The sequence below is a fragment of the Indicator indicator genome, chromosome 8 (assembly GCF_027791375.1).
Source record: "Indicator indicator isolate 239-I01 chromosome 8, UM_Iind_1.1, whole genome shotgun sequence".
In the NCBI taxonomy this organism is placed as follows: domain Eukaryota; kingdom Metazoa; phylum Chordata; class Aves; order Piciformes; family Indicatoridae; genus Indicator; species Indicator indicator.
In genome coordinates this window covers 24,163,213-24,307,391 of record NC_072017.1, presented here as the reverse complement: position 1 = coordinate 24,307,391, position 144,179 = coordinate 24,163,213, and the positions used below count along the sequence as shown (strand labels likewise).

The 144,179-nt window shown below is 38.9% G+C and overlaps 1 protein-coding gene across 3 annotated transcripts; it reads right to left on the bottom strand.

Moving 5' to 3' along the window:
* Window positions 1–37,107: 37,107 nt before the first annotated feature.
* Window positions 37,108–136,390, bottom strand: FBXW7 (F-box and WD repeat domain containing 7). 3 transcript variants are annotated; one of them, XM_054382898.1, is made up of 11 exons: window positions 135,902–136,390; window positions 66,935–67,017; window positions 63,905–64,046; window positions 56,332–56,466; window positions 51,446–51,569; window positions 49,467–49,603; window positions 47,765–47,878; window positions 44,097–44,278; window positions 42,798–43,023; window positions 38,373–38,583; window positions 37,108–37,398 (listed from the first exon to the last, which is right to left on the bottom strand). In XM_054382898.1, the coding sequence occupies exons 1-11, from the start codon at window positions 136,388–136,390 to the stop codon at window positions 37,130–37,132; spliced, it is 2,112 nt and encodes a 703-aa protein (XP_054238873.1). In that variant the 3' UTR covers window positions 37,108–37,129. The 3 variants fall into 3 exon arrangements, with proteins under 3 accessions (XP_054238873.1, XP_054238874.1, XP_054238875.1); XM_054382899.1 differs by lacking the exon at window positions 135,902–136,390 and adding an exon at window positions 120,297–120,443; XM_054382900.1 differs by lacking the exon at window positions 135,902–136,390 and adding an exon at window positions 69,472–69,633.
* Window positions 136,391–144,179: the final 7,789 nt, after the last annotated feature.

The window sequence follows — 144,179 nt, the reverse complement described above, 5'->3', positions numbered from 1 at the left end:
TCTGCTAGGGAGGGTGGTTTTAAGGAGCTGTGAAAGTCTCCACATAGTTGAATTGATACCTAAGCCTTGGCTTCCAAATCTGTATACAAGATCCTGATTTCTCCAGGGTTCTGAGCAGCTGTTGTTCCTTAACAATTTTGCTACCCAGCTGTATGCACATCCAAGCAGGACCAGACTGACCTTTCATAGTTAATGAAGTTTCTCTTGTTTTAGTAGTGTACCTTACCTGCAGGTTTTCAGGTCTACATGTGTTGAGGTTAGGAACTGGAAAAGAAAGCAATTTCATAGCTGCTTCTGGGTTGTGGAAGTAGAGTGTGCAGTCCTGCTTACTTTGGATTTGCTTTTGCCGATTTAAGGGAAGGAAATCTCTGAAGAAGCTGAAGTGAGGGAGGATGAGCAATTTTCTGAACTTCTGCCTATTCAGTTAGTGTTAGGTAATTCTTCTGAGAATTTCTTGGGTATATACCTATCTGTGGGATCTTTAACTCCAGATGCTAATTGAGAAGAGTACCAATTAAACAATGACTGTCCTGCCAAACTGTGCACACACCCTCCACCTCCCCCCACAGACCCCCCTGAGAGATTTCAAATCCAAAGCTGCACAAAGAAAGCACCAAGGTGCTAAATTCCCTAACAAAAATGTCACATAAAGCTGCCCTAAACCTCTGGTCCCAGCCTCTCCATAAAATGTGACTTACCTGAAAAAACAATTTTTGAGTAGGAGACAATACTGAGGATTACATAGCAGTCTGTTACATATGCTATAGAATAATCTCTGTAACTTCATAGAGGCTTGCCTTTCCCAGGCAATGATTTAACATCTTGAAATCTAGTTTCCCCATATAATGCATGTGGTTTTTGGAAGAGCATTGATAAATGCCGTGCATTGATTGAAAAGAAATTTCTAAACCACCTTCAGGAAAAAATGTAGATAGAGGATGTAAAACCACCTGGTCCCTGTGGAACACAGTAAAATGCAAGACAACCATTAAACCTGTTAGTTCATATATTCCCTCTGCAGATTTTACAGCTATTAAAAAGACCATCTTCAGAGCTAAGTGCTAAAGAGGCTCTTACTCCAAACACTGTTCAATACCACATTTAAATGTGGAGATTTTGGGAGGGATGGAGACCATTTATGAACCTTTGGGGAACAGGTGCACAGTCAGTACTCTCTGCCTTCCTGCCCCACAAGAAATTCTATTAAAGTCTTTCTATAAGTAGAAAAAACAGTGCTAAATTTACTAAAATAGTAAATTTATAGACAGTGATGCCTACCTTGTTTTAAAAAATTATTTTTTTAGGTCAGATAATATTATATGGTTACCTGCAGTCAGCTAGTGATTGACTAAATTAAAATATCTTCTGCTGTGATTAACTCTGATCATTCCATTGCTAAATACTAGTATTTTGGAAGGACTTCTTCCTGGCTGGGTCAGCTACCTTTTCTGTTGCTGATGGAATACATTCAGCAGGAGCTGCTGCTGGCCAGGAGCAGGGATTCAAGAGTGCAGCAGAAACTTGCCTGAGGTGGTTGTGGAAAAAACTGAGATGTTTCTTCTGTCAGAAACTGCAGTACTGGTTTGAGAGTATTGTAATACCTGTCTGGAGCCTACAGAAGTTGCTGCTCTTTGATTTTCCTGAGGACATATGGAAGAAGGTAGATCAGGTAGAAGCACACGTGAATTAATTTCTACTCAGCCGGGACCCATGTTTCTGATGACATATCTGGATAAAAGCTGGTGTTGGGAGGAAGAGCTCTATTGTTTCCTTCCCTAACAAGATGAGCAGGCTAGTGTGGTTCACTGAGAGCCCAGGGGATGCTTTTACCCCATTGACTACTTCCCATTTACTGTTTTCCCTGGAGAAGAAAGGGAGCTGCCTTATCAAGACATGCAGCTGAGGAGGTGGCATGCTTCCTCCTTTGTTGGGCTAGTCCAACAAGGAGCATTAAGTGGTGATTGGCAAGGCAGGAGGCCACTGCCTGAAAGAAAGTTTCACTGCAGCAGTACCTTGCTCCTTCTATTAGCAGCAGTGGCAGCACCCTGAACCTGTAGGGTGGCATCAGCAGTCTCTCAATTTTTTAGTGTGCTAAGGCAAGAAATGTCTTCATCACAGGTGACTGTGAACATACCTGATCAGTTAGAGGTATTTCAGACATACTCACAGTGAGTGCACCCATGTTGTATCTGGTGGGGTGGTCTCGTGAGCATTGTGCATTTCAGGGTTTCACATCTGGGATCCCCTTTGTCTATGAGAGGCAGCAGAATTTTGACCTAGTACAGTCAACCTACAAATCCCATCTAGCATTACAACAGAAACATCACAGACTTCTTAAGAGAACTCTGAAGATTGATAAAATATATAGGATAAGTGGAGCTGTGCAGAGTGCCAGAACCATTTGCATGTGAGTGCACCTATGGAGGTGCAAGGACAGAATGCACCTGGCAATGTTGGGGATACTGGAAGTGTTGTACCAGATCTACACAGCCTCCCAGACATTTCCACTGGCAAGTAATATAGCCAAGCAACTCTTTTGGCTGCTAGGAAGCCCTCCAAGCTTCTCGACAAAATCTGCCTCCTTATCTGAATCAGATGAATCTAAAGTTATTTTTGTACCTGTGTTGCTAACGTTGGCTGCTGCCAAAATGATCATAAAGGTGCTGAGGAGACAGTCTCAGCACTGCAGTATGTTGGGAAAGGACTGGATATGCTTGTTGGTCAAATGTCTTTTTGTCATTTTGGCAGTGTGGGATATTAATAAACTCCAGCAATATTTCCAGATTGTGTGCAGGTATGTTCTAGGTCAACAGTGTGCAGAGAAGGGAACTTTATTCTGCCCAGAAAAGGATGGTCAGGTATCTGCAGGTTTTTTTCCTGTATCAGTTTGCTTCTGGACTAACAAGAAGCTAAAAGATCTATTTTCATGCTAGGGGAAAGCAATTTGACTGCAGTTTTATATCAAGCTAGTTTAGGACAGGACCTGAAATTTTCAGTTTATAGAATCATAGAATCAACCAGGTTGGAAGAGACCTCCAAGATCATCCAGTCCAACCTATCACCCAGCCCTATCCAATCAACTAGACCATGGCACCAAGTGCCTCATCCAGTCTTCTCTTGAGCATCTCCAGGGACAGTGACTCCACCACCTCCCTGGGCAGCCCATTCCAATGGGCAATCACTCTCTCTGTGAAGAACTTCCTCCTAATATCCAGCCTATACCTCCCTTGGCACAACTTGAGACTGTGTCTCCTCGTTCTGCTGCTGGTTGCCTGGGAGAAGAGACCAACCCCCACCTGGCTACAACCTCCCTTCAGGCAGTTGTAGACAGCAATGAGGTCACCCCTGAGCTTCCTCTTCTCCAGGCTGAACAACCCCAGCTCCCTCAGCCTCTCCTTACAGGGTTTGTGTTCCAGGACCCTCACCAGCTTCGTTGTCCTTCTCTGGACACTTTCCAGTACCTCAACTTCTCTGTTAAACTGAGGAGCTCAGAACTGGACACAATACTCAAGGTGTGGCCTGACCAGTGCTGAGTACAGGGGAAGAATAACCTACCTTGTCCTGCTGACTACACTATTCCTGATACAGGCCAGGATGCCATTGGGCACATTGGGTACACTGCTGGCTCATGCTCAGCCTACTATCGACCAGCACCCCTAAGTCCCTCTCTGTCTGGCTGCTCTCCAGCCACTCTGTCCCCAGCCTGTAGTGCTGCATGGGGTTGTTGTGGCCAAAGTGTAGAACCCTGCCCTCCCATCGAGCCTGTCCAGGTCCCTCTGCAGGGCCCTCCTACCCAAAGATTTTCTTTGCCAGTTAATCATTTCTGTACTGTGAACACTGTGCATGATTTTTATAGGTGATTTCTGTTGATAAATATTGGTAAGGGTTACCAACTATGTGTAGTAGTTATTTCAGGATTTAATACTTTTTTTAAATGATAGACTTACTTATTGCCAGCTTCATGCCTTATTTGGAAAGCTCTACCTAGCAAGGCAACCAGTGGGTAGTCTGGTAGATATTGTAGTAAAAGTAATGTTGCTAATCCAAAAATTGAAGATGCAGTTGCTATGGACCTACTCAGTTGCTACATACAGAGCCTGAGCTTTTGCCATCTTGTATGTTTGTTTATACCCTGTAAAGACAGTAGTCTAACTGCTACCAAATCGAAGTGGAAGCATTTTGCACTTGTGTTTGTTCAGGTGTGAAGCAATGCTGGAGGGAGGAGGCTCTGGAGAATATAGCCATCAAATTCAATCATTATCTGTGAGAACAGACGCTGCAGTCTAGAGGCAGGCAAGAGTGTGAACTGATGTGGTGCACATTCACCACAGTATGCTGCTGATACTACTTAAAATCCTGTCTTACAGGCACACTATTCCTCAGTGCTCCTAAATAGTGCAGTGCTGCTCAGACTGTGTGGTGGGAAAATGTTTTCAGGTATGGACAAGCATACTCATACACTCAGCTCTCATGCCTGCAGGGTTTTGAGTGTAGTCCCCTACAGAGGAAAAATTAGTCCGTTAAATAATTTTACCAGAGAGAACCAAGCATTTCATAGCCATTAAAATCCTTGTATATTGTAGCTTTCTGACTATGTTCCAGCTTTTACTGGCAAACCCTTCAAATTAGCTGTCTTTTAGTGTACTACTTTTGCAAGAACCTGGTGATGCAAAATTTCAGTTTAAAGGAATAGATGTTGTTGGATTTTACAACACTTTGCTATGTATATTGAAGATAGGCTTGATGGCCTGATTTATCTGGAAATAGTTGGAGGGGAGTAATCAAACAGAATAAAATTATTATCCTAATTGTTGTGCTAGAAAGGCCTGAACCTTCTTATTTATTTTCTACAAAGCTAGGTTTTGATGCTGTGCTAATATGTAAGGCAACCATTATGCATCTGCAACAGCACCTTGCACAAACAGCCTTGGGGATTGCAGTTGTCTTTATTAAGAAGAGGTGGGTTGCACTGTGTGTTGTGATTTTGTCTACAAAATCTTGCAGATATATTCTGCGGAGGTTTGAGTGTCTTCTGAGCAGGGTAGCACTTCTGATAGTGATGAGAGCTTACCTTTAGTGCTGCTTATTTGGAGAAATCAAGCTCAAGATATGGCACAAACTGCTTATGATACATCTAGCCTACATCTTGATGTCTTTCTCACAGAGACCATGGAATCATATGGGAAATTCAAACTGGATCATTAGAGCTGTACAAAAACGTTAGAGAAATAGATACAAAATATGTGCAAAATAATCATTACAGCAGAATAAGAACATGACATCATCCTCCTATTTATCTGTGTTTTTCAGGACCTATATTAAATACAGGCTTACATTTCAGACAATGCAGATCATCTTCTCTGAAAAATCTAGGCCTTCTAAATTTGCCTTGGATTAGACATCCCAAATCAAGACTGTTAGATATCAATATTCCTCTTATATTTCAAAACTAGGAGAGATGGGTTCAGGACTCTCCTTACACGTATTAGTATCAAGTCAGCCTCTTTGGGCCTTAGCATTGATGAGAGATTTCAAGACTTTGGTCCATCCTGGACAGGCCTCTTACTTTCCCTAGTGTAATCACAATGTTTTTGGTATTGGTTTGTTGGTTTTTTTCCCCTTCCTGTCACAAGACCACTGCCTGCCCAGAAGCTTCTTTGAAGGACATGATTTCCGGTCCTTCTGATTCTAGTAAGCAGATGGGAGAAAAAAACATCTTAAGGTATTACTGAATTTTAAAAATTAGGTAGAAAGTTTTGATTATGATGGTCTATTTTCTTGTTTAGTAGAAACAGACGAAGTGTTTCTCACAACATAGAGCTGTTTAGGAATTGCTGTTTGTACTTGGTTTAAGTAGACACATGCAAAATTGTGTGATGCTAGAACTGTTCTCCCCTTAGCCTGAGACTAATGTTATTAAAAAGAAATGTTGGGTAAACTAGAAAATTAACATCCTGTTGCCAGGTCAACCACATTCGGCATTATTAAGTATCAGTGTGTGTAGGAGAAGGATAATACGTAGTAAGGACAGGCAAGAGCTTCAAGCTGTCCATAGCACCATGGGAGGGAAGGGTTGTGGAAAATACTGCCTTTAGCAACAGTGACCTAAACCCTTCATTATCTTATCACTCTGTGTACATGTCAGTGAGAAAGAGGGAGAATTATTAGAAGGATCAAAAGGCAACGTTCTGTTTCTTAATTAACTGTATTTCAATTTCCTGGGGATGCACATAACACATTTCTTTGTGTTTTCTCATATTTCACTGGTGATGAGAGACAGTGGATCAAAGATCTTGCCTCTCTTAAACTGCCTTCAATTTCTTTGTGTTTACAGAGGATGATTTACTGCCTTTTCTGGTTTTGACTTAGACCTGTAAACTTTTTTTTTTTTTTTTAGGATATCATTACCAAGCTTCTTGTGACACCTACTTGCTATGTAAAAACAAGCAAATAAAAACACCCAAAAAGGTGTGTTTTTTCTCTTTGCACCAATCAAGGAAAGGGTTGTGTAATGAAAAGGTGTACTTGTCAGAGTCTTTCCTCTTTCTAAGCTGATTCTATCGAAAGTGTAAAGAGCAGTGGTTCATCTCTGTGAGAAACAGTGAGGTTTTAAATAGAGGGGTTTAAAGTAAGTCAGTTGCACCATTAAGTCCTTGTTTAGGGAATGTGCTCTGTATCCAGTTGGCACTGATTTCCAGGAAATTAGGTATTCTAGCTCCGGTCTCTTGCCTGCCACATGCACAAGGGCTAGGAAAACTGTGGTGGAAAAAATGTGCTCATACTTGAGACAGAGGCAGTGCCTTTCTCTTTTCAGCAGGTATTCTTGTAGTCTGTTAAGAGTTACACAGATGGACTCCAAAGGGAGTCTCAGTTCTTCAACTGTAATGATACAAACCAAGATAATTTTTTAAAATTGAGGTTTGCAAGCTAGGCTTCCAAACAAGTGCAATATTTTTTTCTGCTGGATGCTCAAAAGTTCTTGTTTGAATCTGCAGAGGACTGCTGGATGCTCAGCATTTAAGAAAATCAGGACACTTACATAAGTACCTACATGCAGATATATGTCTGAAAGGCACCCAGTTTTGAAAATCTTATCTACTAGATGCAGTGTGGGTGGTCGAGAAATTTTAGGTAGGTTCCTTGGGGCTGTGAGATGGAACCACTGATGTAAAACATTTGTTTTCTAGATAGCAAGAATTTTATGAAACATGGCTTTTAATCTTTTCTACGTCAGTGTGTTTCCTTTTCCTTCCCTTGTTTCATAAGACATACTTCATCTGACTGTGGGGAAATCAAGCCTGAAGTTTTGTTGTATCATGTGTTACGGCTGCTCCCATACAATTGTCTGTTCTATTTGCATAAGTCAGAACAGAATTGAAGTAGTTTTCTTTCCACTGAATATTTCTATTTTGGTGAGGAGGAAAAGAAAAATAGTCCCATAGGTTTAGAAACCTGCAGTTTCATCTTTATAAAAATACTTTACAAAACAAAGTAAAACAATGGCCTTTGCAGAGATTGTATTGGAGAGGACCCAAGGGAACCCAGGGTATTTTATTATTTCTGAAATGCAAATTGCAGTGAAAGAATGGACATTTTTCTGTACATGAAGGCTCTGCCTTTTTTTCTTTCACCCAGCTCTAAAGGGAGTAATACCATATTTGTCTTCTGCTTAGGATAAGCACGATTGGCACAAACTGCTCAAGTGTATAACTTTCTTTTATCTCCCACAAGTACTGTTCTCCCTTTTTCTGTTCAGTTAAGTCATGTTCTGTATTTTATGCAGCCTAGGAAAGGCTCTGTGTTCTTAATCTTGTGATCTGCTTTCTCAGCAATTATTCATTTTTCAGTTGGCTATGAAAGTGGAGAGGTTAATATACAGTAACCGGGCTCTGTGAGAGCAGAATCTTTCTTTCTAGAAGTGCTGCTGTGTTTTCTTCTCAATTTACCTTTTGTTCTATATACACTTCAGTTTTAGGACAATCACCTATTATGTTATATACAGGCCTTCAGCACTTCCATAGAAACACATAGCATGTTCAAGCTATTAGAAGGAAATTGTGTACTACCATAAGTGTACGCAACAGCATGGCAGTGATGCATCAATGTCTTTGTTTTGATACCCAGAAGTGTGGTATGGTCTTTGATTTGCTTCCCTGTGTTCTGTCACACCCTATTATAAAGCTTTGGGTAGAGAATGTTCCCAGTAAAACAAATTAGGTCTGCAGACTGTGTGCTTTTACTAATTATTTTCCATATTCTCTCTTAGATGGATACTTTTCAGGTTGGTCGTACTCTGATGGAAAATTGTCTTGATAGATGAGTAGCTTAAAGCAACATCTGTAATTTATGGATATTGAAAATGCATGCAGTCTCTCACTGTCTTTACAGATGTGCTTTAGGGCAAGTGAGATATTCAGATAATGGAAAGGGAGAGTGTTAATAAATCTCAGTCAGAAAGACAATATTTACATCTTTTCTTTAAAATAAATTCAAAGTTGAATTTCAAATTACTTTTTTAAACATCATTGGTACTTTTCCTTCATACTGTTACTGTTGTTAAATGGAATGCTAAATGGTATATTTGATGTCCAATCTGCAAATACAATACTTAGATCGTGAGATTTGTTTTCCAAAACAGAACTAGTAAATCACTCAGACCCCATAAAAGTACAGACTAGTGCTTTTGATTAGTTGCTATTGATGTTTATTTCAGAATTAGAAAAACTACTATTGTATGTTGGGAAAATGACTGCTGCAGTATTGATAACATTATTGTAATCTGTAAGGGCTGTGAAGAAAACAAACAACATAGAAATTGCTGCTCTGGTGATCCGTACAGTCCTGTATCCTGTCTCTGACAGTAACCAATATGTGATGATTCAGAGGAAGAAATACAGGCAGCCAATTGTGTTATAGAGTACCACAGAGGGAAATTTCTTTCTGGCCCCAGATGGTGCTCAGTTTATGCCTTAAAGCCTCAGGATTGATAGCCATTGTAAATTTTGCCTTAGCTAGTGTAACCAAATTGGATTGCTCCTTGTTGTCCATAACCTGCCCTTCACCTGGCCTTTGTAGAATTACAATCCTGTCCATTATTGCTGGATTCATAGCTTTTACGTTTGCTGTTTTAAGCAGATGCAGATGCAGTGCAATCCAAGGGCTTATGCCACTATTTTACATGATGTCATGCACCACTGTATTTTTCATCAATAACAGCCTAGTTCCGTGCTTTTGGTTAAACTGAAAATGATACTTTCCTGCAGGGCAAAGCAGACACTGCACTCACCCTGTGTCAGTTCTTTGCCAGCTTGATAGGTGCTGTTGCCTGTTCTGAACACGGGAGACATAGTAGCTGTTGCTTATTCTGAACACAGGAGACCTGATCTTTGCAGTGGCCTGAAAGGATCAAAATTGGGCTTGGAGCACTACCATACCCTGCAAATCTTGACTTCAGCAGTCTCTGATGGGAAAGTCAGCAGCAGTGCTGGTCATTCTGGTCTTTGACCCTGTGTCCAGGGTAAGAAGAATCTGCAGCGGTACTTATGCAATGGCTCTAGTTCTTGTCCTTTCCTCTGTAGGTAAAGATCAGTTTCTAACTTCAATGTTAAAAAAGCAGCAAGCAGTTATCACAGGAAGCAGATTTAGCTCATCAGCTTACAAATTTGGCATTAGGTCCTGCCTTTCAGCCTTGCAAATCATGCTCTGCTATAGTTTTTACGCTCCTTTTAATTAAACAATTCATATCTCCTTGCCAAATGACCAAAGTGAAAGAATATGGGACTCCTAAATGACAGTGGAACTTCATAGAAAGTTAGGGAGAAAAAAAAACACCTCCCTTTCTTACTCAAGGAGGAAGGACTACCTTTGTTTTTGACTCCTTCAGTGCTACTGCTGATGCATCTTCTGGAGGGATCATCTAGGCTTTAGACTAGTAAAAAAAATAACCTTTTTCTTGTTTGGTAAGTGACAATGTGTCACACGGCCTATCTGTGAACCTCAGCTGATCAAACCCAGCAGAAATTGTCCTTGAGTTGTCAGGCTGTATGAGCTGGCACATTGCCTCCTCCTTTACAGCAGAGTCCAATTCTACCAGCACTGCAGTAGTTGGATGCTCACTTGACATTGTGACATTTTGTAGGTTAGTGAGGAAGTCTTTATTGTCCTGTGAAGGAAGTGGGGTTTGGTGGTGATATGCTGTTGCCTAAGCTTTGGAAAAGGCTTCTCTTGTCCCAGACTTCCACAGACAGGTTTAGTCCTCATGGTCTTGCATAGTCATGTCCCTTCACTCCACCTTCCTTTTTTCAGCTGAAAAACAGGGCTGCAGCCAGAGGCTACTTCAGGTGAAATTGCTTCTGAAGCTGCCTTTGGGATTGCTCCTCCAATACTTCTTTCTCCCAGCTCTTGTTTAGCAACAGGGCAGCTCATTTGGAACCATGTAGCTGTGCAACTGGAAATCTGCATGCAGCAGTCACTGAGATCAGTGACTGCAGGACAGCATTTTGGTGCAGCCATGCTATCTGACAAAGGGAAACCAGTACTTCTTTTTTTTTTTTTTTTTTTTTTTTTTTTTTTTTTTTTTTTTTTGAGGGGTGGGGAAGATAAATGAAGTTTTGTATGCCAGCAGATGAAATGGAAAATTTTACTGGCTTAATCTGAAATACCAGATTTCCTTACACTTCTTGGGTCTTCCATGTAGGTCTACAAACCATTTTCTAATAATGTGTAGGTATGACTCCAAGGTAGTTGCAGTCAATGGACTGTGTACCTTGGGGCAGAAAAATCAGTTTGGTGTTGTTTAAAGATGAGATACACCAATTTAAAGACAAGAAGTACGAAGAAACTGTCTCTGTGGTTATTCATATATTAGACTAAGATTACATACATGTAAGAAAAACACTTTTAAGCCTTCACTGTGCAAGTTTAGTTACCTTTTCTTGTGTTCATTTACAAATTTCAAAATTCAGAGATCTTCAGACTAAAGTGATAAGAAGAAATCACATTTTTCTGTTAAGTAATGTGGATAAGCATGAAGAGGTTAATGTGAATTCTGGACCTTCTGCAAAGTCTCACAGTTCAACTTTGTCCCCCATGCTTAGCTGGGCTTTTGTAAGGCTGATGAATAAGTGCTTGAACTGGGGTGTTTGTTAATCTCTCAGGCCACATGATGGGTTTGGATCATGTCCTACAGTGGCAGTTATACAGCTGGAATAAGGCACGAATGGCCCTGCTTACCACCCAACAGTCTGTGTTTCTTTTGGTTTTGAGGAGCTGGGAAGAAGTTGCTTTGCCCTGGACCACCCTGGACTTTGGGAAAGACCAGCAGTGTGTTCAAAACTTCAAAGCTCTGAGCTTCCCCTGGTAAATTCTTGCCTACTTCTGGCAAATGAAGATGAATAAAATCTTCCTTTTGCATCCCAGTCAGTCTTTCATCTCCTATTAACCCTGGCATCTGATAAGGGTTGCTTTGGTCCAGCAACCACTCTTTCTCACAGAGCCAAATTCTTGCCCCTGGAGTTAGGAAGTCTCCTGGTTCCTACTGATCTCAGGGTTCAGTGCTGCCACAGGAGAGCTGCTGCTGGTCAGCTGCTTGGTGGCATCTTTCAGACATATCCAAAGCAGTGGCCTCTTGGCTCACCTGTTTGGCACTGCTGCAGGAATCCCAGGGCAACAGTAGCTCCTACTACATTTCAGACAGCTGTCTGAGCAATACTCTACATGTCTTAACTTTTACCCCACAGGGCTCTGCTAGCTTCAGAATAAAATAGTGGGGTGGCATAATTGCTAGATTCAAGCAGGGCTCAGAAAGGGGCTCTAGTGCAGTGATGCTGAATGACTTAAGATATGCTCATGGAGTGGTTTTTCAAAGAGATGTGAGGAACTTTCTGCTAGGTAAGGTAAGGGAACTGCTGTGTTGCATCATGTCCCAGCCAGAGCTGTGAGCAAGAATATTCTTTCACTGCTGACTACTAGCCTCCCTTTGCAAGGGTGGGACTCATGCAGTGGTGATGACCTGATGCTGTAGATTACCAGGAGAACATGTATCCTGCTGGCATCAAGTTTCAGCAGTGCTGGATTTTGTTTGGAATTCTTTTTCTGTAGCAAAACAGCCATGTTAAATTGATTTGCATGAGCTGTGCAATCTATTCAATGGAAAGGAGGCTAATTGTCCTTTCAGTTTGTTCTTCTCCTGTCCCTGCATGCATGTAGGGAATCTCAGACCTCCCAGTAATCCCAGAAACACATTTGCTGTAATCTTCCCCATATGTGTACTCAAAAGGCCAAATCTCATTTTTGTTTGGCTTGCCCCTGAGTGCTGTTGAATGGACTTATTTTGTGAAATAACCACAAGTGTCAATCTGAGATATTTCACCTCAGAAATTTATAATACTTTCTTGAGACAGTCTCCCTCAACTGTCAAAGCCATAATGCTGCTGAGCTGTCAGGCCTGAAGGGAATTTGGGGAATGTGCTGCTCTGCATAGGTGAGATTGCTATGTCAGGCCCAGACAAACTGAACTAAACATACACTGGAATTTGGAGTCAATGTTAGACATCCTTCCAGGAAAACTACTTTTTTTTTTTTTTTCTTTAGCGTTTTAAAATCCTTTGTGGCAAATCTCAATCCATGTGACTACCAGAAACTCCCCTTTGGGAGAAGCAAAGCAAACCCACCCATCCCAAGCAGTCATTTGTGTGCTATTAGAGTCAACCTATATTTGATGCCAATTGATAGTAAGAGATGTTCTGTGACTCCTCAGTACTTCTTGTTAACACTGAGTAGATGGGGAAAGACATGTTATTGCTATATTTAGGACTGAAATACAGACAGCATGAAGCTGATTTCCTTAACAAAGTTTAACTTGTAAAAATATTTTACATTAATGGCCGGATGTTATTAAGACTGTGATAGCTTATTAATATTTTTTGCTGTAATATTTTTAAACCAAATATCTGAGCCAGATAGCATTGTGTGTGCCATGCTTAGTCAACTGTACTGATAGGGGAAGGTCTGCTACATCTGCTTGGAAAACAAGAATTTCAGTCATTAGTTTTGTCATCCTGGAATGCTTCTAGAGAAGGTCTGCATGTCTTTTGATTCACTGCTCTGTCTGTATTTATCAGTGTCATTCCTGAAGACACCATGTCAGTGCTCTGTGAGAATGTCCTCTATTGCAGTGAAAGCATCAGCAACCACTAATCTCTTCTAAATTGCTTTTTACTGATTCCTGAAACATGATACAGTAAATAAAATTGCAGGCTTTGCTTGCTTCTCTTGTATTCCATAGATATTGTTATTATTTCCTTTATTTATAAATAAATGCAGGCCAGCACATTCATACACATAAAATTGATATTGTCAGCTTGAGTCCCTTGCTGTTACAGGGTGTATTGTATCAAGCATCACCATTAAAGTAGTGACTCTGTTTTCCAATGTATAAGACACCTTGACACTTTCTCCTTTTGCTCCCTGCAGCACTGGCAGACATCATTAGTACATAAAATACATTTTAATCTTATGCATCCTTGGTGATATACAGTGGGTAGGGGGTTCTGCATCTTGTACCCAGCAGCATGGGTTGAGTTTCTTATCTTGAGGTACTCTGATAGGCTCTTCTGCAATGAAACCATCCTAATTCCTGAGAAAGTGCTGCTAATTTTCAGCCTAATGGCCAGATTATAGCTCTTTTAGTTTACATCTCTTTTATCCTTGTGTCAGCTTTTTCCCTGTCTGTTTACCCTGTTGTCATTACATATAACACCCCAGCTTTATATCAAGCTAAACATCTCTGTCCTTTTCTTGTAAGACACTCACTTCTGGATTGTTGTGGCAGCACTTCCCTGCCCCTTTCTGGTTTATAAATCTCTGAATATTGAAGACATTCTCGCATGCAGTTTTCCAAGAAAGCCATTGTGCAGTTGCATTCATACTTCTTTGTCTACTGAAAATGCCTTGATTGATGTTTTCTGGCATTACATTTGTCTCTTTCACAGCAGAATCTTACAGATCATACATTCTCCACCTTAGTAATTTCTTCTTGATGAGCTCTCAGTTTATTGCAGGACTTTCTGCAGTTAGCTCCTAAGTGCAGAATGACAATATTTTTTGTTCATGTGGGACTCATTTCAAATTTAAATTGCTCTTGTCATCAAAGAAATCAATTTCTTTTGGGGTAGTTATTGTAATCCTCCTCTGTGCTGGCAACGACACCCTGCATTGCTGACCCATTAGCCCACTTGCTTATTCCAAGGTTATTAAAGGAAAAGCTAAACTCCATTTATCCTTTAAAAACCCCATGAGCCAAGCTCCTGTTATCTGACATTACTGCTGTTCTTCCTTCACCGAACCACCTACCTACCAGCTTCTACTTTCTAAAATGACAAATGGTTTCCACTGAAAATGCTGTACTGAAGTCCACCTATTTGAGACTGACTGAATTTCTTTTGTCTTTGTCCAGAACTTGGATTATTTTACCATGTCAGCCTGGAGAGCTCTTTGAATTTTAGCCTATTTTGCCTTTATGTCCATGCCACACATTGGTCTTCCTTTCAAATTTTGTTCTAAATTCTCCGGTGTCATGAGGTCAGACTTGCAGGCCTCCATTTATATTACTTTCCTATTCCTAATGTAGCCATTACATATACTGTTCTCCAGTCAAATTATATAATTTCTAACTAGACAGATTAATATAAAAATACATGCTACAAGACCATAGCAGACTATCATTTCTACAGAGCTGTGAAAAGGCATAGCTCTGTTTAGCTTTAGGCTTCGAATGGAAGTTCTAACCACGGTGAGATGAGAGAGTTCAGTTGTGTGCTATATGGATGACAATTCCTAGGCTGTTTTTTACTTTGGCCTTTAGCCTTTTTATCTTAATGCATTAGCTTTGATTTATTTATTATTTATCTTATGCATTTGTTTTAATTTTAGTGGATGTTTGTTCTGCAACAAGAATTAAAACAGTAATACAATGAAGAAAAAAATCAGCCTTTGGCATGATACATGAGAAAGGTAAATTACATTGGTATCTCTCTTCTCACCACCCGAGCTGGTAATAGAAATTAAGAATCACTAAAATAATATTCTTAAAGGACTCTTTCATTTAGATAGGGCTTTTTCTCACATTTTGAGCCATCATCAACTATCTTAAATATGATCTGACATGGCAGTACCTGTTAGAATCTTTTATTAACATAGGGGATATGATGATAAATTATGCCAGCTATTTATTCATTCAGAAGTGATGGTCAGCAGAACATAGTCCCTGTAACAATCTAATTTAGTGACTTTGATGAGAAATTTGGGTTTGGGGTTTTTTTTTTTAGATTTTTTTTTTTTTTCTCCTTAACCTCTTTGCTTGATGACGAACTTAATCTTAGAAAGGCAGAATACTGTCTTCTGAATTGAGATTTGGACAGTATTTGGACAAAACCTGTTCCCCTTTTCCATTTTGATTGCTGCATGTGGATTTCATGGGTGATGGAGCCTGTTTAAGAAGCAGTCTGACTCATGTCAGCAAAATTTGGCACATTTTGGTTCATCTTCTTGTGACTTGTATAAATGTCCTCAAAGCAGAATTGCCACATCTAAAAAAAATGTCCAGATGAGCGTTTGGCTGTTTTTCAGAGCTTTGAATGCAGTGGGGGGAGAAAAACCCACAGTGAAATCCTAACTATGCTTATCACCTGGATTGCACCATGTGAGCAGCTCTGGCATAATAAACAGCTTTAAGGGAAATGTACAGGCTTTTTGTAGAAAATCAGCAAAAAAGTGTGATTTATAATAACTTTGCATCAATTTTGCATTGATGGCTAAAAAATAGTTAGAAGAATGATTCTTGGGCTTGTTGCTACCATGTAATGCAGAGTTCATGCACATATTTAACACGTCTTTAAATAAAAGAGGTGGTTAGATAAATGGGTGGCCCAGTGCTGCAATCACACACAGAATGGGCAGCTGTGGTGCCGCTTCTCTGTCAGGAACACAGAGCTTACATCCACATCAGACACTAATGTAAATGACTTTACATTCTCCGTTTGCTTAGGTATAAAATGATTTGAGTAATGGATTCTTTATTGCACTATGCCTTGTGGCTGTGCGACTGATTTAATCTGGTACCTTGCCTACCATTTCCTGTGTAGGTAAGAAGATTGTATAGTGTAGAAAGCAGTAATTTAATACATTTTTTTTTAGACTTTGAAAAGGTGTTTTGCCTTCCAGGGATTTACAACTCCGTTTGCAGCTCTCTACATTTAGCCCATATCTGGGACTAAACCGTAGCAATTGCTCTATCATCCAGTAACCCCTCCCAGCCAAGAAGGAAGCTTGGGAAAAGGAGAGGACACCTGTGTGTTGAAATGAAAACAGATTTAATGAAGCAGCAAAACTAATAGCAATGCCAGTATAAAGCATACAAGGTTATACTCAGCAAATGTACAGTGGTCACAATAAATGGGAAGGCAGTCCTCAGGAGCAGAATTGTAAGAGAGCAGGGATGGAGAGAAGTGGGAGGAGAAGGAAAATGAAGCACAGATGCAGGAGGAGCCCTTTTCCTCATCAAAATTCCCCCTTTATGATCAGTGTGACATTTATGGTATAGGATACACCTGTGGGCCAACTTGGGTCAGCTGCCCTTGCTAACTCAAAACTAATGACCTTCAGATCTGGGAGATCATGATTCTAGCAAAGCAAAAACAGGACAAAAGATAAATGTTTACAGGAATGTGTAGCTTCTCATCCACTGGAGTGTTGCACCTGAGGAAGAAAAGAATGAAAAACTGTGTAAAGCATTTTTAAAAATTCTTTTTGAAAGATTTCTAATTCTTTTAAGACAGCACCCAAATATTCATGCTTTTATTGCTCCTCAGAGGTGACCAGCCATGACATGTTTCTTGGCTGGATCTGTTACTTATTTACAGATATTCACAATTTATCCAATAATAAGCAAAACGGAGACATTTGCCTGTAGACCTTGTCGCCTTTCTATAGAACTTGAAAATATTGTAAAGTGCAAGGAGGTGTTAGGCCTAAGCATCCCAAAAATGCACTGTAGTGTTGCACTCTGGCAAGTATCTAAAGTCTAGATAAGCCTCATATTGTGATGTTAGACTTCTCTCCTTTGGGGACTAAAGAGCTAATAATGGGCTGTAATTCCTTTTGGCATTGCAGTATATTATTACAAGAAGAAATCTGGTGAACGATGTTGCATATAGATGGAGATGAACTTACCATTCTGTATTAATGTTTCTCTGCAGGAGTTTTTTCACTCATGCTAGGTTTAGGAGGGAAGGATTTTCTAAATTACTTAAGTGTTGTAAGATCACAGATTTCATTCAGAATAAATTTGGAAGTCTGAGTTAAAAACCAACCAATCAACCAACCAAATACGAGCTGCACTTTCACAAAACTCACATGAATTGGTTCCTTGTGTGCTCAGCCTTCTAAGGGCAGTGTGGTGAATTGACGTTTTCCCCAAATCCCAGGTTTTTCAGTTGTGCACCAGCTGGTTGGTAGCTGAAACCTTTGTTTCTGACTTGTAACACCTCATGAGCCTGAATTCCCAGAGCTGCTACACTAGCAGCTCCTCAGCACTTCAGTTCCCACACTCCTCAGCTGTAGAGTAGTCTGGCTGCATTGCCTTACTTGAAAGGAAATCCTGACATTCCCGTTTGGTAGGAAACACAGATAATTTAAATTTTTATTCCTTTAGGGAGTAAATGTTCCCTAGCTATATTCCAAAGGTTGGTATTGTCTGTGGAGTAGAAACATGAGAACTGCCTATCTATGCTCTGAAGTCCCTTAGATGACTTTTGGAAATCTCACACCGAGTCTTTGGCTGCATTCAGAAAGGATTACAAGCAGGGAGCAATTACTGCCAAGTTTTTTGTGGCAAGGAGGAGAATAATCTATTGATGAGTTAAATTTGAACTTTTGCTTCATTTTACCATTTGTGATCATTATTATTGCCTATGCTACAATAATTCTCAGAGTTTGGCCTGTGGCTATAACTACTCTGTTCCATCTGTTGCAGAGATGCAAATTTAAACAGGCAGAAAAATGCCATCCCAACTCAATCCATGTATTACTACATCAAGGCAAAATGTGCCACTTTTCAATAAAGGGAAATTTACTTTGGAAAAAAAAGGTTTCTCTATCTGCTCATCTCAGGTGATTTTGCTGCTCCTTCTCATAATACATTCACTCAAGTGCTTCAGAAGAAACAACAGAATGGCAGGTGGTATAGTGCAGAGAAAGCTCATGTGCCTGCTGGTGCATTAGTTGTACCATATAAACCTCCACTGATTTTACTAATACAGTGGTGCAAATGATAGAAACTGCCTAAGGCCCTTTCTGTTCCTCTGGAGTAATGGTAGCATTGGTGAGACCTTGCAATAGCAGAGCAACAGGAAGAACACGGTAGGCAGATAAGGTAGTAGTACAATAGCGGAAGGTAGCGAGTGCCTCATGTTATGTGCTTCCACTTTGGTAACTGTGCTACTGCAAATGTCGTGGCCTTGTGAATAAAATCTGAAGGGTGTTTTAGATCGTAGCTCTTCAATCTTCAGTGGAAAAGCTCCACATTCTTTCACTTCTATGTGCCCTTCCTGCTTTTGCTGTCCTTATTAATAACTTCTCTAACTCCTCTGCCTCCCCTTTTAAAGGAACCCATCACACCTTCATCGTTTCATCTATGCCTCTCTGCTAAGGATATTGTTTTCTCTGCCTATGACTGCGATGTGCCTTAAATCTTCTTTACAGTGTTGTTTTGCCTGTTGGAAAACAAAGCATTCACTGTGGATATAATGCAGTTTTGTTTGAAGTGGTAATTAAATAAGAAACAGTATATTGGGAGGCAGAGTTGCCAAGTGTCTAAGAAGGGAATGGAAATTTTATTCTTTTCATGGTCTTCTGCCACCATTTTCTCAGGAAAGTAGAAGGCATGGGATACCTACCATTGGGAATGAAGTTCTAAACAAAATGTTAGTTTCCATCTAAGCTCCTGTTCCAGCCCACTACAAAAAGTAGAAATCTCAAAAGCTAATTTGATTTCAGATCCCAGAAAGCTCACATTTGATTACTCCTATTTTCTAGTTTCTTTGGCAGCCCAATATCAGTCCTGCCTCCACCTCACACAATTTTAAGATCCTGTTCAATAGGCAGAACAAGTATAAACATGGTTCTGTACTTCAGCTGTCCAGAGAAAGGGAGTGTGTGGGGGAGGTATGTGTGGTGTGGGAGAGCGTGTAGGGCAGGAGAGGAGAAAAAAAAAAACATGGAAAGGCACAACAGCATGCTCAGTGGGATGTTTTAACATGACAGTCTTCTTCCGATGTGGAGTGTTGCCCTAACTGCGAAATTCTTTACTCTCTGGTCTGTCCTGGCTGGTCCTGGATCCTTTCCTTTCATTTTTCTCTTCCTAGCCTGCATTCCCCTCCCTTGACAAGCACTGCTGACTTGTTCCCTCCTGTTTCTCCCTTGCCTACACTCTGAGTATCATTGGCTCTATGCCTTTCTCAGCCAGCATAGTGTCATGAGTACTGCATGCTGCTCAAATGTGCATGTGTGATGTGTGAAGTTCTAAAGTAAGTGCTGCTGTAGATAGGGGAAGAATATACCAAACCAAGGTTAAGAAAATTGCTGTTTTCTGAAGAGAGAAAACACATTGAAAATACTCATTGTAAATTACACATATGCTTAGCAAGTGAATCACATACAGTGTTCTAAAATCTAGGTTTTATCATAAAAACAATGTGAAGTAGGGACCTCAAGATTATCTGTTTCACCCCCACCTCTCCTGGGCAGTTCAGTTGTAACTCAAACATTGCTAGCAGTGGTCATCTAACCTTGCCAAAGAGATTTCCATTATGGAAATGAAGCAATAACCCTAAACTGCATATTTAACTCACTGTTGGTTCTTCATACCCCTGAACATGGAGGACATTTTACTCCTTCCTCTTTGCAGCATCACTTCATACACACATTATATATATTTTAACTGACTTCTCAGTCTCTCTTCTCCAGGTGGAACACCTTTTATTCTGTCAGTGTTTCCTCAAAGAGCTTTCTATCCAGACATTGTTCATCTTTGTCTTCACACCTCTAAATTGTGAGTGGTGCACAGCTAGTGGATTTTTTAAATTATTTTTAATATAGAGTCCTAAACTGAGCAAAGAGGTGGCTTTGGTAGCTCTTAGCATTGCGATGTTTGGATGTTTCTTTTCTTCTGTCCTCCCAGCAATGTGATAATCATAACTGATGTTTGATCCCTGATCCATTTTAACCTCCTTGGTCCCCTTGTGCTTCCTAGTCAGTCTGTTTCTGCAGTTGATTGTTGTGACCTTCAGCTCACTGGCAAGATCTGAAGTACAATACTTTGTTGTTTGGGTTTTTTTTTTTTTTTTTTTGCTGAGGCATATCCTATTTATTTCCAGCCATTTTTCCATTTTCTTAGGATTGTTTGGGATTTTAATCCTATTCTGCAGTAGTTTTCGCCCTTTGCAACTATATATGGTCTGCAAACGCAGCAAGTGTATTTCATCATCCAAGGCACTGATGAAATGACTGCACACAGAGTCTCAGTAGAACAAGTGAATGGTAGCTATCCTTCAGAGTTCTTCAGCTAGCGATGTGCCTGCTTTAGGGTACTCCTATTCCCTTTGATTCACTGTGAAACTGTTGCATGAGGTAGGTTAGACATCATTGGCAGCTTTTCTAGTAATGTCATAGGAGTTTGGATTGATGTCATTTGTATTGACTGCTACTGATCACCTTGCTTTAATTTCCACATCTGTAAATCAAATCTTTGTTGTTCTGTAACCTTTCCAGAAATTACAGGTAGGTACACTGAAATCTGATTCTATTTTCCTTTTCCTCCTCTGTGTATCTGCCCTTTTCTAGTCTTTAAGCATCTCTTTGTCTTCCCCAAGTTTCTGAAGACCTTTCTTGAAAATTTTCTCTCTGTCATTGCTTATATCAGGCTGACTCAGGCTGGCAGTTTTTACTTATGCTTCCCTATAACTATTTGCTTGTAGGTGTCAGTGTACAAGAAAATGTCAACCTTTCAATTAACAAACTCTTTTAAATTAGTATTGTGCTCACACATGCACACAGACACGTGCACACCCCCTTATTTAGCAAAGCTGTTCTGTGATAGCTTTTTTGAGATGAACGCTGTTGTTGTTTTCAGCTGTTTGTGCTGTGCCTTCTGTATTTTATTCTGGAGTCTTGGGGACAGAATCTAACCTCAGTGCTTCAGTATTTTTGGCTGTCAGGAGATGTGATCTTCAGTAAGAATAAGCCAAGAGGGTTTAAACTGTCTTAAGGTAAGTCATCCTAACTGTGCCTCAGGCCACATTTAGGAGGTGAAGCCATCTTTGATTTTTGCCCTTTAAGGCAAGCTCAGCAGATATCTGGCTCACCTGGGAAATGAGCTCACTGAGTTTACATTAAATGCTTTGTTCACTTTTCTCTCCTTTGAATGTATAAAGAGCCTTTACAAAGTTATCTTTCTTCCCTTTTACCACACATTACTGGGGGGAAAACCTTGCCCCACTGAAATTAGTATGAGATTCAGTCAGGTCAGAAATTTTACCCTAGAATTTAAAATATGGTTTTATTGTGCAAGCCTTAAGTCACATATCTCATTTTGCTAAGCTCACTTTCTATCTTTTAACAACTCTTCAGTCAAGATTAAATAGAGAATAAGGGAGCAGTGCATATAACCCAGATTTTTTTTACAGAAAACATCAATACTATAAGAATTTCTGTGTTTTCAGAACAAGGCAAGTTCTCTGCAATCTATTTCGTTACACGTTAAATAAATTTGGATAAGAATGGATTTGTGTCTCAGTGAACAATCCCAGGAATTCTCATTTGAATTGATGGCCCTGACACTGGTATTACCTTATCACGTTTTCACTTTTCCATCTGTAAAATGCAGTTAATGATGCTGGTATTTCTTTAAAGTCCTTGGAGATCTTTAGCTGAGAACTTTCGGCTATATTCTTTAAGTGACACTTCCTTACTTTCCAGAAATCTTTTCAGGCTTCCATTAAAAAAACCAAACACTCTCAGCTTTTTGTACCAGCACTTAGAGACTTCAGTGTCACTAGACCTGTGAGATCTCTTCCAAGAACGAGTCATGAGAGATGGGCTCTTTGCTTTACAGCCCTTGGCCTTCCTGCTGAGCTAGAGCAGGTGGGTATTTTTGCCTTCCAGCAGGAACATCCACCACTATTGATGCTTCCAGGGAATGAATGCAACACAAGTTGTCTTGCAGTTACACAAGTGAAGCTCTTCACTTAGTGAAGCTTATATAGGACTCTCCTAATAGAGCAGTTGTTTTGGAGTCCCAGTAGAGAGCTAAGTGCTTTTTTAGAATATATTTCAATTAATGAAGGGATTAAAGGATGTGGGTGCTTATAGTAACAGAGAGCTGTTCTTAATGGCATAGAATAGTGGTTCAGGAGGGAACAGCTCTGGCTACATTATTACACAGGAAATGAGAAAAGAAACCTAGATTACTTGAAGAGCAAAAATTCTGCATTTGTAGGAGAGGAGGATAAAGAAACTGAGAAATCTTACTATGTTGTGGCAGTTTGTGAACTATCAGAGTGAAGGTTTACAAATTAGCAGGAGGGTTTTGTTTGTTTATTTGTTTTAGATGAGATTTTCAAATAAGAAAGGTAGCTGTTACATAATATTTAGAACTGAAAAATCCCAAGGTTTTTGTGCAATCCCTTTGGCATGGAGTCAAATAGGGATAAAGTACTTATGTTTCCACGTTTCTTAAAATGACTTTTTCAACACACTGAATGGTTCTGCAGTCTCAGGGGAACAGTCAAGGCCAGACTGACAGTGAAGCTGCATCACAGGCTGCCACACCAGTGGAAATGGGAATAAGAGACAGCTTCCTTTAGAGGCCACCACAGGGATTACAGCAGCATGTTGGAAGTATTGTTTACATTCCAAAGAGTAATTGCACATCACTAGAACATGTCCTACTTTGCTGCATGGTAGAAATAGTCAATGTTGGCTTGGCAGGAGAAGGAAAGAGAACTGCATACTGCAAGTGGGAAAAGCTTTAGGCTCGTACTTCTATCTCATGGCATATTCTCTATGAGATACTTTGCTGAGGACTTTACAGACATGTATGATTCTGTTACCAATGATTTACAGCCTTATAGGTTTTGAAGGTTTTGAATCTAAATTGCTATTCAGATATTTTTTCTGATGTGCCTTTAAAGCCATGGTTTCTCAAACTTTTACTGTTTGCTTTTGGAAGGTATTCCACTGCCTATTAAATTTTACTGTGAAGTGTCTATATTCAAATGGTCTGATTTTTCTTAATTTCTTCCTGTTGTACATAGATCTTTCCCTTTATTTCAACCCACGAAACTCTGAGCTTTATATCTTCAAATGTTTTTAGATGTTATAAATTTTTTTACAGCCTCTTCATTTTAATTTTCTTGAGGTCTTCGGGTGTCTGCCTTGTGAGTCCTTGTATTTTGCCACATTAAGGTGACTGGCACTAAGTGATCCTTTCCTTGGATATATAGGTACATCTTCCCTTTATGCCTCTGCTTGTGTAGCCTAATCTCTCATCTGGAAATTTGTTGTTAACACAGTTGGCAAATTTGTGTTTCCCAAATATCTTTCCTGGGTCATTCCTGAAAGTTTTTTGCCCTGCTTGGGTGCTAAAATGCAAGTTAGTTAATTTAAACTCTTAAGACACATTAGCCCAGAGAAATGATTGAAATGTTTATTGGGTCGTGGAAAGCTTTTAGGTTAATGGTTGTGCATTCAAAGGTGATTGCAAGGAAGGGAAGATGGGAAGAGATCTGGATAATCCCTTCACCTGAGCAAAACCCATAGTAACCTGTGACAGCTGTAATGAGCCCTGGGGCCACTGACAGTTGGCATCTTTCAGCTCCTTTGCCTTGTACTGGAAGGCTGGACCACCAGAAAGCAGCTCCAAGATGGGTAGCAGAGTGCAAAGGCTGATCTAAACCTGCAACTGCATTCTGCACCCTGCTTTTGCCAAGTATTCTGTGGTGAGAGATAATGATCAGCATTGCTACCTCTGTGAGTTCTCCTTCTTAGGAGGGCTCAGGGGCATGCACCTCATGCAGCCCTTTGTAATTGTAGAAAAGCTGCTGGCCTTATTACACCTTATGTTCATTTTGCTCTTCTTGTACAAGGGTGAATGATCCTGCAGGATGTGAGACCACAGGGAAATGTATCCATTTTCTTGATTTCTATCTGATGTATTTGCCTAAGTTTTCCAAGATGTACTTTCTTTTTATCTCTAGTTGAGATTGCTGCCTTCTTAAGTCCTGGTGTGGCATTTGTCTTTTCTCTTAGGCACTCAGGATATTTTCCCAGTCTGCATTTCCTTAGCGTGTTCCTCATTGCATTTTCCAGTGAGATGATTACTGCTTCTTGCAGCCTCTTTTGTCAGCCTAGGAGGATGCTTATGGAATAGTTCTTACTGTGCCTTGTGTTTCTGTCATACACTTCTGATCCAGAGGAATGCTTTGTGCTGTGTTTGCTTAGCTAGAAGAAGAAAGCATTTAGATTTCAAACCATTGGAGAGAGTATGTTCTGCAAATAAAACTTATTTTTACCTTGCCACATTACTCTCCTTGATGGCATATTGATTCACTTTACTTGGCCAGGTTGGGCCAGGCCCAACATTCTGCCAATTATGTGTCTCAGCATCCTGCAATTTCACAACTGCACATTTCTTAAGCAGGACTCTGACATGTTTCTCTGTGGTGGGATCAAGTTCTGTAACTGCAGGTTCTTCCTGTGTATTTCTATTGGTTTCTTAATGAGCAAATATATTGTAGGAGTACCTGGAGGCAAAAGCAGTGGCTCGCACCTCTGACCTTGCACATCTGTTCAGCAGCACATGTGATTTCTGCTCTTAGAGCAGCCTCCTGCTTTCCCATGCAGCATCTTGCAAATGAACATGAAAGGGCAGAGCTGAATTTGAAAGTTTACTATAGGGATGCATGAGTCCTCTTCTTTGCAGAGCTTGTGTTAAGGATACGTAGGCTAATCTATCTTGAGCATAGAAGCTCTCTCCAGCCATTACATTTCCTTCAGAAGATCTTATATAACAGCAGCATGTATCTTGGTATTTTGAGTGTGTGCTCTTTGTCTAGCCATGGATATTTAAGTTAGGGTTATTTTGTTAAGCTCAGCCTGGTACAGTTATGGTGATGTTTGCTAAGGTGGTTAAGATGGTCAGAGGATGTGGTTTGAGCTCCTAAGCAGATTTCACTGATCTTTGTTACTAGAGGGGTTTAGCTATCTGAATTGAGTCTGAGTGTGAGCATAAGTGAGACAGATGAGACAATGGAAAGAAGTGAGATGACTGCAGCACCCTCACTTTCCCCAACAGCTTTGGAGGCATTAGCCTGACTCAGTGTCTCCTGAGGTTTCAGCATCTCTCTGACACTAGGAGAGGCAGATCTGCCTTACTCCTGGCCACTTGCTTCCAGTGTGCTGGCAGCTAAGTGACCCCCTTGAGCCAGTTCAGCTCACTTAGCCGTCAGAAAAGTCTCTTTTATAAAAGTGTGACTCCCTGAGTGTTTCAGCAGATCAGCTCAGCACTAGAGTCAGTTCTAGAGGGCAGCTGAGAGTCTCTCTTTGGAGCAAGCCTCAGGCTGATCACTGCCTTGTGAAACGACCACCTGTCCTCGCTCTTTCCCCTAGACCGAAGTTTGGCACTCAACCAATGCCTTCAGACTGCTTCTAAGCCTAAGAAAAAAAATGAATTTAGATGCACCCAGATCTCTCTTAGTGTAGATGAAACTCCAGTGGAGTATTACAAAAGCTGCTTTGACATTTGTGCTTCCTTTTTGACAGAATAGTTACTGTATTTTTAAGTAACATCTTATAGTACATATGGCTGTATAATTTGCAAATTGCACATTGCTTTCCAGAACACTAAATTTTGTATTCAGATATTGTGATACTTTGTTACTGCTTTGATACTGCTTTGTTAGAGTGTGAATTTTTAGTCTGAAAAGTGGTGATGCTTTCCCAGTTTCTGTTGCTGGAGGTTGGTCGTACAGGACTGTCCTCAGCAGAAAGACAATACTGTAGTTCGTACCAGCAGTTCAGCTTTTATGCAGTAATGATGAAAAGAAAAAAGTTTGTGTTTATTTACTGGCCAATTATCCATTTTTTAAAGATTGGTCTTCACTGGAAGATAAAATGAAGAGAAATATAAAATAAAATGAAGTCATTAATGTAGTCTTTGCTTCTAGCTTTGACTTCATTTGATTGTAAATTGTTTGCAGTAAAACTGCAAATTAGTAGCTTGGATAAAGCTCTATAAATTCCTTCAATATCAGATTTAAATGAGGAGGAATTGGGCCTCTAACCTTCATCGAGTATAACTGTAGCTTGATGCATTCCTAGGGGCTAATTATCCTTTCCTCCATATCATTTGCTTGAACTCTCAATTGCTCACTCTGTAGTGCACATTGGGTGGATGCTAGAAAATGCCTAAGAAGATGTGAGATGGAAACTTGGGCAGAAAGATGCTCTCACTACCAAATGTGGATGCCAGAAGCTGTGTTACACTGAAAGGAGGGTTTCTACATTTTTTAAAGAGCAGGCTGAAATAGCCATCCCTCCTGGAAAGGTAAAGTACCACCTGAACTTCCAGCTCTCTCTGCCCCTCTTACCCCTAGGTAAAGGGGAAGTGTCCAAAGACATAGGTGAGGTAAATTCTGGTTTAGTGTAAGGTATTACTACTGTTACTGTATTTTATGACTGAGATAATTTCTTCCTGTGTACCACACAGCTGAAATAACAGTTCTTCTATTTTCAGGCTTGTGAAGCCATGTCTTGCCTCATCTGTATTGCTTTTACTGAAAGCCGAGGGGATAGGAAGAATATGGGCAATATCACAAATGTTTAGAGAAAAACCATGCAGAAAGAGATCTTTTTATAAAGGGTCTGTCGGGTATGTAGTGGCTGTGGCCAGCCCAGAGGGAAAGGTTGATGGCTGGAGGTGATTGTTCTAGCCAGGGGTATGGGAAGAAGATGCTTCTGTAATGCAGAAAATTTAGGCGGCAGTTTGTGTACACAAATAACTGGATTCAGGTATTAATTAGAAAGCATAATTTGTTTGGGGAGTTGAAGATTAAAGGAACTCTTGTCTTCCTGTCAGAACAATTTTGTCTGCATTGAGCTGTCTGATAGATCAGGTTGCATAATAGGGGTATTGTGTGGATTTTCCAAGAGCAAACCAGAATGTCCTGATATTAGACTCATGGGTTATTTTTTTGTTGGGTTGGTTTTTGGTTTTGGTGGTTTTGTTTGTTTGGTTGTTGTTGTTTGGGGATTTATTTATTTGTTTGTTTCATTTGTTTTGGTTGGTTTTGTTGTTTGTTTGGTTGTTTTTTTTTTTTCCTATTCCTCCAGTGCTGCTCTCCTTATGTCTGTGGAAGAACTTCTGCTCTCTTTACTGTCAGGTTTAACTGCTTTTGTATGCTATGTAGTGGCTTCTGTTGGCTGTATGGAGTATTAGTGCAGTAGTCAGTGGGGAAGGCTTCATTACTTCAGTCATTCAAGATACAATGCTAGTCACATGTCCTGCCTTTTGGGCTTTGGACCTGTGTCTAATTCTAACTTGTTTTCCCTGCTCCAGTGATCCTTCAGCCTAGAAAGGATAAGAGGCAACACTCCTCTATTGTCAGCTTTGTTCAAGCCATTGGGAAGTACAGTAGTTACTGTTCTATTGGTAAAACAACAAAGAAGAGCAAAATGCTTAAATGGAAAGGGCAAAAACCAAATTGAGAGGCAAATCCTATTTATCTTTCTCAGTGGGTATTTGCCAGCAGCCATATAGTCTGTGAGCACAGTATGCACAGAGCCTGGGCTGTGTATGGGTAGGAATGCATTTGCAAGGAGAGGAGGTCACCTGCAATTGATAACAGTATCATTAAGTGAAATGAAATGGGGAGACAGAAGGTACAGGGACTTGAGGATGAGTTTTGTTGGTTTGGGTGGTTGTGTGAGCTTCGATTTTGCCACTTTTTGCTCTACAGATATGAGGATACCTTATCTGTGGCTTTGTCACTTTGGACAGTTTATATTCTTCTTAATAGCTGCTTATCCTGTTGAATTAAGTGATGTTGGTTTAACACTATGCAGAAGCTGTTTCAGAGAAGTGCTGGATGTCCCTGGCTTTTTTCAACTGGAGCAGCTAAATTTCACCAGTGCCAGGGCAATATACCCAGTATGCAGTCACCTCATACACTGGCTCTGCTTATGCTGTCACTGCACATTAAGGATTAGTGAGCAGAGCATGCTGGATTGTTTCAGATGTGGTTTATCTATTATTCCTAACACCTCCTGGCAGGCCATACTCTCCCAGCTGCACTGCGTAGGTAGCACCAGCAGCAACATCAGCTGCTGTTGTTAAGTTTGGAAATGCAGGTTCATTTACAGCCTCAAATTCTTATTTACACAAAGCCTTATGAAAAAGGCATCTGTTGGGATGATAATTTCTGTCCAGAGGTGAATCCTTCTAGAGGATCATCACCAAAACTAACTTCCAGATTCTGCACAGATTTAGAAAACAAGGAACCACTCACATTTTGTAATGAGGCATATTTGCAAACTTGCCTTTACACAACAGATTTCCTAAGGAGCAAGGAAACATGATGTTTCGAGAAAAGACTATCTTTTGACAGAAAGCAGAAGAGAGAACACTTGATGAGCACTGACCTAGGCAATGTTTCTTGCTTAGTTGTTTGTGAAACTTGTAGCTCAGCCTGTGTTTAAGGGGGCTGATCCCATTGCTGTGGACCAGTCGGTAATTCCTGGACTGTGGTTAGAGAAACGTTAGATTTTTCATGTTCAAACAGATAAGTTATTTTTTCCCCAAGTGCTCTGTATTTGCTTCTTATCTGTCTTATGTATCTCCTGTATATCTTGTAGCTATTGAGTGTATGAAAGACTGTAGCTTGCCAACTCAGATCTTGGAGTGAAGGAAGATAGAGAGCCTGGCTATGACAGTGGAGAAATCCCCAGGCAGGGAAAGGTGAGGAAGATAATAAATTTGTGAAAAGTAGGGACATGAATGGTAAAACATGAAAAGAAAAACATAGGGAACAGGACAAAGGAGGAAGTAAAACATAAGGAAACTGAAGTGTGAGTGTCAAAAGAGAAAATCAGGGAAGCAAATAGAAGAAAACAGAAAGATGATGTAGTTGTCAAGGCTTTTAAAAAATATGTAAACCCAGAAGTGCTTCAAGATGTGAATGTGTTTGTGCAGAAATGAATATGTAGTTTGAGCCTATAGGCTATAATTTTGAATTTATTCAACTCAAAATGGCTTAGTGGAGCCATATTCTATTTAGTTGTACTAACATATGGCCACATTAGTGATATCTCACATAGAGCATTCCTCTATCTTACTGTTCCTCTGCACTGGGTTGTCCCTATTCTGCCATATGGCAAACAGTGATAAATGGTGAGGTCTCAGGAGCTGGTAAATGTCTGATTGTGAACAGTGAACCCAGAGGATGAGTATATGGTTCTGAAATGCAAATATATTTGAGACTGAAGGGTGGACACAAAGAACATCACGTTACTGCGGTTTTTTAGATGAAATTGGGGTTTTGGAAGCTTGGCAGTTGTCAGCAGAATGGTAGGCAGCACCCAGTGCATGCCTAAAGCGTGTGCTGAATGGGCAACAGAAACACCAACAGCAAAAATCAAGAACTTTTCCCCTGGGGACAACAATATAAAATGTTTCTATAGAGCTTGCTTGTTTGAGGAAATGTGTATGCTAGTTAATTGAAACATTCACTCCTGTCAGCTGAGAATTGACAGGAAGAACACCAAAGCAGACAAGTAGCAGCAAACTGTCTGAAGGCACATTTCTGGAGCCCTGTCGAGTCTGCAGCTTTTCAGTTCTTCCTTTTTGCAGACTATAATGTGAAAATTTACAATTGGCAATGAAATATACCAGGAAACTTAAAAGCAGATGACAGTTTGAAAAGAGAGAGGAATGTAGTACTCAGATCTTCTGTATATCAGGGTAAAGGAAACATGCTTTATATTGTTTGTGTATCTGTGAAGCTGTGGTATTATTAGAAATTTATTTCAAATCGAGGAGCTCAAAATAAAACTTCCATTTAAGAACAGTTGTACTGCTCAGTTTATCACACTGATATTTACAGCCAGCTAATCTGAATCCCTCTACCCCTTAGAAATCACCAGTCTTCTCAAAGGGGTAAGCACCTTCCCACACTGTCAGGTTTGAATATTTAATCTAGAGAATGCCCTTGAGTTGAAATGGCTTTGGCAAAGGAAGCTGCCTTTGAAGTTTTTGGATCTTCTACATTCCATGTTTCCTGTTTGAAAGTGCTTTGTTTTTTAATTTTAAATAGTGCACTGTAAGCAACCTGCAAAACCTGAACCTCAGACATCAGGCTGGCTGACATGAGGAACCAGACAGAAGCAGGAGTCCAGCAGCATTTAGTTCATCTTCCCATCAAGCAACCTGCCCTAGGTAAGAGAAGTTTATGTGAGTCAGAGATAATGTGGTTGGTTGTATTCACAATTACAGGGCAGCCAGGCTAAAGGTTTAATAAAGAAACCTTACTCCTGTGCTTTGTTGATGGAAACTCCCTACACTAACTGTTATAGAACTTATAATTATGATCTCTTGGACAGAAGTCTCAAACTCATTGCACTTGCCTTTCTCTGAATTTCATAGGTCATTTCTGATCCAGCTCACATAGACCTTCCATGTTTTTGTGCTGTCTATAGACCATGAATTTTTCCAGGTTCCAGGCAAAAAGATCCATGTTCTTGCTTAAACTCTGAAGCTTCTTAGAATGTGCTTGCTTTGGAGGCATGAAGAAACACAGGCCAGATAAGATATAGTCTTGCTCTGGCAGTGGGGTTGGACTTGAAGATCTCCTTCCAGAGGTCCCTTCCAACCCCTAACATCCTGTGATCCTGTGATTTGTGGCATTAAAATCTTCATGTCTGAAATAAACTTCAAAGTTACCTAATTGCACCAGGTCTAGAATACTTTTCAGTCTAGATTCAGGGTGGAAATAATTTTATCAAGACTGATGATAAATCTCTCACTCTGGACTGAATGATGTCTTCTCATCTTCATGTACTACCTTGGAGTATTCATCATTAGAGTTGAGGTTGTGCTGTCCCCATGTAGAAAGTGGCAAAAAGGACAGCATAGATTGCAGTGGCACAGCAATGCAGAAGACAAATAGCTCAGCTATTTGTTCAACAAAACTACTGCTGCCACGTAGGGTTGGATTAAACTGGCTGTGAGCAGGGATCAAGTAGTTGAAGCTGGATATAAGCAAGGCAGAGATGAGGACAAAGGAGAGCTGGAGCATGCCTTTGGCCAAGTCTCAGTTGTGTGTACAAGTGTATAGTTCAGTACAATGTGTAGTTTAGAAACACTGCTGCATTATTCTGTGCTGCCAAGCTCTTGGATGGCAACCTTTCTGATTAATGATTTCTGCCATCTCTAGTTGGTGAGGAGAGCATGGTTATGATTTTCTAGGACTCTTCTGTCCCATTCAGGCATGAGCAATGCAGCATACATTGGGCATAAAGCCATTGGTTCTTAGGCCACTGCAGTCTCACAGAGTGCTGCAGCATTTCCCCTCAGCAGTGTGTACTCGTGGCAGCACAATGCACCATTTCTTTCCTCTGAAGTACTGCTACAGCTGCTGGGCCGTTTGGCAATCTGAACAGGGAGCAAGAGCCTGCTCTGGCTTGCTGACTTTTTGGTGGCACCTAGTTTGTCAGACTATCTCAGAAGGGATCTGGAAGAAGCTGTTCTGTTAAAACATCTGCTGCATTTATAAACCTGTGCAAATGCTTGAAGAGGTGTTTGAAAAATTGTGTATGCCATTTTTAAATGAAGTTTGAAAAACCTAGTGTGTATCATATACTTCATGTATCATCGGTCATAAACCTCACGTATCACGGTCAAGTGCTAAACCATCAGGCAGCAGGTGAGTCTTTGCACAATGTCAGGGATCAATGTTGTAAATGAAATGACAGGAGAAGGAAAGAAAATAATATTCCCATTTTGCTAAAGATTCAGTGGTCAGTATGTTTGGATAGTACCCTTTTAAGTAAGTAAAAGTTGTTTGGTCAGAGTGACTCAAGTAATTACTGGCAAGTTTTGATTTTTTAATTGTTACAGTCAGGTTATTTTGCCTATTTATTTAGAGAATGTAATGATTTCTTTTTCTGCATGATTCAGGTGTTGACTTGTTGGTAAAAAAAATTGGCCAGACTGATAGCAAGAGATCTGTATTTCTTTTAAAGTGGGTTCCATAAGCTGATCAGAAGAACCTCTCCATAAGCATGATGAAAGAGTTGTGGGCAAGCAAACCTTTTTCTGTGGCAAAAATGCTGTAGTGGTACGAGGCAGATTCTGTTTTTCTGCCACTGCTGTTTGGATGGGAGCTGGCTGCTGATCATGAATCAGGAACTAGGGGTGCCATGGGAGTTTGTTAAAGGTTACACCTGCACTTGCAGTTAGTGCTGTGCAGTAGGAGCAGAGCTGTAGAACAACCTGCTGGTCCTGAGGTCCTAATCTCCACATGACTGTATTCTTGAGGTGCTGGACTAGCTTCAGTTTGGTTGCACAAGCTCCACCAGTGACTCAAGTGCCTGGAGCGTGCCCCTAGAGAGCTGCTTCAGGTTTAGCTACACCCTGAAGGCATCCTGTTTGTGGGCTCTGAGGCAGCAGTATGCCCTGCTGGGAGAGCTGCTGATCTGAACTACAAATCTGTGGAGAGAGCTCCTAAATATCTGATCTCTCAAGTAAATTGAGACCATAGCAAAAGCCTGTTGGAGGAGGTGGCAGTACTAGTTCTGACTTGTAATCTATAATCAAGATCCAGTAAGAATAATGCATATTTAAAAAAAAAAAATCTTTTAATGTTGTTCTCTTGGCTTCAGATACAGGAGGAAATGAGAAAGCTCTTTCTAGGTCTAAAACAAGAAGAAAAAAGGGTATCAGCATTAAAACAAGAGGGTAAGATGGCAAAAGCACTAGTGTGATTATCTCTCCAGGAGAGCTGCAGGTATTTTCACATAGCCTACTGCTGCTAGATTCAAGAAGTGTCTCTGTATTGGTGAGCATAAAGCAGTTATAGACTTATACTGGTATTTTAAAATGTTTTATTTAAAAAAAAACTAAAAATCTAGTCATGCAAAATGAAGAGGTTTCCTAAACAGCCTCATCTGGAGCATGTGCTGCCAAATTGAGGGCTTCATATCAAGTGAACTATCTCAGGGTGAGTGAGTCAGCTTCAAAGGGGTATGAAGAAGACTAATGAACTGCTTGAACAGTTTCTTACACGATGTGTTTACTACAGGCCCATTTGAGAAACACTGGCATGGAACAGACTTCTACTCATTGAACTATGTTCTTTAGATGTCTCACAAGCAACATCATCTTCTACTACTTACCACAAAATAGAAGTCTTTAGAGCACTAAATTAACTTTTGTGAAGTTGTTCTACTGAAGGGGAAAATCCTTTTTAAAAGGTGATTTTTAAGTACTGAGCTGGTTTTTGTGTTTGATGTGACAATCTATCATATATTGACTTTGCAGCCAGCACCTTTTTGGGTCTTTAACCAAAATCTGGGATGAAGAAAGCTGTAAATGTGGTTTGCTTAACATGTTCAAGTTATGCTGCATTAATTTGAACGTAAGATAGTGTCGGAACTACACTATCAACTGGAAAACTTCTCAATTCTGATTAAGTACATTTTGCTCCTGGTCATATTGGCTGCTTAGAGTGTACTTAGTCATAAGATTTAGGGTGACAGGTTGGACTCGATGATCTTTGAGGTCTCTTCCAACCTTCTTGATTCTTGATACTTAAACACAGCTTGAGCTGATTTAGATTTATTAAGTTTTCCTCTCCTGTTATTTCACCCTTCTGCCCCAATTTGTATTCCTGCCCTCCTGTGCAATGTTACTCAGAAACCTCTCATTTCTCCTGCACTGTCAGGCCAGCGCCTTCGTTCTTTGAAGACAGGTTGTTGCAATTTCTTGCAAATCATGGAAGAAAATTACATAATCTTAAAAGCCATTGCTCTTTTCCCTGCATTAAATATTCATATCTTTATCCTTCCATTTCTATCCCCTCTCACAAGTAGATCAGCACAGACTGATGTACCTTTTGTCATCAGGGGGCTGAGAGTCCTGCCCTTCAAGCTCAGCAGAACAATGCAAAGTTCTGGAACTCTTCTGCTGTCATTTTAGGAGAGGATTGGCTCTTTGTTTTTACATAAATACCAACTCCATCATAGCTTTTATATGTCAGAGCTTGCTACATGTTTTTTCTCCCTTAAATACCAACTCAATGAACAGATTTTTACAACTTGTAGCTGCTCAGTCATTTTGTATGGCTTTTTAATCTCCAGAGGCCAGACAAAGTGTGATCCTTCTGCATTGCTTGAGTAACACAGAGATTGGAGCTACATTTGAGTAGGATAAAGGCAGAGATGTAGAAGTACATAAACATTTTTCTTTTCCATCCCTGTATTTTCAGTTTTATGGTGGTGGTTGGTTTTCTTTAATGAGTTTTCTACAGGGAAAACTGTTGCAACCAAGTAAATGCGTCTTACACAGGAGAAAACAATCCTTTTTTGTGAAGGAGACTTGAGAGAGAAACTGACACCCAAGTGGTAAGTTTCTGAGATAGCTGATGACTTACCTGGGTTTCAGGGCACTGATAAAACTGCTGTTGGATTGATCTGGTATGATGTGGGTTTTTTTTTAATTCTTCAGGTTTATATTTCAAGCTCTCCTACAATCCTAACTTTGATTTTAGTTGTATTTATGGATTTATTCTCTGCTGTCAGACTGCAATTAAATGATTGAAATCCATAAATAATAAACATTGTTTCCATTTAAGATGCAGTAACAAGATGCTGTTGGAAGAAGTTTTATGTACTTGAGCAGCTTTTTATAGCTAACTCCCCCCAGAGCCAAGTCCAGATACGTTCTTAGAGACAGGAACCTAATGGCTTTCTTGCATGTTTGTTGAAGCCCATGGGACAAATCTTACAGGGCAACTGAAGGAGAGGACACTCACACACCTGTTTGTGGAAGTGTTACATAAAAAGTCCTGTGGCATATTTTAGCATCAACCAGTAAGCTGAGCAACTTGACCTGCTTTACCCTTCACGGGATATATGCTATTAAATTAACAACATGAAATAGGGGGGGAGAAAAAAAAAGACATACTAACATGAAAAAACACATTTTATTGCACTTAAGTTATAAGAAAATAAAATTTCTAAGTGAATCAAACCATAGACACAATCCCTTTAAAGGTTGTTTTCCTCCATCATGTCAGGTTGTTACATAACTAAAATTAACCAACTGGAATCTGATTGTTTTAAATCAGACTATAAATAAAACAAAAACAAAAAAAACCCAAACCAAAACAAAAAAAAAAGGAGGAAAAAAGATCGCCTAGGATACAGTGTTAAACCACTTTCACAGTTCAGCTTGAGTTGTGGCTCTTGGAGAATGAGGCAAACCATATTTGACTCTCTTCACTTCTCATCGTGTTTGCATGTGACATCTTTACAAAAACGTACGTTTTTGCTCTGTCAGTTCCTCCCAGCAATAACTGTAACAGTTGTTTGTTTTTTCTTTTTTTTTCAAATACTGTAAAACACTAAGACTGACCAGCAACTTTATTTTCATTTTTGTATTTTATGATATTTTTTTAAAAATTTTGTCAGTTTTTTTTTTCTTTTAATGTATGTTCATTCCATTCACCACAGCCCTCACAAAGAAAAATTTCCCCACAGAACAGGCTGTAACAGCTTTGTTCTAAGGAATGTGTTTTAATTTTTGCCCAGAAAAAAAGAAAATAAGCTTTGCACACACACTCAATTCTTTATTTGCAGGCAAACTTCACTCTTAATTGTCTGAAACTCTTCCACTCTCAGCCTCTTAGAGGCACAGTTGGCTCAAGTTTCAGTGGCAAAAGTCTTTTTCTGTAACCAAACTAGAGCAAATTTGGAATTCAGTCTGGGACTAAAACGTCACAGCAGAAAAAAAAATAAAAAAAAATAATTTGCTTTTCTTTCTTTCATTTAGCAGCATAAATAAGTTTGGCCACTGGGAATACAGTACAGGGGTGGGACAACAATCCCGTAATTGAAGACCTACTTCTAGCACCAGCATTGCGAATTAAATCCATCAGAGGACTCTCAAAATCCAGGACAACTTGCCACCTCAGAGCAACTTATGTGTTGAAGAGTATAGATGGAAGCAACAGTAAGTAGATTAAACAGAGGCTAATACTGTGATTGACATTGGCAATGGTTGGCAAAAAAAAAAAAAAAAAGAGGAATAAAAGAAAAAAAAGAAAAAGCTCTGATAAACTGTACAAAACAATTCACAGTAATATTTTAGCTTCTCCACACCAGGAATGGACTCTTTGTTTTTGTTGTTGTTGTTTTTTTTTGTTGTTGTTGTTGTGGGGTTTGTTTTCTTTTTTTCATTGCAGATGCTCTCTAGTATTTGAAAGTCAACCAGTGACTGCTCATAGGTGTTGGAAGGGACCCCTCTGGAAGTTGTCCGGTCCAACCCCATGCTCAGAGAGGGGCTGCCAGGACCTAGGGTGGCCCAGGGGTGCACGAGCAGACTCACCTGTGCGGCTTCTTTCAAGATCTTTGTGGTAAAATAAGCTGTTAACAAGAACTGTAACATTTTTTTTTTCCACCTCCAAATTGCTCAAGGAGCAGTTGGAGGAAAGCAAAGAAATAATTGCACCTGGTTTCATCTCAAAAGCTGCATTTTTGCAAAGCTGCCCCGGTCAGAAGTGTATAGCCTTTTTATGTGACGAGACAGCAACTGCCTCTCTTGTCAGTTATAGTTTGTCATCTTTGTCTTCTCCTTTGTAGTCTGTAGGTCTTTAGGATCTGTTGCCCCAAGCCAACATCCTGCACCACCAAGGACAAGGGATTTTTTTTTTCCTTTTTCTTTTTTTTCTTTTTTCTTTTTTTTTTTTCAGGGGGAGGGAAAGGAGAACGTCTACACGCTTGGACAAATTCATCTTTCTGCCCTTCATTTCATATCCACGTCAAAGTCCAACACCAGCAGCTTTGTTTCCTCAGTCCCGTTGCGGCTCCCCACCGCACACACTAGCTTTGTGTTAGAAGCTCTGATCCGCCACACGACGCCTCCGCTGCCCCCGCTCTCCAATGTGACTAGATTGCGGATAAATTCACCCGTTTTCAAGTCCCAAAGTTTTACAGTCCCATCATCTGAGCTGGTAATTACAAAGTTCTTGTTGAACTGTAAACAGGTCACAGCACTCTGATGCTTGTTGGGACCTGTAACAGTAAACCAAAACATTTTTATTTGTGATTAGAAAGCCAGGTCAGACAGCACTGCAGAGAGAACAAATACGTGGCGTTTTGCATGCAGTTTTTTCTATTAGAAGTGTTAATTCAGGTTGTGCACTTTACAAGGGACAAAAGTCTTGCTGTGCTTCAAAAAGCAAAGGCATGTTTAGAAAAATTCCCCAATGTTTCTTTCTTTGTTATACTGATCTCCTTTTGTGGTATACAAACAGCAGGGCAAGCATGCACCTGGACACTTACGAGAATGAATTTAAGCATCCAGGTGACTGCTGTGTTTGTCTCCCAGTCACTTTGAAGAGTTATTAGGAGATTACTCTGTCAGTAAATATTGACAGTCATCTATTGACATATAAATATAATACCTTTAAACAGCTTTATTTAATTTCCTGCTCCAGCCAGGGATGCTGCTTGTGAGCTGTGGGAATAGTACAAGACTTTTTTTGTGGGGCAAAACAAAAGGATGTGTTTGTATGTGTGATGCTCGAGTGGCAACTGTCAAAATGAAAAGAAAAAAATCTTTCTTCCTACTGAAAAAAGAAAACATCTTCTGCTCATTTCTCTTGATTTATTGCATCAGACAGTGTACTTTCCCTCCCGATCCAATTAATCAGTAGGCTTTGAACATCCAAGTGACCCCTAAATAAATACATTGACTATTTTAAGATGTCATTTCCTACGTATTTCTGTGGCTTATTAAGCTAATATAGCCGTAGCAAATTGCTATCAGTCCAGACCATCTGCCTTTCATAATAGGCAAGTGATTTGAGTAGATTAGATTAAATACATTTTGTTCTTCTAAACCGAAGAAGGAGCTGTCATCAGAAAAATATTTAAATTGTAAGTGGTCTGTGCTTGTTTATTTTCAATTCAAGTTTTTCTACACAGAACCTGCAGCATAGATTACTGCAGGCAGCTGGATTTACATACAGGTAGTTTAAGCTCACCTTGCAATGTCTGTAAACATTGTCCTGTTTTAATGTCCCAGATTTTGACCGTAGAATCGGCATTCCCAGACACAAGTATATTGTCCTTGAGTTCCATTCCACTTGTGAGAGACTGGTGGCCTGTTAGCGTGTGAATGCAGTTGCCTGTCTCCACATCCCAAACTCGGATGGAAGTGTCAAGAGATCCACTCACTACATGGATGCCATCGAACTACGAGAAAGGTAAATCTATTACAAACGGTTATAGTAGCACCTTAAGAAGGTGGCTATTAAGCATTTAATTCACCAAATGCAACACTAGATATATTGAAAAACTATGCCACAAAGTAAGAACCGAGTCTACATAGAACATCTGAAATCAGAGCAGGTGGTTCATGGCCGTTGTCACTTCCTGTGGTAGACACATGGGCTATGAGGTATATGATTTTAGGAGAAAGACTCTGAACCCTTGGTCTTTTAAATGTAATACAACTGCTTTAAACAAAACAGAACCCTCACCACACTGCAGCATGCAACAGGAAGAGAATGCAGTTTTCCTATTGATGTTAACAAGCCAAGCCTGCTTTTTACAAGTCAGAGGGACTTTATGGTGGAGAAGGGCAACAGTATTAACCCAGCATCCTCCACACAAAAAGCTAAAATATAGAAAAATGGAAGGAAAATAATTGAAAAATGCTGGGTTTAACCATTTTATAATCATGAGTGCAGTAAAGAACTTTAACTTCCTAGGCACTGCAGGGAAAGGCATACAGGCTGTCACGGGTGTACAATTTCTTGGATTTTCTGGTTGTAGATGTAAAACGTGGAATATAAACACGTAATCAGCAGAGAGGACCAAAGACCAAGAGGGCCAAGAGGACTGAACATGTAAAGAATATAAAGGTGGAAAGTAACATAAATGATACAACAATGACCTTAGAGTCCAGAATTCTCAAAAAAAAAAGGAGAGGAAAAGAGCAGTAGAATAAAACTAGTGGGCCTCAAGGAGGAATACTTCAGTTGAGACTTCCTTCCCAGGAGGTTTTTATATTCTGTTCTCTGAGGGGAAGAAGAGTTCAGGAGAGCTGGCACTTTCGTAAAGGCGCAAACTATCCTTGTGTGAAGGAAAGATAGGAAGTGTAGTAAATTACCAAGACCCACTTGGCTAAAGCACAAGGAATTGTACAAAAAAAGCAGAAACCAGATCAATAGATGTGTTTAAAAGAGCACACTGGGACAACATCAGAAAGGCAAGGCACAAACCAAGATAAAACCAGCAAGAGCTGTTAAGGATGATAAAACACTATTCTGTAAAAAAAACCCCACAACAAATCCAAACAAGAGGAAGGCCAAAATAAAAAAGCTCATTTATGCTCAGTGGGAAGGAAACTCCAAGTGAGACCAGCTATTTAACTTTTTTTTTTCTGCTTCAGTCCTCAGCCATCTGAGTGTAGACTCACAGTGCTAACACCAGTGACAACTGAGTACAAGCTTTTGCTAGAATGGGGGAAAAAAACCCCAAGGCAAGTTGTTTTAAGACAATTTCAGAGACATCTGCTACTATCTTTGAGAACCCATGGAAGACAGACAAGTTTCAGATGGCAAATACAATTCCTTTCCTTATTGATGGAGATGATGAGTGATGGGGAATTACAGATCAGTCAGCCTAACTTCAATTTTCAGAAAGAGCTAACAAATAATCAATCTGGCTGTAAGCCCTTAGCAATGCAGTAAGTAGCAGCAAACATAGATCTGTGGGAAAATTATCTTAACCAGTATGATTTTTTTTTTCTGTGACAGAGCAAAAAGCCACGTGAAGCAGATGTCTTGATAATATTTTCACAAAGACAGAGGTAAATTTGAGGCAGAGATACTATCCTGCTCAGAACTCTATTCATGGCATTATTATAAATATTAGAAAGAGTTCCAGGAGGGCTTTGGCATTTAGTATTTTTGTTAGGATTTGGATGACATTTGAAATGGTACAACTGACCCAAAGCAGAGTGTGAAAGTTAAAAAAAAAAAAAAAAAAAAAAAAAAGTGAAGATTTGAGCTTGGCAGGGAACAAATGAAGACGTAGCTGCAGCCCGGGAGAATGAAGGCTGAGCAGGAGTCTTTGTTACCTCTAAGGCAATCCAACACTACTTGTCCATGTGGACAGAGCGGTATCTAATACTGGCAAAGAAAGAACCTAATTAAGAGTACTCAACTATCCGTGACTGCTGCTGCTTATAAAACCTGCCGAAAACTAACTTCTTATATCTCTGCAGTCAAACATGGTTGAGCATGGCACCTAGGTTCAAAATAACGTAGAGAGTGACTGGCACAGACAAAGTGCTGATCTGCTGTACACATCACATTTCTGGTGAAGATATACTGAAAATCACACTCTGGTATCTGAACTGTGGTATACTGGGTAAGGCACATAAAACAACTTCTCATTTCTAATAAACACTTGCTAAGACTTTGACTGGAATGCTGCATCCTGTTTTGGGCACCCTGCTTTCAAAAGAGGATGTGAACTAACTTAAGTTCAGATAAAAGAATGAGGAATGCTAAGTAGCCCAGCAGATGATTTGGGTGGAACCACCACAGGAGGTTTTCTTTCCTAAACAGAAGTAAACCAGATTGATGCAGCAAATTTTGAATTCTTTCCCCCTTTTCTGAAAGGTAATTGTATTCCATGGCCAGAAGGTATTCAAAAAGAGAGCTTTAAAGCTGGATATTCAAGACAAACTTTACTCCAATACTGCTACTGTCAAACAGACAGTGGTTTGGATCAGTGATTGAGCTGTTACCCATGAACTCTGAAACACGTGGATTACTTGAAAGGCATCTAAGAAAGAGTAAGAAAACACAAACTGCTGCATAAGGATCTCTGGAAAATGTTAGGAGGTCTACAAATGGGGAAATACTTAGGTGTAACAGAATCCACCATGGAGCAGGGCCAAGGAAGATAGAGTGGGTATTCAGCTGGATTATTCTATTAATGGGAGTTCTGCTGTTTGGGGCAATTTTAAAGAGTCTTTTTGCCCTAAAACTGTAAGCAGCTGTAGCTGCCCCCAGGAATTTGTTTCAGAATGCCAAGTTCCATTTACAGGGTGTAAATAGTACTGGTGTGTAACACAACCCAATTATTTGATCTGTTATTACAACAATATCAGAACAAGACATGACTATTCGTGTGCCAGAACAAGAGCAACCAGCAAAGATAAGGCAGAGTAACACATGCTGCTCCCAGCTGCCCTGGATAAAATAAAACCTTTGGAATATTTTTAAGAGATAGGCAGGTAAGGTAGTACAGCATTTTTAACATGCTGCTTGGCTAGAAAGTACTCCTCAGCATATGAAAGGAAGAAAAGGGATGGAGATCTTGGATAAACATTACTACATATTTTTGGAAAGGATACCAATTAGGTGTTTTGTTTCTATTTAATCTATTAAGGTGAGATATACCTTATGAAAGATACACTTCATGAAAAATGTCTCTAGCAAGGAGCTTCACTCAAAGCCACAAACCAGAGCAGTTACATGCCAAATGCAATTTCCCGACTTTGAACTGTCTTTGTTAATTTTTTTTTCAAGTCCTGCCAGACTGGGGTGAGAACAGGCACAAGCATGAAATTAATTCCTTTTGCCTTTCAATGCCTGGAAGTGATGCTTTGACTTTGTGAATGAACAAGATGATCTTTTGGGTTAGTAAGGGTAAGAAGGGTCTACATGAGGTCTACGTGTATCTTTGCCAGCATAGTTCTGCTGAGCAGTCCGTGTGCCTGGTAGGCAACAGAGTCCTGCCACAGCACAGTGCCATGTCCTAACAATCTGCCTCTGCTAACAATGCCTTGCAGTTGCAGATCTGGCCTCTACTCAGAGAAAATGAAGTAGAAGGCTGGAGATTTACATAGGAACATAAAATTTTAGGTTCAGTCTTACTGTGGCTTACAGTTTGGAACTGGAAGATGCGACTACAAAATAAGGGTAAACAGATCTGCATAATTCAGAACGTTAATCCAGCGGACTTTTGGGGACATTTTAAATTCCTGTATCATGTGATTTACTTAAAAGAGTAATTTTAGAATTTCTTTGGGAAAGCAAAAACAGAGCTCCAAAATACATGCAAGATTAAAAAACATCCAAACACTCACCAAGCAACCCAGCAAAATCCACAGAACTACTTAACTTGCTGGTATAGAGAGTTGGGCTTTATTGTACTGGGTGCTTAAAAAAAAACAAAGCTCTTCTAAAAAAAATCTCAGTTTCTAAATTAAGACAACATATAACTAGTGTAACAAAAGGAAAGAGGAGACTATCAATCACAGATGCCTCTATACTCTTGTGACCTGAGTTGTTCTGGAGTATGTACCCAAAATTTAATAAACAAGGTGAAATAAGCGGAGCTTAAATGTTACTTAAGGAAACTAAAGCAGCAGATGAAAAACCACATACCTGTAATGAGTAGACTCTGTTAGTATGCCCTTGCAGTGTGTGCAGACAGGTCTCTGTCTCTGGATCCCAAACTTTGACCATAAAATCATATGCACCACTTACAACCCTTCTGCCATCATATTGAACGCACCGAACTGCAGCTACGTGGCCCATCAGAACGTGTAAGCACTGGCCCGTCTCTATGTCCCAAACTCTCAGTGTAGCATCTCGAGACCCACTGACCACTCTGGAGGAACAAGAAAACCCCTCCTCTATTTAGCATCGGACACAAAACCATTAAAACAATTAAACTTGGGTAAAAACCAGTTACAAGTTTTATTTTGGGATATTAGGTCATATCAGGTATTAGTCCACAAGCCACCAGAGGTCTGCTTTGGCATGACATTTTATTAGAATTGCAGATGACTCCAGTGGTTTTTGTTCCTTGGACTCATCTCCTCAGGATCTATTTGATATAAATACCAACCAGTATGTAAGAAGGGCACTTAGTTCCTGAACACCAACATGATGCCAAGAGAAACTGTGTGGACTGTCGTATCTACCTCTGAAAGCCTATGAATACGCTGAGCTCCAGACGGTGCTATGAGCATTCCCTTTTAATGACTCAGTTAACTAATAACAATTAAAGAAAATCTTTAGAAGTTTTACTTTTAGTAAAGTAACAGTTCTTCTCCTTGATTTTTTCAGCTTATACTGTTAAAATTTTTTAGGTACAGAAATGGGAAGGAATTCGTATCTATAGAATTGGTAAGAAAAAACATCATTATTCTTCAAAAAAAAAAAAAAAAGAAATGCAACACCAGGCACTTTGTTTACAGCTCCATACATGGTCAAGTAAGAGCTTTCCAATGTTCACTGACTCAAGACATGCTTTACTAAGCCAGAAATGATGTTAAAATTTAAGTAACATACTGCAGTAATAATTCTTAAAAAGTAATTTTGTAAAACGAGTAGAAGTTTGTAACATTGACAAAAAGGAGAAATTATTCAGAGTGTGGGAGACTGGATCACAGCATAACAAAGAATTAGTTTTGAAAGAACGTAGAATGTGACTTTATAAAGTACACGACTCAATTTTCTGCTCTTTCATTAGTACCCTATGCTTTTGCTTTCATTCATCATCTCCTTTGCATTGATTTATGTAATTTAGTTTGCTTTGCCTGGTTTGCATTCACTCCATGTTGGATGAGGTACCCAAGTTTAACAAGCACCTTGTGTGAACACAAGTGCAAAGGACAAGCCAAACACAAGCGTAACTGACATGGCAAACTGTGGCTACAGCTTTGGACAAAGCCTTACCTTTTCTCATGGAGATGCATGCAGCGCACGGTGGAGGTGTGTCCGTACAAGGTGTGTATGCATTCTCCGGTCTCGGCGTTCCAGACTTTCAGCGTTCGGTCCGTAGAGCCACTGATGATGATATTGTCCCTCATCTGTGATGACCAGACTCCGCCTGTGTGCCCAACCAGCGTTCTCAAACACTGAAATGAAATATTTTGCTTAGTTACCTTTTTGACAGAGTTGAATGGAAACTTAAGAAAAAGGAATTTAGGAGGTAACAGGAGTCTCAAAGAAAGAGCCAGAAGACCCCTGGAGTCTACTTTGTGATTGAACAAGAAATTCCCACCGTTCATAATATTCATCAAATTCCTCTCTCCATCATTGGTACTTCAACTACACAGAATTTTCCCTATAATCTTCCCCCTAATAAACTAAACTCTCTTTCCAGATTTCTCAGTTCAGGGAGTGTTTTTCAGCCTTGAGTCATTTTCTTTCCTGGCATTTTTCTGAGTCACTGCAGGTTTTCCAACAGCAGTTTGAAGTATAAGTGTTAGAACTGCAAAGAGCATTCATGCAGTAGTTTCACCACCAATCTATAAACCATAAACTCCTTTTGTATTGTTTGTTTATCCAAGAAACATTGCATTCTGTAAGCCAGAGCTATGGCAAAATCACGTTTCAAACGTTTTTCAGACTTCCCTGTTGCCCAGGAGAGAACTCCACAACACACAAGCACAGCCTACCTTCTTTGATCCCAAATACATGGCATGATTTCTTACTCTGCAGAGACAGTGTTTGCTCATACCCCCTTCTATAAAACCTCCATGGCTCTGGAACAATGACCTTTCTCCTCCTCTCAGCCTGCATTCCTTACAAGTACCAACTATATATGCTTTCTCACCAGGCAGCAATAAGTGCTAATTAGCACAGACAAGAAGAGATCCTTGCAAGACCCCTCTAGAAAGACACTCCATGAAGATTCTGCATTTACATTACCAACATGATCTCTATAATTACCCACTTTCTAACCCATTTAAATACGTGCCATGTTGATTTTTGCACTGCTCTATTTTATTCAGTTGTGCCATGGGGATACAGCCTTGCAGTGCACATAGCCATCTATTTCTGCACTAGTATTTTTATCAGTCAAACCTGTAACTGCATGAGGAAAGAGGTCAAGACAGTCTGATGATCTCCTTCTCTGTAATCTAATGCTAAGTGGCATTAATTGCCATGCCCTGCCTTTAACTGTTAGTTGACTCCTCTTGATGTAGTCCAATATTTTTTATCTGAGATAATGTATCCTAATTACCTTGTCTTTCAGTTTACTCCATTTAAATACTGACACATTTCAGCTTTCTGACTACCCTTTGGAATTTTCTCCTTGTGATCACAGCTTTTGAAAAAAACCACTGCTTTTACCCCACAGATTACTTTTAGAAAAAGATCATCAAATACAGGTTATCTGGATCAACTGTAGTAAGAAAAAACAGAACTTTTTTATTTAACATCCCTGTGAGTTTCTGCTGAAATGTTCCATTATCACTGCATGCTGCATTTCCACCACATAGATATTCTCCACTTTTTTCTGCATCAGCGATAGTATACTAATTTCTGTTAATATCCTGTTCTTTCTAACACCCTTGAAAAAGCCTTGCTTTTTTTGCTGTACATAGAGTTCCTGTTCTGAAACACTTTTTCACTAGCCTTCCACAATTCCTGGCTCCTAGCTTAATTCACTGATATCAAATCCATCTTCTTCAGTTCATAGCTGTTATACTGTTACAGTTCCTGTTATTTTTTTTTAAAAAGTTCAACTGCTTTGCTCATATTTTAAGAAATCGTCCTTCTAAAGCAGTAAGAACACAGAATCCTTATTTTGGGTTTTAAATCTGTCAAAGGAATTATTTAGTCATGTTCATTTGCACAAACCAAGCTATAGGGTTTTTTTGTTTTATTAATTCTTCGGCATCAGTAAGCATGAGGGCTCATACAGCATTCTTCCATCTCGTATAGGCAATTTCTGGCTCTCTTAAAGGTTTGGGGTAAGGAGTCACACTAAGATTTGTAATTACTTTCAAAAAATTACTGAACAGGAATTGTTAAGTCATGCTACTGTGATGAGTTTTAAACATTTAAAAGAACATATTGCTTTTGAGAGGGTGGTATGTACAAAGGAAGTATTTTTCACTCGAGTTTAGGCTGCCCTTTTCAATTAAAAAATGTAAATTTCAATATGGGTTCCTTCATTAGACAGTTTGTTGTAAGGAAGCCAACAGAGGCAGGGTGAGGCTGCCTATTGCTTTTAATTTTATTCTTCATCACAGTAGTATTTAGAATCCCACTGAGGATCTTCTAGGCATGCAAATACAAATGCTTAATATATTCAGCTTCAACATTATAAAGTGGATACCTTTTACATCTTAAATATGTTATCCTGGATAGCTGTCCTGTTGTTCACAGAACTATTACCGTTAAAACAGCTTAAAGCTAAGTATATACAGCACTTGTCTAGAAGGAAAAAGCAGTTTCCCTGAGGCCTTTTCTATATCCTTGGAGCATGGTCAGTTACCTTACAACAAAAATTCTGTGTTGGATAGCTGCGATGTTCTAACAGCAGTGAAATGTTCAGTACTAGCTTTCTGACTGCACATATTGTTTTGGTTCTCTAAACCAAAATCAAATTATTGAAGCTTATTAAATTCCTGCCTGTGCTGGATCTAATTTAATAGGAAATATTTAAACCTTAAGCAAAGGAGTTTTTTGTTGTTTGTTTCAGGTTTTTTTTTTCCTTTTTGATCGTTCAGGATTATAGTAGAGCTTAGAAAGAAAAACAAACTCATTATTTGAAATTAGAGCCAGTAAAATTAACATCCCATTTCACAGAATTAACCAGGTTGGGAAAGACCTTCAAAATCATCTAGTCCAACCTATCACCCAACAGCATCTAATCTACTAAATCATGCCACTGCCTCATCCAGTCTTATTTTATACACCTCCAGTGATGGTGACTCCACCACCTCCCTGGGCAGCCCATTCCAATGGCCAATCTCTCTTTCTGTGAAGAATTTCTTCCCAACATCCAGCCTAAACCTCCCCTGGCCCAGCTTGAGACTGTGTCCTCTTCTCTTGTTCTGGTGCTGGTTGCCTGGGAGAAGAGACCAACCCCCTCCTGGCTACAACCACGCTTCAGAAAGTTGTAGATGGCAATAAGGTCCGCCCTGAGCCTCCTCTTCTCCAGGCTAAACAACCCCAGCTCCCTCAGCCCCTTGAAAACAACAGAAAAAATGCTAGAAGACAGTGAGAAAAGGAGATTCAGAGGGGTGAAAGCAGGCTAAATGACGAAGCTTTCAGGGAGATAAAGTAACGTATCTGTCCAAATTCTTTAGAGTCCATGTCACAAACAACTCCACAAGAAAAGAGAATTGCCAAGAGAACAAGGATATATGCCACAGGTAACATGAGCAGCATTGCAATTTCACATCAAGGTGACTTTTTGCAACTAGACTAGGTTTCTGGGTAGGAAAAGATGACCCAGATGTTTACCAGCGCTTTTTCCAATTCTTGCACCAGACAGCACTGAATACCACCCCACAGTGTGGTCTGATGGCACAGCAGTATTTTGCCATACCAGTGTTCCAGCCATAGCTCATTTCTTAAGGAATTCAGCAAAATAACCAGCTTACCTTGCCTGTGACTGCCGACCACACTTTCAGTGTGTTGTCATCAGAGCCGCTCACTATTCGGTTCCCACAGAACTGAAGGCATGTGATCACGTGGTCATCATGGCCTTTGAGTACCTGATGATAAAGAACATAAAAATGTACAGTCACAATTTAATGCAGGAGATTAGAGAACTGGAGGAGAAACAAAGTGGTCTTCTGATTCATAAATTAGAAAATGCTAGGGTTGCTTCAATAATAACAAGGCCCCTTAATCCCATGTGTCAAGTCTAATTTACTGCCAGCTGGGACCAAGGAAGGTATTTTCCTTCTTCCATGGAGTGATACTGCACTGCTTAGCAAGCACACTACAGTTACTGTAAACCACCAAAATGCACCAGTAAAAATCACTAATAAAAGTAGGCTGAATTAATTGCTGGATATTGCCCAATTCCTCTGCAGTTATTCCATCTCCTTATTTTTCCCTTGAGTTACTCCTAACTTTAAAGAGTTCTTTCAATCTAGAGTCAAAATAATGAGGTTGTATTTGCTGCATATTTGTACTTTGGTGGTCAAGGCTGACTACATCTTTTTTTTTCTTTCCCCTTACCAGGCAAGCAGCACCAAAGTCACAATCTAGAAAACGGTTAACAGTGAAATACAAACAAAGGCAGCAATTTGTTGTGCTGGAAATGTGAATTGGAATGTTGCTTTATAGAGGTGGGATTTTTCAATGCTTCATTTGGGAAAAACTGCAATTCAGTATATTATACTGCAATACAGCAAGAAGTCCTTGCACACAGGATAAGGGATTTTTTATTTAAGACATCTGACCACTTTTCAAGATGCTCATCGAAATAAAATGGGCATTTGGATAATGCCCCAGGCTGTAATTTTAATAATAATTCCAAGATAACTTGATGTGGTGTAGCAAGGCAAGAAATACAGTGTCATTGCCAGAGATTTACATCAGTCATGGCCAAATAAACAGTGGGATACACCCACAGGTTTTCCTTTTTTTGTTGTTTTTATTATTATGTTACACAGCAATCAAAAGAATAGGCAAATTGCCTTACAACGTTAAAAGGCTAATAATATGGGACTCTCTTCATGCTTCTGACTGCTTCTTCACTGTCGAGTTTGATTAGACAGCTGCTCTTATTTTTACCAAAGGTTTGAAGTATTGCTTCATATCTTCATATTGGAAAAGATGTAAAGATAATACATCAATTTAATTGAAGAATTTTATTATTTAAAATAAACATTTCAACACAGAATGAAGTTATTGTCTTGGGCTCCTCAATTTAGAAGAAAACGTTCCAAAATAAAGCATTAAATAGTTGTGGAGTATTTTTATGCTGCGACATGGCCCAGCTCTACAAATACTCCTGTAGTTATATACATTATGTGTCTGTATGTTTAGCTTAAATGTAAGTGCTTTACATCAAGTTGCTGAGATTATCTGTCTCAAAGAGACTGACATATTTATAGCAGTTCAAAAATTGTACAGAAATTTTTAGAACAGCAGTGAAAGATTTCTGCTGCATGAAGAATCACGCTTCAATTTACTAACATGGTGTTCAGAAACTAAACCCAGGGTAAGATAAAATACAAAATATTTTTTTTCTGTACCAATACATTAGATCTTTGAGCATGGAGGAAAATAACAACGCACGAGTGGATCCTGTTTTGTTCACAGCACTATGCGCATAGCTGAGTAACTCACCTTAGGCGATTTAAGTTCTCCTCGCCGCCAGTTGGTATCAATCCTGTGCTGTCTGATGTAGGCGCTTTTCCACGGGCTGTGTATAAAGCCTGGTTTGATTACTTTCCTCCTCTTGATATGTAACGGTTCATCAATCCCTAAAATGAATTTTTAAAACAGGGGGAAGGGGAAAGATGAGGCCACCCTGAAGAAAACAAATTCTCTCCCTCCCAAACCTTTACATTATTCCCTGACATTAAATACTGCATTGACCTAACAATCTCCTGCATGCCAGCGTTTGCACACCACCCTGCTCCTCAGCTCTTCATACTATACCTTCCCTTGTCCTTCAAGCATAATCATTACCATAATCATAGCTGAAAATGCTCTAGTTTATCATTCGATGCTGCCAACCTACTTAATTTCAGATCCCCCCCCCACCTTTGTTTGTCTTCTCCAACAAACTCTGTAACTGTTCCTACCCTCATTTTTGAATACTTCAAAAAGTAAACCTCAGAGTCTGTGGTCTTCTTCTCCGGTCACCCATCTTCACTACCTTTAAGTTCACTGTGACTCTTGATGTTCGTGAACTTGCAATTCTTTCCTTGATTTGAAAGGCTGTGTGCAGCCTTTTGGGACTGTCCTCTCCTGGCTGCAGTTGAAGTATAGCTATGCCTTTTCTGAACTGACACTTAAGCAGAAGTGCTTTGTTTTAGCCCTGCTACTCTGGGCAGCTCTTTTTTTTTTTTTTTCTTTTCAATTCTCTTACCCATCTCTCTTTTCTGTGCAGCTCCTCGCTCCACTGCATCTCATTACTAGCAAGAATCTTGCCTCTTGCCAGTATGTGGATTTCACTCTTCTGCTTTTAGCCCGTTCACTGGTGTCTCTATCTGCAAGTCTTGAACTAATTAACTGCTTCATATTGCTGAGCACCTCACTAGGTCTAACCAGACTACAATACTGTTTTGTTTGTCTGTGCTCTCATGCCTAGCTGAATTTATTTTTACTTCTAAGTTTGCAAATGTAGGCTTATTCCCTTCTCAAACTCCTTTTTTCTCACTCTGTCCTCTTAAGCACTTCTCATTGAAATTTGTAAGAGGAGAATTGTTAGAGAAGATTTAAGAAGTTAAGACACCTGGCTTCCATTGCAGAAGAAAACTAATTTAAGTAGGTGCCTTAACAGACCTCCAACTATATTAACATTGGTATGTTTTCTACAACCTTTGCACTGACCTCTCACAAGCTCGTCCCCATACTCCAAGGCACTCCTATGTTTGCCTGTATCCAAGAGGGATTATTGCTGTGAGATGACACGTGTGCTCTGCCCCCTAGAACAGACTCCTTGATCATGTAATTTTCCTTAAAAATGTAAGTGTACATTTTTCTTGTGCTCAAATATGTGGCAACTTTCTATAGAGCCATTTTTTCCCACTCACATTACTGCTGAACCACCACATCTTCTTGATTTGGTGCAAGCAAGTGACATCCATGTGGCATACAGATTGCATACTTCTCTCTAGGCAGTCAAGTTAGCAGCTTCTGCCCCTACCACATGCCATTTCTGTTAATTTCTTCCTATCTATGATGTGAAATTTCAGCATCCCTTCTACCCAACCACTGAAAAAGCTTTTCCTCCTTCTTATTCAAAACCCACAAGACTGTACTCCTGCTATTTTTACATCTCAGCTTTGGTTGTATTTTGAATAAAAATAGTCCTTAAGAAAAGGAAAAATAAATACTTTTTAAAAACATACACCTAGTATACTTTATAAATAGGATGTTCAGACTTAACTCTAGGTTCATTTCTAGTGCTCTATGGATTATTTCTGTTGCCTGCTTTCAACAGAGATCCAGACCATGGAGCTCAAAGCATCACCAGCAGTAAATTTAAAGTCACACGAATTGCCTTTGTAAAACTTTAAGCTTATTATGTAAATGAACTGTACTTCTTATGACAGCCACATTTTGTCCATTACATCCATCCTTTTGCTCAGCCTTACCCTCCTCTTTGCACTTCTCTCTCCAGAGGAGATTATCTTCAGCCAGAATTCTCCAGTAACGACATGTCTGGGCTGCCTGCAGAAGGTCCCTGGGTTCCAGGAATGACAGCACATACAGTGCCAGCTGTCAAAAACCAAAAAAAAAGTGTATTTTCTGCATTGCTTCTGAATGGAAAAGTGAAGTAACTCCCAAGTATAATCACACATCAGGGGCTGAAATCCAGGAAATTGAAACAGTAAATTATTAAACCACCTCAGAAACTTAACAGTTTTTACTCCAGTGGGCACATGAAAGTATAACAATCATCTTGAGTTTAACTATATTCATATAGATCACACCAGAAATTGTTCTGGTGTTTGCAGGAATCACAGAATCATAGGATTATTGAGGCTGGAAAAGACCTCTGAAATCATCAAGTCCAGCCTATGACCTAACACCATGACATCAGCTAAACCATGCCACCAAGTGCCAGTGCCACATCCAATCTTTTCTTCAAGACCTCCAGCGAAGGCAAGCCCAACACATCCCTGGGCAGTCCATTCCAGTGTCTAATTACGTTCTATGAGGAAGTGCTTCCTAACATCTAACCTAAGCCTCCCCTGATGCAGCTTCATACCATGCCTTCTTGTCCTGTCACAAGTTGCCTGGGAGAAAAGTCTGACCCCCACCTAACTGCAACTTCCTTTTTAGTAGTTGTAGAGTGATAAGGTCTTCTCTGAGCCTCCTCTTCTCCAGGTTGAACAACGCCAGCTCCTTCATCCTTTTCTCATACAGCTTTCCCTCCAGCCCCTTCACCAGTCTCGTCACTCTTCTCAGATGAAATCACTGTTGTATTTTTTTAAGATGTAATCAACGTTACTTTGAATCATCAGCAGAATTGTTACTAAAATAATTTCGTCTATGCTATTTTAGCTAACAAGCACACCAAAGTTATTTTGAGAGTTTAACTAGAAAGTACAACACTTGCATGTGAGCACAAAGGAAAGAATGCTGTGATGTTGTCAAACCTAAGTACAGCATAAGTAAACACTATATGCACTTGAGTTCAGAAGCGCCCTGCAGCCCTGGGAAATGCAGCAAACATACTGCACATCTTCTGATGAGAATGCAAACACACTCCTAAGAGATATGATGGGGAGTTTTATGGACTGGGATGCAAGATGAAATCAGGTAACTTCAATACTGTACACATAAAGTTACCAAAAACAAAATGGGAAACCCCAGTGAGAACTGCTGCAGAGACAGAGAAGATGAGCTTTAAATGTGACAAAGTTAAAGCTTCTTGGAAGAATTCAGACCTCATTTGATTGAGCTAAGCCATAAAATGACAACAATAAAACCTCCAAAATTATGTTCAAACAGGAACAGAAGCATCTGAAAGGCAATTCAAAATACAGGGACATCTTTAAGGGTGCACTGGCCAAGTACAGGTTTTCCATTTGACAGCAACAACGCATCTCCCCAGTCATGGAAAACAGAAATATAAGATGCAGTAAAGTCCCTTCCGTGGCTAAAAACTCTGAAGAAGGAACAATATGGATAAAAAGTAATGCAAAGAACTACTCACAGGCTGAAATGGTGGATGTAAAAGTTGTCAGGCAAATTATATCATCCACTTTTACATCTGCCTGATGTATCTTTTTGTGTCTATGTTTTTTTAAATTTAATTTTTAGCTGAAGCTATGCTGTATATAAATAGAATCTGCCCTTCAATGCAGGACACACTGGAATTCAGTAAGAAATAGGCTGATACCCTCAGCAGATTTTTTTGACCTTATTATGTGAGAAATGTTTATTTTCAGTAACTTAGACCAGCCAGTGACCAAGCAGGAAATAAAAATTCAGTACATCAGAATTGTTTGCACTTTGACTACACACACCCCCCTTGTTTGCAAGTCATCACCTACAGCTCATATTGAGCTCACAGGACTCCAAACTTGGGAGACCTGTGTCTTGAGTTATGCATTAGATTCCATATGCACCCTAGGCCATAAAGCTGAGGAATCTTCCTTCTGCCCTTACTGAGGGAGACAGCATTTAGAAGCTGGTTTAAGACTATTATAAGAGAAACAACAGCACCTATGCTTTTAGACTTCCTGGAATGTAAAATTATTTAAGAAGTGCTCTTTCCTAACACACATCAGGTGGTCCTGCATGTGGCAAGAATCAAACATGAAAGAGATCCTTTCTGGTTTTGCTGGATATTCCTTAGCTGACACCAGAGTTTGTTTAAATATCACTTATCTGTACAGATACGGATGCTTGCAAAGATGGTGTTCATTAAAACTGCTGGCCAACTGATGCTGAACCAGGTTACATGTGGGTGACATTTATTTTGGACTATATTTATCTAAATAGTCATCAAAAGTCAACACAACCCACAGTTGACTTTAAGATTAGCAGTGCTTGAAAGATGACGTCCCTTTGTCTCAGCTCATGGATCTAGTTAGAAGAAAACCTCAGGTAGCAAAGATGTGACCTTTGACTTAAGTGTATTCAGGACTACCCTCTGCTGCAGTGTCAGTAATACCCACTAAGAAGCAGTCTCTTGCCTTTCTCTTCACTCACACAGTGGCAACAAAATTTCTGTGGCTGACCTCAGCAAAACTCCTTTCGTTACTAGACTTGGTTTTAAAAAAAAAAAAAAAAAAAAAAAAGTAATTTCAATAATTATTTAAGTCTCAGCAAGAAAACAGGAGTATTCATTTCAGATTAATTGTTGGACTGCACATTTCCTCAAGAGGAAAGCAAGCATTTTCCTGATTATTCAGCTATCAAGTTACTGTCTTTGCATTGCTAAAAACATTTCTGAAGAAAAACACTCCAGTCCAAATCATCCTCTTGTTCTGGTTAGGTAATAAAATCATGGCACTGGATCCAACAGCACTTTAGCTAACCACAGATGTTAATACACAGCGACAACTCATGAGAGCGTGTTTTCACAGGATGCTGGCTCAGACAGGGAAGCCTCTTTACAGAATTACTGACCCTAACAACTTGTTCTTGCCCCAACAGCTCGGTTCATCACCCCTACTGCAGCCAGCATAAGTAGAGGAGATGATGGAGTTAGGGTTTTTTTGTTTAACTGCATTAGTGTTGGTGACAATGACTGGGGGTTGGGAAGCTAAAATTACTGAAACCAGCTCAAGTGATGATGTCAGCCTGTCCACAGACCTAAACATTTGATAATATTCTGGTATGAAAAGGCAAGGAAAAAAAACATTAAAAATAGAAAAATGGAAAGTAGTTGACCATGGAGTCAAGAAATGAATCAGAAGTTTTACAGCTAAATAGCTGTAGTTTTAAGCTAAATAGCTTATCTTTTCTGTGAAGGAACTGCTAAAACTGCAGTAATAACATGATCACTGTTTATAGCATAACTAGATCACTGGTTGTACTTGAATTAGTTTTGCCACTAAATCAGGTGAAGACAACTGATCTGTGAGTTATCAATTCTGCATTAAATGTCCAAACTTAGTAGATGCAGAAATGGCAAAGCTATCTTCTGTCTTCTCAAAATACAAGGCCTTGCTGCTTTCCTTTGCCTCTGAACAAAGGCTGCTTAGGGCTTCTCTAGAAACATGGCCACCATGCAAAAGTCTTAATAAACTCTTCTCCTCCCTAAAGTATCTTTTCCATTTCTGAAGAAGGCTGTCTCAGAAGTGCTTCTGTAAATACTAATCTTATGCCCTATGTAATGAGTTAATATCCACTGCATAAATTGCTTCCAACCCTTACAAATGTTAACCAGCAAGGGAAGGTTGTGACACTTCCTGACTCATGAAGATGATAGTCTATAAAAGGAAAGGAGGGTCTTGCACATGCGAGTACTCAAAACCAGGATATACATCATCAGGAAAACATGTCACAAAACAGATACAGAACAATCTTCAAGCAATGAGACCATGTTAAACACAGCAACCAAATACTAGCACCAGAATCTCTTTTAAGAACTTGCTTTGTAATGTGTTGTTAGTAACTGAAGACTTATGAAGACTTCATCCCCTAAGAACATTTTCACATGGAAAACCCAACATGAGGCAGATCTGGCAAAAGAAAACAGACTTCCCACTCTGAATAACAGAACAATTTCCAGCTCCCTAAAAATCCATCAAGGTCAGAAGTAGCAATTCTAAATGATCTAAAATATATTCATTTAGTAATTGTAGCAAACTGGGTTTATAATCTTTCATATATGCCATCATGTTCTAGTTGCAAGCACATGAAGAATACTCTTCTGTGGACAGCGTTTAGGTACACATGATAAAAAGCACACACAATGTAATCTAAATCTTAGTTTCTCCTTAACTTGACACAACATGATCTGACTTGCAGTAAAGGACTTACTGTAAGACATCTGCCCAAGTAGGGTTTGGGTTTATCCTTAGTGAGAAGTGCTTTCTACGGATTTACTATTTTTTTTTTCCAGTAGAGATTGTAGGGTTCGAAATAAATTCAAAATTAATATTCACAAAACCCACCACCGCTTAGAGTGTTACAATAATGCTTGTACTTACAGAACAATGTGCAGAAAGGTCTGGCATCCAGAGGAAATTTTTGTGTGAGCATGCCCTAACAGAACTAGTTCTCTCAAAAAAAAAAAAGCACAATCAGCCCAATTAAGACACAGAGATATTTTTAAAGCTACAGGGATTTTGTTTAAAGGAGTCATCCATATTTCCAGGTACCCGAATGCCTATCAGGAAATAAGGTATGTGGAGCTGAAATGGCAGTAGCCATTTTATGGCAGTGTGCCAAATTGTGGACCTCTAGCATGAGTTTACCTCACTATGCTGGCAAAACTGAATGCCAGCATTAGATGGAGGTTTTTAAAAGGTGACAGCTAAGGCACTGCATAGCCTAGTATTAACCTTCTACTTCTCACCTCTTTTGGGAGCAAGGAAATGAAGTCTCTTTGAAACTGGGGCTCTATCACTTGCATCATGTGTTTTACTTGTGTTGGTTCACAACTATCAATGAGTTCATCTAAAGCAAGTAATTTCTCTGGTCCACTCCAGCTCTGCAAGAAAAAAAAAAAAAGAAACAGTAAACTTAGTTTAATGCACTAGTTTGGGTTATAGTACTACGTGCTGTTGATCTGTCAATAAGGCAATTGAAGTTTCCTTGTTAAGCTATATGCAAGCATATAAAGAGCATATAAAAAGCCAGCAGGATAAATGCTCATGTTAATTACACAAAAATGAGAAGTTAATTAACTAAAAATATTCAAAACAACTACATTGATTCATAAGCTAAGAAAGGATTTGTTATACACACACATACAGATTAGCAATTAAATAGATAACAATATTTAGTAATAAAATTAATTAAGCTTCTTTTGCAGATGATGAAATCTATATACACATTACAGACAATGAAGGGGTTGCAAGAGAACCCCCAGATGCTCCATTTCCATCTTTCTCCATTGTGCATTCAAGTCAGATGGCAACTTCCAACCTTTATGTCTTATCTGGTAGACCAAAAACTTTAAATGAAATAAAAGGAACAAAAGAAAGTTTCTCTAAAAGTTCACTAGTTTACTGCCTCCTTATTACTATTGTATGTCCCTAAGTGACAATGCTTTAATTTCAGAATCCTGGCTAGAAACCAATGTATATTTTGTAAGTATCAATTTACACTTGAATGAACAGGGAATTTTGACTGGTAATTTTCTTATCTCACATTTTTACTAATGGGCACCATAAAATTTGAAGATTTTAATAAGGTTCTCATCTGAGAGCATAGCAGATTAGCAGCATCATTTGCAGAAAAAATTAGCAACAATATAGTACACATTTGAAAAGCACATCTTAAAAGCTCATCTGTGCTCATCAAAGAGTTTTGATTTGTTATGTGAAAGCAATTTAAAGAAAAAATAATTTTTACGGAAAAAAACAACAGCCACTGCTAGCTGATTTAGCAACAGAACTAGAGCACAAATAAAGCTGTAGAAAATGAGACATCACAGTTTTTGAGAGCATATTCACATTCATATTCTTGAATGTTTTCTACAGTGACATTTACAAGTAAATTAGCACAAAGGATATTATATTTATGGTTAAGAGGCTAACTGAAATTTAAAAAAAGGCAAGAACCTTTCAATTGAGATTTCTGTATTAATCTGGCGTGTATCTCAGGACCTTTATTACTCCTGTTCTAAATTTCTGTTCTCTGGCTTTGATTCTGAAAATTAACACGGGTCTCTGTAACACGACAGTGTTTGTATGTTGTGAAGTTTCTGCAGAACAATGAGGCAAGTGAAGGAGAAGGAGGAATTTTTCAAAGTGAACGCAAAGCACATGAATACCCCACTTCACCTGATGTAGAAAGATATTCATGTTACATCAGTTCTCCCTAATTAAAATGTCAAAATACTTAAAACGTCAGTAAAAGTATCCTTTACCCACATGATGACCCACCTGACTTTCAGGTGACCCCATTTCATCAGGGCAGTGAAAGCAGCCTCAGGCTGCCTCAATTACGATGTGAGGACCTGTTGGGAAAGTTGTGAGAAAGCCAGCAGTGTGTAGCAGCTTGTTCAGCCCAGTTACATGCTCTTTCTCTACAGTAAATACTGGACAGCCTACTCTAAAAGAAGAGGGGAAAGGAAAGGAAATTCCTATGACCTGAGTCTTTCCATGCAACTGGCAACTGGCAAGATGGTCTAAGATGGCAAGAAAATATTCCCCATCCATGTGTGTGTACATGGATTGCCACCTTAGAAGATGAGGGTTTCCATGTCTCATATCAAATACCTCAAAATACTGAAAAGAAGCAAGAATATCTCAGCATAAACTGCAGCAGTTCTGCTATAAACAGCATTTATTCTAAGTTTCTTTCAGTAGAAACATTTGCAACACAGAGCAGTTCTCCGTAAATCATGAAATGAAGAACTGTATCTCACCAACTTCCCAACTGTGGTTTGTTTCATTAACCCAGAGCTTAGCTGGTATTAGGTAGAAACACTTGCAATCTTTAATCTCATCTGTCAGCTGTGGTTGAATTTAGGAGAACTAGAAAAAGGGAAAGCAATACCTATGCTGCTTCCTTGTAATATAAATTTCCAAGGTCAGTCTATCCTTAATTTATAAGCAGCTGCATTACAGCAACTCAACCTGAAGAGCATGTTTTTTTGCTGTGGTAAATATTGCAAACAGTTATGAACACGTTATTGATTTATAATTTCACTGTACTCTATCTTAATATGTAGCTCTTAAGATTAGATACATTTGTTCTTAAAATATAATACTCATCTGAACAGAAAAGGCAAAAGATTAAAAAATGATAAAGAGATGCTAATGAACAAAAGCACCACCCTCTTTCATCTGTCCATTCATCATTAGGGGATTGCTACAGGCAGCTTCCTAAGGCTCTTTTTAAGATATCAGCTGCTACAAAATGTTTTCTCTAGGACACTGTCCCCTTAGTCTTTCACTTAAGCAAACAGACCTCCAGCTACAGTCTGTAAGGGGTCTCTGAGGGAAATGTTTGGCATGAAAAAATGCGATGAAACCTTGCTAGATGAACACAACTGTTTGTGCTAATGAAGGCAAGACTAGTAAATTACTGTTTCAGAGCCTCATAGCTTGATTTGTTTGCATGGGTCTGAGAGTAAGAAAAAAGTTTGCATGAGTGAAGAGAGTAAGAAAAAAGTTTGTGGTTTTGATGACAAACAACACTGAACAAATGTTACAGAAAAAAGGGGGGGAAAAGCAAAGGTGTTCTAAATACTTTTCAAAGTTGCAAACCTTGTATATGACCAGAGACTTCTGAGGTATGTGGTGTAGTGTTCAGATACCTTGGATTTCTACCAGGTGATTCCCTTTCAAATTGAAGATCCTTGTAAAGAATATACTTTAACACGCATTTGTTTGGTTTTCCTTGTCTTCAAAACTTGAGTTGCATTTTAAAGCAAAATTAAATCTTTTATGATAGGCAAGAGTTCCCCTAAAAAAACGTAACTTCAGGATTCATTTGCATACCCCTTGGAAAGCCAAAAACACAGCTCTTTGACAAACATTCCCCCTCTTCCCTTCCACTTCCCTCAGGGATGTGTTGATTTGCCAGCCAAGGCTTTCTGGCTGGCTCATAACCATTTCCTCAGTTAGTAATGCAGTTGCTGCATCCATGGCACTACCTACCTGAAAACTATCCCTTCTTGTTCCCATTTGCTATTTGCACACAAATGCTGTTATAGACCTTTCTTTTTCAGGCATGCAAAACAGTTTTATAATCAATAGAAATGACATCTTGGACGTGCCTACAACTTCTACCTCATGCCTCCTGTCTGACCTGTCACCTATCTTTTTTAACCTGTTTCTACACCTCTGCTCTTCCATGACCTCTGCTTGCACAGCTCTCATCTGCTAGCTCCAATTTGTACAATTACTGTTTGTAGCAATTATATCCTTTTTCTATTACAGGTATATTTAGGACTCCTATTTTAAAGGGTTTAATTTCAGGGTGCTGTTCTCTGCCACAGAGTTCTGTTAGCGGAGGTCTGTCATTACAGAGATCTGTACTAAGGGCTTCTGAAACCTGCTTCTGTCTGACTCTTAGATCAGTTACAGAAAACCCTGCCTCCTCCACCTCAAAGGTATCTCAGTCTGGATAAAAATAGCACATAAGCAAATCCACTGAAATAAACACTGTCTACATCAGCAAGTAGTTTTTTACAAGAGGAGGGGTTTGGAAGCAGCTGGTGCTGTAGCCCCCCCATTAACCCATCTCTAAGACCTAATCTGGTCCCCTGGGCTGAACATCTGCACCACAAGTAATGTGAACCTGTCAAGAGGAACGATGACTGATGCAGACCCTTATGTCGCCACTATGGGCTGAACAACGTAGCATCATTGGAATGTGCTGCCCAGGGAGGTGGTGGAGTCACCATCCCTGGAGGTGTTCAAGAAGGGATTGGACGTGGCACTTGGTGACATGGTTTAGTGGTCATGAGGTCTTGGGTGACAGGATGGACTTTGATGATCCTTGAGGTCTTTTCCAACCTTATTGATTCTGTGATTCTGTGTGATTCTGATCTTCTGAAAGGAGTCCAGTTTGTATGTAACAAAACTGCCCTGAGATCCAAACTAATAGGAAATAAGCATGGATGATCAGGACATCTACTTTAAGTCTGCACTATTCCTCTGAAACAAACTTGTAATGATGACAGAGACAAAAAGAGGTACATAGTTCTAGTGTGAATCTCTCCTACTCTGTGCATAGGGTTTGTATGGAAACACCAAACCAATGGCCCAGTCCCACAAGATACAGAGCAGAAAACGCTGCTGGTTATAATACAATCTTTACCCCTTGCCTCTTGTAAAAGTTGGACTACTCAGTCACACATTTATGCATTCATGAGTGTCTTTGGAAGAGTAAGAAATGGAGAATGGCAAGTAATTTGATTTAAGAGCAAGGAAGAATACTCTTGCCAGCCAGAAACAGCAAAAGCATTTTGGACACTATCTAAACTGCTGAGAAAAAAATGTACGTCCCGTTTTAGGTAAAAAACCAGCATTTACCAGTTATTCAAAGTCATTGCCTATACTTAAAGTGTATAGAACAACTATTCAACACCAATATTCCAAGAAAATGCAAATTTTAAATCACATTAATTAACACTAAGCTTGTAAAGTAGGGAGAATGAAGATAGAATGAGAACTTAATTTTTAAAGTTGTACCATTTCTGACTGAACTTAATAGGTGGCTGACTTTTGTCTTCCTTATGGCAAGCAATTTGGTGACTTAAAAATATACTCAGCTTGTCTTGTAAAAGTCTAGTAAAGTTACACTCGGGCACTGAGTTTTAAAAATCTTACAGTGGATATTAAAAAGACCTGAAGCCAAGATCCACTGCAAAACAACAGCAAAAAACCCAAACAAATAGGCCTTTAGGAAATTAAACGATTTCAACCTATTATGCTCTTCTGTTTTTCTTTGCAGAATAACATTTCACTGAAATCAATATAGATCTTTGTTTTAAGGAAAACACAACTGCACTTCGAATTACTTCTCCTTTCTGCATTAGTTTTTTGACCATGTTTAAAAGGTGTAGATTAATTATAAAATCCCAACAGCAAAAGTAATATGTAAAAATAAATTAAAAAACCAGAAACAACCAACCAAACTTGAAAAGGCCATCTTGAGTTTTCTAAATATCTGAACAGTAGCCTTGCTTTTAATTTGAAAAGATAACATAGAATGACTGAAGGCCGATTTATAGGTGAGAGACTTCAAAATAAGTTGAGTGTCACTTGCTCCTGCAAGTGTCTGTGCCAACACACAGTTCTACACTGAAACAGCACGTTTGTCCAGCTAATGCTCTCCTGGAAATCTATCTTTAAAATTAATTTGAAATATATTTGCATATGAAATAAGATAGTTGTATTAATTAAGCAGGCTTAGCAGGCATACAATATATAAAGAAGAAAGCTCTCTCATTTCTGTTTCTGTACAGAAGAAACTTTGTACTGCAAGAATGATGCTGCATGTGCCATTTAATTCTGCCCTTTGGGCAGAGCTAGCTCCCCTTACTAAAGCAAAACAAAGTGCATTTATCATTTGACTGTTTAACACTCACCCCTTTCATAAAACTCACGTGGAAAATAAGCACACAGAAAATTAGATGAGTTGGCATTACCCAAGGTGATGTAACACTGAGATTTAGCTATCTGACTTTGAAAGCTTTTGGTTCTAAAATAAGGGACTCCTTTTAGTGAATACAATAAAACCTAGCAGTGACAGAAGTGATCAATAAGTGCTACTTGATGATCTCCAGTTTTGAGAGTGTTCTCTCTCTCTGAGTATAGACCAGCATTTAGGCATTTAGCATTAGTACTTAGGTAACTAAGTATTCTGAGAAGTCAGAAGTATCCAGTTATTAAATCATGTCTTCTACATTATTAACCCCAAATTAAGACCCTAAAATAATAACAACAGGCAAAATTTCCATGCGCTTACACTTCTCTCCTTTATCCTGACCAAACAGATAATAGCATTACTTTTACTGTCAAGCACGTTTGCACTACACTCTCAAACAGTTCAGCCTTTCACTACCTTTTAAAATACATAACTATTGATATCTAGCAATCTTATGTGAGAAAATACACATTCTAGCTAACAAAATAGCTTTTGTTAGTACAAAGGCTTTAAATAGCACAAAATGTTAAAATACAATGTAGTATTAAATTACCATATGTACAAAGTACTGTTCAAATAGGATTCTTATGGGTTGAAGACAGATTTCTTTGAACAGTCTCAAAAAAAGATACACCATAATAATTAAATGTGAATATTTTTAAGAAACTGAAGGATGTGTACAAGAACATCTTAATTCCAAATTTCCACTGTTTTAAGCGTATTATAAATGTGTGAAAATAAAGAAGGAAGAAATTCTACATTATTATTTTAATGTTCAGAATTGACAGTGATTGAGATCAGAGGTATTATGTGGCAGCATAAATCAAGCCAAAAGCATGTTTCTGCCTGCAAAGGAGTCTGCTCGCTACTCTGTCTACAATATTGCTTTTCTGCCTTTGTCTGTTATGGCAACGGAAACTGGCTGTATTAGTTGCTACTTTTGAAAATGTTTTTAGAAGTAACAGGTTATTAAACAAGACAGGAAGGCATAATACTGTCATTTTTCAAATTCATGACTTGGACTCACCCCTGCTTCTTAAAAGTACAGATCAAAATTGTACAGTAAAGAGATCTCCATGGTACAGATTATGGAACAGTAACAGAGGCCTGCTCCAAAAGGTGTTCGCATTAATGTATGCAAAACTAGCTTAGGTATTATCAAACTGGTGTCCATGCAAATTTCAGTTGTGACCTGTGCAAGTGGTCCATAGCGCTGTCCTTCACGCCTTTTATCAGATTCAAGTTTCACACATTGCTGAAGGCTGTTGGAAAGATACAGAAAACCCCTTTCTCCCCTCCCTTCAATTGTGTTCACATCTACTGGATGATATTGTGTTCAGTGTACAAACAGCAGTAACATTGAGTTTCCTTTTAATCTATTTTTGCTAAACTTTCCTTTCTTTTTGTAGAAGACACCAGATTTACGTCAAACTCAGTGCTATATCTGCACTGAAGCAAACCACGCACTAATGCCTACTAGTCTCCAAGTCAAAACGTCTCAAGTTAGCTTGGGGCCATGGAGGTAGCCATTACATGTTGGCAAGGCATTGCAGAAATGTGAAAGCATCAAGCAAGAAGGGTTATTTTATTAAGGCACCAGAGAAAGCAGTTATTTTTTTGTGAATCTCTGCAGAAACTAGCTGAAACGGGGAACAACTATTCCTTAAAGCTGATGCCCATTTGTTTTTGCAACACTAAACAAAATCAGTGACAGAGACATTCTGGACTGTATATGGAGGACTGCCTCTACTGAAGCACCCTCTGACTTAAATCACAAGGGTAAGATGATTCAGATGTTTAGCTCTGTAAGCACTAGTTACCTGAAACATTTTCAGCCATTCCTGAAGGCCCGTCGGTGGTTGCACAGATGTAATGCGTCGACGTTGCTGTCCCTGGCCATTGGCTGCCCTCAGGTCCCCAAAAGTAGTAGGTGTGGCAGAGCATGGCACCAGCCCTGTAGTACTATGGCACAAATAAAAAGTGATGGTCACATACAAAACTTGGGAAAATGTAGGATTTTATAAAAGAACAATAACAACAACAGAAGTCTAGCACAGAATTTGCAACTATTACTGAAACTCTTTCACTTGCTGTCCATTTCTACCACTGCAGTACTAATTCTCCAGCTAGGGATCACCTTTCAAGGCTGAAAAATTACTACTCCACTAATTGGCTAGCAGGTTGTCTATAAAGATGCAGGTTTATATACTCCTTTCCTTGCAGGCTGTATTTGTGCCTTCTGACTGGTGATGTAGAAAGCCAGAGCTCTGAGTCTCACCTATATGCAAAATGTGCTAGAGCACCTTCATCACCAAACAGGAAAAAAAAAGTATCTATTCTTAGCTCTTAATATATTTTGTTGACAAAGAGCTAGTAGTATCAAGCAGTTCTAGTGGCTTAGCGGTTTGGAGCTGGGCTTTGAAATACTCTGTACAGTCTTTTAAAGTTTGCATGTTGATGGCGTGACACAGGAATTAAAGGGGAGAGTGAGGTGAAGAGGGAAAAGGAGCCAAAGGTGCTCTCTGAATTGCAGTTTGATTTTTTCACTCTGACATGTTAAAAACCAGCTCATTCATATGGGATGGAGCTTTTAAAAGAGCCAGGATTAAGCTGCTATTGTAAGAGTCTAAAGAAATACAGCTGACTGGGTTTTCTCTCTTTTTTTTTTTTTTCACATAATGTAAAGTACTTCGTTCACAGAATATCAAAGTTGTATCCCCTAGCAGGAAATTTGGAACTCCAGTAGCGTTTGCACAAGCATGAAAAATCTAAATACAGTGTGGGACTCAAAAAAAATCCCTTTGCTTTTGTGTACAATAAATCCAGCTTTTCAGTAGGTATAAGCTTCATGGTTTCACTGACTTTTCAGTGGTTACAGGAATAGCTTCAAATGATGCAAGGCATTTTTATTTTAATATTTATCTCATCACAGTCTACAAACACTTCACTGTAATATTCCACATTCTGAAGGACAATCATAGCATGTCCTAACATTTACCCAAACTGGTACAGAAAACTAAAGACTGGTTTGAACAGGCTTATTTTCAAGTATTAATTTTACTGAGTATTAACAGAAAGAGAAGCTGATATAAAAATATGTTTTCACAGATGAAGAACCCTCTTAATGACATTTGTTTACAGGCTTTACCTGCTGTATGCAAAGATTCATCAGGCCTGTCGGTTTTAGAGAGTGCCTGATCCTAGGGAAAATGGAAACAAGCAGGCACAAGAACTGCATCTATTGCCTAAATGTTATTTAAACAATGTATAATCAGTTTACAAGAGAGGATCAGATGTCATTTAAAGATTTTTTTTGCCAATAATGACTCAAAACCCAAGCAATGTCAACTGAAAATATTTTTTAAATAAAATCTAGTTTTACAGCTTATTCTTATTACTTGTGCAGATATCTAGCAGGTGGCCTATCATTTAAGGTCCAAAATAAGGCTCTTAAAATCAGCTTATATTGGATCTGAGCAGCACATAGCCTTGAGCTTGCCCCAGTAGAACGGTTTCCCTTTAATTTCTTCTGCTGCAAACTGGTTCTCAGCCAAAAACAGTTATTCAAAATAGGATCTAAAAGCTTCTTTCCTTTGACCTGAGATTAAACCACAAAATTTTTGTTTGTGCTTTATTTTTCCTGTATGTTTTCATTCCCTTGAAACACCCAGTGAGGTTTCTGTGAAAGCTGGACAATTCCAGTGGTTCCTCTGAATCTGGCAGACACACACGACAAAAAAAAAAAAAAGTGTTTTCTTTGTTGCTGAACTGCTCAAAACTGATGGCCAGCAAGAGTGTTCTTCCATTAGACTGATTCAGAAATCTGGAGATGCTACCAACTTGAGACTAGAGGGGAATGTGGAAGCTGCAATACTCAGCAAGAAAGACATCACTTCTTTTTCTCTACTGCAGCGTTTACGCATCGGAAAAGCAATCCTGGAACTTGTTTCCCACACTGTCCTAACTTTTCACTCATCACCTGATAAACCTCTTAAAGGTAGAGAAATAATATATAAATTGCTTCTGAAAGATCCATCAATGACTGAACAGTATGATAGTGTTCAGAAGAAACAACATCTCCAGACAATTTTGGGAGGCAAACACAATGCTTGTGGGAGGCCTGATGCTTATTATAGGTTAAAAACATAAAATGGTATACATTCACACAGTATGGGAAGCAGTGGTGTCATCCAAGCACAACTGTAATGGCAACTATCCAAGTAAGAACTGCAGTTGTGAGGTGTGGACACAGGGCCTACTATACCACTGCCTCTCAAGTTTAGGAGTGCTTTACCCCAACAAAGCATCTGACCAGAACAGCAGCAGTTATTTATGCAGTCTGGTACCATTTAGGACTAGTAAGGGAGGAGAGTAGAACCCGTAATGCTTTCACGCTGTGGATAACAAGTACGTGTGTGTTCCTGTTAAGATCAGATGGTCTGCTCTGCCTACATAAATTTCCATTCTCTCATTCTTGTTACCATAGCAAAGTGATACATTTGATCACAGTTTGTAATAGTCTTAGGCTTTATCATTACGTCCCATAAAAAAAAAGTGATTGATTTCATTCCCAAGAATGCTTCATCCCTCGAAAAGTCTTTCAGTAAACGGGCATGCTATATTTAGAATGAAACAGAAACCTCAACCGAAGAAACGCAAGCCTGGTTACTTCGTTAAAACTCATCATCAGTTCATGCAATTATCTAAGCAATGCATAAATGCTGATACCACCCTTTCTTTGCTTTACAGTATTTTAACATTAAGAAGAGCCATGAATTTAGCTTAGCATTTCAAAAGATGGGACATATACAAGAATCAGGATCCAGTGATCTGTTACTGCATTTCATTACCTTGTGTATTCCGAGACTTTGCAGGGTTTCTTTCCCAGAGAGAAAGAACGGACCTCGGAGCCATGGTCCAACTTTCTCTTCATCTGCAAGGTGAGGGAAGAGTAACAAGATGGATTTAGTTACATGACCAGCCTTACTTGTGCATACGTCCGTAAAATTAATCAATTTTACCTTTTACTTAAATATTGACTTTCAACAAAGTTGACATTCACAAGATGATTTAAAGCAATGGTCTTGGTTGTAGCTTCAATAATATTTAATACATGTTTTACACAGAGCACATATATGTTATTGCTAGGTTAGGGTCCCTGTTCCATTTGAATTGCATTATTTTAATTTTGAAATTTCAAATGTGAAAAAGTATATAGCACTCTATCTTGGTTTATTTATGAAATCATCCTCTGTTCTCCTGGGAGGGGAGGGAAAGAACTAAACCAAACCCCTTCTTCACTCTTTTGTGTTCAGGTTCATTGCTCAGTCTATCAAGGAAACAGTTAAATTTTAGGTAGCCTGTCTGCATTACAAATATTCTTTTCAAGACCTAAAAAGAAGAAATTAAAACATATTTTTTCTTTTGCCTCCCCTTTAAATTTTACACTGAGAACATTTATAAAACTGCAGTAACAACTGACAGGTTAAGTCACATTTCTACAAAAAGGTTAGGATGAAAAACACTAAACCTTGGGTTTGAACATCACCCACAATTAGATATGATCAAAACTAAATAATGACCAGGGCAGCTGTTAAAAGGGAAAGCTGGCCTGCAAAAATTACCAAAGAGATGGAAACCAGTGAGAGCCATATTTATTCAGTCAGACAAATAAAGATTACTTTCTACATATCTGGGTAATCTTTAACCACAGGCTTTTAGATTCAATGAGACATACATATGCCAAATGTAATTTCTGAGTTTTCTGTTGTTTTTCCTTTTTTGAGATGTGACACACCAAAACACTTTAGCCACAAGAATGCTTACTGGTGTTTACAACTGTAAGCTGCGAAATGCATAAACTACTTGTATTACAATTCAGAATTTAGTTTGACCATTTGCTCCCTTCTAAAAAAATTTGTATTTAGGATAAGAGTTTAAAAGTTGCCCTCTTTTTTACACAATCTGATATTTTTTTAATTTTATGTTGTAACATAGCTATTTAACCATTTACTGTATCAGCCACCCTACCTAAAAATGAAACATCAACACCCAACAGGCTTCTCTAATGTATATGGTCCATATACTTTTGTTATGATTTTTTTGTTTTTACTTCTAAAATACCTCTATGGGTTTCCAGAGAAACAGCCACTGAAGATCTTGTGTTTCACATCACTAGAAAAGCTAAGGTTAACTAGTCTCATTCTTACAGTCACAGCTATAAGGTACCCAGAAGAGCTTCCCTTGTAGCAGTGTTTTTTTGCCATGCCTCACATGGGACACTCCACATCATTTCATCAGACGTGCATTCAGCCAGAACCACCCTGAGCACTGATAAACCACCAACCTCAATCTCACTGCTTCCCCATGCCCCAGGAAGAGCAGCCTTCCCCCACACTTCCCCAAGAAAACCAGTTGTAAGCATCACTGAAAAATAATGGATACCATCTTTTATGACTGTGCTAGATGAGTGAGCCATCAAAATTACTGGAAGAATAAATAAGACGTGTGAGCATGAATTTCAGTATTTGATGACAGGCTTTTCAGAAAGGATTTCTCTTGTACAAGGAAAATTTTTATTTCCAGCTTGGCTTTCTGAGAGGTTATCATCATCCGCATCATATTCCCCCCTTTTGCTTCTCATAAAAGGGAGATGCAGTTTTCAAAAAAAAAAAAACCAAAAGCCAAAAAAACAGACCTTAAAAAATAAGAAGCATGAAGCCTGCAGTAGAATAAGCAGCTACAGTGATTTACTCTTTTACGTTAATAAAGAAAACATTATGCAGCTCTCTGTTCCATTACCTAATAATGGTTTCACCTGCTTATTTTGGTTGGTGTGTTTTTTCTCAGGTATTTTAGGGAACTTTTCACAGGGTCCACCACACAGCAGACTTTCAGCATCTCAAAAGGTACTAAGTAAATATATGGTCCAAAATGTCGTTTACCATATGAAGAAGATGAAACTTTCTCTACAGCAGTGAGATCTAGTGATAAGATTTAGACACCAGTAAGGGATCTGTGTAGCCAAAAAACAGAAACCGCCGAGCGAGCATCCCCGTAAATATTTAATCTGTCGCCAGGAAAACCCAACTCCTGTAGACAACGTTTATTTATCGAAATAATTGGAGACTGCAGTCTATTAAAAAAGGAGAGAAGGGCAGGGACCTGCGTTCCGCATCCCCGCCCGCCCCAAGTGCTGGCAGCGCTCCCCGGCCGCGCACTGCAGCCCCCGCCGAGCGCCAGCCCGCGCCTCCGCCGCCGGCACGTTTCCGCCCGCGGAGCGGCGCCGCGGAAGACGCGCGGCACCCCCCAGCTCGGGCCTCGACCCCTGCCCCTCCCTCCCTCCGCGGGCGCGTAGCCGGGTCGGGGGGAGAGGGCGGCCACTCACTTTGTAGAAGATCATCTTGAGGGTGCCGTAGAAGCCCATGGTGTCGGAGCGCTTCCCCTTGCGCGGCTGCGGCGCCCCGCGGGCCCGGCGGCCGGGCAGGCGCTGGCAGTACAGCCCCTTCTCCGGCAGGTAGGTCACCGCCTCCCGCGCCGACATGCTCGGGCACGACGGGCGGCGGCGGCGCGGCTCGGCCCGGCTCGCCTCGGCCCTGCCCTGCCTGCGCCGCGCGGAGCCCGGCTGCCACTGCCCGCCCGCCCGCCTCCTCCCCGCCTCCCGCTCCCCCCGCGCCCGCCCCGTCCCTCCCTCCCCGCCCGCCTCCGCAGCGGCGGCGCGGCACTGCGGGCTGCGCGACCGGGGGGGGAGCCCGCGGGGCTCGGCGGGGAGAAACCGCCCGCCGGCCGGGACGAGAGAGGAGCGAAAACAGCGCTGCGTGGGTTGGGGTTATCCCTCCCCTCCATCCCCCATATTTTTCCCCCCTTAACCCCCAAACCGCAGGGAGGACGGGGCCCGACCCTCAGCCGTCGCTGTGTTTCCCCCCTGGCACACGCTTCCCAGTTTTCCAAGTGAGAGCAGAACAAGCTCATTTCCACTAATTACAATTCCACCGCCGCCCTCGGCGAGCCCGGCTGGACTCGTACGTGACTGCAGACCCCGGACGGTCGTAAATTACCCATCCCAAGTGCGGATAATTTTAGAATGATTTGGAACGCACTACAGCCCTGCCAGGGAAAAAGAGGCTGAAATACCCTCTATTGGCTAAACAATAGAATAAGCGGGGTTTGAGGGTTTCAGAGTCGGAAAGCTCGAATCCAGCAGTTACGCAACACAGTAAAATCCCCGTTCCCAGTACGGGGCGGCGGGGCCGCTCCCGGGGAAGGTGCTAGGTTCCCAGCGCACCGGTAGCAACCCACATGCGCACCCGCGCCGCTCAGAGCCCTCAGGCCACGCCGAGCCATCTTAGCTTGGTCTGCAGTCTTGGGGAAGTTTCACCTCTGTTTCAGTGACAGCGTAAGGAAAGCTCTAGGTAATTACTTGCTAAAGAACGCTCCTTTTCCGGTCCTTCCCTGCTCTGTGCACATCAACAAACCTGTGCGGCTCACCCTGACTGTTCGATTCAAGGGCACGGGAGTTCCCGAGGTAGGGTTGGGCTCTCACACACCTGCACCAGCAGCTAGGCAGTTTGCAATAGGGTTTGCAGTTTCTATACAGACAAATAAGAGACTCCAGCTTCTGCACCTTTTCCTTGATGCCTTTTTGGTTGGTTTTGTTTTCCCTTCCCGCAAAGTTTTCTGCCCAAGTTCAGAGCAGACCACGCCTAGAGCACGCGCTGAAGCTCCAACGCTCCCCTGTAATTTTCCTCAGGTGCAGTGTGAAAGGGAGACGCTCAGCAGCCTTCCAGACTGATACACTCAAATAGAAGCAATTACATGGCCTGAGGCGAAAGATCTTGATGACCCAAAGCAGTACCAAAAAAGTAGAAAAAAGAACACCTATCTAAATGAGTGTGATTACTTTTGGTAAAATGTATCAGTTCATGTATTAGTACTTAACACACACCGCTCCCCCCAAAAAACCAAAACCAACAACAGCAACAAAAACCCACACAAAAACAAAAACAAAAACAAACCCACACCACAACGCTCTCCTCTGTATTGTAACTTTATAGTACCTAAGTGTTAGCACACTTGGATAAAGCAAAATTACTACCCCATGGCAAACAAGCTCCTGCTTCTACACAGTTCTACATATCTCCCATCCAGCACTGAGTCCTTGTAGTCTTTTTTTTGTCTCCCAGTGAAAATGGTTCTGCCCATCAAATCTTGGCATTTATGCCATTATCCATTAAACAGCAGTGCTGTATATTTTATGAGAACAAAATGGTCTTGAGTTGACTTCATACCTCAGATATGAACAGAGCTGTACATATCCCAGGAGACTATTACTGTCTTCCTTTGCTAGCGCATCACATGCAAAGGGGAAGGAAAAAAGAAACATCGGCTGCATATACACATTAAATAATCACAGGAAGCAAATTAATACCCAAACCATCAGAGTAAGAAAGAATTTGAACATTACTGCTGTGGGGATTTCTAAGTACTTCATACACATGCATGCATAATGTCCTGTATTTTTCACCACTATTTCTGCCCCTTCCCTCATCCATGAGTGCGATCGATGCAGAGGGGGGATGATGGCTACTCTTCCTCCAGCTTTGCAGTTGGGACTGGCAGGAAAACCTCAGGGATCAGCCTCTCCCCCAGCCCAAATGCAAGTGTAACCTGACAGCATAACTAGATTCATCTTTTGAACAAATTGTGCTTCAAAGTAAGCAGTCAATGAGTTGAATGATAATTAGAAATTACTATTTTCCATGCTTTTGGAGTACTGCTATTGCCTATTCCTTCCCTTTTGATCCTGATTGGCAGACGTTCTCTCATGGCAAAAAAAACCCACTGACTTCACTAAATCTCTTCCCCTCAGTCAAGGCCCACGTAGTAACCACAACCATCATTTGCTAGTGGTAGAAAACTTGCTGTGTCAGATATTTATTCTGTGCAAAAGGTTTGGGGTTTTTTCTAGTTTTTGATACATGTACCACAGACAGTTTTTGACATTTGAATGGTGACCACCTCTTATCCAGCAGTTTGCCTTTCTCAGAGTGAAAGGCAAAAGCTGCATATAGATATGGCTCTGGCTCTCCCATATTCACTATTTTCCCTCTATAATCATACTGCTTTCAATTCTCTACAAATAAATAATCATCTTCTCTACTGCAAATTAAGTTTGATAGTCTCAAGTAATTGCAAGACTACTTGGTGTCTATCCTTCTCCCACAGCCTGGGTGCTCTGTAGTTGATGGAGAGGAACATGTTCTAGCAGAAGCTAAGGGCATCTACTGTTAGGCTTCTGCTCTAAATTGCTGTCTCTAAAGGGCTTTTGCTCTCTCCCTTGACTTTGAGAACTCCTTTTTCCTTAGAAAAGTGTACTGTCATGAATACACCACACTCTCCACTGTAAGAAATTACTTCAGGCTTTGCAAATATAGTGAGGGAGCTGCCCAACCCAGGAAGACTGAGTGGTGCAGCAGGTCACACAGCTTCACTCTGCACCTTCCTGGAAAAAACAGCAGTGGAGGAATAAGACCTCAACCCCTCAGATGCTTTTGAGAGCCTGACAGAAGAAGCAGAGATAATGCACTTATCTCTCTACTGACATTTGCAATAATATTTCTTGCAGTAATTTAATATGCTCTAGGAATACTTACTTAATGGTATAAAGTAAATGCTCATCACAGGATACACTGAGGAAGACTATGGTTTATAAAGCAAGGTTAAAAGAAAAATACAAAGTTCCTGTGTTTCTTTCCCTATTTGATATATGCTCAGTTGCAAAGGTTGGCTTATTTTATTTAAGCTGAAGATAATTTTCCAAATTTTTAAAGCCATGAACAGCATACAATTCATGACATTTAGAAAAATGTCTACACCAAAATTACAGTTTCCAGTGGACACAAGTCCAATCTTGTTTTCCATCAGTACTGCCAGCTCTTAATTAATAAAAATTCACACCATCCAATTCTTTTCCTGTTGGCAACATTTCTAGCACCTTTACCAGTTTGTCATGTGGCATACTGTAATTAAGACAGTCTATTACTTCTAATGAAAGACTAGAATGAATTACAGAAATCACCCGCAGAGCTATATAATCCCCAGAAGAACAGAGATTACAGTGCAACAGACCAAAGAAACAACATTTTTGGTATTTTTAGTTGGAGAACATTTTTGAGTGGAGAGACCACAGGGCAGTCTGGCCCTGGTAATGGCCAGTCAGCATTTTGGAAGTACACTGGTACTTAAACCATGGTATGCGAAACCTGTAATTGGCATTTCATATACACATACGTGCTTTAGGAACATAACATGTGCAGGAGGAACCATGGAGCAGTATGGCTTGGTATCTCCATTAATATTGGTAAATGCATCATTCATGATGGTGCCAGAAGGGATTCTGTGTGCTCTGCACATTTAGCAGATGCTCAGCAAACTGACTCTTTTAGAAACATTTCTGAGGGATTTCTGTGTGTTGTCTAATAGGATTGCATTTTTTTCCACCCAGAAAACCAGAAAACTTTACCCTGGAGACAGTGAAGATGACCCAGAAAGGACAGTCATGCCTAGTTACTTTTTCCCTTCCTCAAATTTGGATTCACTTAGGTTTTAAACACTTCCCTTATGCTTGGTAATCTAGTTTGGGTGGCTGCAGCAGCCAGCGCTTTGTCTTCTATATTTGAAGTCATCATCTGACCACATACTTCATTTAATTTGCCAAATGCTCCCATTGAGGCAAGAATCTGGCCCCACAGAGAGGTACTTCTGCCATCTGCTTTAGACATTTAACTACAGCTTAGCTCAGCACACCTACATTTAAAAAGCTAAGCTCCCCATTCGGTCCACTGAGAAAGGCAGGTCATAGAGTCCAACTTGGATAAAGTATTAGAAGAGGAAAAAATATCCGACACAATAGCAAGTGTTAAGCATGTTCCAAAGTAATTCAAGGTGAGTCTTTACAAAAGGGCACCACTGTTTTGCTATCAGATCTTTTTTCTTTTTGAACATATGAAATTAAACAAATGACCCACTGGGATTTCCATGTTCTCATTGCTTCAACTGGTTCATCTTGGGCTAGGCAGTGGCCTTAAGGATGTTGCTAATTTGGGATTGATTAGCATGCATCCTAGCTGCTGAGCTGGAGCGATTTTACAGGTAAAATCTATACCTTTGGGCAGAGTGAGACAAAGTTTTATGACACTGACCAATTAAGTTAAAGTGACATTGAGATTACAGGCGAAGCTCAAGAGCACTGTGTATGAGGCACCTTATCACTCAGGTGTAACCACGTGTTTGTGCAGTATATACAATTAGTATTGATGCAACAGGACACACTTGAAGAAATGAATTTAAGGGCACTGGTTTGTGACCCAACAGCTGCTATGCTCCAAGTATGAAGAAAGAAAAAGTGCAACCTGGCTCCTCAGAAGCAGTTTAAATTGAGGAATTTCTACTCAATTTACTTAGAGAGGTCTATGCCAGCATGTTTGCTTCAACATAGTTACAGAAAGAAATTCAGGCTTATGATGTTGTGTAGTGCAAGTCAAACACATTCCTGCACATTGCAGTATGACTGATCAGTAGCTTACTGAATGACACACCTTTGGACTACTGATGAACTTAAGGTGCGAAATGAAGTAGGGAAAGCCACAGAACTCTATTAAGGGAGGAAGGGACACACAGACACAATAGAGAAAACTGCAAAAAAGTCTTCTAAAGCTTACTTAAATGGAGTGGAGAATACATATTGCAAAGTATGATAACTGTTCTAGTATTTGTATAACATTTCTTGACAAAGCATTTTGAAGATTGCTTTCAAACAGAAATTTTCTACCCATTCTTCTTCTTTATTTCCATGCAAAGTAAGATACTGTAGTTAAAACTGTAAATATCTCCTAGGTTTTGTTATTGCAGGGAAGGAAATTACATAAATAGCAACTAAAAAAATCAGATTAATATTTATTAATAAACTCTGATTTTAATAGAATTATATGAAAATGATGATAAATACAGTTTAAAAAGGTATATCTCTGCATATAGCACAGATTTCCCATAAACCATTTCCTTTTAAAATCTGCCTTTAAAAAAACCCTAAACATTAAGTTTTAAATATACTATGATAGGATTCAAAAGATGTGCTGGTTAATGACTGCAAAAATAGCTTTGACAAGGATTTATAGATGGAATGTATGTAACTACCTTCAGTATTGGATATTCAGAATAAACTTCAAATTATGTTTTAAGAGCAAGGAAGTTGGAAAAACAGGCTTAATGTAATATGGCATCACTGTGTCTCCAGAAGAGCAGAACTCCCCTCTGAAGGTCATACTTTTCCTGTCCTCTTTGCTGGTTGCCTGTAGTTGGGCACAGAACTTGCAACATATGCTTGGATGCTTAGGTTATTTTCAAGGAGTACAGTCAAAGCTGTCCTACACCCATTTAAGAAGGACGGTTCCAGGCACTGTTTCTTGCTGGCAACACCAGCTTTAAGATGTCCCAGTTTTACCTGCTCATTCCTGTTCCTGAATGGCTCTTGTCCTTATTTCTGGAGGAACAAATATCTGTAGAAATGCACTAAGAACCAGATTAACCAATGAGTGAGGAGAAGTAGTGTTTTTTCCTTTCCCTCCCCCCCACCCCGTGTTTTTTGTGGTTTGTTTTTTTGGGGGGGCATTTTCTTGTTTGTTTGTTTTTGTTTTTTCCAGAACAAGTTACTGGTTTATTTTTCCACCATGCCTTGACAAACAACTGAGCCAGCAGAAGCAGATGAGCAATTCAGAGGCACAGCATAAACTTCTTGAGCCAGCTACACCACTGAGAAAAAGGTATGATGAACTGTGACCTGAGTGTCCCATGCAGAGAGCATAAGCCTATTATTTACACCTAGAGGCATCATGCTCTTAACTATAGTTTTATATGCATTTAAGTCAGCACAACCACTAAAAAACAGTGTCTGTACCCATGGCTGCCCTTGGCCATTCATTGCTATGCTCGTGTCACCTTCTCAAGTGTATGACCATAGCCACATATGTCTGTGTGGTCATCAGCTGGGGTGGCAACTGACCTAGGGATGCTTTCTTGCCAGGTCAGATTGCCCATCTTTCTCACTGCACGGCCACACAGATATCTATGCCAGCATAGCAAAGGTACAGTCTACTCTCCTCTTTAACTTCCACAAGCCCCCAGAAAAGCTTTTAACGCTTGCCAAACTATAGCTTTAGGTTAAATGTCAACAGTCTGGGTTTCAGGCTTTGTCCTCCTAACCTACAGGGCTCTATTATTGCCATACAGTGACTTATTTGCATTGAAAAACGTACTTAGGTCTCTATCAAATGGAAATGGACACTGAAATATTAAAGTTTTACCATAAACCAAGCACAACAAGGTGAACCACAGGCAGGGGGTGTAATGCCAACCGTCTTTAAATATGTCATGTTAAAACCCTAGGAAGCCTGTCTGATTAGAACTATGTATTGTTTCACTAAAAAGCAATAACAAAACAAACAAACAACCTCCCCCCCAAACAACCAAAAAACCCAAACCATTCCAGCATTTTTTTTTTTTTGGTTAAAGAAAAAGTGAAGACCAAAATATCAGTGGAGCTAGGCTTCACATTGCTTTTAATTCCCTATGACAGTAACCACATGCAAGTTTCCTACAGAGAAACCTTGTATGGTTTGTTTTAAAACTAGCAATATTATCATATAATAAACATTGTTCCTAATGCATATACATAAGAAGCAGAGAGTTAAGGTTGCTAATGCAACCTGCACTTTCATGTACTTGACTGCTTTCTGTGCAACAGGGACATTATGAGTTGCTTTTTTGTGTTTTGTTTCTACACAGTATTGTTACATTATTCATTTTTCAAAAGAGAAGGAGACATTACATTTGCATTTTGCAAAACACTCACTAATGGCAGCAGATCTTCTTAAGAACTGCCTCCATTCATTGCGCTCCTATTAAAGTTAACTGTAATCTATTTATTATATCATTAAACTTAATATATTGTAAGGTGACTTCTATTTATAGATGCAGTAATAGCTGTGCTAATCACTCAAGTTCACATTGAACAGGGCTGTGCTTCTGAAACACAGCAGCAGTTGCTTCAGCGACCAAAGTACATCACTAAATTTCCCCAGGAGATGACCTTGCATGCTACATCCTGCACAAACCTGAGTAGCACTCCGCAGGTTGCTGTGGCCAGCCAGCCTGATGTCACCCTGCCCTGCTGAACAGCTTCTGCAACCTTCTGGCAGCCATGCTTGCTCTGGGGAGGAAGCTGGAAATGTGCATCCCATCAGGGTCCTCCCTTGACTCACCCTTCTGGATATCCTTACATGCCACTGAAGTCAAGGGCATGACTGCATGGCCTGCCACGCCAGCAGCCAGATGCCACCTGGGCACAGGGTATTCAGCTTGAGGCAATACAAAGATAGCAGTCTGCACCTTACTCTTTGAGTGTTTATAGAGTCACTTTCTAAAACACCACCCTTGGGCTCTATTTTCAGTAATTTTACTTCATATTCCTGTTCTAGAAATTTCAGAGATTCTGCCTGTGACATATACCATCAAGTTAGAAAACCATGCACTTGACATTGTTCTTGAATTCTACTACTGGTGCACAAAGCACAAGCCCTTCTTGCTGATCAACAAATGAGGACCACAATACCCTCCCCCCCCCCCCCAAAAAAAAATCCTAATAGAGATCATTTCCTTTTTTTTTATTTTTCAGTATTTCAACCACAGAGATGAGTTGAAAGTTTGGGGTTTTTTTAATATTTACAAGAATGTTTCCAAATCAGTGAAGCAAGCTTTTCTGCCTTTGAACACAAGTGGTCAAATAGCAGCAGATTGGGATATCATCATTGTAAAGAAAAAGAAAATTCTGTTTGGACTTAGAAAGCTTTCCAAAAATACCTGTCCATTGCACTGAATACAAATAGACTACTGCTATCTACTGCCTTTTTCTGTTAAGTTCCCCCCCGCCTTTTTTTTTTTTTCTTCCAGAGATAGCTTAATTTTGACTGCCAAGAGGAGTGCTTATTTATCTGGTATAATCTATAGAAGTCTATAACTCTATTTACAGAACAGTTTCTGCCCCTCATTTGTGGTACATGAGAATGATAAGGAGTTAGTGGTGAGCCTTTAGGCTACAGACAGAACAATTCCTGGAATTATAGATTATACCAGAAGGATTTAGAAAGTATTTAAAGAAAAAAAACTATTAAAAATGTCAAATCTCTTTTCCTGCTTGCATTACCTAAAGAGAGTATAGAGGTTACAAAACCAAGTATTCAGAAGAATTTGAAATGACAGGTGTAAGATGCTTGTACTCCTAAAAAGCTGCTCACCAAGACAGCCCTGTGCACAGAGCATACTAAGTAGGAGAGATTTTGTGGAAAAACACAGTATCTGAGGTTGCAATTTATGATGCATTGTTACCCACATGTGCACATGCATCAAGTTTGTAAAGGCAAACTTGGGAATATTTTCAGCATGGCATCCTAGCAGGATTTTATTATGTCATGGCAGTTTAATCTCCCCCCCTCCATGTGCCAGTAACATGGAACAGCCTGAGTTGCTACGTGATGCCCCACTGCTGCAGATAACCAGCAGTGAAGAGCACAACAGGATGAAATCCTTGGTGCAACAGCACTACAGGAAGGTGAAACGTGATGTGCCAGTAAGTTTCAGGGCAGTCTGATGATACCACATGGATAGGATCCATGAATCTCAGCTTTAGAGAGGAGCTTGTTCTGGGAATGTCGGTGAACCTCTTGGGGTTCCCCTGTCCCTTCTTCATCCTTGCTTCTCTGTAATCACCTGCCCCAAAATCCTCCATTCCCCTGCCTTCCACTTGATATATCAATCTCCTCGCCCCCATTACTTTCCTCTCACCTACCCTCTCCACAGCACCTCAGTCTAAGAAAAGGTATTGTCTCACCTTCTTATTCCTTTCCTTTTCTACCCTCTTCCACTGTTTTCTCCTTCTCTGGAATTCAGAGGAAGAATTTGTCTACTATATCCAAGTATCAGCAAGGGGGAACATGTCTGGGCTGCAGCACATCAGAGGGTATTTGGCTTTTTCTCCCCATACTTGGCCACAACTGCAGAGCAGCTGGAAGCAGCCACTGCAGGGAAGATGATGCTCTGCCCACATTGCCTTTGGGTACAGCCTACTCCGTGAGTGCAGGTGAAAGGTGCATTTCAGTTTGGTCCACACCATGACCTGGAAGGACACAGGCTCTTTGCAGCCCAAAGTATCTCTGGCAGACAAATGGCCATTTTTCCACAACACACACTGCCCTGCTGGTAACCAACAGCTATAAAGGGGACAATTACACATTATACCTGCTTGATTCTGTGTCCTTTTCTCATCACAACCCATGCTTACAGTAGAGCACAGAGAAGGGAATTTACTCATCTTCCAGGAGCCCTCATGATTTATTGCCATGACAACTCTCCCCTCTCCAGAGGCCTGGGGGAGCCACAATGGAAGCTGGTTTCCCCCCAGCACATTCTTCCAACCACAGGGGAATCAGTGCCGAACCTTTGCACAGAAGAAAGGAATGCCAAGCATGCTGGGGTCACACCAGATGTTTTGAAGCCTTGCTAACCCAGTGTCATTAACCTTATGCTGTGCAATTTCATGTCAAAAGGGGCTAAAGGCAGAGCAAACAGGCCATCAAACTTGCCTGGCCTAAATGAACTCTTCCCTGAACAGGTGCTTTCAGTCTAGAAACCATACAACACACTTGCCTGCCACTGCAAGAGAAGTAGCATTACACTGCATTATTCAGGGTAAGTAGCCCCTCATCCAGATAAAAAGGGATGGGAATTGCCAATCATTTTTTTTTTCACTGAATCTAGTATTATTTAGGTAAGATTGGAGATAGGGACCTCTAACACATCTGAGCCCACAACAGATATTTAAAATAGGGATCTCCCAAAGAATGCAAGAAGTATGAAATAATGTGGCACATTTCAGAGTTTCCAAGATATTTTCAATTAGTATGAAACCTATGAACTACAGCATAAAAACGAAAATGGCTGTACCTGTCCACTGTTGTGTCTAAGCTTCTTCTGGAAAACCAGTAAAAGCTTATGCTCCCTTTATCAGACTGTAACATTGATATTTTAATTAAAAAATTACAAGTCAAAACCCCTCATTTCCCTCAAGGAAAACTGCATATGGCAAACTGCACACAACCTCAGATTTCACATCTTTTATCATTTCCCAAAAATTTCTGTCAGCTTGTCAGTTCGGGCTGATGCAGCTGATGCACTCCCTAAACCAATCCATTCACTGTGAGATAAACAGCAAGTCAGTTATCTAAAATCCTAGGGTTTGAAACTTACACTTTCTTTGTTTATAGACAAGATAGAGCAAATTAGAGCTTTCAGATTTAGTTGTAACCACAAAATTAAATGGCAACCATGGTTTCAAAGTTTGTACCATTATGGAAATTCTTAGTATTTGGCAAATCCAATTACTGAAGGAAATGTAGCCAATCTATTGTTACTGTTTTATCAAAAATAATGAAACCAATGAAATACTACAAAGCAATATGTCTAGGAATAGTCCAATTCACCAGTTTGGTCCACTGTTGGTAGAAGTTTATTCTTTGCATCTTAAACTATTTCAATATTCTAGAAAGATGCGAAACATCAAAAACTACTATTTGGAATTAGTACATGAGAAGAGGAATTAAAATGCTGCAATAAAGCCTGTGAAAACGTATGTCCTAATTCTACTCCTTTTTCTTTTTTTTTTTTTTCCTGAAAGCTGCTAAAAACTGCTAAAGGATGTTATTACCTATAACATGATGCCAACAATGTTCTGAGAAATCTCTAGGGGTTTTTTTTGCCCATTTTCTTTTCATTATCATATTCCATCTCTAATATTCAATCAGTGCCAAACTAGTTTACGTATGCCATCCTTCCTCACAGAAATGGAAAAAGAAATCCTGCTACACGTCATGGGCCTGCTGATGTGACAGGGAAAGACTGAACGGAGGTGGGAAAGGGAAGTGGGAGGGAGTACAAGAGCACTGCAGTCTGGTATTTAGTAGAAGTCTCAGTTTTCTGATCAGAAAGGTGGTAGAAATTGAAGCACAGAGTACCATTAGGTTCCCTGTAATTTAACCTCCAACACAAGCTTCACACATCATGTGGTCTCTTCCCTTCAGTCTGATTCCATACTCAGAGCAAACTAGTGTCTTGAAAACTGGCTGGGATCTGAATATTCCTCATTTTACTACCTACCTCCAACAAAATGTGTTACAAGCCACTGACCGGATCATTTGCTTATCAACCTAAATTTAGGTATGTATGCAGTTATTCAAATACAGTCTCAGTTGTTAGCTGAATTCCCCCTCAAGACAAGATTTGAAAATGTTCACTTTGGTCCCTTGTAAAATCATAGAAAATGTTTAGGAATATTTGATTTAAAATAAAATTCTAGGAAAAAACTCATCTACTGCTTCTGTAAATATATTTCCTCATTAAAATTTGATAAAAACAGTCTTAATGGAATACTACAACCTCATTCATGCTTTTGAATAAAGTGATTTAAATTGGCAAGAGGAAAGTTTGAACACACTTCTTCCCAGCTAACTGTTGATGGTTTTATTATGGCCTGCAGGGACAGGTATGACTCATGCCTACCCTGTTCTTCAAAAACTGTTTTAAAATGCAGATTTTTTCCACTGGTCTATTGTGCTTTACAAGTAACTGCAAGCTGAAAGAGACTAAAATTAGAAGGCAGACCACTACCACCAGAGGGATCAGAAACTTCTAGACTGCCCTGATTCAAAAAGCTGAATTGGTTGACCAATAAGGACTCTTTTATGTTGATTCCTACTAGACTTCTGACAAACTTCATTCAAAGTATCTCCTGGTTACAAATTATTTGAAATCCCTAGGTTTAGGAACAGCACATGGTCTCCAAATGTGCGTGCAACATCACACTGAGCAACCCTCTTATTCTCTGGTATGCAAGACTGAAAAACCAAGGTGTTCACCCTAACCTAAGTAGGCTGACACGTGAACACTACCTGGTCATGGGCATCCGGCAGAAGTTTGTCGTTTGTTTGTTTTTAACCAACAGCAGTGTTTCATGTGCCTTCCAAAAAGTACATTTACTGATTCTAAATAACACTAAGGATGGTAAAAATCTCACTTAAGAAGGAATCCAACAGCCCCAACTGTAGACTGAGCAATCAACCTGCCAAAGAAAATACAGCAGAAGATACTAACCTGCACTGTAATTCAGAGAGGCACTTTAGGTGCTACAGATTACTAGGTTAAAAGCTAAAACAGTAAGATACATTTCAACTTAAGATAGGAATGTCAGCCTCCTTATCAGTACAGTCCTTCAAAGAGTCCTTTGGAATCCTCTTCCTTTTAGGCAGACAAGCTTCAAATCTGTGGTGAGATGTGTGGGCTACTCAGTAGTGAAAAGCACATGAGGTGCTGTCAGAGTAGTCATATCATTAACCTGAACATGTTTTGTGCTTCTTTATGCAAAATAATGAGGGGAAAAATGGTAAGTACTTGATTTGCCATATTGCATAGGAAAGTTAAATGTCAGCAGGTGAGAATACAGGAAGCAAGAACGTTTACACCGAAATCAGTTCATTTTCCTGTTCCCAACTACTTAATGACTGTATTACATGGATCTAGTTTATGAACTGATTTTTTGTTGTTTTGTTTGTGGTTTGTTTGTTTTTTCTTTTACAGCAGGTAGAGAGCTGGGTGGTTTGTATTGCACTCTGAAAAGTGCTAGAGAAACTCGAATAGTGAGCTGGATTAGCTGTTCAGTTCTACACACTAAATGTGGGAAAGAGAAAAGAGGAAGACTCATCCAGAGCCTGCACTGATCTAAAACACGGGTCAACAGTTTCAAGACACATAAAATCATTTCTCATTTCCAAGTTCCAGGGGACATTTTTTACCATCTAAAAGGTATCTCTTTTGAAGACCTGTGATCCTAAAGCTGTTCTTTAAGCAGAGGCAGTATACACCAGGGTTAAAGAGATGGCTGTAACAAAAGAAATCTCATTTCAGAAAGAAAAAAAAAAAAGAAAAAAAGAAAAACTGTCATAACGGCCCCTTCGATTCTCCACCTGCACAAAAACTACACATCTTTGTTGCAATAGGAAGTGTAACTCTTAACTTAGAAGTTCAGCAGATGCCCGGCCCAAGTACAAGAATGGGATTAGCAGCCTGAGGAGCAGTCATAAAGATTCTGAGAATCACCAGCAGGCCAAATCCAGTCCTCTCTGTCTTTTGAGAGGCTATTTTCTTTATCTGCACCAGGCAGTTATTATTTGTCTAGTTTTCTATCTACCTAAATATGCTAATACAAAAAAATGTATTTAACTCCTGAGAATTTGTGGGATGTGGGAATAACTACAGAGATACCAGGGAACAGTTTAAATTCAGTTACTCCTCTCTTTTCTCCTCTGAGGTACTGTAAGATTTAGCACTTGAAACAGAATATGTAACTGGTCTCCAAATGAGACCCTACCACACAATTGGCCAGCTGATGGTGTTAAGAAGTTTTTTGAGGGTAGTTTGAAATTAGATGGCCAAAAGCTGCTACAGTATTATCCGTACAGGCCCCTGTCACGTATCTAGCTTATTGCTAGTTTATATGGTAACATCTCTATGTGAACAAGTCCAGTCCTGCCCAATGAAAACCTCATCCTGAAAGAAATTATCAACTGATTCCTTCCAGACAACAAAAGAATTTCAGGAATGCAAATTAACTACTTAATACCCAACAAATCCTTCTAAACCTTCTACCAGTTCTTCCAGCTTTTCATCTCCCCAGCACAAAACCACACTTCTCAGAAATACTCTTAGCACTCAGATAAGAAAAAATTTCCCAGTGCTCAGATGTTAAGCCCTCCGCCTTCCAGTATTAGTGTCTTCATAACGTTTTTAAATGTAAGAGTAAAGAGAAGCACCTTGCAGTAGTTTCCACATAATGCAATTATACAACCTTTTATCTGTATGGTTGCCAGCACAGAATTGCATTACTCCTTTTGAGCCCTTTGGGAATGAGGTGAAAATATTATCTTGATCTGTACTAAACCAGTAACAGAACTGAGTATATTTGGTTCTTTATATTAAACTAATTTTAAGAGCTCCTAACAAATTTGTTAGCACATTTTGGAAATGATACTGAAGCCAGAAAGGCAGAAAACAGATAGCTCAATATGTATAATAAGCGCTTGTCAAGTAATATTCCACAATATTCCTTGTAATGAAATCATCCTTTCAAAGTAAGAAATACTTAAGAGATATGGTAGACACCCCAACTCAGTGGGACCAAATGTTAGGAAGGGCCCACAAGCTGAGGGCTTAGCTAACGTAAAAGAGGAAAGGACTAAAAACCTGCCTAGGAATCAGGCGGTTTCTTCACATTTCCATTTCCACCTTTCAGTTGTAAAGAAACTCTGGCATAGTGGCTGGGAACAGCAAGTCTGCAATCACACCTCCGTATCAATACCTCTATTAGAGAGCAGAGAGGATGAGTTTAGACTACATCAGGAGAAAACTGCAATTGAAAAGGAAACAAATCCTTCAGAAGAGGAGAGTACTGTGATTTTCCCAGTTCAAAACCCCATGGGAAGATGACTACTGACAATCAAACATGCTTTACATCTGTAAAAATCCTGGACCAGAGGTCTGTCTAGTCTAGAAACATTCCTCATGCCTACTGCTATTTCCTCCTGAAGAACTGTCCACACCCCTCTACAGATTTCCTTCGCTGTAAGACAGGGACCAAGTGTACCTTTCTTAAGGTTTTCTGAAACAATGTAGTCAAAACCAGCTCTCAATAAGGAAAGCCATGGCCATACATTCTTCTACACTAGAAGATGAGGTTCCTCTTCCCTCAAACTTTTTCAGTTAATGAGCTAAGTTGTGGCTTCTACAGCTATATATAGCAGCAGATCTTTGGCAATAAATGCAATTTTTTCCCCTTAAACAGGCTAAGAAGTGATGACATGAGCAGCTTAAGTGGCAGATCTGAAACAGCAGAAGTCTGCTGGCAGGATGCATGGCAAATACCTGCAAGTAGCCTGAAGGGTGGCAGTTTATTCAGCCAACATAGCTGCGTTGGAAGATATGTTCACTGTACCAACTGGTCAGAGTTGGAGAAGCCAAAATACATTGGATTCCCTATTGAAATACATTGGATTCCCTATTGACAGGGCAAATGATCTGAATTCTTTGAGAACTCATGGTACTGCCAGGATTTGAACAGAGGTCTTATAAACCTGTGTTACTGTTGCGTTAACTGAAACTGATACCTGCAAAGAGTGGCATACCTGATTTTCAAGAGTGATTTTCTTAGAGAAATTCTAGAGCCAAATGACTCAATCCAAGATATCTGACATAAAATGCAATTTTGTTTGCTATACACCATTGCAATTACATGAACAACTTCTTCTGTACAGGAAGTCCCGGCTCAATCACACATACACACAAACCCCCAAATCTATTGTGTGATGGGGCAGGTCAGGTCATCTGTTCCATAAGTGCTTTGAGAAGACAGACACACAGATATCATTCCTGAAACACCTTTCAACTATTCAGTTCAAAAGATTGTTGAGATGAGTAAACGAGTCTTTAGTCTAATTTTTCTTTTCCTTTTTTTTTCTTGATAAGAGTCCCACTGTTTCAAGTGCTGCTACATGTGACTTTGCACATCTCTTGGCTCTGTGAAGGGAAAACTATAGTAACCTACTCACAGGACAGATATGTAAGACCGAAGTTCTGTGAAGAATTGCATGTTAGTAAATTTACACGAGGTCAGCTTGTAGACAGCTAACAAGCAGCAATTTGCAGTGAAGACTTGGATTCATAGGCCTTTGCCTTCTTCATATGGGAGACATCAGAGGAGCAGTGAGAAACAGCAGCACAAGTTAGTACACACTAGCAGATGAAGTATCAACTTTTCAGAGACCCTGGCTATGTGCTCTGAAGCCCCCTCCACAATTATTCCCTTACTACTACTCAGGCCAACTAAATGAAATGGCAGTTTCATTCTGCAGGCAGAAAAATAAAATGTAAACTTTTTATTGATGTGTACTAGGAGTGGCTGTGGTTTCACCATAGGGAAAGACTTCCCAGTCATTCTGCTCAGATATTATTCATAATATGCATTTACAACCATGTAACACTTTCAATTTCAAAACCAACTGATTTTTATTAAGGTAGGTATGTATTACAAACTGTTTGGTAAAATATGTCCAGTATCTTCAAATCATACATTTCCTTCATTACCTTCCACAGACCTTCTACTGCTACACCAATCCACAAGACAATTTTACTAGTCCTTCCTTCTTCTGTACCGATGCCAAGAGACCCTTTTAAGACTGTGACTACCCTCCACACTGGCACGGTTACGTTACTTTCTGCTGTAGCAGTGGAAGGAGTGCCCCCCATGCCCCAGGAGGTAACAGGCTTGCCTCAGTTGTCTGTCACACAACGTTTCTTCTGCAGCCCCCTGCAGCTGCCAGCAAAGTAGCTCTCATGCAAACAGCCCAATCTAATCCACTCCAATTAAACAAGCCAGGTTGGCACAGCCTTACTGTTTAAAATATCCATTTCATTTTGACAAACAACTTTGCCAGCAGATTTGCGAGGGCATTCTCCTTAAACAGAGGGCTTGTGCTGAGCTTACCCAGGCAAACAATCTACAAGGCCCAGACACGTGTTTATCAATGACTGCAATGGTGTAAACTAAGCCCCTGGATTTTACAGAGACATGGCTGTGAAGCATTAGCATATTCCTTCTACCAGTTGTGCTGTGGGAGCACAGTGCTCACAAACATCTGCAAGGAATAGTATCTTAAGCTGCTACAGCTTCTTGGTAAGACCGGATCTGAGCTCTTGGCCAACAAAAATGCTCTTCGCCTAGCTTACCTATAACCAAATAAAGGGTTTGGTTGGCTGAGAAACAGCAGGTAAAAACTAGGACTTTTCAAGGTGTAAGACCTCATGGCTACATCAGCAAAGCTATCACACAAATAATCATCACTTTTATGAAAAGTAATCCGGTAGTAGTGAGTAATACTCACTTTTTTCTTTAACCAGAAAACCTCTGTATGCTATCAGGAAGGCATATTCATCATCCATGTGATTTGCCTGTAAGTATAAGCGTTGACAGAAAACCTCTGGAAGCATAATGAAAAATAATATGGAATAATATGGTAGGCTAGAATTTAGACCATATTTTTACAGCAAAGATACCCAAAAAAAAAAAAAAAAAAAAGGCAACCAAAAACTTTGACAAAGCCTAATCTGCTTACAGAAGTTTAGGACACCTACTAACTGACTTGAAGGACACCTTTCAAGGCTGTATCTGCAAGCTCTTTAAGAAATCCACTCATGTACAGAAATCTGCAATATAAAAAAATCCTGGGAGGAAGAGTTCAAATATACAAAAAAATACAAAGTCAAAGACAGTACAAAGAATTTACGACCTCTGTGTGTGCTTTTTTTTTTTTTAACTCCTGTTTGAATACATGATCTTTTTGTTAGATTTTTTTTTTTTAATCTGTTCACTGGTAAATAAACAGAACTGGTAATTCCTCTCCAACTTATTTTAGCAAAGCCATAATAATAAACTTTTTTTTTTTAGTCAAATACACTAGATTTGATTATTTTTTTTAAATCAGTAAACCCAGGGAGATTTTTTCTAAACATGGCATACTTTTCTTGAGATGAGACAGTTCCTCTTACCCATAAACAATTTTTCTTCCATTTTAACTAGGATCAGTTTCTTGTACCAAGATATCTGCAAAAGGCAACTTGTAAAAATATTTTTATGTAGAGGCCTCAAAATAGTAATGACACAAGTAACTTTACAAAAGAAAGTGACTTTGTTTATAATCAGAGTACAGAATTTGATGCTAGTATTTAAACAATGTATAAAAACTTTACCATGAAGGAATGTAACACAACATGAACCTTTGTTCATAGTCAGAGACAACTAATTTCTCTTATATGTTTGAAAAACCAATCAAAATAAAATAGAGGGAAAACCTATTATCCTTGCTTTTGAGAACTGAAAGAATTTCTGTACTTATTATTAACCTGTGTCATATCTGAATTCAGCCATTATTATTTATGTCCTTTTAGTTAAAAAAAAAATAAATGGGAACTTTACTCTCAGAACACCAGAATCCATGAAGACAACACACAAAGAACTGGAAATGCAAGGGAGCAGGTAACAAGAGTGTAAGTCTGAAAGCCAGTACATACTTCTCTCTGTTATCAGTGCATGATAATTTTCTGCTGTTTTCCACAGAGGCTTTTTTCAACAGAACACTAAAGACTGATTATATGTCCAAACCTTAATGTCAAAATCTACTGCTTCATTGTATCTGCAGCTGTGATGGTTTCCTCCTACACATGGGATAGGAAAGAATACTATTTTGTATTCACGGTATTCTAAGCTCTATGTTTTAAGTTGTGGTTTGATGTAAATCAGTTATTTGTCAACCAGAAAGGCATTATTATAACCTCACATTTTAATAAAAGTGGCATTTTTGTTCTTAAAAATGTTGCTTCATATCTTGAATACACTTCTATAAACTGAAGATTTTTAAACAGCTAGTGGCTCTCACTTTGAAACAAATACCACAGCCAAGACCTTACATCACCACTATGGCAGAGAGAGAAGACAAGCAGACCAGATTCTCCCCTGCAGTTCACCTCTACTCAAGTTGAAATGAGAGAAAAGGCCTTTGGGGAAAGAAGCTGCAAAATATCTGTTTTGGCTTCAAAGCTTCTCCTCTTTGCCAGGGCCAACGCTCATGTCTCTGAACTCTGATGTCTGTCCAATGCCAATAGAAAAAGCAGACATATCTAACTGGGGTGGTCCTGCCTCCACCTCCCACCTCAGGTGCTGCTCTCAACGCCAGATGGAAACTACAGACAAACCAGACCTGCCAATCACTGGCACCAAAGCAAGATTCACCCTGCTCTCTGAAGCTCCCACCATGTGACAGTTTTCACAGTCAAGGTGAATTATGTCCTAACCTGCAGGCTGACATTCCCTCACTTTTTTTTCCACAGCACAATTATCTTCTAACAAAAGAGAACTAAGTTTTTCATATTGATTTCTCTCTGTATTTTGGATGGAACCTCTTTTTCCTGTGGACCACCACCTGCAAACTTATTCAAAGCAATAAACTCCTCAGGTAAGATGGAGTATGCTTCCCTTCTTTTTTTTAACCATGTCTACAGATGGTTATGATAGTATTTTTTCCTCTCTGCTGCAGAAAAAAGAAGCACTCTTTGTGCCTCAACAACCAAAACTATTGTAAAGAACATACACAATCTATGCAGTTCCTCTTGTGAAAGGAACACATCAAACAGGAAACTTCTGTCAAGAATGCACAACTAAACTTTGATGGCTGATACAACGCTATTTAGTCAGCTTTTGTGTACTGGCTGCTGCACAGCTGAATAACAAATCTTACCACAGCCTTCTTGCCAGGAGATTTAGCCCTCCTAAGAGTTGGGCTTTGATGCGTCAGAGAGGAAAGGATAATTCTTGTATTTTCTTTGGAAACAATGCAATCGTGATTGCGAGACATACTTGTCTGAATTAGATGTATAATACCAGGTCTCATAAGAGACACTCTAAACTTCTAAAGCTTGCCTGACTGTGATAGGAGCTATTAAGGAGTCCGCTTTAATGGATAAGAAACATGACAACTCCCACAGAGAATCAACTGGTGCTATGCTGGAAGGACTGAAAGTGTAGTCCTACCATTGCTTTTGTCCTCATAGAGGAAAAAATGAAAACAAGATTCGCATGAAGATTTCTGAAAGTGTCTGTCCTGTTTTTTATTGAGAAATACAAGAGTGAAGACCTTTGACTTCTATTCCTTCTGAAAGAATTTACTGCGATTAAATTGAGAACTTCTTGGCATTTCCCAAGAGCAGGTAAAAAACAATGTGCAGTGCAAATGTTAACCATCATTTTGAATCTAGTGGCACTGAAAAGATCTTTGAAACAATAGATCTTCTTGCTGAGCAGAAGCATCAAGTAAGTTCACCACCAACTTCATGAGCCTGTGAACCATTACTCCACCAGACAAAACGGCATTTCTTTTGGCCCTCACTATGAAAAGACCATTGAGTTACTGAAGCATGTCCAGAGAAGGGCAACAAAGCTGGCTGAAAGGTCTGGAGAACAACTCTTAGTGAGAAGCAGCTGAGGGAATTTGAGTTGTTTAGTGTGGAAAAGAGGAGGCTGAGGGGAGACTTTATTGATCTCTACAACTACCTGAACGGAGGTTTGTAGTGAGATGGGTGTTTGCCTATTCTCCCTAGTACCAAGTGACAGAACAAGAGGAAATTGCCTCAAGTTGCACCAGGGGAGGTTTAGATAGGATATTAGGAAAAAATTCTTTACTGAAAGGGTGGCCAGGCACTGGAACAGTCTGCTCAGGGAAGTGGTGGAGTCACCATCCCTGAAGGTGTTAAAAACAAAGTGGAAACATGGCAGTTCAGGACATGGTTTAATGGCCATGGTGGTGTTAGGTTGATGGTTGGACTTGATTTTCTGGATCTTTTCCAGCCAAAGTAATTCTGTGATTCTATAACTCTGTGAGACAGTTTGTTTTGTCTTAGATTCTGATGACTATGGAGACTGAGTGACCAAATAATAACAATCTTACTTCTGACCCTTGTCCATTCCCCCAAAGAAAAAGGTCACCTAGCAGCATACTGAGTGTATTACTTGCAGAGCATGGGTACTCATGGACTGGGTGTCATCAGAATTCGATTTCTGCCTGGTAAACCATGCTGTCTAATGTACATTTTTCATCTGATTTATAGCACACCCTGCAACAGGAAATTTCTGTAACCAAGAGGATGGGGATTATCTTCCTGCTTTGGAAACAGCTGAACCCATGATGGCTATTACTTATAAATTCCTCATCAGATGATGTTTTCAGCTAAACAGAATATATTCATTATCCATAGTTTCAAAACCTCAGCAAACCACTGTATTGCAGCCAGTGAAGGCTGTACTCTTACTGGTATATAATGTATAAACTAATATGGACCAGAAGTGCCTTCCATTAGTCATAGTTGACAGCTGTCATAATAATTTGTCTGTTTCACAAATGAGGTGTCTCAGTACTTCTCACATTGTCTTCAGAGGAGACAGAGTATTTGTTTCTTTGCACTTCCTATTTTGAATTAAGGCATTTTAAAATCCTTTGATCCACATCATTCTCAAAGGACAACTTGCTTCCCACGGTATTCTCCCTCAGTACAAGCCTTCAGACTGACTTCTCCGACACTGCATATATACCCTGCGCTTACTGGAAATCCTGATATGCTGAAAAAATATATTAATTTGATTCAGCTTTCCCTCCAAACATCTGCAAAACTCATGTGAATTAGGATTTTATTTTCTTCTCTCCTAAAAACTAGTGTAGGATGTAGAAACAGTAATGACTGAAACAGGCACTAGTCATATGAAAAATTAGAGAACAGTGGATTCATTAGGATTACACTAAAACCTCTCTTGAAGAGACTTGATAGGAACAGCCAGTACAATTCCATTCTGAATGTACAGAAAAGATCCTTAGTAACCCAGAGATTGTTTAAGACCTGAAGCAAGACAAAATTAATGGCACCTGTAACTTCTGCATAGCTTCACAGAATATATTTACAGGACAACGTCTAAGAACTTTATTTAACCAAAGTTATGGACAACTATTTGGTCACAGCAAATGAAATTAAAGAGTACCACTAATGTGAAACTAGAGACAGGCATATTGCAGAAAAGTGTATTATTGCAAGGCTGGTGAATAAGGCTGCTAACCACCTTCCTTCAGGACTTCAACACTATTGCAGGTATACCTTGCCTAGTGGTGTTTCCACCTGCCATGCATCTGGGTACACTTCTGTTTAAACAATACTTGTGAAGGGCCAACACTGCAACAATTTCCTAATTATTTTAATTTGCCTCATTTTTTGGAGAAGTTTCCTAATTGAATAGTAAGCATCAAAAATGATTAATCACTGAAGCAATAGTGAGCTCTTGAGTTTAAAGTACAGCTCTTAACAGACTCCAGAGATGCAGGACTAAGGTCTTTTTTTAGCTGGGTAACTTAACTGGGCTGGACAGTTTCTCCAAACCCTTACACACTAAAGGTCCATCAGCAGAGTTCTCTAAAATAGAAATACTTCCAACAGGAAAACTGAGCTAAAAGCCTGTCTTTCACTACAGAAGCAGACAATCTTTTCACAAAAGTCAGGAACCCCAAGAGAACATTCTCTGTTGTCGGTAACTGACAACTTTGGCTTTGTCCAAGGGTTGCAAATGCAATGAAGCATCCAATGTAGGAGATCCAGGATGTCACCATAACAAAGACAGAACACATTTCCTAAACATTTTGACGTTTAAGTAACTCCTTTCACTGAAAACCATCTTCGATGTGCTCTTCAGATGTTGATTATTCATTACATTGATCTCTCCACTGCTTTCAGTTACCACAGATAACTACACTATTGTTCTTTCACTGAAGGTTTTATCATGATCTTCTCTAAAACAAGTCAGTACGAAATACCTTTAGTGGGATAAGGCTCTAGATGGAACATCATTCTGCTTCATCTATAGCAGTGCTCACTGTTTGCTTGTTAAGAATATTTCTTCTAGTCTTTAATGCAAGGTCATCTATTACCTTTATGGCACGTAAGACTCTACCACAAGCTTCATAACAATACTCATGTGCAGACAGTGTACAGGCAAAGATAGAAAGCCCAAGATCTCTCAGTCTGTTCCAATCTATACATCTATCAATTTGAAACAGCAAACATTAATTAGATATTAAGCAAACAGTAAGTTACATGTATTATTTTTTTAGGTAACATGGAACAGACAAACTATACAACTATAAAAATTATAATAATGCACAGGAATTCTATTTATGATAGAAATGTACAAAAGGCTTTCCAAGGGGTGGTTCTTAGCTTTAAAGATGTAATTTGTTTCTCATGCATCTCAGTTGTTTGAGATTCCGCAGCACAAATATAAAGATGACATCATAGATCTGGAAGATTCTAACCTATACCACAAATGTAGTAATTTTGTATTTAGTGTGAAAAGCTCATGTAGACACTCTGACTTCTTTTATAGCAATACCTTAACTTATTTACTGTCCCAAATACTCCCATGTAATTAGTTTTACATTGAAATTATATTGTGCTTATACATTCAGACTTAGATGATTACCTTCCCTGCTACCACCTATCCACAACCTGCAAAGCACACAGTGCTTTCTGCTATGCAAGAATAAACCAAACTAATTCACAGTTGTCCCTTAGTTTGCCTAAAAGGACTTCTGAAACATACTTGTAGAGTCTTTTGTTCGTCTCTGCTCATCAAGCCACTTCACAAGAATTAAGCTTTAACATTTACTTAACTTCAAGGCACAGGCTGAGTAGGGTCCCTACTGCCAAATGCTGCCTATTTGTCACACCAGGACATCATGCAGCTTTTGTTACATGTCCTCCTCCATGTTTAGCTGCATCAACAGAGATGCTACTGTCCCCACTGCAGAATCAAAGGAACAATCCATGGAAGAGTTTTTAACTCCACTTTAGGCAAAATTAGCTGTGTTAGCACAAATCACCCTTTTAAATTGGCTAAGCTTTTTTGGCTGATTGCCCCATTGCCAGTGTGGGAGCTCTGCAATCTCTACTGAAGCTATAACCACCACCAAAGGGGCAATAGCAGCCAGCTAAGGAGAGAGGAAGGTTTCCAGTGCCATGGGTTTTAGCCAAGCAAATGTCTGCCTACAACCTCCAGTATGTGATTTTTAATCAAAGTAGCAACACTAGCACAAGCAGTCATAGGAAGGCATTTAGGGTGACAGAACTGATTACATGCACCACAGATAGATGTTCACTCTGAACAATTTGGCCAGTTAAAGATGTTTTACTCCCAGGTATTCCATTACCTTTCTGCAAGGGTTTACTGACCTTAGAGCTCTGCTGCTCTTTCCTTCATGCAAAAGATTTTCCAGTTAGTTTAAATCACTTTTGATAGCCTTTTAAACTTAACTGACTTTGCCTAAAGCAAATCAGAGCACTTACAGCATCCATTTGCATGAAAACCTGAAGGGAACAAACAACTTCTAGCAGAGGAGCAGTACTGGGAAAAGAGGGAGAAAGGATGAGGGTGGGTTGAAGGCAGGTGTGCAAATAAAGCACCCAGCCAGCAAAGCTGGATCCAAAAGATGGCAGCTGTTCATAGCCTCTTGTACTTTTATCTGCATTTTAAGACAGATGGGCAAAAGCAAAGTGTCAGAGTTTATAAACTCAGGGTATGGAGGGTAACTAGGTGCAGCAGCTACCAGAACAGGGTCTTACTTCAGCTATCTTTTTTTTTCCCCTGCCATACCGCGATATGTATCATGATTTAAAGAACTTCTAATGAGTGTCACTTTGTGAATTCTGCTCTTCACTCTTGCCAAACAGAGAGTGAATGTGCTTAAAATGTGAAAGCTAACCAGTGAACAGCATTTAACTTGCAATGCAAAATACACAAAGACGCACCTTAATCTTTAATGTTATCAATATAATTTTAAACATGAATACTCCAACTCCTTCAAAGGAAAGTCTTTGCACCATGTTTTCCACGTATGTGGCTCCCACTACAGAGCAGCAATGGTATTTTGCAGCTGTACAGTGTTAATCTTGAAAATCTCTATATGCTGTGTAACTTTTCCTGAAATAAAACTCTGGAGAAATAGTTAAGTAGGTAAGAAGCACCTCAACTTGATCCCTTCCCTCCAGGATATATACCCCAGCCTACATCATACAAACATATGTCAGCAGATTTGGAGTCAGAACTCTTCTGACTTCCAGGTAATGGCTTTAGGAACTACAGTAGTTTACTATACTGTAGAACCAACAGCCAAAACCACAGCATGCCTTCTAGTAAAGCAAGGCTTATGGGTAGATGCAGTATCTTTCACTACCCCAAGTAATATAGCTGGGATGAGGGGAAGGGGAGTGAGAAGTTGAGCTGACAAGCTGAGACCACCTGGTCTGCTTTTAGGTATGCATGTGAGACTTCCTGGTGTCAATTAAGCAGAAAAGGTAGTGTTAGTAAGTAACAGAGAAGCAAGAAGTTTGTCACCAACAGGAAAGGGGTGAAACAAAAGACACCCCCACCCCAATTAACAACATACCAGGAAATCAATACTTCTACTGAGTCTACTGTTTTATTGTCCTATGCTCAATGCTTTCAGAAGGCATTCTGTATTGAGTCCTGGAAGCTTACAACTGAGAGGGTCAAAGAGAATATGCATACTCTTGGCAAATGTTAACTCACTGATGTTTCGACCTTTCATCAGCTGTCAGAGCACTCCATCCGTGCAAAGTGACAGCTTTGTCAACCTCCAGATATTCCAAGGGGCTCAAGCATTGCACAAAGTGCATCAAATTCCAGGAGGAATCCAGGAATTTGATGATCCTGTTACAGGGCCATGCACTAGACTCATGTAGAGCTATGCTAGCACATAGCAATTACCTTGGATTTCAGACAATAACTGGTTATCATGTATGTTTAAATGCAAAACACCTGTTCTTAGCTTGCACTGTGCTTCACTTTCAGGCTCAGAAGAGCAGCCCATTTACCTAAAAATGTATCCCCCTCTTTCCCAGCTAAAGCAATAGATCCAGTAGAAGATGTGCAAGCTCCATACACAAACTTTTTTTATTTACATCTTCAGATCATTTCAGCCAGTGAAGTGCTATGCACACTGCTAGCAAGAGAATCAATTTCTGTGTGTATGTAAAGGTTGGCTTCTGGCAAAGATTTATATAATTGTACATAATGTGAAGTTCAGTTGCAACATCAAAAGGAAGAATTATTTTTCCTTTCATGAGATCTGGGATTTTACTGTTCGTTCATTCATTTGTTTTGGCAACAGCCTGGATTGTGAACACCATATACAACCCAATGTTTTGTTTTTTGTTTTTTGTTTTTTTGTTTTTTTTTTTTAAACCCACAAACCTAGTCAGGAGATGCTAAAGGAAATCAGCCATAAAGGGGGAGCAGCAGGATAGTATCTAACATTTCTGCAAACAATTCATTTGTCACTTTGGTGGACCAGGGTTAATTAATATTCTATAAAGGTCTTCCAAAAGCTGAATACCTCTCAAGTTCTGAATTCATGGGGCTGACCTTAGACTTTTCAGAATGATTTTTAATGCAGTCTGTTATCAGCAAAACCCGTTTAAACACATGTCCCATCTGCCAGTACCCCATTTGCAAAAGAGCTTCTTATACTTGCAGACAGTCAAGCTTCTGCCTGCCTCCCTCTCCCCTCTAAATACCAGCTGTATGGTAATGAGCACAAACAGCTGAAAAATACTGCACAGTAACAAAGCTAGTACGAAGCGGGCAGAACAACGCTTCCTCTCACTGAAGGAGTTGCAGCATGAATTAGCAGATTAGCTATTGAACAGGGGTGGGGGGAGGTTTGGAAAAAAATGTAAAGGGTCTGCACAGATAGCAAGAAAATTGAGACCAAAGGGGCACAAGCTACCAAAGAAAAGCCCAAATTCTAAAGTACTTTTGTTTAACTGCATGAACCAATTCATCAAATTTTCCAAGGCTTATTCCTCGTGTACAAATGATATGCCAAATGCTAGTCTGATCATTTGCAAGTTCAGTTCGTTTATAAAAGAGACAACTTGTTAATGAAAGTTTTCCATTCATTACAAATCTCTTCATCAAGCCGGTGGGGGGAGGGGGGAGCGGGCATGGGGAAGTCCTTAAGAACAGGAACATGCTCTCCTACTTCAGTTTCTGGTACTTCCAGCATGTGTGACCAACAAACAACGTATTATCTACTAACCTTTTGCATAATAGCCCTCTCAGCCTACCCATTTTTGTAAAGCCATTTTTTTTAAAACACTGACAACATCTACACTACCCTCCAGACACTGGCAATCTTTTCACAGAACGAGCACAAAAGACACTTGCTTTTAAGAAAATTTGTGCATAACTGCATTCAGCTGATGTGCATACAAGCCATGCAGTTGAGTATTTGTTTATGCAAGTAGCTAATTAGATATATGCTGTTTCCCTAAAGTCTAAAACTTGCACATGGCACTTCTGCACTTGAAATTGCATGCATCTGTGAAAAACGCTTGCAGTGTAGATACATAAAATCTGACATGACAATACCTGACTTTTTGCTTGTTTGCAATTTCCCAACGGCATCTAGAGTGTAACTATTGCTTTTGAAGAATTGGAGTCTAATGCTGTCTAAGAAAAACTCAGAGAAAGATGGTGTATTGATGCTGCCCAAATGAGTGCTCTGTCAAAGGTTTGATACTTGAAGCTTTGGAGTTTTTCATTCCTAATTTAAAAGCCTTACTGCTTCAATCCCTCAGCATCCTAACATTCATCTTTTGTGACAAGGAAGGCTAGTAAGGTATTTTTCAAAAATTCATCCAGTAAGACATACTGCAATAAAATCACTATAATGCTTCTAAAAGTAGTGAAGAGTGAAACCCCTTCATCTGGGGAAAAAAAAATACATTTACCTCTAAGGTCATCATAACACAGCTCCTAAGAAATCACACAATCTTTTAACCTTCATACACTGCAGTTGGAGAATTAAACAGAACACACATACAAAATTGGCTGTGATGCTAACTTCTTTTCACTGGTGATCATAGAATAAACAAAAAGAGAAAAAAATCATTTTTCTCAGGGCATGAAAGTGCTTGTCATGCAGCTACACAATGGCATTCTCACATGACATTCTTATTGCTCATGATTATCATAACCGTGTAATAAATAGAAGAAAAAAGTCACTATTAAAGCTCACTGGAAGTCTCCACATATTTTTAAATTTTAATGGAGGTCAAATCTATTGAATTTAAGTTAAAGAACATGTACTTTGATCTTTCCTGGAGAATTCTAACACACATTTTAAAATATTGGTCATATTTTAAGCACCTAAAGGAATTAAGGAAGAGTTCATCAAAAGAGAAAACAGCTATTTTGAACACACAGAGATGCACAAATTATTAACTAATGATTTCTCACAAGCTACTTTTTGGCAAAAAAAAAATAATATTCAGCCTATATATTTATTTTGGTTGTTAAAATTATCAGCAGTACCCACAGTTTTCTATTTTAAAATTGTCAAAAACATCGCTCTTGGTTCTTTTTTTTTTTCTCTGTTCTCTGAATTATTTAATATGCATCAGGATGAAAACTGCATAAAAACACTAAGTAAATGAATGTATTATAAGAGATGGTACCACACTTAGTCAATGTAAAAATCATTTGCCAAAATGACTTTGGTTCTTTCTAGATACATCTACTTTTACAGCTCATGATCACTCCAGGAGATAGGAAAAGGATACTACAGAAAGTGCTGTAATTAGATGGTATTTCCTGTGCTACTAAGGCAGGGTTGTGTCGGTTGTTGCTTCAAAGCAACCTGAGATTCTCAATATCCTCATTTACTTTTCAGAATACAGACCTGATACACAGACTGGGATGCTAAGAGTCAATGATTAAAGAAAGCCCCACTTACTCAGGAAAATTTTAAAACTCAGAAGGTTTTACTACTTCGAAACTACATTAGACATTCACAAAACCAAAACTACCTGCAATAAACAAACAAACCTACCCCCAAAAAACACACCACCAAAAAAGAAAAACCCAACATAAAAATTTAAAAAATGTGACATACTATGCAAGAGAAAGCTTGCCACTGAACCTGGCAGAGCCAAACTCACTTCCTAAAGTTTAACTGCAAAATTTTCATTATTACATTATTTGGACAGAATATCACCTACACTAACCAGAACACTGTCACAAAAAACAAACAAAAAACCACGACTGAAGTGAATGTTGTCTCTCTTGATAAAAGAGTGACACCAGAAATAATTACGGAATCACAGAAAGGCTTGGTTTGGACAGGACCTTTATAGGTCATCTAGTCCAGCCCCATACTGCGTGCAGGGATGTCTCTAGAAAGTAAGATTGCTCCAAGTCCCATCCAATCTGGCCTTGAACACTTTCAGGGGTAGGGCATCCAGCTCTCTGGGCAATCTATTCCAGTATCTCACCAGCCTCCCTGCATATATATTTTCTCCCTAATATTTGAGACTTGTACGTATGATCATTGTTTCAGACCATACATCCCAAGATCATGACCCTTCAGTTCTGTTTGGTGGTTTCAAGAGACATAGTGTCTGCTTTGGATACCAACTTATTCTACCTGAGCAGAATATATCCATCATCTCCAATAGATCTGGAGGGCCTCAAGTAATGCATATATCATCTGTCATTAAGAAGGAAAACATACATAATTCAAATATTCTTTAATATCCAAAGTTAAAAAACAAGCAAACAAAGAAACAAAAAAGGAATCCAAGTTATGACACCCTTCATATATCAGGCTCAGTTGTACTTTGCCAGCACTTGTCCATACTCTTCATGTGCTTCTAGCACATGGAAACCTGTAAACACTAAGGGTCTTGAAAAAATACTGAATGTTATCTATATTCATAAGTATAAACCGACAAGGAGGAAAGAGTGACTCATTGTCAACAAGCAGGATCTTAACTGTATTGACATTTCTAGGGTATTTCTTTAACTTAAAAGGAGTAACGTACTTCCTTTACAAGTAACACACATACACACAACAGATAAAAGAACTGTATTTCAAACCATGATCTTTCAGAACAGATTGAAAAGATGAAAAAAGAGGAAGATTTATAGGCAGCACCACACTGCCCCTTCATGTCCACTAGAGAAACACCACCACAATCATGGTAAATATGTTAAAACTGTAATTTTCCTAAATCTTGTTATTTGACAGCCCCCTCTTCCCCAATAAAACATATTGACAATGGAAGAGAATTAGAATATAATTAAATTTTTACTGTAGTGGGAAAGCCTTTTTTGTTTGGTTGGTTTTTTTAACTTTGATATTCATAGTTCATTCTTTCTCTTAAAAAAAGTATCAATTTTCCACCTTGATTTCATGGTGGGTTATGAGAACAAAATTAATTCAGTTAAATTTAACATTTCTTTAGAAAGGAACACACCATACTAAAATGGATATATTGAGACATGACAGAAAGCTTTAAGTTAAGAACAGAACAATAAATCTTCTATCAGAATAAACTCTTCATGCCATAAGCAATTTTTAATGAGTATCTAAACTATTTCATACTTCATATAAATTCTCCCCACTTTTAAAACAATAGTTTTTCCCAAAGTAGCCTATTCCTTCTGATTAAAAATCCAATTTATATTTTGTTTGCAATTAATGTTAAATCTGTTCTGATTGCTGCATGGGTTTTTGTTTCAGGTAGCATTAAGTAGAATGTCAGTCATAACGTCGACTGAAAATGTGTCCCCTATCTCCAGAAGCCACATTCCTCAGAGTAACACCAGTACATGCACCAGCAGACAAGTCCTCTGCATACATAAAAAGTGTTAAGCAAGACTTTATTCAAGTCAGGTATAATGTTTTATGAAGAGCAATGAAATAATTCCTTAATTTGTCACTGCATTGCTGACTTAACCTTGCCCTAAAGACTATGCTTTGAGAAGTATTTAAAGAAAAAAAAACAACAAACAAAAGTATGTATTCATACTTGGTGACCAAGATATGAACATAGATTCATGGATCATTTCTGGGGAAATGGAACTAGAAAACTGCCCAGAAAACAAGGCAGCTGCATTTTCATTTGGTTTGCCAATAGATACCTAATAGCTATAAGTACACAGTATTTCTCAAGTACATGGCACATCCACACAACTTGAAAACCTTTACTATAGAAAAGGTGAATTTTATTCATAAATAATTCAATCTTCTAATGTATAAACCCTTATCCTCCACACACACAACCTTTCTTCCCCTCTCTTCTTCACTAATGATATTAGTTCTAGATAACCTTGTTGCTGGTTTAATCCCTCAGCCTTTCAAAACTAGGAACTTAAACACAAAAGGAAGAAATTCATTGTAATTCATTTTCTCGTGTAAATCTGTATTTTCTACCTCTTCAGTGCAGCATAAATATTCAAACTGAACACTAATCTTGAGTAATTGAGGTGCACTAGTCCAATCTTCATGCTGTTTTTAAACTACACAAAAGATAAGATTTTGTGACTCTATTGTGAAGCAAAAATAAAGGAATAACAGAAGGTATTATTTTTCTGTATGTTCTACAGACATGTGGCAAGATAAAATAAGAAGCTATTTTCTATTTCAATAGCTGCAGCTTGCTTGCACTTTAAACCAGTAACCAGAAAACCTAAGAAGAGTGAAGCACAGTATATTTATTTCATTAATAAACAAATGTTTTAGGTTTTATTAAAATTAGTAATATGTGGTTGTGTGTAGGGCTGTACATAATGTTTCTATACAGACCTACTAGGGTATTTTGCTATTTTAAAATATATTACTTCTTCATATTAATAGGAAGATAAAAAAAAAATGTATGTTCATACCATTTGTTCAGATAAACTACTCAACAGAAAAGATTACTACAGTAATCTTACCCAGTATTATCAATTCCCTCTCAAGCCAGGACAAGAACTTGCAGTTCCTCCTAGCCCACAAGATGACATGGACTTTATTGAATGTCATTCTAATCCAAAATTATATTTTTCATTACAAACCCAAAATGGGGTATGGAATGATACCGCAAATCAAACCACTACATTGCACAGAGGTAAATACAATTTTCTAAACTGCAACAGCAAAATTTACAATTTTAAAATATTTCTGATCTAAATATTTCATGTGCTACAAATGTTCATATGGTACATAAGATAGACTTAAGTAGAAAATGTGCCTTAGAAATCTCTTTTGCTCATAAATCTATTTGGTCCATTACATTGGTATGGTAATTCTAAACGGTGTGCCAGAGCTGTTTGTTCTTGTGTTCTTTATTGAATCCATGGGACATTAAAGTCATGCTGAGGTTCAAAAACACATCACAAATGTCTGTGGGTCAATCTAAGAAAGTAAATCTAGCTTAGCAAAGCTCAAGTTATGTTCTCCTCCATCCCTTTGACATTGGCAATGGACGAGGGAATACTTAGGAATAGCCAACAGGTCAATTCATGGCTCAGGGACTGGTGCTGCTATCAGCAGGGGTTTGGATTTTACGATCACAGCTCATTTTACAGGGCACTAATGGGATGCACCTGTCCCAGAGGGGTAAAAGGATTCTAGGGCAAGAGTTGGCAGGGCTCACTGATAAGGCTTTAAACCAGATTCAGAGCGGGAAGGGGTTATTAATCTCATGCTTGCCTGTGACAAACAGCAGGGCAGCTCACCAGAGGCAGAGGGATAGAGTGCTAGTAAGGGCTCTCAGCTTGTTGCCCTGAGGCAAGCCAAGGACAAAGCACTGGGACATCCCAAGGGAATCAAGGGGGATTCACGTAAGAGGGTGACACAGCCAGCCCAGCTGAAGTGCCTCTATGCAAATGCATGCATCTTGGGTAATAAACAGGATGAATTAAGGGTCACCGTGCTGCTGGAAAGCCATGACATAGGCTATTACTGAAACTTGGTGGGATGATTCCCAGGACTGGAATGTAGGGATAGCTCTTTAGGGAGGACAGAGAGGGGAGGAGGTAAGGAGGTGTCGCCCTCTGTATCAGTGACCCGCTGGAATCAGTGGAGCTCCACCTGGGGAAGGATGATGAGCTGGTTGAGAGCACACGGGTTCAGATTAAAGGGAAGATTGGGGAAGGTGATGTTACTGTAGGGGTCTGCTACAGGCCATTTGACCAGCAGAACCAAGCAGAGGAGCCCTCCACAGACAAATAGAAGTGGCTTTGTGTTCACAAGCCATGGTCCCCGTGGGGGGTTTCAACCACCCTGGTATCTGCTGGAGAGACAACACAGCTAGGCACCAGCAATCCAGGATGTTCCTGGAATGCACAGATGACAACTTCCTCCCCCAAATGGTAGAGGAACCAACAAGAAAAGGTGCTATGCTGGACCTTGTTCTCACCAATAAGGGAAGGGCTGGGGAGGCTCAAGGATAATCTTGGCTGCAGTGACCATGAAGCGATAAAATTTAAAATCCACAGGGCAACTAACAGGACATACCCCAAGCTTACAACCTTGGACTTTAGGCATGCAGACTTTGACCACTTCAGGGATCTGCTGGCCAAAGTATGGTGGGACAAAGCCCTAAAGGGCAGAGGGGACCAGAACAGCTGGTCAGTGTTCAAGGTCGCCTTCTGTGTGTCCAGGAGCAAAGTATACCCACAAAGAGGAAAGCAGGAAAGAATGCTAGGAGACCTGCCTGGATGAGCAAGGAGCTCCTGGATACACTGTCACACAAAAAGAAATTCTACAAGGAGTGGAAGAAAGGACAGCTAGAATGTTGGGCATATAAGGAAGCTGCCCAAGCAGCAAGAGACCTGGTTAGAAAAGCTAAAGCTCAGTTAGAATTAAATCTAGCCAGGTAAAAGGAAGACGAGGGAAGTTGTGGGCCCCCTCAGAAAGGAAACAGGTGAACTGGGGACAAGTGACATGAAGAAGGGTGCTCCCAGAATAACAAAAGATAATGGCATACACCCATGGGTGCTGAGGGAACTGGCGGATGAGGTTGCTAAACCACTCTCTATTACATTCCAAAAGTTGTGACAGTCTGGGGAAGTCCCCACTGACTGGAAAAGGGGAAAGATAACCCCCATTTTCAAAAAAGGAAAGAAGAACGACTCAGGGAACCATAGACCAGTCAGTCTCACCTCTGTGCCTGGTAAGATTGTGGAGCAGATCCTCCTGGAGGCACTGCTGAGACAGCAGGACAATGAAGAGGTGATTGGGTACAATCGGCATGGCTTCCCCAAGGGCAAATCCTGCCTGACAAACCTGGTGGCGTTCTATGAGCAGGTGACAACACAAATAGATGAAGGCCAAGCAACTGATGTCATTTACCCGGACCTGAACAAAGCCTTCGACACTGTCCCACACCACATCCTAGTCTCCAAGCTGGTAAAGTATTGGTTTGATGGATGGACCATTCAGTGGATAAAGAACTGCCCTGATGGCCACACCCAAAGAATGGCTGTCAATGGGTCCAGTGATAAGTGGAGTCCCTCAGGGATCAATACTGGGATCAGCCTTGTTCAACATCTTTGTTGGTGACATGGACAGTGGCATTGAGTGAACCCTCAGCAAGTTTGCTGATGACACCAAGCTGTGTGGTGTGGCTGATACGCTGGAGGGAAGGGATGCCATCCAGAGGGACCTGGACAGGCTGGAGAGGTGGGCACAAGCCAACCTCAGGAGGTTTAAAAAGACCAAGTGCAAGGTCCTGCATCTGGGCCGGGGCAATCCCAAGGCTGGGCAGTGACTGGCTTGAGAGCAGCCCTGAAGAAAAGGACTTGGGGGTGCTGGTGGATGAGAAGCTCAGCATGAGCCACCAGTGTGCACTTCAGCCCAGAAAGCCAATCACATCCTGGGTTCCATCAAGAGAAGTGTAGCCAGCAGGTCAAAGGAGATGATTCTCCCCCTCTACTCTGCTCTGGTGAGACCCCACCTGGAGTACTGCATCCAGTTCTGGAGCCCCTATTACAAGAAGGATATTGACGTGCTGGAATGTGTCCAGAGAAGGGCCACCAGGATGATCAGAGGGCTGGAGCTGCTCTCCTATGGAGACAGACTGAAAGAGTTGGGGCTGTTCAGTCTGGAGAAGAGAAGGCTCCAAGACCTTATTGTGGCCTTCCAGTATCTGAAGGGGGCCTACAAGAAAGCTGATGAGGAACTTTTTAGGGTGTCAGGCAGTGATAGGACTAGGGGGAAATAGAGCACTACTAGAAACAGGTAGATTCAGATTGGATGTTAGGAAGAAATTCTCCACCATGAGGTCAGTGAGACACTGGAACAGGTTGCCCAGGGAGGTGGTAGAAGCCCCATCCCTGGAGGTGTTTAAGGCCAGGCTGGATGTAGCTCTGAGTAACCTGATCTAGTGTGAGATGTCCCTGCCCCTGGCAGGGGGGTTGGAACTGGATGATTTTTAAGGTCCCTTCCAACCCTAACAATTCCATGATTCTACTTTGATAATGTAATTTCCATCATAACTAAACTCATGTCTATTTAAGTCACCTGCATACAAGTACAACTTCTTTAAGGAGGAAGAGGAAAAACAAAGTTGAATTATCAACAGTCATGAAAGAGAGTACACAATGGTTCCCTGAATGATATGGTTTGGAAATGTATGCACTGTGGAACCTTTAGTGCAATTCAGAATCTTCACAATAATGGTAAAAAGGACACTTAAAGGTGATCTCCCTTTTTTGAACTTACAGCACACCACCTTTTCCCATCTGATTTTACAGTATTATTAGTACTGTACCTTTGTGTGCTTACATGTACACCATGTATTTATGAAACCATCTTAGTAGTTCTTACACAGCTCCTTCACCCGTATCAGGATAGGGCATCCTCTCACTAAAAAAAATTGTTATAAGAAACAGTTTCTAATTAAAAAAAAAAAAGAAATAGAATCTTAAAGTAATGGCACACTAGGTATAGCAAAAGTTCTTATTTCTATAATCATAAACATAATGTCCAAGGGATTCTCCACTCACAATAGGAAAACAAAATCCAAGCTTTCTCTTCTGACTACATAGTAAGTAAGTAGAAACCAAGGGACTAAAAGGACAAGATAGTTGTTTTATGATAAATCTTGAAAAACTGTCATTACAGTTAATTCAGTGACAATACCTGGACCATTATGTATTTTATTTTCTCCTCTGCCTAGTCATATGTTTGGGGTTTTTTGTGGTTTTTTTTTTTTTTTTTTTAACATAAGTGTCAGTTACTGTACTATATGGACTCTTTCCCTTAAACCACACATTCAGAGCTTTGAAGTGAGGCTGGCACCTGAGGGAACCACCTCAACCTCTTTGGGGGTTTCTCCTCTATGAAATACATTGCTACTTAATACTTCAGTATCAGGTTAATTGCAAGGTTTTTGATTAGGAAGAGTATTTCTATCATACTGGTGGCACCTAGAGGTCAGATGACTGTAACTACAACCAATCCAGCTTCGGCTCTGCAAGCAAGGCATAAAAAAAGATTTTAAAAAGTAACCATGGTATAGTGTAGCTGTCCAACACTTGGTGTCAAGTCTTCTTTTTACAGAATTATTCTCAAACAAGCCATGATATTTTTGTTTTCTTAAGAATATATTTTTGTACTGTATAATGTACAGAGCTACTTTTTAAGTTGATGTAAAGTTTTTTGTCAACTGGGAATGCCATCCTGGGAGTATTAAATGAATACTTCAATATCTTTTACTACTACTAAAATTTTCTGGTTTGCTGGCATGAACACACAGATACAGCCACATCTTTAGCAGTACAGCTCTGCTGCCTGGTACTACAGTGACTCATTTTTCTGCTGTCTTTCGTCAGTCTCGCTTTCTGCGCATCTCATGTCATTTGTAGCAAACGAAGTAATGCTGTATTTCTAAGACACAGGCCTGGGACTGGTGTGCTGCCTGGCTTTTCCTACTCTGTGATAACTATAATACTGTTAAACAGTCTTTTGAATCTTAAGCATCCATCAGAGAAGCAGAAAAATGCCATTTCCCTTCAAGCAACCATTGTAAAGACACCAAATCACTGCATTAAGAACGCACAAAGTACAGCTCAAGTTGCATCAGCAGATAACATCTGTCAAATGCTCCTGAACACTTCCAATATTTTTTCTTACCAATCAGACAAGAGACATATTTAAGAATTTTTGTATTATCATACTTTGTAAATAAATACATACTATTATATTTATGACAAAAAAAAATCTGAGAAAGATTTCTGTTTGAGAACATTTGTTAATACACAAACGAATGACACAAGTGAATTGTAGATCCACAAAGTCAAATGCTTTCTTAAAGCCTCAGTAGTATGGAAACTTGACAGAAAAGATGAAATGATCACAGGACCTCCAAGAGGTCTCAGTGGCAATTATACACACAGGATTAGGAGAGGATGGGTTGTCTCGTCTGACTTTGCCTTTGTGCTGGATGCCTTCCAGAATAGTGACTAGTCAGAACGTTATGTGTCCAGTTCTTGAAACACCTTCTCAGTATAATCTCAGAGACCTCCTGTTTCAAACTTGTTATGGACAGACATGCGGTCAGCATTCCACAGAAATAATTTTTCCATTTTTGGTTTAACAAAAACAAAACAAAAAACCCCAAAACCCAAACAACAAACCACTTTTGCTCTTCCAAGTCAGTCAAGAGAAGACAGAGGTTATCAGCAGCAGCTGTTAGCAAATTTGGAGACTATGACAGCAGCCACCCATGAGATGAAAGAAATAAGAAAATGAAGGACATAAAGCAGTACTACCTTAGTCCCAAGGTTTTTTATAAAGCTACTGCTTACAACTACACCTGGGTTCTTGTCTCTCCTCTTGTGTGTACAGAATAGAAACTGTGTACTGAAGGTAAGGTAGGAGAATTTTTTTATTTTGTTATTTTTAAATGCATGAAGTGCAAAGGACTGGGAAAAAAGGTTTCCTTATTTATAATACATGAAAAGACAATATGCAAGGTCTTCCCTACCTAGTATTTTTCTATTGAGGTCTGAGGTCTTGTTTACACTGAAAACAATTCCAATTACTTCAAAGCTAGATTGTAAGATAATAGAAAAGGAAAGAAAAATTAAAAAGGAAGACCTTAATGTTTGTTCTCCTGGATACTAGTAGCAATTTGATACTTTGTATATTTGTGAGAACCCTTAATGAAGGCACACCTAAAACAGGCCAGATAAAATCTTTTGTTTGACACAATTTTTGACACCTCTGTCAGATACATGTAATCAAGGACAAGGTCTTATGAAGCCACTGCTTACTGGCAAGAAGCTGGAAGGAAACCTTTAAACTCTCCTTGAAACATCTGTATCAGTGCATGCATTCTGAGGGTTGTTATTAAGTAGTATCAGATATGCATCAGAGAGATGCAACAACTCCCCAGTTGTGACTGGTAGAAAAAAGGAAACAATTACCTACTAGCTTTAATATTGCATGCTATGGAAAGAAAATTACATATTGTATTTCTAAAATTGATTATGACATTCACAAGCACTGTCAAAGGAATTCAGAAGTTCAGAAAGGTTTTTAGCATATTTCTAAGTAGCAACTGACATTCTTTCAGAAATACAAAGATGGTTGCATATATTAGATTGTTAGTAGGGCAACAGCTTTGTGATCCATGTCATTAGATGCTTTGGAATGACACATCCAGTATCTGGCACTCTGATTCTTCAAAGATAACACACATTTGTATGTCCTTTCTACTGGAACACCTATTGATCTTTTTTTTCTTAAGGAGAACATTGTTAAAGCTTATTGATGATGCTGAGCTAATTTAAAGATGAGAATAAAATACTTGGACAATTCTTAAGGTACCTACAATACACAGGGGGCTACATCTGGGGAAAAACCCCAGACCATTTATTCAATTGCTTTAATTTTGTGCTGCTTTGTATCAGTAATTATTTCCGACCCTTAATTTCAGTATTTCTTTTAGAAAATTGAATTTGAAACATCTATAAAGGAACAATCTCTTTAAAGTTCCAATGTTTTTCTTCAATTCCTTTTCTCTACCACCTCCTTCCTTTTCTCCCCTATGACTCCTAGAAAGCCAAAAAAGCCTACAATACTCCAAGTTTTCAACAGTTTAGCCTCACGGCTTCACAGAATATTATTTTCCCACACCATCAAAACATGAAGTTTTCCTCAAAACTCTGTAAAGAAGTTAAAACTCCAAGTAATGAGATATCAAAGCCTCAAATGTCTGTTACATTACAGGTATAAAAAAATGGACCAAGAACAAAGTGTGTGCCAGAATTTCTTGCATGAAAATGCACAAATAGGTGTCCTGACTTTATGGTTTTGACAGGTAAGCAAAAAGGTTGAACAACTCTTAGATGCAATATGAAATTAAAATTAGAGAAACAGTGAAAATAGCTTAAACAACATCTTAAACTAGTATTTAGTATACTACATTGTTTTTCAATAATTCTGTCGTATGTTTCACCCCTCTGAGGTCTGATTTGTGTCTGCACAAGTTATTGTTACAAAAAAGATTCTATTTACAGTCTTCTAAGTACATAAATATACAAAATATTGTACATTATGCATACACTCAAACTGTGCAAAAAAGCACATATACTGGTGTTCATATAAAGATTACTGTTGTCTCTTCATAGACAGCTTGATTTAAAGGGTTTTTCTGCTCACTAATATTGTTCATGCTTAAGTAATGCAGATTTGAATTGCAAATCTTAAAATCACCAAGAAAATAGGAGGTCTTAGGGCCAATTATTACATAATATGTCTCAATTTTTATATTAACGTATATAGACAAAACACAGACAATGCTAAGAGCAGATAAACACAGATATGTTCTGAAAGATGAGTTTTATTAGGCTTGCAGTACCTGTTATGACTGCCTAACTATGTCTTGAATAACCTCAGGGGACATAAATTGTCTACTGAAGCCCAAGAATATGCTGAAAATTTTCAGCAGTTATGAATTCATCTTGTCTACATGTCCACTGCAAGGAGCTGCCAAGGCTACCTGTTTCTGTAAGTTAGGTCCCCCAAGTCAGAAAGACACTTCAAACGAATGGACCAGTAAGAATTTTTACTGTAGGTTTCCCTCTGTATCAGGAAGAGAGAAAGAGGGAAGTGAGGGGGAACACAGAAGGTTTCTGCATCTGCCTTTCCTCACTACCGTGGTTGCAGGAATTAATTGAGGATGTGTTCTATGTCTTCAAACATTTACTTCGTTCACACACCAGCAAGAACACGTCACTTCTGCTACAAGATCTTTCTAAGAAAAGTAAGGCTAGACCTGCTAAACATGGCCATAACAGACAAATATGCAATATTTTTGGGCATTTAGAACATTCACTTCTGCACTCAAATTAAAATGGGCCAGCACTTCAGAACAGGAAATCATTTCCTCTTGACCCTCTCAGAAGTTTGGATGCCTTCCCAGAAATCTCAAGACTGGCACAGGGCTTAGTACTATGTCTGCAAGACAGCTGCATCTGGATACAACCCTTCATGGGAATGCACAGGACAAATCAAGGAAGACAGGTTGAACAGATGTAATAAGCTTGAGGTGGTACCAGGTCCAAAAAGTGATCCACATTTATCTCCAAAAAAATTTCACTCAGTAAGGCAGTGCAAAATGCAGACCATTTGGAAAGCTAATGATAGTTATGCCAACAGATCTCTTGGAAATCCATGATCATTCACACAGCTTGGGAGGGAATGGCTAGAACCCACTCAAGTTTTACCCCATGATGACCAGCTCTACATAACAAGCAAACAGAAGCACCGAAGAAACCAAAAGAAATTTACAGTAAATGAGTTTGACAATTAAATGGAATTATTCCGAAAAAGTTACAACAAAATTTCTCCTACTCATGAGAAGGGAGAAGTGTCTTCAAGAACATCAAGAAAAACACTACAGTGATTCCACTTTTGCAATTTTAATTTAGTAATATCAGGTACGAACCAGGCACTCACCACAATAACTGCTGTTGCTATTATTCTAATAAATTTTCTTTCTGAAAAAATACTGCTACGGACATATGTCCTTAATAAATCTGGAAATTAATTTCAGCCCTCACATTAATTGCAATTAGTGTCAAGTTTTTATAGCGCAAAGTGGTCTCAACACATAACAATATTTCAAACATGATGAGAAAACTAACAATTTCTACCAGAAGCAATTTTATACCATTAAATAAATCTCAGCCAGAAATAGCACAGACACCATAGATCCTGCCATAAGCTAAAGGGATGATACAGACTCACTTTCTTTAATTAGTATGATTCATTTCTTGCCATATGCAGTGTCCATTAGATAACCTCACTTATTTTTTGCATCAGTGTGAAACTGCAAAATCAGTGACAAGCTTACGTGTCTAATACATGACACAAACAGAAGATTATCATCATTTAAAACTAACCATTATTCCCAAAAATGAAAGGTGCACAAGCATCTACTCTGGATGCTATTCAAAATAAGAGAATTGGCACACAAGCATCCATTTTGGATGCTATTCAAAATAATAGAATTTGTACCAACTATGAGAGTTTATTATCTGCTTGGAGAAAATAAAGCAAGGATAAGAAGTGGAGATTGATTGACATGTAATATTTTGTTATATTTAAACCTAAATATATGTGTTAAAAAAGTAATTAATAAGCAGTTCTGGGTTTATATTTCTTCAACCTGATGGCTCATCTGTTTCAATTAGAAAATATTAGACTAGTCATCTACAGATAATGCCCTGTTTCATTAAAGGAGGTGCGTGGGCTGTAAGGGTTTCCCAGAACTGCATGCAGCATAAGTGGAGGGGGAAAGGACAGGAACACAGTGGGTGTAAAAAGGCAGGAAAGAAAAGACAGATGCTTTAGGAAAGCTATGTGAACAGAATAGGAATTAGATGGTAGAGGACTTGGTTTATATCTTTATATATAGTCCAAATTTGGAAGCAGAGAGGCAAAAGAAAGGAAGACTGCAAATTCATGGTAAGAATTCAGTCTGATATTTCACTAACAATGAACCAGAGGAGAAATGCGAGACAGAATGTAGTAGTGCTGCAAATATGTTAAAATTGCAAACATTCTTGCCAGCTGCTGCTATCATGAAAAGTAATCTTGTGTTGGGGTTTATTAATAGCAACGTATTTTGGAAGAGACAGCCATTTGTACTTACAGAGTCCTGTATCACGCAGATAGACTTAAGAGCAACAAAATCTTTACTGTTTAAGTATAGGAGTAAGTTTACCTAAACACAGGGCATGTAGGAAAAAAAACAATGCTAGAAAATCACCAAAAATACCTGTATGCACTTCCTCTGCTGTTTTTTTCAATTTTTAGAAAGTAAAATTCCATTAGGAGAGTATTCTTGAAAAGAGCAGCATCACCTACAGAATAGGGGCCAAAGAACCACAGAACAATTTTCTGTTTCTACTTAGATATCGACACATTAAGTTTCTATCCCCATTTTGTCTTTTGTCTTCCATCTTTACAAGCTTACAGCATTTAGGACAGTATTATTATAGTACAAATAATATTTGTAAATAAAAGCATGCCTTTTAAACCCATGTCTGTGTATATAAAGAAGATCTCCCATGATATCACGTAAGAGCAGTATGCTGAAACTGGTTGCCTTCATTATGCATTAGCTTATTTTATAAACTGAAATATAGACTGACTACAAAAACTGGGGTGAAATGCATTTTCAGAAATTCCACAAGAAGGTACACATATTAAAATACCCGGTTGCAATTTGCATGTATTCGCGTATTACAGATCCCAAAAATAAACCTTAAACCTTTTACCTGAGTCTTCTACACACAAGCTCTCTCTTTTATTGCTGTTCTATGTACTACCTTACATATGCAAAGCAGTGTAGCATGTACAAGCTTAACTATCTGAAACAGTGAACCAACTGAAACAGGGGGAAGATGCACGTTTTACTAATTACAACATAAAGCATCACCACACTCTATTCCCTTTAAAACAAAAACACACTCCCCTAGATGACACAAGTTTACTATATTAGCATTTACCAAGTGTTATGAGTTCCTTTGATACTGAATGTAAAATAAGTTGGGTTAAGGAAGCATTGCTAAAGTCGTAATTTTTAAGGGAAGAATACATATGAAACAATATATGTAGACTTTTAGTATAATTTATGAACTTCAACTCATTCTTTTGCAACCTTTATCAATCAGTTTAGAGGCAGAACTTAAGTGGTCTTACAATATATTAGAACACAATCTACAACAATGAAAACTGCCACAATGTTTTGTCTACTCTGTCAAAATTAACAGCAATAGTGAAGTTATTAAACCCAGATTTACTGTATGGCCTTCTTGCACAGGATCAACATTTTTCTATCACACACAGAACCAACACTTCTCTTTCATAAACTTGTACATTTGCAGCACAATAAAATTATAGTACAGTTTGCAATTATCATCTAAATTTTAAAGAATAATCATTACTCTGCTTCATGAATCATATATTCTACTATTAAAATTGTGTCCATTTGAGAAGCAAGTAACTAGAGAAGGTTGTTTGGTATGCTATCAAAACTGCACATGACTACATAAATGATCTGCAGCCACCACTTTAAGGAACACAACAAATCAGAAGTATGGAGTTCCTTGACTAAAAAACAAACAAAGGGAAAATTCATGTCAGCTTCAGTTGTTGTCTTCTTGCCTTTTCCAACAATTATAAACATTATAAAATATCTGAATATTTACAAAGACACTGCTGTTGTCTCTATGCAAAACTCTATTCTTCAAACAATTTTATCATGAAACCAAGATAAAAAAGTTCACCAGAAAGTGGAAAGAGGGCAGAGGGAGAGAAAGGTAGAAGAGGCCCACTTTTAACAGAGGATGAATGCCAATGAGAAGCTGTGGAGAGAAAGCAGAATTAGCAGTTGAAAATGAGGTAAAAGACACATGAGATTAAGCTGACCAGGGCACCTTGGATGTAGAAGAATACACAAGCTGGGCAGTGAAAATAGGAAAGAGATGGGGTCCTTTTTCTGAGAAGAAGAACTATTTAAAACTACCAAACCCATCATTCCCTGACAGTAACCATTCACTACATAAGGAATGAAAATCAGATGTAATAAGTGGCAGACATCTGAGAGCAAGATGCTAATGATGGCTATGACTCGTCTGGGTGTTGTTCCACTCAAAATCTGCGGAATGCCAAAACAACTATTTCCAGTTAAAATTACTTTGTCCTCTTGTGTTTCTATATTAAGAGATAGTCATGACACAGCAGAACATTTTTTCCTCACTGAGGATCCTTTCTCCTCACCTGAAAGAGATCTGTTCAAGAAATTAAACTCATTTCACTTGTTGTAGAAGGACAAAAAGTATTTGCTTAATGATAGAAGGGACTGCAAAATGAGAAAAAAAAACAGGTTTCAAAGCAATAAATGAAGTATTTAATTACACATTACACATCCTCTGGCACAATCAATCACCAAAGAGGCAGCTGGGGCAATTTATGGCATCACTTTTGTTTCCAATTCACTCTTTTTTTTTTGCTGGATACTATAACCCCGCAGCTTGAGATGACGAGAGACAGACTTGAAGCAGGTAAAGAGCTTTCAGAGAGTCAATCCAGCATATTTTAATAGCTCTATGTGAATAACAATAAAGTTTTTAAAGACATCTAAACAATTGGGCACAAAGGAGTAAAACTTCCCAGACAATCTTCCCTCTGACATCTCCTGACAGGAAGAGACTGACTGCAGAATTGTCGTAACATGCTTTTAGCATCTGCACCCGCACATCACTCTCTAACAGACAGCACTGCTCACTGCACAAGAAATGGAAGTTTTAAATGCATTGAAACCACAAAGAAAAAAACATTTTAGCTAGCATTAAACATAAATGAGTTTCTGATTGTTGCTTTTATCTTGTCCAGGAAAAGGTAGAACAATTTAAATACAGAAGTATTTCTGGAAGAGTCGGTATGCTGGCAGAGGAACACTGAATATTATGAAAATGTGATCTCTGTTAATGCTATGACACATGTTGCAGTTTTTAATTCTTCTGAAGACAAAATCCACAGAAAACCCCACCAACTCACCCTGGCCTCCAAACCTCAAGCAAGCAGTCAGAGGTTGTCCAAGAACTTTTGACCCAGTACAGCAGGTTGGGCTAGATACGCACTGTTTATCTGGCAATTTTCTTTTTTTTTCCCCAGGGGACACAAGGAACAGCTGTTTGAACAGCAAAGTAAGTGCTCCTACCTACAAAAGGCTACCCTAAACCCAGAGCTGCTGCAACATACTACAGGAGAGGACTCGAAGGGAGAGGGCAGGGGGTGGTTTGTTTTTTTTTTTTAAAAAAAATTAAGTCTTTTGCTATGGATTTTTTTTTCCATCTCTGTGGATTCTACTGTATTCCTTATCAAATACAGTAGAGTCTCAACAGGTTTGTAAGCAAAATGAAAGAGGTAACTGCAGAAAGAAGGAAAGAAAGAAGGGTGACGATCAAGATTAGACTGCCTCTGCTCCACATTGAGAAAACAAGTAACACACCGCTTTTTTTCAAGGCTATCACCTCTCACACAGGAAGAACTTTTATTCCTCCTATTAGAGGAGATGAAAGGCATAAGAAAAGCAGATTCAGAGTGGAGAGACTGCATATCCTTTAAAAAAGGGAGGAAACAGTTCATTATTCAAGACAAACAATGTTCTAAAAGGAGTTACCCTCTAGGCTGTGTGCTATGCAAGACAGTCTTGCTCATTTCTGTAAGTTTTCGATATTCCTTTCTTTCCACTCAAAACCATCTGCATTTTCAGTTAACTTCCTTCTGCTGAACCTCTGAAGTACGTCTGTTTCATTCCAAAAATCTTCCAAAGCTGAAACTCCAAAAATTATAAAAGCAAGAAAATAAACACTTATAGTTCAAAGTTTAACAATGAAAAGTAAAACTTCAAGGCTAGCTTTTTTATTATGAAAATCTGCATATTCAGAGCAACAGATGAACTCCTTCATGAGAAATAAGCAAAGAGGACAAGAACTTCCTTTCATGTAGATACCAACTGATCAGTTTATGAACTGTATTTCTGCTCAGGTGACAAATTTGAACACATACAAGGGAATTTGAAGCAAAGGCTAAACCAGCTTTGAAAGAAAGTTGTTTCTGATAGCTCTTCAAAGAGACTTCTTACTACCACTGGCCATAATTCAAGATCCCTGCCACAAAACTCAGAACAAAAAGGTCTGTTGTAGAAGGCGCATGCCTGTGGGAGTACTCTGATTTGTCCAGTGAAAGGCTTTTAAGATTCACGTAAGTTTTAAATTAAAAACTACACACACACACATCTATATACATATATGCATGCACACATGCACATTTTCACACATTTTTTCTTAATGCTCTTCTGCCAGTCTCTTGTTATCAAATGGTAAGAAATTCAAATGCAAAAAGTTTCAGTTTGGTTTGTTGGTTTGGGTTTTTTCCATATTATTTCAGGGGTTTTCATATTACTTGATCCAAAGCTGGCTGAAAAACAGGGAAGTGTAACATGGGAAGATATACCATTTCAGAGAAAGCTAAATAAATTTTGTCCATTAAGTAACTTCCTACTGTCATCCAAGAAATAACATGATGTACTCAAGCAAGAAGCACGATCTGTTGCAGAAAAATTCAGGACTTTATTCCCCTGAAAAACTGATCAGACAGACCACTCAAAATGCTGGTGCAAGCATTCACACAGCTTTGACTGACAATGAAAAGGTTATTTCAACACAGAAATGAAGAAACAATTCCTATTAAATGAAGCTGTTCATGCATAAGACACATTAGTATTTCAAATAAATTATTAGCATACCAGTCAACCATAGGAAGGAATAGGAACTCAAGTCTCATCTGTTCTACTGTAGTAACAAATGGACTGATACTACATGTAATGCTTCAGTCCAGTGGATGCTCTTGCATATGAAAAACACAGGCTACTATAAATATATATATGTATTGACACTTGAAGGCTGATCCGGTGTTCACCTCCCACACAAGTACATGCTACAGAGGGAAGCATTTCACTGACGAACTATGCTGATGAATTGCCTGATTTGGTGGGATATGTTTTAAGGGTAAACCATACACACATTCAGTAAAAGCATTCTCACAAAAATGGTATAGTATAATAGAATTTTTGAGGTGTCTGGGAGTATAGATCCTGAAAATAGATAAATGTATTACTTTGGCTTTAACAGCTTGAAATACCACAGGATGCTGCACACTGAAACCCCTGCTTTTTTTAGCGCTACTTTAAGTCACCTGAAATGAAAGAACAAATTCTCCAGCACTTTAAAAACAACAACAACAACAAACATATTCAATGTGCAACAAGTACTGGAATTATCAGGGAAAAAAAAAAAAAAAGAATGGTAAAGAAGGAAGATATCTAATTTTCAAGTACAGCTTTTGAAATAAGAATGACACATTTCAGAGGAAAAACACTTCTACTGTTAGTGGTTTAAGAGCAGTCTAAGGAAAAAATCACATAGCTAATTAAAAGACTAACTTTTTCTGAAGTGAAAGTATTTATCACAGAAAAAAAAATACAGCACTTGATTTTAGAAGATACGTGACATGCATGACCATCTTGTAAGTACATTCAATGAACCAGCTGCAGTTACATAGCGCTGAAGAGCTAAATGATATCTGATACCTGAAGCATGCACTAGCTGAGAGGTATTCATTGCTTCTTCATAATACACTGTAAAACCTACTTCAATGTCTACAAAAGAAACACTAACAGCAAAAGCAGACCATGGCTATGTCTAGATTTGACAGCATTGCACTAATAATTCTAGTGGCAGCTTTGAAGGAACACAAACATTGTGTTAAGTACAGTCATTTTACAACTAAGTACTGAAGTTACTCTCAAGTGCCACACAAAAAACGCTAAACGATACTATTTTAAACTAGATTCAGATTAGCAGTATTGCAGACAAGTGTTTTAACCACATGAACAAACTGGCAAAATATGTAAGGGAAAACTTTTAAGTCCTGTGACCAATTATAGTGCACTTCTTGATAGAAGTCCAGCATTAACTAATGCAGAGGATGCAGAAGCCATGAATTGTCAGCTCTCATGATGGAAGTATTTTTACTCCCATGGATCACAGTACACATTTTAAAAATGTTTTGCTCGGTTTAATGTACAATTAAGGAGGGGAAGAAACGAGTTCAAATAAGGAGAACGTTGATAATCTCTAAGTCAGGTCAGTGTTTGAATGGCCCAATCATAAACTTGACAGAAAAGGAGCTGGCATTGACTTATTACCAACTTAATAATCTAGAAGTAAACTGTAGCTCAAGTTCTAAAACATATAAAGTTTAGGTCGGAGCATTAAATGCTAGGTACTTGACACTACTTAGTAAATGAAAAGCAGGATTTAAAAAAGCTAAATCTAAGATTTGCCTATTGGTGAGAACTTTGTCTCAGAACTTGTATTTTGCAAAAAAGTAATTTTTGGGGGGTTGCCATTAAGTAACTTCCTACTGTCATCCAAGAAATAACATGATGTACTCAAGCAAGAAGCACGATCTGTTTTTTTATGCACAAACACAGGTCTTATATGGAACCTATGTGTGTTAGCATGGAAGGAACCCAATATGGTAATCATTATGAGTTACATGAAGGCTTTGAGTATTGCAAGGCATAAGAGCAAAGGAGGAGCCCTAGTCTTTTCCACTATTAGCATCCATTATACTGAGAATTATTAGTTTCAGAAGACACGATAAATTTAGATAGATCATAGCTTAGCTGGTAAAACATTCTTAATTTCCTCCTTAGTCCTAATGCTGAAGTAAAAGTAGACGCTGAACAGCTTCTTAAGCCCTCCTAGAACTAAAACCTCTAACTCATTAAACTTGTTGCTTGAATTCAGTGTAGGTCAGGACAACCAAGAGACATTGTGGTCATTTTGGAAGAAAGCAAAGATGTCAAAGAACTGCTTTAGATTTTTTTTTTCATATTTGTATTAATGTGACCACATTTCTCATTACAGAAAATACACACATAAAACATTAGCACTGAAGTTCCAAAGGTAGAATGTATTAATAGAGCCACAAAAAGACTTGTGCAGTAGATCTACTGAACTTATCTTCTATGCCATATACCATACTTCATCCAAGATAAAAAAAACTAGATCAGAACATACTTCAGATGCTTATTTGCTTGCAAACAATTCTCAAATACAAAAAAAAAATTGAAAGCACATATAATATAGAGGGTTACTTTATCACTTTCAATGTTATTAAGTGTTCATATTCTACGATTAAAACATGTGTAATATTTAATTTCAGAAAAAAATTCTGAAATGCACACAATCCTGTATATCCATATACGTACACATTTTAATATATATGTTCTAATTTTTCATTGCTGCAGGTTATGATGTTGGTAGATTTGAACACATGCCATCTACTCTTCATGTAAGAAACATCCTCAGACATTCAAACCAACATAGTAAAAAGAAATTAAGATTTCAAGTGTGATCTTATAAAAATCGATATTTTGTCTATGATTTAACTAAGTTGACTAAAATGGAGTGTGTTCTTGTTCAAGGACAGCCATTTACAAAAGCTGAGCTAGATTTTAAAACTTGCATCAATAACTGGAAATAGTATTTATTCAGTAGCAATAGAAAACTCAAATTAGTGTTGGGAAAATTCATTATGAAAAGCAAATGTATTTAAGTTTTTACTGAAAAAAAAAGTCTAAAAACCTACATAAAGGAGAAAAATTAATTTTACTTTAAAGCATATGAGCTCAGCAGCATGCAAGCCAAGTAACAAAATCATATATAAGCTGACTTGGAAATACTTTTAATTGAAAACTGTATATTACTGAGAGAACAAAATTGAGAATACTTTTTTCACTTGTTTGTTTCTTTATAACGTGTTTTAAGATCCACTTTTTATTCATGTAGTTTCTGAAGCTGTAGCATAAGACCTGTGATAGTCTGTCAGGCTAGGATTGTCTATATATAAACTATATCACAACCTTCACATAGTAACATGCTATTTTTATTTTATGTAATAGCAAAAATGTTATCCCCACTACTGAGTTACAAAAGTATGAAAATTGTATTTTAAGAACTCTTTAAAAAAAAAAAGTATAAGTTTTACTTTAACTAAATTCTCTACTTCTGTATCCAACAAGTCACATGTGCCAACACAATTCAGAACCGCATTCAATGGATTTTACTCCAAGCTATCTACACCACCTAAAGAATGAATAAAAGCAAAATACACATTTGTGAATGCATGTATTTAGTGCAGCATTTGTTTCCATCTATGGGGTTTACAACTGTAAGAGAGTCTTTGTCATGTCCCTTTAAATGAATAATAGCTTCAGCAACACATATAGATTTTAATTAAATTAAAACACAAGAATTACTGAAATAAACAACCCGAGGGCTCCTTTATGGCACCCTGAGTGAACACATAATACAGGTGTAAGTATTACCTTGTGGAATGAATGCACCATGACAAAGCACTGAGCTCTAAGCCAAATGATCAAAAGTCTAGTTTTAAAGACTTTTACACTTACCCGCCTACGGCAGAAGGGCAAGCCCTGTGCAATGATGCTGATGCTAAATATCTTCATCACAGTTTGGTGTGGTAGAGGTTCTTTGGCACTTTTAAGGTCAACAGGAACCAAGCCATGGTCGATGGCAGTTTTTCCAGGTTTGGACATTTTATCGTTCTTATTTTGTCAAGTCTGCTAATAATGCAAAAACATTGCTAAAAGCTTTGCTTCTAAAGTTGCATGATCTCTTTTTTGTTAAGTAGCTTTTTTTAAAAAAAAAAAAAGTATGTTTCAGACTGGTGATTCAGCTCCCCACAGCCTGCTGCCTTTGTCTCTCAAGGTTCTCCTGCCAAGTGTCCTGACCTGTCTGCTGCTCAGTGAAGTGCAAGCTATCCTAGTATAGACACAAATGAAACTACCAAGGGGCAGGCAGATTGCTCCTGCCAGTCAAACAGCTGGTGGACCTCCCCTGCAATGTCAGAAGGGCCTTTCTCCAAAAAGGATCCACAGATCGAAAAAGAAGAAAATCATGACTGTCAGGAGTTTTAATAGCCACAGCTGCTTTAAAGGAAGAATTATTTTTTAGTTATTATTTACTTTTTAAAATTTGGTGGTGTCCTTTCAGGAGAATTCGAGGAGATCCTAACCTTCAGACAGTAACAGTGTAACTGCAGGATCAACTCCCCTACTTTTCTGACAGATGACTTTGAGACTTAACAGCTAGCAACTAAAAAACCGACCCAGAATTTGCTGTTCCTCGACCACCATATCCACAAGAATAATATATTGCTAAGCCCAAAAGTTAGAAAAGGAAACAAATGCAGAGAAGGGGACAAAAACTGTGGGTTTTTATTTATTTGTTTTAATAACAAATGTCCCCCAAAATGAAAATAGTGTCCCAAAACATGCTCTTTTAATAGACAGAGGCTATCATTGTATTTTCACGCACATTTTCATCTTTAGCTCCTTATTCCTGGTCTTCCTTACTTATGTGTAGGTATCCCAGCCTGTACCTCCTCCCTCTTCCCTGCTGCTGTGAGGGCAGCAGCACCCAAGGGAGAGGGTGTGGGCAGGACACAAGAGTTCAGTTATAGGAATGCCATAGTACTGGAATAGTCTTCCCTTTTCTGGCCATCATGGGTTTGGGTACCAGCTAAGTTATCCACAATTAGTTCTCTTCCACTTTTAATAATTTAATTTCTTAATCAAATTACGTTTTATGTCCCCCAAATCCCTTTCTGATCTGCACACCTGGACATGTATCTTAAATATATATTCACATTTTAAAAGCCTTGTTTGAGCAAAGCTAAGCAGACACAAAAGCCTGTGAAAGCGCCTTCTGAAATTGCTGATGAGCGAATCAGAAAGCCATCAAAACCCTTGCATGTACTGAGTACATATGTATTTAGAAGTATGCACTGAGTCACTACACAGTCCAAAACAGTGAATAAATGACCATTAAGAAACCTTTTTTTCCCCCCACTGTTTGTTTTCTACTATTCCATTGAAATGCACATTCTGACACAGGTTCTTCTTCTAAAAGACTCTTTACATTTCCTTCTTAGAAATTCATTCTACAAACTCTGAAGAACAGTTTACTATTACCTGTACTGAACAGCGATATCATTTGATCACAGTTTATAGCTTCATGCTGAATTACTTCACATTTTATACAAACAAATATTAAGCTTGGACTTGGCTAGAAGACTTTGGAAAAGTCTACCTTTTTATCATTTCTGAGAAAAAAAAAAAAACACTTGTACTAGCAGATGAGGGATCTTGTTGGTCTAATTTTATTTCCCTGCATCATCACTTCTTTTTAGTCTTAGATTTGCTACACATTACTGACTGCTGACACATTATTGTCCTACAGTAACGCTTAAAGGCCCCAAGCTATGCTGGACAGCTATAAACATTTAATAAGTCAAAGTCTTTAGCCTGAAAATACAACACTGACTAATTTAAGCAGCAAGAGGGTGTAACAGCAAGACAAAAATGGCAAGGGTTGGTTATCTTGGAAGTGTCAGGCATATATTGCATTTAGTAGATATCACTTATTTTTGTATTGATTGCACACATAATTCTAATTTAATCTCTAAATGTAAAGTTTTATGTGTACTTTTGTCTTTAAAAGTATGTTTAAAAGTTTTATATGGGGTGAGAGCATGTGCTTGACAAATGTGAAAACTAAGAAAATTGGAGCTTTAATGCTTTGAAATACATTTCTCTGACCTCCTGTTTCTAAATAAAATGGGGCTGATTTTGAATTATGCTCTTTTCATGTGCCTGTCTGTCATTTTAATCAGATTAGATTTGAAATCAGATCACACATTTAGATGGAAAATGTGTCTGAAAACTTGAGTTTGAAAATGCTAGTTTAAGATTGTCACTGCCTATTAACTGCAAAGTTAGTAATTCAGAAGACTCCTCTTTCTTTTTTGGCCAGCTGCATGAAAAGACATCTTTGTAAAAAGAAAGCATGCAGTAAACAGCTGTAATTTTTATACCTCTCAGTCAGTCATTCAAAGTGAAGAGTTTTAGGACCCATATACCAGAAAGCAAATGCTATAAAATTAACAAGCTCATCCAGTGTACTTAACTCTGGAAGGCCATGGTTTCAAGATGTGGATCTAGGAAATCTATTTCAGCAACAAAAACCAGCTTAGTCTAACTTTTCAGAATCTTCTCCTTAGAACTGACAAATGTTTTGCATATTAACATTACTGGAAAAAATAAACTCAAAGTCTTTTAATATGGTGAAGGAACAGTACAAGAGCTAGAGAGACCTAAATGAAATATTTGCAACTACAGAAACATTAAAACACAGAAAACAAAACTCCATTTTTTTCAGTTCTTAACATCGGTGAACAGCTGCCCTCAAATGGATGAAGCAGAGCACTGCAACATTTTTAAGTCACCTTCCCAAATAATAATATCAGCATAATAATCTTTGGAATATGTTTGATAATACACTTCCTAAAAAACATTTTCAGTAAGCTCTGCAAATACAGAATGCACTGTAACTTAAATTATACTCAAGCCTTATTGCTCCCTTGATATTTATCCTGTCCCTGCCTACATGTAGAAAGAGTGAGAACCAGCTACTCTTCTGTAGTGACTACAGTCCCAAGTTTATTTATGTGAGCTATTTCTAATACCAATATACTAATAGATCCAAATGATACATTGCACATTAACCTGCTTTAAACAGGCAAACAAATAAGTTGTATAGGAAAAAAAGCACTGCAGTACAAAACTAACTGCAATTGTATTAGTGGTGCCACACAGGAAAAAAGACATTGCCCTAAACAGGTGCTCTCATATCCTAATTTACCTAACACAAGAAAACATAATTACTCAGATCCCTTAAGAGGGCATAGGGGAAGGAAATCAGAGAGGATCATTTTGCTCTGATAAGATTAGAATTTCCTAAAAAAATGTACACTTCAACAGTAGGCTTTTGTTTTACTATATGTTTTGACTAATTAATGGTGTCTAATGGGGTAAAGTAAGGAATGTCAACTGCACCAGTTTACACGGTCAGAGCAAAACCCAAATCTGTAAGGATTCAATGATGTAACCAGGTGACTGTCACCCTGCAGTCTTCTTCCTCACCAGATGCATTAAGAAGTCTCTCCCTTTCCTAAGTCTCTAGTTACCTTCAAATTTTCTGTAACCTTAATCTATATTTAGCAAATTCAGTAAAAATTTAAGAAATGTGTAAACTCTGGAAAGAAGAACGACAACGATAGGCACATCTCAACCGCACAAGCTTTGTTTTCTTTGGCAACAAAGATTCATACATTGCGAAGAAGAACCCAGATTTTAACTTGGACTCACTCAGATGGTGGCACTTGGTTATATTTCTGTCTCCACAACTGTACTGAGGCATAGCCATTAATACTTATTATGACAAAAGAGTTTGGTATGTAATACAAAAAAGTTACTTCAAAATTTTTGCCATGAAAGAACATGATGGAGATACACCTCTTGGAGCTGCTGGTGGAGGATGATACAATTTGTATGACACTCCTATACCAAAAAAAAAAATTACAAAAGTTCAAACAAATATAGACCACGATGACAGTAAAGCTCGTGTCCAGCAAAATACTTCACATGCCACAAGAGCGCATTCCCCAGACACTCACTAGTAGAAGGCAAGGAAGATACCAAATATCAAGAACATCAAATGAGAAGTTGACAGATAAACACATTCACTGCATGTTTTTCCTGTCTATGTGCACACTAATGTCTGTTTAAGCATCCTGGTGTCCTACGAGTGTATGAAGAAATGAAATCATACACAAATTCGATCTGCTGTGTTTTAATACTTGCATATGGCATCTGATCGCATTACCTATGCAGGCTGGGAAACCCAAGGAGTAGGTCAGACCAATCAACAGCAAGGTTTCACTAGTTTTAGTTCAATTCCTTGTTGCAACCACCAATGCAAGTGTGTTTGAATGACTGTCAGTAAAAAAAAATAACAGATCTCCATTGGATCTGTTTGATCCCACAGCTAATATCCTTTGGAGGTGAAATGAGACAAACAGGTCAGCTAGAGATTCTAGTAGCAGAAAGGAGAAGAGTAGCACATCCCCCTTGCTCTGGACATTTTATTCCAAATATTTCCTTAAACTGGCAGTAAAACGTCAGGCCTGTGGGCTCTCAAATGATTTCAGCAAGTAGGATACTCGAAACTCATTAAGTTTTGTTGGAAAGTTATTTTTCCACTAGCTTAACAAACATGAACAGCTCACAAAGCAGCCTGATGCATGATGAGACAAGCACAAGACAAACAGCAGAAGTGTCTGGAAATGGAAAATAGTCAAGATCCCCATTTTTCCTCTTTGTCCATGGATCTCTTAGCATGCAATACTGGGTCTGAAGAAAAAACAATGATAAAAACTTCCTTGACAGTTCAACAAATACATAATTTCATCTCAAAAGAAATGAAAGGGAAATGCAGTTACATGGTATGGGATCTGACATTAGTCATGATGTTACTAGCTCAGATACTAGAGTATCTGAGAAATTGCAAGGGACCGTTTGCACGAGCTAACTTTTTGTATGGTCACATTAAGTGTTTATGAAAGAAACATATAGATTGTCTAGTAACCTGCATATTGATAAGCCTACATAATATCAATACTAATGATGCTATCATATCATTAAGAGATGTACTTAGCCATATGCATTAAAAGAAAAATAATTCCTACTCTAATTAGACATCCCTGTAAGTGTACACAACAATTTGCAACCAAAGGCCTATATTATTTGGGTTTAAAGCATGTGTCTTCATTTCTTCATTAAACATTTGAGAAGATATTCTAGGTATGTTACAGGAATCCAGCTGCATCTTCCTGCATTCTACAAATATTCCAGAAATGTCTGCCTGCTCCTCATTGGCTGTAATACAGACTTGCTGGGTAAGCAAATTTAACTCTTTGGTCTAGTCAGAATTGCACCAGCTGTTAAAAAGAATTGCTACAGCTGCTCTACAGGAATTTATTTGCTGACCATTTATTTATGCTCTTGTTGCACCTTTAAATAAAGCTGAGACAAGAATTCAGAACTACAACAACAGGTAGAGAAGTCATGCAATATTTAACACTGAATTAAAATGCAAACCAAATTCCCAGCTGAGGATAAGCCAGGGGAAGGGAAAGAAGGTGGTTTTATTAGTACAGAGGCTGTTTTCATGATAAAGGAAAACAGGAAACAAAAACATTAGTTTCCTAGATAGTAATTCACCTTTACTTATTACTGCATCATGCAAAGTCCAAGACTTGAAATGAGAAATTTTCTACTTATATACATATAGACACAAAATATACATAAGGCAGTACCAAAATATTTAACAGCTTCTAAACAGCATCCAAAAAGCACTGCCAAAAATTAGGTTTGAACGGCATTTTCTTCCCCTCTACATATTAAATGGGAAAAGGAATAATCCCAAGACATCAGAAAGGTGTTTAAAATATTCCTGCCACCAAACATTTATTTTTGCCTGTAGTGAAAAATTCTTTCCAGATAGTTTATCCAGCATTAAAGAGAGCTCCTCTTGTATAAAGCTTGTCAAGACAGTATTACCTGTATTATATACTGTCAAAATAAAAGGTTGAACAACTCAAAGTATTAAATTGTGAAAGAATATAGGTATCAAGATACAAGACTGTTTTTCTTACTAGAACTGTAAACCACACATAAATCTAACAAATGTAACAAGTGACTGATACACTGGCATTCATTTATAGCACCAAATTAAGCTTTATAATCCTTTTCAGCTGGTTAACAGCATACTGAAAAGGGGTGTGAGGCTATTTAGAAAGCTCAAGATACGCAAAGCAAAAAATGCCTACGGAGAAAAGCAGGTAGTCTGTGGAAGGTTGGCTGGTATGGTTGCTGCCTTCTCCAACTTATTTTTAAATTTTATTTTTAGAGGAAAGGGAAGCATTGTCTCTATTTTTATTTAACAAACTTTTTAACAAATACTGTATTTCTCTGATTTCTTCAAACATCACTGGTTATTTAAACTGTTTTTAAGTCCTCCATTGAAATTGACTCTTTGTATATTGACAACCCAATCCATCTTTGAGTTTACTGGCTGGCTGATATTCTGATTTCAAACTCTGCCAGTAAAAAAATGCAGTGCAGCAGAACAAATTCTCACTGGGGTAGGACAGGAAGAATGTCAACAGTCTGTCCTCCAAAACATATACACATGCATACATGTAAACAGTGCTGAGCATACTTGCTGGAGGATATCCAACACTGCTCTTTAACACCAAAGCCAAAAACTCTGCAGACAGGTGAATGCCTCAGGGTACCAACTGAAAGTGTCATTGGCTTTGGATCAAATCCAGCTTAAAGAAAAGAAACCACATTATTACATTTGGCAAGAACAAGGGATCCATAATGAATTATTTCAAGTCTGATTTCTCTTCTATTTAGCTGTGTCACTACCAGTTCCTTAATTCAAATTTTACGTACTCATTTTAATTAATTCCTTTCCGTGCATTTTAGGAAGTTTGACTAAGGGATCAGAACTAAAGGAATTATGACATGGGAAAGACCAGTGTTCATTATTTGTCATCTTTTATTTCTTTTTTTTAGTACACTATGTATTTGGGTCAATAATAATCACAGTAGCTAACATTCTTAACGACACTCTATGATACAAGTGAGAAAAACAAATGATCTCCCTACCTGCCCACCTCCAAACAGAGAGAGCCACTGGCTGGATGACATTAGAATAGGAATGTGATTTGCACTTATTGGAAACATTGCTCATATTTCACTTAAAAGTAGTAATGACTTCTGATGATGAATAAGGTGGAATTATTCCATGCTGGCAATCTATGGTGGCAATAGGTACATTTTCCATTTCAGCAAGGCACCAGGGATTATACAAATGTATTAAAATTTAATAAACATTAACGGAGTAATATTTCATGACACAGCTGAAAAGCATAGACACTGTCTCCCAAGACTCAATTACACTGAATATTACTTAAATTCATAATTCGATCCTTTTGTCTTATGCAATACATGGTCCAGTAGTGAAGTCAGTAGAAAACATCAGCTTTTAGTAAGAACAAACATAAAAAGAAGTATGGGTTGATAAAGAAATAGTTGGCTTAGACCACCTTGACTTGGTTTACAGTTCTCTACATTTTCTTAGTAATTACATTCTTCTTAGATGCTCACCCTCTCCCCAGTTCTGTTGCTACAAACTAAAGAAATGAAGTTTAAAATTAGCAAGAAAAGAGGAGTGGATAAATGAGAGAAGTAAGAAGAGAACAGAAGATACACCCAACAGCAATATTTTCTACTCGTATGACAGTGATTATTAGAGACCCAGCTACATGGAAGAACTCATGACTTCCATAAAGGTCAATATAAATATATAAGATTACATCATCTTCAATGCACAAAGTTTTACAGAGTTGGGTTTTTTTTTAACATAAAGCATATTTTACAGTAATTTAGTGCAGCCCTGAATTTGCTTGGTCAGGAGAGAATGGGCAGAACTCTAGCAAAATTTGCATGAAGTTGAAGTTCAGTGTTTTGATTAACCACACAAGAGAGAAGATCCTTGTCACAAAAGGAACAGTTTATAGAAACACTGGTTCTAGGTTTTATAGGGATTTTTACAATAGAAACTTCACCAACAAAGAAAACTGTAGAACAACTCACAAGCAAACTAAACAAGATAGCAGATGAATAAAATCTACATATAATGCACATGAACTCATTACCACGCAAACATAGCTTCATGCATAGACCAGAGACCTCGCACTACAAAATAGTTCCTGCACCAAAAATTGCCAACAGTAATTAGATGCTGGCTGTTCAAACAGATTGAAATTTCAGTTTATGTATTCTGCCTGATCAGAAATAATTGAACCAGCATAGAAATTGACAATGTCTAGTTTTCCTCCTTACACTCAAGAATTTGTAAAGATATGTAAATTACTTTCTTGTGCACAGTTTGATGAATAGCAACATGTTCTGCAGACAATGAACAGTCCCCTTCAGAATTAAAGACCATACTGCTATTTTGCAGACTACAATGAGGGAGAAATCCATCAGGAAAAAATGTTAGTCCCACAGCAGCTGTTAAATGTAATTCTTGTCTTCAGATCACCTTCTGATCCTCTGGCCCTCCAAGCTAATTTCAGACCTCATAATTTTTAAAGTATAAAATATCAATGAATACAAGAAATGTACTGATCATAACTTCTATTTTTAAATACATGCACTTTCATAGCCATATGAATATTTAACACTATCCACTTGGGAGAAGAGAGTGTCACCATAACAAAAAACTAAATTGACTACTATAGTTTTACTTTCTTCACACTTTGATTCACCATTTGTATTAAGTTTCATAACTAGTAATATCAACTTCAGTTAAGCTCCAAAAGGTGAAGCAGCTTAAGACTGACATTCAGAGCAACAGCATCCACTGATAATATGCTCAGTAAATACAGCTGCATCACTACTGACTGGGGATATCTGGGCTAATGATCACAAGGCAACAGCACCTGCCACATAGCCAAGAACATAAGGAACAAATGGCATATTTAAGTGGGGCAGAGCTCCCAAATGTACTTGTTAAGATAAGCCATGTATCCCAACAGAGTAGGCATACTGACAGTACTCTCAAGCATATTTTCATGAGTTTTACTTCATGTTTTTAACATATAACTGGTGAGTTAAAAAGGTGTTACTGCATTTTTTAAGTATTTTAAAAGTAATAATTAAAAAAAAGATGATTTTCATTTTGAGAACAAAGATGCAGAGCAAAAACTATGTGGGTGTCTAACGGATACCGATTTCAAAGCCTTCTGATAAAGTGTGCAACTACAAGACACTGCTTCAAGCAGCTATCTTGGAAGTATCAATTTAATTTATTCTATACAGAGTAAACTGATATGGCAGCTGGCGTACAAGAAGGAAGCTCCTTTCCATTATTTACCTTTAAGGAGCTCTTCAAAGGCCAAGCATGTAAAAGACAATTCAAGTCACTACAGCCTTGTGGCATTTTTGAACACATCTAAACTATGAGGATATTAAACCCAGCCCTTAGCCCAGAAGGTGGCTGGCATCTTCTCTGCCTTATTGAGCTGCTTGAAATATGCCTGTGAACAACCATGGCTACAAAAGAATTACACATGTTCAGGAGAAAGGTCCAGACATGTCAGTAAGAATCACCAGGAAATGAAGAAGGTATATACTCTTGAGACACAGGCTTCACTGCAAAGAGTCTACAATTGTACATTAAGTCAGATACCTGTATAGACAAATGTGGCGCAGTCAAAAGTTCTGTAGGTTTATTTTCCAGTGTGGCTAGTTGAGGTAAGTCCCTTGACTAGAGTTGAAAAACTGACCTCAATTATTGGCATGGAAGTAGAAAACTACTTGTGCTTTACTCAGCTAGGTCTTTAGTAAGCAACCGCTGACAGGAAACTAAACAAATTAAATCAACACCACCTCTTTCTGCATCAAAAAACATCTGTCTTCTCCAATGAAGGGGCATGAGAGAAAACAACAAACAAAAGCAATTAAAATATACTTACTAAATACAATCTTATACTCAAAACTATGACCCAAACTAGCAGCATTGTTTTCTTCTAAACTACTTTTCTTCCTTGCCAGGCAATGAGATTCTTGACTTTCCTTTCTATATACAATTACTTACTTCAGAATTTACATTGTCATTTAATTCTGTAATAATATTTGCAAGAATCATTCTTTGTTAAAGGAAAGAAAATGCAGAATTTGTAATAGAAGAAAGTTCTATCCTTTGACTGCAAGTGACATTTTAACATGGCAGTTACATTTATTTACTAAGTGTTTCAAGAACTTAGCCTGAGAAAGCTGAATTCACCAAGTTCTTAGATATGCCACAAACTGTATGAGGGGCAGCCACATTACTAAAAGCAGAGCCCATGTATCAATTAGCAAGCTTCATGATTCAGTTAGAGAGTAAGGAAAATTAGCAGAGCAGCAATTATTTAATACCAGTTTCACGTGCAAATGAAGAAGTAGGGACAATTCTACTGAAAAACAGCAGAAGTACAGCCAAATCTCTGCGAGCCTGGGGCAGGAATTGAAGCCATTACTTAACACAGCCAAGTAAAAGCAGACCAAGTCAGAAGTAATTTTCAAAAGCAGCACTGATATTTGTATACTGCAGGCTAGTACAGATGGGGAAGAACTTTGCTATCTACAGAGAAACTAAGAATCTGCATTCCTTCCATGAATGCTTTAATATTTAACAAATTACATCTTAATGACAGTTGGATAACCTTTCCAAATGATCCTGCATGCCTGGAATCATTAGCAACTACACTGTATAGCGTACAAATGAGGAAGAAGTCAAAGGTTAAAAATGCTGATTGGTATTCATCTCAGAGAATGAGTATTTCTAATGTTACTACAGTCCAATATAAAAATAAGGCTCTGTATCAGCATATTTAAATATTTTTTTCAAACAGCAAAATTTGCTCCAAAATGACAAAACCGTAATGGTAATGCAAAAATAATTGACTGGCAGTTGTAAAGACTATTTAGTTTTTATCGGAAGTCCTTTACCTATCCCAAATGACTGCAGTTCAGTGCTGTAGTTCAGAATAGCCAGAGGAGAAAATTTACCAGTTCCTAAGCTTTTAAAGGAAGTGATGTGAAAGAAACTTCTATTAAAAAGGAGAATCCCACGGAGAAGCAAGAGCAAAAACAAAAACAAACAAAACCCAAACAAACAAAAAACCCCAAACAACACACACTACACAAAACTTAACAAAACACAACTTTCCCCGCCCACCCCAACCCTGAATGATTCTTAACTATATCTTTTGGCATAGCTTTAGCCAAGTTATTGCTTAGTTTAAAAAATCTTTAAAGCATCAACTGTTAGACAATTCAGGAGATGAAATGCATAAAGAATCTATAGCCTATGTGCGACCCCTAGAAAAAATAAAGATGAAAAACAATCTCTTTTTGTAACAATGTTTTTCTTTCTCCTGTGCACTCAGAGCAGAGAACCATGCATTGCATTCTTATCACACAAGCCATCTGACAATGTTGAATACTATTAATTAATTTTAAAATATTTGATAAAATAATAATATTTAATAATTTTTAGTAAATGGAAATATTTACTAAATTCTGAAAATGTTTTAATAAAATGTTAAAGAAAATAAATATTCCTACATAATTTCAAGTACTGCAAAGAGATTTCTTCACCATACTACTGATTTATTCCCTAGACCCAAAAAACATGCTGCAAGTTTCTGCTGCAAAAGCAGGCAAAACCTTTGCAAAGGAATACTGCTTCAGTTTCTGCAGAGCTGCAGTAAAGCAACAGCAGCCCCCTCTGCTGCTCAGAAAAGGAGAAAAACATAACACCTGCAAAACCACCATTCCACCTATGGAAAATGTTCTAACCTTCTCTCAATTGCATGCATTGCCCACACACAACAAAAAAAGTTGCTTCCAAGGATCACAGCATTTCTCTAATCATTCTTTATTTCCACCTATGCTAACAAAGCTTTTAGTCTATTCTGGCATTCTGACATTAAATGGAGACTTTTATACAGGAGCCCCTATTCACTTTACATATGCACAAACTGCCAAGTGCAATCTTAGTTTTCTTCATTTTTTAAAATTAATGCTGTCCTTCCATAGAAAGCCTAAAATAAATCCCCTGTCCCCATGACTCTATGTACTAGCTTAGACCAAGCACCTCAAAATCAAAAATTCTGTCCCAGGCTGCACTATTCGAGAGCTCAAAGCTTTAGATCTTTTTCAGAACTTGAGAAATTGGTATTCAAGCCGTAATGGACATTCTGTCCTAACTCCACTGAAGTCAAGCCAGTTTATTTGTTCTGTCTCTCCCTCATTCCCTCTCAAGGGTCAACAACTAACCAAGAAAAGGCACATGTAAGAGACCTTTCAGGAGTGAACTTGATTGCTTTACGTATCCCCACTTGTTAAAAAGCTATTAAAGTAGAAGATGAAAATTGTGATGGTCAAAAAAAAGACAGGAAAAAGACAGAGTAAAGGGGCAGAAATCTAGATATTGACAATAAATAACAAACTAATAACCTAGGCTCGAGATAGATTTGTCTTTCAGGACCATTTCCTGTTTTTGAATGGTAAAATTTTTCTTAATTTTAGCTTGTATTGATGTTCTTAATTGCTTTAGCTTATACAGATGTCATCACAGATCAGCCTACCATTTTAAGCAGGAAGTCATAACAGGTAACCACAAGGACCCTCCCAAATTCCTGGGTGTGGCTGGTGAATGCAATGAAGACTCTCCTGAAGCACTAGCCTTTTCATTTCAAGTGCAAATGCCCTTTAATTGTAACATTTTCAAATCATTACGGCAACAATTATCTCAGGTATCTGCACAGAGCAGTCACATGAGGCAGATACTATAATTTTATATATATATTATATAAATATTGCCTAATACGTGAATATATCCAAAATATATTTATATATAAATATAATGGTTTTATACTTCTGGTGACGCTTATCAGGTAGAACACAGTCAGCTTGCTGCTGTCAAGTGAAAGTCCAGTAATTCATGAAGAAAGGAATGAAGGTAGAAGGATGAAAAAGAGATATCAAAAAGCTGAGGTGAGCTGCACAACAGCACCTATGGCATTTTATTCCAACTCTCTACTAAATCTTGCTATTTAGTAGCGATGAAAATTCTGTGTTGCCAATATTGCTACATGCAACCAGCCCAAACTAGCACCTGTGTTGGATTAGGAATGCATGCTTCTGAGGAGCCAGGTTTGTATCTGGCAGTAAGTAGTGGATTCAGCCATCACAGTCAATGCTGGTGGTGCAAACAGCAATGGGGCAAGTAGTCCAACCACAGTTACAAGAACTGCATTACACTACAAATGCTGAGGGGCATATCTAAAACACTAAAGTCAAGTCTACTAGGTTTGAGTCTCCCCTAGGAAGAGTTTATCTTCAATAGCTAGAAGCAGAAATCACTTGTAAATACAGCTGCTAAGTCTAAAAACACTCCTTTTTCTTCTCAAAAGCTGCATGTTAATTAGTTGTGTTTATTTTCATTCTGCTAATTCGTTTGTGCTCTGATTCAGCTATATTTCTACTTCATTTCTTGACAAAGAATGTGTTCCTATGGTTAAATGTTGATTGACAAATGGACAACATTAATGTTGCATTGTGCCAGTCTTACTGTGTAACCATGGTCTAGAGCAGTGCTAGTTTAAGCAGCTTTCTGCCCTGTGCTTATCCTTCAGGTACACAGTCAAAACTGCCTCAGAGTGGTACCATGAATCAACAACAATTCTCAAATACAGTTCACTGCCTAGCTCCCCAACAGCTCTTTCAGGAGCACAGCCTGGGGGCAGACCACAGATGAAAATGGTCAGCACTGCCTGGAAAAATATGCAAAGCAACAACCAGATCATACAGAAACTGTGCACCTGTACAAAAACCTTCCTTCAGGCTAAGCGAAGCTTGTTTCAGTTTAAGTCAAATACACATGAAAAAAAAGAAAGAAAGAAAAAAAAGTTCCATTCAAAGGCATCAGAGCTGACCAGCGCTACACTTTGCTTGGCCTGTGTATAAATTTGAGTGTGGTTATTTACGAAGTACTTCAAAAAGTGTAAGCATCTCCCACATTAAATAACAAGTCCATACTAGATGCAAGTTGTTACATGACACTCAGTCACCCTACATCCAGGAAAACAAAAGCATTGTAATAAAACTTAGAATTTGAGTTCTAAAAAGCCACTTGAATGACATGAAACATGACAGTATTTCACTTCAAATTAGAAAGCATATACTTCAGTACCTTGAACAGTAGAACTATCCACAGAAAAATGATACAATTCACCAAATTTCATTTTATGACTTCTCAAAAATGAAACATGTTGAGATACTTAAAACATACAAGTGAAGTACATACTAATTGCTATTATGAAAAACATACTGCTGCAGCTTCCAAAAGCGAAATGTTCATCCTATTCACCTGTTTCAGTCTGATTTTCAAGACTGATTCTTCATCTCTACACATTTATGTTCTCACTCAGATATGAAACATTAACAGATTTTCCTGTGATTTTGTTTTACATCAGGTTTGGCCTTTTTGGGTTATTTTAATACAGAAGTATATTGTAAAAATTCAAGGAGGCTTTATCATTTTGTTTTTTGAAAGGTGAGAGGATGCTAGGTATTCTATCACCAATTAATGATTAAGAAATTCGTACATAGACTAAGAAACAACATTCTTCCACAAGAACACCTGTCTGCTCCTCTATTTTTTTAGTCACTATGACTACTTTTCATTATCTGTTCAGTTTTTGCTGCTGCTAGGAATTAACATAATTCCTCTTTCCTGAAAAACTGCGAAAATATAAATAGCTACTAATGTACACTGGAGGTAATGCTCCAAACCTTTTTTTTTTTAATCTAAAACGTTAGGTGGTAAAAGCAGCAATAAAAATATGAATATTTGTTTCCAAATTCTTATTGCAAATTAGAAACTCTCAACACTGCACATCATTTTCAAGGTCCTCACAAGAAAGATACCATACAACCTCAGGTAATGACTTCATAACTGCATGATGGGCTATTTTTTTTTTTTTTAACCTGTAGGAAGGACTTGATGTTTCTGTAATATTCCACCCTATTTTTTCATTATAATGTTGTCATCTAAATGAACTGGATATCCTCAGACAACACCAAATATGCGTAATTACTTACCTTGCTTCTTGTCTGCTTTGAGAAAGAAAACATCATAAATAATGCCAGGAGGGTCTTAATAAGGTGTATGAGGTAGCATATCAAAACACTTATTAAAAAACACCTTTATCTTTTGAATATAGCCATCAGAGGTCTATTCCTCAAAATATATACAAATATCTGCTCATGTCTGCATGCAAAAAAATTAACGGTTAAATCATTAAAGTTTTTGTGGACTGCATAAATTCTTCATAATGAGCTCTTTAGGAAGTAAAAATCTTGCATCATCATAAAACTATAATATACAAATTATTTTCCTAAATCCAGAGTTAACAAGAATTAAGAATACAAATTTCAGCTTCTGAGCTTGTAATGTTTCTTACCTTTGTCTTTATGTAGAATGGCGATGACTGGTGAATGGGCAAGTCCATGAGGCTATTAGAATTTGTGACACTGTTACTGTTAGCATGTTCATCTTCTCTGCTACTGTCATCCGACTGATCGAAATCATCACTCTCCTGGTCCATTTCCTCCTCCTCTTCCACCTCCTCCTCTTGATCACCAGCACGATCATCATCTTCTTCCTCTTGGTTACAAGTAGATTCTTCATCCACTGTAATAAGTCTATTGTTATTTTCTTCTAACTGTTCCTGCTGAGACTCAAGCCTCTCATCAAATCCAGGTTCTTCTCCTCTTATCTCCCCATTTCTCCCAATGTGCTGCTCTTCTTGTTGTCGTCTTTGTTCCTGCTCCCCCTCTTCTACAACTCGATTCATCTGCTCCTCATCTACTTGGCTTGAGGAAGCATTACCTCGAAGAGATCCACCAGTTCGTCGCCTCTTGCTGCCCACAGAGAGCAGTTCCTGATTCATTTCCAAAAGCCAGCTTGCTACTTCTTGGACCTTGGCTAGGCTATCTGAAGATGCAAATGCTTTCACATTCTATGGAGACAAAAAAAAAAAGGCAGAAAATTACAGAAGTTATATTGTTTATTATATAAAGCATTAAAAACTTATTTAATGTAATTTCATTTTATTACTCCTGACAACTTTATATTCCAAAAAAAAAAACCCATGGAATAATTTGTACTTTGACACACAACTGGAAAAACTAAAACAGACTGGGGACAACTTTGTAGCAAGAGTTATTTCTTCTTTCAAACAGTCTGGTCATGATCTCTGTAAGCACCAGATTCAGAAAAACTATTTGTCCCACTGGGGAATCCACAAGAACTATGAACACGCATTTTAACAAATGATCCAAGTATAGGATATTACTTGCTAAAAACTGGACAAAAAATAATTTTAAATTAGCATTATATTTTATAGCATTTTAATTTGATTACAGATTTCACGTATTACTCACGGATGATTAACTGCTTTTGGTCTTATGCCTGAAGAGGGGGCATATTTTGGTATAATTGAAAGTTACGTTTCTCATTATGATGATGATTTTTGACAAATGAAAAGAGAACACCCAGTAAAGAATTATATCCTTATCACTTGCAACTCATAAGTTGGCCACAGAGATGCCCATTGGTCAAAAGCAGAAACTGCATGTAACTCTCCTAGCAAAACTCACTGTTGGCAGTAAAGCTCTTCAAATTCTAAGAGCCTACCAGTACCATTAAATGAGACACTGAGAAGTAGGGGGGGAAATGCCAAATTTAGGTATCTGCTAGTAGAATCTGGAAAACACTAATTCGGTTTCTAAACTATCCACACATTTGTAAGAAGGACACAGAGCTGCTAGAGCGAGTCCAGAGGAGGGCCACAAAGATGATCCAAAGGCTAGAACACCTCTCCTATGGGAGCTGGGGTTGTTCTGCCTAGATAAGACCCCCTGGAATCCTTATAGCTGTCTTCCAATACCTGAAAGGATTCTACAGGAAGGCTGAAGAGGGGCTTTTATTCATAAGAGTGTCTAGCAACAGGACAAGAGGGAATGGTTTTAAGCTGAGGGAGAGGAGGGTTAGACGGATCTTAAGAAGAAGTTGTTCAGTATGAGGGTGGTGGGACTCTGGAATAGGCTGCCCAGGGAGGTTATGGGTGCATCCTCCCTGGGGGTGTTCAGAGACAGATGGGATTGAGGCTTGAGCAGCCCAGCCTACCTGAGAGGAGGCCCTGTCCATGCCATTCAGGTTGGAGTAGATGATCTCTAAGATCCCTTCTAACCTAAGCCACTATACAGTTCTGTGATTTTGCTGCCCATGTGCATGCATGCAACATAAGAGAACAGAGGGATAGAACACTCACATTTCCAGCTACACAGCCTTTGAGGCTGGCACATCGTGACTGCAGGTCCCCTTGATTCAAGATGTGTGTTGAGTGCATGAAGTCAGACACGACCTCAACAAGTACTCAGATTCACATGGTTGCACGTGAAAGCGTGTGCAAAGAGAAAATAACTTTTTTGTCATGGCCAGAGACACTGTTCTCAGGTGTCCATAAACCACACCATACACTCAGTGGGCTACTGTGAGAGACAGATTCAGAAAGCACAGCAATACAGTACCGGAAAGGAGAATGACTCCTGAGTCATGCTAGGAGTAAGAGCAATTAGGATACAAATTGCCACAAGTACTTCAGTATAGAAATATAATTCTCCAAATCTCTCCTCTCAGGCTCTCCTGGCTCTCAGGAGAGCCAATTTTGGCCTCTTCAGAGACCTACTTGAAAGAATCTAAAAGGTTATGGCTCTAGAAGGCAGGGGGGCAGAAGAAAGCTGGTTACTTATTCAAGCACCACTTCCTCCAAGCTCAGTCCATCACCATGAGTGACGAATCAAGCAGGGGAAACAAAAGACCTACATGGATGAGCAAGGAGCTTCTGGAAAATAGAAGAAGGAAGTCTACAGTACACAGAAAAACTTGGGAGTTTTTCCTCGCAAAAGACAAAATACTCAAATTTTTGAAATCATTAAATACTGTAAAAATCAGCAATCAAAATGACCAAACAAGATTATTTACATCTTTGCAACTAAGTATTTTAGCTTCCATCACAAATGATTCTTGGAATTGTCATGAACGAAGCTTAGAAGTTAACTGCATTTTTTTTTTCCAGTATCAACAGCATTATTTCAAATACATCGATTAGTGGTTACTTGATGAAGCCGTGAATGCTGCATTTTTTTCCACCATTTAACAGATACTTTCAATTTGTATCTATCAGCAGCCAACATGAAAGGTCAGCATTGAAATAGGTAATAAAATGCATGACTGATAAATGCTTAAGTGACAAAAATAAGTGTTGTTATTCAATATATTCCAATTAAATTCTAGCCAATTAAAAAAAATTAATAAAAAAGAACATTCACTAGTACTATTACATATTTTAAATTATTTCTGCATTTTTCTGACCATCAATTCACAAAGCTACCCTCAGCCATAAGTGATTTCAGTTCTACTCTATTTCCATGAATTAACTCAACTTGGTTTCTACAAAAACATTATTGAACTTGCTTTCTACAATGCACTATTAAAATTTAATTACAAACAATGCTTCCTGAGAAATCATCAATATGCGTTCTCTAAAGAACAGATGGATGTACATTATCTGAGAGATCCAAAACATCGACGCTGCCTTCTGCTTTCAGAATTAACTATTGCCAGCTAATACACAAGCTATAATCATTTCCATATATAAAGTACATAAGGAATAAGACAGAATTATTGTAGAAGAAGAAGTATATTTACAAATCAACTACTAGAGAACTAATATGCCATGTTTTCAGCTAGTACAGTGCAAAACTCAGTTAAACTTGATTAACAAGTCTAGCTTGGGAACTCTCTGATAAGTTTCATAACATCTGCAGCCGGTCAGTGAAAATCAAAATACAAAGAATCCCTAAGGAAAATGGAAGTCCCTGAACTTATGCAACCACAAATACAGAGTTGATGAACACACCCCCCACGTATCTGGAAGATCAAATGCTGTTTAAGAATTCTTTTTTAGCTTTATCCATTAAATTTGCACAGAAGATACATTATAAAATAACTCAGAACAACAGTCACTCAAAAACACCTGTATGAAACGCCAAGCAACACTGAGAAAACTATGGAGAAAACTCTTTGGGTTACACAAGTTTTGTGTTGAGTGGGGACAACCACTTCACTCAACTGTTGAATTAACTCTGTTCTAGTACGTATATACAACTAGAAGTAAAGGAGGAAATGTACACTGATACTGCTAGGGTTTATTATTCCTTTTTTATCACTTGAAACTTGAAAGAAAAGAAAGAAAATGGGGTGGGTGCAGAGAGGTGTGCGGGGCAGCAGTAGGGTTGTTGCTTTAACAAAGCATAACAGAGTCTGAGAAGGTTTTAAAGAATTAACTTTGAAATTAAAGAATTATACTGACTTGGATACTAACTTAAGTCATACCAATATTGATTAGGACAAAAATTTGTGAAAAGACAGAATATTTACAGTCACAATAGGGTTTATGGACACTCCTAGAACAATTTTTTTTGAGATTACAGATTCAGTGGACAAAGACAATTGGACTAACATATTCTCCTCCACCTCTACTCTGCCCTGATGAGGCTGCATCTGGACTATTGTGTCCAGTTATGGGCCCCTCAGCTCAGGAAGGACAGGGAACTGCTTGAAAGAGTCCAGCGTAGAGCAACAAAAATGACTAAGGGAGTGGAAACATCAGCCTTATGAGGACAGACTCAGGGAGCTGGGTCTCTTTAGCTTGGAGAAAAGGAGACTAAGGGGTAAGCTCATTAATGTTTATATATATGTAAAGGGAGAACCCCAAGAGGATGGAGTCAGGCTCCTCCTGGTGATGCCCAGTGACAAGACAAGGGGTGAAAGTTGAGGCATAGGAAGTTTCATGGAAACATGATGAAATTTTTTTTCACTGTGAGGGTGACAGAACACTGGAACAGACTGTCCGAGGGTTTGTGGATTTTCCCCTCTGGAGATAATCAAAACCTGCAAGGATGCATTCCTGTGTGATCTGGTATAGGTGATCCTGCTCTGGCAGGGGGGTTGGACTAGGTGATCTTTCAAGGTCCTTTCCAGCCCCTAACATTCTGTGATTCTGTAATATAAATAATCCAGTAAAAAACTGAGATATATTAAACCGAGTAATACTGGAACCTTGTACTCAGCTCTCATGGGGCCACCATTCGAGGCACCTCAGTACAAGAGAGATACGGAGGTGTAGGAGCAAGTGCAGAGGAGGGCAACAAAGCTGGGGAAGGGCCTGGAGAATAAATCTTATGAAGAGTGACTGAAGGAGCTGGGGCTGTTTAGTTTGAAAAACAGGAAGCTGAGGAGAGACCTCATTGCTCTCTACAACTACCTGAAAGGACATTGTGGAGAGGCTGATGCTGGTCTCTTCTCACAGGTGATTAGTGATAAAAGAAGAGGGAATGGCCTCAAGCTGTGACTGTGTAGGTTTAGACTGGACATTACGAAAAAAATTTTCACAGAAAGAGTGGTCAGGCATTGGAATGGGCTGCCCAGGGACATGGTTGAGTCATCAACTCTGGATATGTTTAAAAGTCCTTTGGATCCGGTGCTTGAGGATATGGTTTAGGGGTGAACCTTGTAGGGTAGGGTTATCAATTGGACTTGGTCATCCCAAGGGTCTTTTCCAACCCGAATGTTTCTGTGATTCTGTATTATAATTCAGATAAATAGAAAGTAAAAGAAGGAACACCCCACTCAAGCTAAGGATCTCCTGTGATTTCATTTCAACACCCCAATCTACCTCCTGAGAGATAAAACCCTTCTAAGCACATTTTGTCCAAGACTGAAACTGATGTGTTAATAACTTAAAGATAGGGCTACAGTTAGCAAGCAGTGCAGTAGGGGCAGATGTGCAGAGATGAAATTCAGCACCCACAGAGTTTAGGCTCTGAGGAAGGGAGAGGGCTATTTCCAGACCAGCTCTCACCCTTGCACTGTAAACTGACCCTCAAGCTGGGACACACCTTCTGGTTCAGTTTCACTCAGAAGGTGCTCTGGGACAGTTGTGCTTTAACTCATTCTACTGAGAAGCCCGTGTGGACAATCAGGAACCACACTTTAAAAGTGTGCTCTTAATTCAAACCCACACCAACAGTCGAAGTGCAAATGCCCCAAGGATTAGTACACACCAACCATGCCAGCCACTTGAGACCTATTGAAGTCCATTTGGAAAATATGCATACAATGAGAATTAAGTGCAGCATTCAGGAGGTGAAAATAAACAACAATTAACACTGGTAATATCGTGGACCATGTCCTATTAAAATAAAAAAGTTTATGGCCATGATAGCTAAACTATGCAAAACACTACAAGCAAGCAACTTGCATGCTTTATTAAAGAAAATGTTTAATATATGATCTGATTACAGGCTATCCAACATAAAATGCATCATTAACAATGCATCTTATTAGAGAAAGCATGCATGCTTGTAGAATAACATCAAACTATTTCTTCCTAACATACACACACCTCAAATTTCTTGGTCAACTCCATTATTCACGGCTCCAAGGTCCAGAACAAATTAGCAGCTAAAAAGATTCTCTGCTCCAGCTCTATCCCCTGCTCAGCTAAACTCTGCCAATACCTTGTGGAGCAGCCCATGTTAACATTTTTGCTGGACTAGAAATTATCATGCACACTTTGTCACTCTTTAGATACTTTAAGAATCAATTCATGTTGTTTATTTAGTGCAAAGTGGTCAAAGTAACCAAGACTAAATGAAAGGATTCCACTAAGTATCTACTTCTGTCAAACAAATCAGCACATAAATAAAAGATTTAGTATTAATCACTTTTTTAAAAAAATACCACAGTTAAAGTTTCCTGTGCAGATTTAATTAAGTCCAGCTGCCTCTTAATCTTCTTGTGTGGCCAGTTTTAATTATTCCCCTCGCTATTGTAATCTGGCCCTAACTTTGTATCTACCTTCTGAAGCTTTTCATGAAGTCCTTGTGCCCTGCTCTCCTTTCCTAAATGTTTCTGAACAGAGACCAAATCCAGTTTTCCTGCCCCATATGGTCCACTGTAAGATGTCTTCCTTTCTGTTTGCCTGGTTCTATTAACCCAAATAATCCTATTTCAACAGACCTTATGCCTTCTCTCCCTATTTCATCTTTCAAACCATCTTTTTTCTCCCAGGACTGCCTCTTAACACAGCTCCTTGTCTAATTCTATGCCTCAATCTACCAATTCCTTTTGTCGTGCAGTGCTACTTTACAGCACCTGACAGTTCACTCTACTCTGATCCATTCCCTGCAGAAAGTGATTTAGATGAGAGAGAGTAGCTGCTAAGTGGGTAGTAAAAGCATGACAAAGCAACATTCCTTGCAATAAATTATGAGGACAAACACACAGAAGCCATTAAAAAGAAAGCCATTCTTTTAACTCTGGGCTGCAAAGACAAAGGGGTATGACACAGGTGAAGTATTTAATACATGATAAAAAAAATGAAATAGTACACATAAGCCACCAGAGAATGACAATACAAAAATTAGTTTAGGAAATGAGTAATTGCTACAAGAATTTACATGTACTTAGCAATACTTAAACTGAGTGGCATGATGAGGAAATATCAGAGGTAGAGGAGATTAATAGACCTTCATGAGCAGAAGTTGAGAAGAAATCACTTGAGCTAAAAGCAGTCAACATCTTTATTCTTTAGATGATGATAAAGATGTATGATCTTGTCTTAATTACTTTACAGAGATTTACTTGGTTTGGCTGAGCTGGAGTTGATTCTCCCCAGAGCACTGTTGTAGCACTGTGTTTTGCAGTGCTGCAAGCTGGGTCTTCCCATCATCTGCTGATGGGAAAGAAAGAATAGTATCTTTGTTTGCTCTTCCTTCTGCATGCAGACTTTGCTTTGGCTTCTATCTTGATTCCTGTGCTTTTATTATATTTTCCTTCTCTTCTGTCTACCTAAGACGGGAAGTGATAGAGCACCTTTGGTGGGCATCTGGCTCCCAGCCCAGGCCTAGCCACCACAACATATTTCACTATTTTATATCACTAAGAAAACAAGAGTCCAAGACTCAGATTGCAATCTTCTGACCATCAGCTACATTCACACATAGAGTTCCACCTGCAGATGTCCAGACCCTCATTAAAACTGCTGAATTAACGATAAGATTTTCTGTTCAGTAGGTCTTTGTCCTGTTACTGTGCAAGAATAAATTCTTATTTATGGAGCTATTATTTCTTCTCTTTAAATTTGTTTTCCATACAGTTTCTACATGATCTCCACTTGTGCATATTTAACATCATCACAGAACATTAACTTACAATGTCAGCTCTTTAATCAGAACCAGTAACATCGTATTGCATGAGTAAGCCAGTGAAGAAAAACTGTTTTCAGCCATCCCTGTCAAAGCCAAGACTCTCTTCAACACAGGTTCACACAACCCAGGAGGGAAAAGATGCGAAAGATGCAACGTTTCCTTTCTGTGAACAGGCAGAGCACACATGGATACATCCTATTCATGTGGGCAGTAACCACCTGTGGGACTCATGCACATACAAACACACAACCAGGATGTATTACAGCTAAAACAAAAGACACATAAGCAGAAACACTTCTGGGAAAGGGTGGAGAACTGCAGTTGAAGGTGTAGCAGTTTTTAACATTCTAGACAAGAGAATCATGCTATAAAAATCAATTAATAGAGATCTGATGACAAAAT

What these genes read in the sequence shown, in the direction of transcription:
- FBXW7 (XM_054382898.1), bottom strand. Translation starts at nt 136,390, where the DNA reads ATGAATCAGGAACTGCTCTCTGTGGGCAGCAAGAGGCGACGAACTGGT. An exon ending in CATTCTACATAAAGACAAAG is followed by an intron (nt 67,018 to 135,901) that starts GTAAGAAACATT and finishes CTCACCTTGCAG; the next exon opens with ATGAAGAGAAAGTTGGACCA. An exon ending in TTTCCTTGCTCCCAAAAGAG is followed by an intron (nt 51,570 to 56,331) that starts GTGAGAAGTAGA and finishes GGTTTTTGACAG; the next exon opens with CTGGCACTGTATGTGCTGTC.